Raw genomic sequence first — 108,253 nt, 5'->3', positions numbered from 1 at the left:
GATTGATGGCATTACGAAATTGATTCATTATGCTTCTGTAGCTCGGTAGCTGATCAGATGCTGAGAAATAGTATATATAGATTTTTTTTAGGACAGGCGTACATGTACGTTTTAGACTTATGTATATGTATGTTTTCTTTACGTACATCCACTCACACGTGAATTGTATAGTCGGTCCAGTCCCTTAAAAACACACAGATACATTCGTATACTTCATATATATATATATATATATATATATATATATATATATATATATATATATATATATATATATATATATATATATATATATACTGCACATGGCCGCATACGTGACTCGCATGTTTGTAATACACACGACAACATTCACTTACTCCTTACACTTACGAATGCTGTATTTATAGCGGATGAATGAATATACACAATTAAGCTAAAATATAAGGCGACGAATATACGAGAGTATATGACTTAAAGTTGATAGTCAATGAAATGTAGATAACCTGGTTGGTTGATATCAACGCATGCTTTCTCTAAAAGCGTTATATTGGGGGGAGGAAATCAATAACCCGCCCTGCCATTTATTAGTTCAGAGACGCAAAATGATTTCGGCCCGGGTTTTAAATGGAGGATATGTGGAATATGACGACGACAATACCTTGAATAATTTCAAATCTGGCACCAAATTCTGCTGCCGAATAAATATGACTTAGCAACCGCGCCGCCAATCCGAAATGCGGGGATTCGGGTTTCCCTCTCGAATATAAGGATTGATTATCGATTTAGATGATTTATTACGTTAGTATGAATTAATATGGATGCGAACGGCCGAAAAATAGGCGGAAGCCGGTCAGATATGAGGCGGAACAGGGGCCATTTAATTCGGCCTCCGGCAACCGCCGCTCATCCAGTTTCGTCACTTCCACCGTCAAACTGGCCGAGCCTGACTTTTCTCCTAAGACGAGGCTCAAGTCGGGACTTTCGCCGGGCTTTTGACGTCGCGACCCTCTTCAGGCTCCCGAGGGATAGTCGAGGACCTCACCCATGGCGGAGGAGAAGCCCAAAGTGCTGGTGTTGGGAGGTAAAACAGCCCAGAAATGAATGGTGGCCGTGGCTCCTGCTGCTCGGCCAGAGGTGGGAGCCTCGGCTCTGTGTCTGTGTCTGTGTCTGTGTGCGTGTCTGTGCAAGCAATGACGACATTGTCTCGTTACTGTTGGTTCCTCCTCGTTGTTTTGGGTTGTGATCGAAGGTTATTTTCGTTGGTATTTAGTTAATTCGGCCGTCGGGTCCTTTCTTTTTTTTTTAATATGGGGGTCGGGGTTCCGATGTAACCTGATCTGCTGCGGCTGCGGCCGAGGCTCTCGGTAAGATGTCTTGGGTAATTAAGAAACTTAATGACCGTAATTAATTTATATGTACCAGAATTAAGCGTTTGATACGCATACTCAAAGAGCAGGGGTCGATACGAAACTAAGTAGGCCTAAGGTATAGACCGATGGTCCAAGGTAGCCCAGTAGGCCTACCGTGTCGAAGTCGATGATGTAATGCCTTCGCTAATTAAGAAATTGATTAGGCCTACGTCATATTTACCAAGAGTAAAGGATGATAATGTTGACTTGAATAGCATGGACGTATTCAGATCCAGTACTAAATTAACTAGGCCTAAGGTATAGGCCGATGGTCTCGATTAGTAGGCCTAGGTTAAGTAGTAGGCCTAGTTTCCTAGGATCCTAATACGCCAGGCTAGAATAGGAATGATTGATTTGGTTAAATCTGTTCGTAGGATTATTTGTCTTCTATTATTGATAGTTTATTATTTCTAAATTCAGCCTAGGCTAAAAAGAGTTGTGTGGGCCTAGTGTACAGCTAGGCCTATACAACGTGTGAGTGCATGTCTGTTAGATTACGCGAGATTAATGTTTATTTTATTGCCAGACAGTAAACTTTACTAAACAAGGTCTTTTGAGCCCAGAAGTCTGTTGGCATTCGACCGAGACGTCCGTTCTCAGCCTAATCTAACTTAGGACGACATATGCGACATAACTAGGATTGGCTCGACAGAAGATGAACCTGCGGTCTTGTGCTGGTAAAAGCGAAGACATCTGTTATTTACTGCCTCTTGTTTATGTGTAGGCTCTGTCTTGCGTACGTTTGACGTCTACTCTATTTTGTTCTTACGTTCAACGTAGCGCCCATTTTGTACGTAAACCGGTAGCTGCCGAACCAGGGGTGCGGTAGTATCCTTCAGTTTTACCCACAGTGGGACCTTAGGATTAGCAATTTTAACTCTGTGTCCAAAGCCGTATCGTTGACTTGGTTAGGCTAAGCTAGCAGGGTCAGTATAGTTCCAGCTTAACCAATGAGGGAAGTCTTGGCCTGTTTACTTAGAAGTGTAAATTTCTTAATTAATTTTACCAAATTCTTGTCATCCAATTTAAGATTATTCCGTCTTAAAAATTGTTTAATACAGTTTGATAATTATTAAAATTTACTCCTTAATGTCACACCTCATTGGTGTTCAGATCAGTAGGGTTTCTTGGCCGCTGAATTTAGCAAGTCATGGTTAATACAGACACTACGAATCGTTGCCACTGGTTCCAGTGAAGTCCTTCATTTTGTGGAAACCAATTAACATACTGTATTTACACCAGGACATGTCACTCCAGGGGTTTTGAGGTTAGATTAGCAATTGTCTTCGTGTTAATTCACGTTAATATAGAGGGATCATGTGAATTTATTGGGTTTAGTCATGACACCGTTGCCAGTGATAAGTTGTTATGCAAGGTAGGATTGTTGTAGCCGAATATGGCATCACTGAAGGTCCTTTGATAATGGTAATTCTTAGAAAGGTTTTGGTAAACTTTTGAGTTGTATCACCTGTTCTTCATTATACACACCCTTTTCTGTACTGTTCAGTCAGAAAATTTCATTAATAAACAGATCTCTTCCTTAGAATTACTGCGCTCTTGACGGCTACGTGGTCAGGATATTTATATTAGCCGTGGTTAGTGGTATGACAGCAGTTAGGAAGATGTACGATAGGCAGTAGGCTTCAGAAACTTACCTCTGCGGGTTACTGTTTTTTCCTGATGGTGAGATATGTAGAGTAGACAAGGTTGCACTTAGACATTTATGATAAGTTACATATCATAGTATGTGACCGTAGGTGTTAGTGATGTGGGTACATTAAGTTTTGATAATAGTATTTGTGATAAAAATGGATTGGTGAATGAATACCTTTACCAAGATTCATTGTGCCAACCATAGTTCGTGAAGCGTGCATTTTAGTTCATTGTCAGCATCACAGGGAGATTTGAAGACCACATTGGTAATGTGAGAATTTGAGTGATGGTTGGAATGCGTCCCAGGTAATGGGTGGTTGCTTTTATTTAATTTATGCAGTACCTTAACATTTTTACTGTAGTATTTATGTGAGTTGTATTTCAGGAAGTTATTGAGATTCTGCATAAACAGGCTTATACTGTAGATTGCCATTTTTCCAAAAGTACACTACAAAGTTCTAAAAAATTAAAGATTGAAATTTTTTTTATTCTGCTCAAGTATTTTTTAATGTACTTTACATTTAAGATACTGTGCAGAATTCAAAAGTAACATAATCGTGCAAGACAGAAATGGTAGAATTTGATCGCGGTTGGTAGATGGGGTATGAGAAATAATAGGTGCATGGAATGACATTTAAAATAGATTAACAATACCTCAGCCCCTTGTGTAACATCTGTGCTACAGTAATTTCTTTAAGAAGTGGTTTTCAATACCCATGATGAGTTTCATGACAGGGAGGATGAATTTCCACTCTTGGACTTAATGTACTGTATACTGAAATATTATTTTGTGTCAATATTTATCTAGAATTTGCCATAGAAACGTCTACATGTCGTGAATAGCAAGTTTGGTTAGTAAAAAAAAAAAGTTTGAGGTATACTTTTACCTATGTTCCTTATATGCATTATTCTGAGCAGTGGTTATCCTCTTCTGGTACCAAGATGATGAATAATAATCATGATTGTTTAGTAGGAATCAGTAATCTTTGAAGTACCTGTATTCATTGTCAGTATATAACTTGTATTGATTCCTGTTGATTGTAGCAGGGCAAAACAGTTGAAATTGGGCAGCTTGTCTTACAAGGGAAAGAATAAGCCACCCATGAATGATCCTTTCTAGGTAAAGTTGCTGTATAAAATGAATAATGATGCTGAATAGAATACAGGATCTTGACTTTGTTCTTTTATATAATGAGAGGAAGGGTACCAGAACTTCGACATGAAACTCTTGGTATAAATAGTTTCATGTTTGTTTGAATGCAGTCATTTTTGGGGGGAGCATGTTACATTGGCTGCCAGGCATTTAAAGAAAGGAAACTGGTGTTAAGAGCACTGTCTTTTAAAAACAGAAGTGATTAGTATGTGTTTTGTGAATACAGTACATCTAATTAGATTAATGATTGTAGCTAGCTACTCCTGTTGATTTCATCAGTATTTTGTCTTCTTCAGTATAAAGTTGAATGGTACATACATGTACCCAGTGAATGGTGTCTAGATTAACAACATTTGAGAATGATTTTATTGATAAAATATTGTATTCTTACCGCACGACATTGCATGTTGGTGCAAAATCAATTGAGTGAATCATCGACCTTGGATATATAGCCTGATGGTGGTGGTGTTGGATGGGGGCCGGCCCACCACCAGCATATATCATGAGCTGGTACTGAGACATTACCATATTTAGAAGCAGATGATGTAGTTCCCAATTCAGTAGAGTTCGGAAGACATTTGTCTTGCAATGGAATGGTATCACTTCATGTACTTGATGTTGCATATGACTTTGTAACCTTTAAAGTGGTCATTTTTTTGTTTACAAAATAATGCTGTATTCTAAATGGTGTCCAGTAGTAGGAACACTGGACGTCATGTAGAATACTGCTTTGAAAACATAAAGTGGCAACTTCAAAGGTTACAATGCCCCGTATTGGTTAAGTTTAGCAATTATAATTCTGTCTACTGGTAATTTTGACATTTGTATTTATGTCCTGGATATGAAATTTCAGAAGTCATTTCTTTGGTTTACATTTAAAAGGCAGTCTAGGATTAATTTTTAGATGAGAAAAATGTTGAGTTAATTATAATGCTCAGAAAAAAAAATTATATAGTATTTGTGCTCTTAAAAATGCAGACCCTTAGTTGTGCACTTTTCTCATACACATTGTCTTGTAGTTGTTATCAAGTAAAAAAATACCAGTTCTCTTATCAAGTAAAAATAATACCAGTTCTCTTCATTGTTCCTAGGATGTGGATTCATAGGTCGACACATCGTTGCGGAGTTGGTAGCGAAGGACCTGGCCTCTACGATTTGTGTGGTGGATAAAGTACCCCCTCAGATTGCCTGGCTGAATGACAACCATCGGAAAATATTCGATGAAAAAGTTGTGTTCAGAAGTGCTAATCTTATTAATCCTGGTAAGTAATAAATTCAGCCTTCGTTCAGTGACCAGTAGATTCTGTATTTGTGGAGTATGAGATTTAGGCCTGATGCCAAGCGCTGGGACCCATGGGGTCATTTAGCACTGAAAGGAAAATTGTGAGAGTAAAGGAGGTTTGAAAGGTTTAACGGGAGGAAAACCTCGCAGTTGCAATTTGAAACAATTGTTAGGAGAGGGTGGAAGGTAAAACGGAAGAAAGAGGATATGAAAGGAGGTACAGTAAAAGGAATGACAGGGGTTGCAGCTAGGGGCTGAAGGGATGATTAAGTATTTATTTAAATATGGAACTCCCATAGTTTGGTGTAATTCTTTTAAGAATGGTCAGTGGATGTTGTAGTGGTTGTGGGCGCTTTAAGCTAATCTGCAAGTTAATGAATTGATCAGGTAATTGGTATGCAGCAGAGCGTTGATTGTGGTGCGTGTACAAGGTCATTTAAGAACTGATTTATATTCCTAAAGGTTTAAGTTGGTTTTTGACATGGTCATAGTGTGAACTGCCTGTCTTTTACATAGAATTTTGTCATTTAAGACTTAGTTTAGTAAGGGTACAAATTATTAAAGATAATTTGTACTACCCATATATTAGTGTTCATTTACAGAAGGAAATATTGTACAGTTTATATGTTGCCAATAGGATGCTAAGTATGAAGGCTTACTAAAATAATGGATTACACTGTACTCGTAGAGCTTAAATGTTTTTAAATCTATTCTAGTAAAGTAAAAATGTAACATTAGAAATACTATACCATGTTTTTTTCATGTACTGTAATTACGCTTTGAGACTACATTATGACAGATTCTCTTTATTTTTTCCTTTTGTCTCTTAGCATCATGCAAGACGGCCTTTGGTGAGGAGACATGGGACTGGGTGATAAATGCAGCTGGTGAAACAAAGACAGGCCAGGTATGTGTTTAGTCTAGGTTGTTTTGTTTGTTTGAATTATAGGTGTCATATTTTCATTGTTGACATTGCTATACAGAAGCTATCTTATGATTGCAGTATGACAATTAGTGTGATTATCCTTCTCTCAAGAGATGTACTGTAGTTCAGTTGTTATTTTGGGTTAATGTCCCTTTAACCTCCCTGTTTTTTTCTTTTAGGCTCTCTTATGGGAGGACCCATAGTTACAATCATTTTTTAATCAAAATGACAAGATATAAGGATTGAAGTTGACTGTCATGTCACCTGTCATTTATTTGATAAGAACTGTGATAAGCACTGTCTAAATATATGTATTTGTATCTTTATAACAGATTTTGTTTTCACCAACCTAACATTTTTCCAGGTAGAAGCAGTCTATCAAGAAGGAATAGTCAGACTCTCCACTAATTGTGCGGCAGAAGCAGCCGACAGAAAGATAAAGATCTATGTAGAAATATCAGCTGGCAATATGGGTTCTGATGAGAAAGTAAGTGATGTGTCATTTCTTCTTCTATTATACTCTTTTATTATACTCTTTTGTAAATAGTTCTTAGTCAGAAAACCATTTACATTGTTATATAATAAGAACAGTAGAGTTGGGTTTGGAGTAATTTTTTTGGCAACAAATATACGTAAATGCAGTTACGTGGCCACTCTAAAGTAACAGATGTAACTGCCATTATGTAGTCACTCTTAAGTAACAAGAGATGTCACTGTAGGGTTGCTGGAGATTGGTGAGCCTCTGGGCTAAGAGAATATAGATTGACAGGATGTGCGTCTGATAAGACTTTGTCCCTTGCTCACGCGAAGCATATTTCTGTCGGCTTCTCTCTCCTTCGCTTTGGCTTCTGTAATCCATTGCCAAACATACTAATAATGTTGGTTTTGTTGTACTGTGCCTTCCCTACTTTGAAAGCAGGGTTTCATATTTTCCATGACATTTGAGAAAGTTAACTGTAAAGTAGTATTAAACTACTACAGTATATTCTATCACATAGACTTTTAAAATTATGATAGGTTTGTGAGAATGTATTTTAGTGTATTTTGTTGTTTGCCATCATGTAGATTTTATATTTCAGCTGGAAGTTCCATCATTTTTTTTTTTTTAGTATATACCAGATTGTTAGAATTTTTTATGGTCAATATAGATTATTGGTATGGTTGTAACTTGCACGTATTCAGACGTTATTCATATAACTTACAGTTCCTTATTAAAGGTGTATACTTTTTCAAATGCCTTTTTCAGCTATGCTTAGTTCATTCATGGTTGGGTAAACTAGAATAAATTTCTTAAGCATAAAAAATTGAATTTAATACTCATGAATATGATTACCACTATAAATTACACGAGGTTCTTGCCAAGAATAAGGTTCTGCATAGCTACAGGTATTTATGATGAACATTTTTTGGGGAAATGTATTGTGTGTAACATTGTCAGCATTCAGTATGAACAAATGTAGATACTGAAGAAAACTAAAATGTCAGTAATGGGTACAAATACACACACAAAATGGTAAAAAATAGTTATAAATAAGCTTGTAGATGGATGTTCAGTAGTAGTGACAGACAGGTATAGTGAATTTTTGGAATTGAAATATTTTAGTTGTAGTACTGTACATGAATGAGTAATGTAAATCCCTTGGAAGGGCTTGTTTTGATAACAGATGATTGAATACATAAATCTCTCGGAATGCTTAGTCTGATAAGATGATTTTCATCCCATTATTTTTAGCAGAGAAGGATATTGATTTTTGTCTTTTTTCAGACTGCTCACAAGGAATCTGACGATTGCAATCCTTGGTCTGTCACAGCGACTTGTAAACGGGATGTTGAGAAAAAAATCATGGATATGCCTGGTCTCAACTGGATCATAGTGAGACCTGCCATTGTGTATGGTCCATCTGATCGACTTGGAATCAGTAAGTCATTTTGAACTATTAACTGTAAGTGTACAGTAGGTATTATCTTTATGAACGTACTGTACAGTAATATCCATGTGAAAGGCAAAAATATCTAAAGATAGGAACATATTTCAGTTAATATTAGCCTTAATTTTTAAAGAATATTCATAATTTGTATATTATACATGTAATTCATGAAGGCAAATGATGACAGTCGTTCCATAGCTATAATTTATGAGCCCAGAAAGGTAATATTCTAACTAAACAATAAACCAAATTTTCATGGATTATGCAGGGATTTGTTTGAAGAATTGTTGCAAAATGTTTGTTGGTCATGTACAAAATTCCAAGATTATTTTTGTTGTTGTTAGGTGTTCGACGGAAGTGCTTGTCGACCCCAGAGACCTCATGAAATGTATAGATAAGTGGGCTCACTTGTATGCATTCATTGATCATGTAAATGAAATCTTAGGCAGATGTTTGTGATTTATTTCTTGCATTTGTCACTAACCATAATTCACATATAAAAGTTGAAAGTGGCTTAAACTTGGTGTATTACTGTGAATATTTGCATGTGCACAGGACGGAGGATTTGGGAGAGACCTCGTTTCATGTTCAGCCTGTCAAGGGCAAATCAGAATTGAAAGCAAGAATGATGCATGTGTGTGTGCACTAGTGTGAGATGATTTTGTGTCATTTAAGCTCTCTGTTATGCTAATTTTGCTGACTTACTCACTTCTCCCTCTGCCAACTGGTTTGTATGAGTGAGAGATTACATTTGTGCTGTTGTTGGCTTGACTCAGGTTTGTGAGTTACAGCACAGTGAAAATTTAAATGAGCTTGGTTTTGTCACTCTGGTATGCAATTTTCTCAAATTTGCCTACACTCTTGAGGTGCAAATTGTGCTAAAATAAGCATTTTGCTCTTATGGTTTTGTGTGTACATTACTCTGTTTCAGGTATTGAAACCTATCAGTCAACTTAGTATGCAATTGTACAGTATTGTACAGATTAACTTTGGTTTTCATTTATAGCAGGTTTTAGCATACGTATCAAGGTCAGAGAATTAACCTAAAAGAGATGGAATAAAGTTCATTACTGTATTTGGTCTTCTGCAGGAAGTATAAAGCATAAGAAATTTATAAGTTTCAGTCATTGTTGAAAACAGGTCATTAAGTCTCAGGCTTGCTGAAAGGGTGGCTGGCACTCTGTTTTTTGGCTCTTAAGAGTATCGTTGGCTTTCACCGACATAATTATCACGTACAGCAGCCAGCTTATCAGTAGACAAAAATGCGGGAGGGATGTTGTTATTTCAAAGACATGCAGACTTCATATGTGGATTAGTAATTTTAGAAATTGTGCTGGGTACCTAACCAAAACTAAAATTTTAGGTTTGGCAAGTTCTCCACGAGTTATTTTGGTAGATGTTGACTCAGATTTGGTGGGGAAGAATCCTGATAAAATGTGAATATGGAAAGCATTTTGCATTACACATTAGGCACTTGACTTGTATTCTTGCATGCTTTCTTTGCAGCTCCACGTTTAGTGTTTGGAGCCATATATCAACACCTGGGAGAAACTATGAAGATGATGTGGGATAAAAATCTCCTGATAAACACTGTTCATGTCACTGATGTTGCAAGGTAAGGAACTAAATCTCTCTCTCTCTCACCAGTGTATCATTGCTAGCCTGAAAAGTCTGTAATTCAACTCTTTCGAAGCTTTAGATACTATGGTGGTCTTTTCTTAAAAGAAATTTATTAAAATCTATAAAGGTACGCAAAAGGTAGATGAAGGCAGCAGTGTCACAACTGTCTCAACTAAGTTTTTGAGCTGAAAGACGGTAGTCTTTTATTGGAGTCGGCAGTAAATATCTGCAGCAGATATTGAAGCTGATTGTAATTGGCTCACCACCCAAAAGCCAGCTACAGTTCACATGTAGTGTCAGACCAGAAGCAGGATGGAAGCTTTAATGTTATTAGCTGCAGATATTTATTTTTAGAATCCAAACATAAACAGACTTTAATGTGTCTTTTTTTACAGAATAGAATGCATTAGGTTATTTCATACAGACACCACCCTACTTACAACTAGTTATCTTAGTTATGTTCCAGACAGCATTTTTATGTTGAATTGTTTATACAGTAAGTTGGTTACTGTACTCGTCATGCCAATTTAAGTACAGTATGATATAAAATCAATAAATTACTTTAAGTTTTTTCATCTTAAACAAACTACATTGTACATAGAGTACTGTATGTACAGAACAGGCTCCCTAAAAAAACTTGAACTTATGGGTGGCAAAGGGTAGCACTTTGAACACAGTTGTTTGTATCTGAAAGTGTGTAAGTCGAGTTTTCATAAGTAGGGTGGTGCCCGTACTAGATTCTTTTTAAGAGACTTTAATTTATTTGGATTGTTTTTAACAGGAGTGTCATATGGTTGTGTCAAAGAGGGAAAACTAGAGAAGTCTACAACCTCGTTGATGAAGGAAACACCAAGCAGGGTGACATCACTAACATAGTCTCGAAGATCTTCAGCATCAGTCACGATTACTGGGGCAATACTTTGTCAACTGTAGCATCTGTAAGTAATGCATTCATATTACAAGATCAGTAAGGAATTAGATGTAAAATAATAGTCGGAACGTGATAAGGTCAGACAGTGTAATGTGATTTATTTGTAATTTTATACGAAGCTATATTTTCAAATCAGTTATGTAAAATAAAATGCTGTAGTTGTTTCCAGAAAATCATAGATGAAGGCTTAGACCAGTTTGGAAATTAGGGCAGATATGGCTCAAGATATTAGGTATTTGTTGATAATAAAGTTTAGACTTTACTTAGTGAATTACAGCTTATTAAAGTTTTTATAAATGTTAACTGAAAATCATATTAATTCTGACAAAATTTCTTCATTGATTTTTCTTCAGAAATTTGACATTTGTTGTTTATTTTGTCTTGGACACTTCACCTAAAAAATATTTATCCATGGGTGACCAATTCTATGACTGTGCTCAGGCCTGGTAAAGGTTAAGGATTTGATAACTTTTTCCCTCCAATATTTTTGTAACTGAAAATTCAGGCAGTAAATAAGTGCATTGAAAAGGCTTTGGGATACGGCTAGACATTATGCAGCACAATATTTTTGGGATACAGCTAAATTTCGGGGCAAGTATTTGCTTTTATTTTCCTTTAGAAGATTTATGGTGGCAATCTGGAAATAATGGCCACAACACCAGGGTGATTAGAAACTTCAAATCCCTAGAGCCTTAAGCATGGTGTTTTGATTTCCCTCATGCGAGTATCGAGATGGTGACATTTTATGTGAAAAAGACCCAAACATTGGCTTCATGGGTATGCTGGGGATTGGAAAAACCAGTATGGGAGTGCAAACAGTAGTTTGTTGAAAAATATGGCAAAGAAGCTTAGAATTATACATCTTCTTAATAAAAATCTGAACTTCACATTTGCTTAGTGACTGATCATGTTGTTCATAAAAATACTAGAGTAAACAAAAAGATTGTGGATAAAATAGTATTCACTGGTGCTTTGAATGCTGTTATTCAAGTAAATGACGTGCACATAAGTTGATGAAGGAATGCTACTACCTGTTAAATAAACATCCACATTAGATGATGAGTGCTCACTGCTGTTGGTGAAATAAACACTCATACCAGATAACACACATTGGCTTCTGCTAGGTTCTGTTGTTATTAAATGAGGCCTTGATGGATGCTTGAAGGAGTCATGAATTTTTACTTGTTTAAGACATAGATGCTGGCTCTGAATTACAATACGTCTGAAGTCACGGAATTGTAAGCAGTAGTGCTTGAGGTTGTCATCATTATCTTACCCAGCCAAACCAATCTTTATCCATGTTCATACGGTATCCGATAGTTTTGCCTTTGGCACTTTGGACACGGTATTGTTGTTGTCATTGCTATTTCCCTTGCTAGCAACCAAGGATTTAATTTATTCTGTGTGATGGTGATATCCAGGGTTTGGGGCCAATTCAGGCCAAAGTACCCAATATCATTGTCGTCTTTTTCTTCCTTTAGATCACCACTACGCAAGATGTCACTTTAGTCCAGCTCTGAATGACCTCATAGGCCTGCCCATTAAAATTTTAAGAACTAAAACTTTTCACCGGGCCTTAAAACTAAGTACTACAGTAAACCGCCCGTATTCGCTGGGGATGCGTACCACACACCCCCATGAATAGCTAAAATCTGCAAATACTTAAAACCCCTCTAAAAAACACTTAGAACTGCCTATTTTGATAGTTCAAACACAAGAAAAACCCTGTAAAAATGCTTATACCTGAGTATTTTAATGGTTTTATCACAAAAATTGCATTTAGTCATGAAAATGACATAAAAATACAGTAATTAGTGAATATTTCTCAGTGAAAAATACCACAAATGGGCAAATTTTCCGTGAATAATGTGTATTTACGTTCTACAGAGAAATCTGTGAATAGGTGAGTCCGCAAATCGTGAGAACGCGAGTACAGGGGGTTTACTGTATTTAGCTTGACTCGTGCTATGAGGTGAAAAGAAACCGTAGTCGAACACATTTTCTGGAGCGCAACTCGGGAACTAGTGAACTCTTGGATAGACTGGAGTGTAATGAAGTTGGCTTAGCATTATCTTGGCTGAGACCAACAATAAGACAATTCTTTGTAATTGGTTGGTCTGTCTTATGGAGCCTTGGGGAGACCATGAAAGTATAACTCCTTTGAGGACTCGCAGCGGCTACCAAAATAGGTTTTTCCTTTGTCAAAGCATGTCTTATGTTTAGAGGTGGTTTTTTTGTGACGACACATTCTTTTTACTTGGGCATCATACTTCATAGAAAGAAGAAATTATTCCCAACGTGATGTGTATCTTTATGATTTGACCGTACTTGTTATTGGATGTAATTCAAGCTTATAATTTATCTAAGGATTTATTTGATATCAGAACACTAGAATACTTTATGGGTGTAACAATTTTATTTTCTTGTCAACATCATGTGTTTACTGCTCAAATGTCTCGAGTTGGTTTTTATGTATCCATTTTTGTCTTACTGCATTGTAGTGAGTTCAGTTGATATAAAATAATTTCTGTATTTTCTTTGCAGAATGATGCTCTTGATTTGGTTAGTGAGATAAATGAAAAACATCTGGCTCCATGGGCTGCTGTTTGCTCAGCTGGGGGGTTGGATAACACCCCATTAACTCCATATATAGATCAGGACTCTGTTCACCACAAACACCTTCATCTTGATGGAAGTAAAATACGCAACGAAGGATTCACTTATGCAGTGCCAAAACCTACTTTAGAGAATCTTTTGGAGGTAAGAATAAGGCTTTTTTTTAAGTCAGTTTTTTTATACTTTTTTTACATTTGCTGTCTTCAGTTTTCTTCATTCCTTTAGAGTATAGCCGTGTGTGTATCTTTAAAACTGTATTTTTCTTAGCTTGTGTACAGTAAAACTATTTTGCACTGATAAGACGTCTTCTGAACTGGCTGAAAGGTAAAAAAAAAAAAATGTTCATTTACAAAATAGGTACCAAACCTAAGATTGTTGTTATGTGATGAAATTTATATCTTTGCAGTGTTAAAAATTACCATAAAAATACAAAAAAAAACTTTAGAAGAATTAAAGACATTGCTATTCTAAGTAGATGCTGTGACAGTTGGCAGACATGGATTAATTTTGATCAGTGCAGGCTTAACATGGGTGGCTTTGAATAGCCTTGTGGCTCTAAAGATGAAGTGAGAGTTATTTGAAAAAGCTTTTGGATGTTGGCAGACAGTTTTGTTATTGTGTGATCAGGCAGTAAAGTTTTCAAGTACTCTTAATCTAGGAAGGATTTTCTCATGAATTAGGGGTAAAAATTGGGATAGGAGTTAGTTCCATATCACTAGAACCAAGTCCTTATATTTTGAGTTGACAATTGAAAATTGTTTGATCTTGGTAGGCTCTGTCATCATTTGGTTTTAGATTGCAGTACATAAAAAAACTGATTTGGGATAAATGATGACATAATGGGGTGTTAGTTGTTTAAGTGTAGAGTAAGATCTCAGTAATCAGGGGAATTAATATTTTATAAATTACCAGTTAATGTACACTTAAACTAAAAACGTAATTAATTCTTGTCTTTTATTGCTGAAGTTTATTCCAGAAACTGCTACACAAGCCTTGCATAATTGTTGGAATAACTTTGTTTCCCTCATTGTCTGTCTATTAACACAAGATTTCCAAGTCTGCTTAAGTAGCAGAAAGTTATTCAGTAGTATCATGCATATTTTTGAGAAACTTCTGCTCTAAAGTCAATATGTATATTTGAGTTCTCAGTGAGGATAAGTAAAAATTTTGCATTAAACTACTGATCATATTATTCTTTTCCAAACTTTGACGGAATAACCTGCACAGTGTTGATGATAAACTTTGAAATTGGCTGTACATTGTGAAATTGGCAGTACATTATGGTCTTGATAGAAGAACAGAAACTCACAATTACCTATTGTCACTGCGGGTCGATTCCTCACACTGCGTATGTGAGCATGCACACACACACACACACACACTCTTGCAGTAGCAAAAATGCTAAAAAATGTTTGCCCTCCTATTTTGTGCAAACTATGGAATAGGCTTTATATTGCATTATCCTTTTGTGTCTGTGTCAGGTGGTTTTCAATCCATTATTGTAGTTATTTCAAGGTTAAAAAATTGTGGATCTGGAAGAAAACTGCCAAACTTTGGTACGTTTTGTTGGAAAACTTAGAGCTGGTATTGGAATGGCTTCAGCCTTTTAACTGTTTCTCTTATGACTTTACAAATAATTACGTGTATGGGTAGTGGCAGTGACTCTAGCCCAGTTTTATTTCATTTTGCAGCTGAATGCTTGTTCTATACAGTAGCATAAGAAGGCCCCCCAAAATAATTTTATGTCAGTGGAATAATAAGTAGAGATATGAGATACCTGCGAATTTTGCAGTTTTCCCCCCAAAAAATGTGCCAAAAAAGCTGCTATAAAGTCTGTATTTTATCCATTGCACATCTGGATAAATTAAACTAATTATTACAATGAAAAAAGTTGTAATCATAGCAAGAAGAATATGAAAAAATGAATGACAAAGTAAAGCAATGTACACAAAACTATACCTATTTTTGTTCAAAGATGCACAGTTCTAACAATTTTCAAGGTAGACTGCTCAATTTTGTTTCGTGTTGAAGCTGAATGATTGCTCTATACAATAGCATAAAGCCCCCCCCCCATAACTTTTATGTAGGTGGAATAATGAGTAGGAATTACAAGATACAAGAAAACTTGGCATATTCTCCCAGAAAAAATTTGCCAAAAAACTATTTGCAATAAAGTCTTCGAGACATAGCACACCCACATAAATTACCTAGCGTTTGCAACATAAATTGTACTTATACTCAGGGAAAATATGAAAAAATTAATGACAAAGCAAAGTTATGTGATGTTTTCTGTTAAAAAAGTCAAATAAGCAATTAAAACCATAAAAAAATATCAGGAACACTCACCAAAAATGACTTCTAGTTAGTGCATTTTTTTTTCATTGTGTACGTTATAGAAATTTGGACTCATCAATGAGAGTTAAAATTATTTAGCAGCTATTAGTAAATACTTCATAGTTCACTCAGACTTTAGAATTATGTATAGTATACTTATACTAGACTACAGATTTAATTTTAAATCTGTTTTAGGACTAGTTCAGAGGACTCAATCTTAGGTTATGGTAGAAATTGGCATCCAAATTCAGATTTGTGGATGTTGAAAGAACTTTGTAGATGATTTGAATTATTTAAACACTGTGAATTGTGAGTGTACGAAGGAAGTTGTGTGATTATCACTTACAGAACTGTATTAATGATTATTGCTGTCACTGTTTGAAAGATAATGCAGTTTTTTGGGGGCCGGGGGTTAGAAGAGATGAGTTTCAAAACTGAATGGGAAAATGGTGTGGTTCAAGGACTTATGATATTTTTTTTTGTTTCTGGATACAACATAGTACAAGTTTGATGTTTTGTGCTTGTAGCAACTGGCTTAACACATTTTAACATTAGCTGCATCTTATAGGTGTTTCTTACAAGAATGTTGTACTTTTAGTAGTGTATCTAAAGGCTTAAAAACTGCATATATTAAACAAAATATAGTGGTCTGTCCTGACTACAGGTGAGTTCCTTTTTATGAGGATAATTGCCACACATTTGGACATTTGGTACTGATAAGTTTTTTTAATAAAAGTTTCGAACTTGATGTTGAATGGAATGTATTATGAAACGGTTGTGTTTATGACATTGAAATACTGTGGTTATCTTTTTAGGTTCTGAAGGAGTTTGCATCAATGAAGATCTTCCCAGCAAATGCACTTCCAAGTCATTAGTCATGAAATTCCATTATACTTTTCAGGTACGTAATTTTTTTTCTTTGAGTGAACTTGACATTTTATCATCCACTCCTGCACTTGAAAGCATGGATATAAAATATGACTGGATTAACCCTTAAACGCCTGTTGGACATTTTAAACGTCGTCCAAAATTGTCTGTCGAATGCCGAGTGGACGTTGCAAACGTCGACTGAAAATCCTTTTTTTAAATATTTGCGGAAAAATAATTGTAGGCCTAGTTTGCGGAAGATTTCAAATCCCGCGCCTCGGCAGATGCTGGGAGTTCACGGATCCAGCTGTTGTTTTGTTTCCGAGCGTCACCCAGACGCGCATGCGCGAATTTCCCCCATCTCGCATCAGAGCAGCACCTTGCAGGAGCGATATTTTGACGCAGACGTGTTTTGTTGAACTTTTGCGAGTGTTCGCGTATTCGTGCTGCAACAGAACGTTTGCAGAGATGTCACAAAGGCGTCAGGACCGTGAAAGGCGCATACTGCCTGTCGGAAGTGAGCGTGTGAGGCGAGTTTTAGACTGGGATGCTGGAGAAGGACCCAGCATCCAAAGTGAATTTTAACATTCGGTCAAATTTGACTCGACCGAAATGATCGAAAAACGCATCCGTAAGCCATAATTATTACATAAGAGTAACAATCAATCATTTACCTTCATTTTGCAACAAACGGAAAGTCTCTAGCACAATATTTAGAATTTTGGTGAATTTTTGAAAAAAAAATTTCCTCCGCTCCGCACGCGCAAACTCCGCTGAAAATCCTGTCATTTCTTGCGTAGCTTGCCGTAATTTTTTTGCTGTTTCATATTATTCGTTACATAAAGTGTTATACATCAAAATGTGCGCAATTTCATGTAGAATACAACAAAAAAATATATCATTCCTTTAGCTCTTCACAGTGTTTTAATATTTACATCGAAATCACGATAACTGACAAAATTTTAACATTTGGTCTACTTTGACTCGACCGAAATGATCGAAAAACGCATCCGTAAGCCATAATTATTACATTCGAGTAACAATCAATCATTTACCTTCATTTTGCAACAAACGGAAAGTCTCTAGCACAATATTTAGAATTTTGGTGAATTTTTGAAAAAAAAATTTCCTCCGCTCCGCGCGCACGAACTCCGATGAAAATCCTGTCATTTCTTGCGTCAGCTTGCTGTAATTTTTTCGTCGTTTCATATTATTCGTTACATAAAGTGTTATACATCAAAATGTGCGCAATGTCATGTAGAATACAACAAAAAATTTATCATTCCTTTAGCTCTTCACAGTTTTTTAATATTTACATCGAAATCACGATAACTGACAAAATTTTAACATTCGGTCAACTTTGATTCGACCGAAATGATAGAAAAATGCATCCGTAAGCCATAATTATTACATTCGAGTAACAATCAATCATTTACCTTCATTTTGCAACAGACGAAAAGTCTCTAGCACATTATTTAGATTTTTGGTGAATTTTTGAAAAAAAAAAAATTTTTTTCCTTCGCTCCGCGCGTGCTTACTCCGATGAAAATCCTGTCATTTCTTGCGTCAGTTTGCCGTAATTTTTTCGCCATTTCATATTATTCATTACATAAAGTGTTATACATCAAAATGTGTGCAATTTCATGTAGAATACAACAAAAAATATGTCATTCCTTTAGCTCTTCACAGTTTTTTAATATTTTCGCCGAAATCACAATAACTGACAAAATTTTAACATTCTGTCTACTTTGACTCGACCGAAATGATTGAAAAACGCATCCGTAAGCCATAATTATTACATTCGAGTAACAATCAATCATTTACCTTCATTTTGCAACAAACTGAAAGTCTCTAGCACAATATGTAGATTTTTGGTGAATTTTTGAAAAAAAAAAAAATTTTTCCTTCGCTCCGCGCGTGTGGACTCCGCTGAAAATCCTGTCATTTCTTGTGTCAGCTTGCCCTAATTTTTTCGCCGTTTCATATTATTCGTTACATAAAGTGTTATACATCAAAATGTGCGCAATTTCATGTAGAATACAAAAAAAATATATCATTCCTTTAGCTCTTCACAGTTTTTTTATATTTACATCGAAATAACGATAAATAGAAAAAAATCAACCTTCGGTCAACTTTAACTCGATCGAAATGGTTCAAAAATGCAATTTTAAGCTAAGAAACTTACAGCCTAGTAATATTCAATCAATTTCCTTCATTTTGGCACAATTGGAAAGTCTCTAGCACAATATTTTGATTTTTGGTGAATTTTTGAAAAAACTTTTTTACGTCCCATGAGTTACGAATTCATGCATCAGTTTGTGATAATATTTTCTCTGTGTTGCTTTAATCGTTTTACAATCTGTTATATACCAAAATCATCGCAATTTAGTGTACAATACAACTAAAAAAAATTAACTCATTAGCTTCAACCGTTTTCCTTACAGCGCGATTTGTATACAATTATATACAAGTTTTTTTTTTTTCGCTGTCATATATTCCAATATTTATAAATGATAATGATATTTTTTTTTATTTCTGATGGTTGCATACTAAACTTCAGGCAATGAGAAAAAAAGGAGCCAAAAATGAACTCTTAATCTTGAAAAATAAGCACGCTGTGATTTAAAAAAAAAAAAAAAAAATTTCCGCTTCGGCGCTACCTCTCGGAGGCCGCCGGCATACGGGAGACGTTTTTGAAAATAGGGCTTCGGCGTTAAAGGGTTAATACAGGTGGACCTCCACTAACCTGACAACATTGTGACAGCTCCTATCATCTCCTCAACTGACGGTGCGGGTGCACGGGTCCGCAGTAGCACCTTAACACATGTTGATCATGTAGACTAGTGTGGCAGGTGAAATCAAAGGCAGACATTAAAAGCTTACTTTATTTACCTCGGAGACCCAACCTACCAAGTGCCTACATCGTGACACTTTGCTCAAGCGGCCTCACAACATAAACAGAAATAAACATAACGTAAACAAATGACGAGCACAAAGTGCAACGTCAGACACAGACATTCTCAACAGAGTTAACGTGTTCCCTCTCTTTTGAAAGGAAACAAAAGAACTCTACTTCCAAAGTAATAAGCATTGCATGGTATAGAAAAAAAAAATAAAATTGTCTACTTATAAAAGCTATTTAAGATTTCAGGGATCCACTCGCAGATGCTTTAGCTATTCTCGAAGAATTTACTCTCTTTTTTTTTTGCTAATGCATCAGCCAGCTGTGCTTTTGAATCTACCCAAAATATCTTGAACTCCATTCTGAACCAATTCTTTAAGAACAACTATGTCAATTCTCAATCTCTTTTCTGAAACATTTTTAACCAAGTACACGTTCTTATAAAGTGAACAGTTATCCACAAGAGTCCCACAGGCAGATTTCTCTTTCCATCATGCAATATTTGGGACAACATGTTTCCAAGATAGGCCATATCCACTGCCAGTGTTTCTGCTGCCAGAGTGCTTTTTACAAACCTTATTTTCTTTGACTCCCAGTATAAAAGACAACTATTACCATTTTCACCCACTTAAGAAAATCACAAAGCCCCCAGCACTACTAAATCCATCAGGGAGATTGGCATAAGAAGCATCGCTGTATACCACCAACTTAAACTGAAAACTGTCACCCAGTCCTGGGAAGTACATACAGTTCTCAAAGGTACAGGCTTTTCGTAGACATATGTTTGCCTCAATCAGATCTTTTACTTTAGGGTTATTTATTTTGCAGCTAAGTTCCAACACATCTTATGACAAGTCAGGTCTTGAATTAGCACATAACCATCCTAGTTGTCCTACTACTTCTAAAATTCTCCTTTTCTTCTTCATTGCACTTGTTATTCTTATTTAATCCTCTCACAGCACTTACAGTTGCAGATTCCAGAGATTTACAATACTCATTTTGATGAAGTATGACACCATGCTCATTTTGTACAATATCCAGGCCAATGTATCTGAATATAGCATTACTTTGATCCCTAACCTGAAAATGATTTCTGATTTGGGCAATGACTACACTTTCAGATTTCTTTATTTCTTCCACAAGAAATCAAACTGTTCACTCTGTAGTGAGAGAATCTGATTGGATTTCTTCTTTTTCCTCAAAACCTCTGGCAATTAGCCATGTTGTAATTTTCTTTTTCCCTTCATTGTTTTCCTTTTCTGTTACCACCCGTCGAACTGACTTGGATAAGTGACCTACATACTTCAGATCTTGTTGGCATCTAGATGTCTTTCGCATATATGATTCAAGTCTTGGGCTTACAACTTCCTGTTGTTCTGCCTGATTTGTCAGTAGATCAGCAGTGTATGAGCATTTCGTTCCTAAGGACCCTCAAGGCTACCAGGTGCCTGAAGGCCTTTTGCGTTACCACTTAGGACTTCACCTCCTTACTAAGTGCCAACAACTTGTTTTTGGTTATGGCTCAGCCAAGAAGTGGTGTCTAGGAGCTCCATTTCTTATGACTTTGTGAATGATCAAATGAATGCACTCCAAAGCTAACATGGTGGACACAATTGCTCCGGGTGAGTTTTCGTAAGGTCAGGGGCATTGGTCTGCCCCTAGTACTGAGGAAGAACCTGTTGGACAGGTACTGAAGACAGGAATGTGATCAGAACAGATCACATTCGCCTCCGATTTTACCTTAGCGACGTTCCCATAGATCCTCAGACTCGTTTTCCTTGGGTTCTGTGGTGGCTGCTCAGCAGTCATGTAGATTTGTCCCCGACAATATGGGTTCATCCAAGCCTCTCTTTGAATCAGTGGCGTTACCATCCATTTATTTGGAGGCCCAGAAGTCTGGCAGTTGAACATCACACATGTTCAACAGATCAGAGGCATGGGTCTCCTTCCTTTGATCATATGACCAGGAAAGAGGCCCCAGGTGAGGCAAACTACCAGTCGGTTCAGAGATTGCTCAGAATCCTCCCACCAAGGAATAAGTCTCCCATATGTAAAGACCAAGGGTTTGTATATATGTAGAAACATACATTTTTAAAGTAATTTGTATTTTGACTAACATGCAAACCTGAGGTTTTTACATAAAATGGCCCACCTCTAGCCACCCCTCATTTTGCTTCCTGGGCCAAAAGGTAAACTGAATGTGTACCATCTGGATGGGAGGGATTCCTCCCCTTCTGTTGGTAGCCAACTACCAGTCTCCACCTTGTTTTAAGTTGAACGTCCAACTCCAGCTTGAGCTGAAAGTAAATCCCCATATGTTTGGAAAAATACAAATTGCTTTAAAAATTTGTCATGTTACAGAAGAACTGATACAGTATTTGACTTCCAAGTAATGCATGACTGACACATTGTAGTGCATCAGTGGATGTTTTGTGGTGCACTTTAAGCATTACTAAAGGCTTAATAATGTGATGTTTGTCTTACATAGTAAATTGATAATATTACTAGTTACAAAAAATGGCTTGCAACATTTATTAATTTCAGAATTGCACCTTCTAATAACCCAGAGGTGTACATTTATTGGTAATTCCAAAATCTTAATCCAGTGGCCTGTTTAAACACTTGAGCTTTCTTGATGATTTCATATTTCTACTGATGAACTGACAAACTGATGATAAGGAAGACCTATATACAAGAGAAGGCACCATAGGGGGTTAGTGCCGTCAGTGCACCTCATATGGTGCACTGTTGGCATTACTTGAGGTTCTTTGTAGCATCCTTTCAGACCCTAGCTGTGTTCTCTCGACATTTGACTCTTTGCCATCAGTTAGTTCATTCATTTCCATATTTGACTTTTTTGCCATCAGTTGGTTCATTTATTTTATTCTTTCAGATGACTGACAGGTGGAGAAACACTTGATACGCTGCTCATCCGTTCGTGGAATCTTATGGAGAGATTCTCGTTAGATGGTAATTATAGAACTGTAATACAAATCAAGAGTGTGTGCGAAAAGCCAGCTCTACTCGTTGAATAAGGGTGCATTGTCAGTGCCTAATGATACTAGGCTGACTCCATTTGCCTCTGGCATTCAGTCTTCTTCATTTTAAAAGTGCTGCCTTCTATTGCCTTGTACTATCAAAAATTTCTGTGGTCATGAACGCTAGTGATAGCAACCACACTTTAGAAAGGAGTTGCTTTGGTGTCTTCGGTTATTCATGTTGAAAACAGATGACTTTTTTTTTTTTTTTTTTTTTTTTTCTTCTTTCTTTCTTCAATAAATTGACAAGGTAGGTATGTCATGTAGAGTTACGCATTACTCAAGAATAATAAATGTTGCCAACATTTTGGTACATTCTTGTTAAATATACCATTTACATTGGCTAACGCCAGCAATATACTTTGGCTTGGTTTCATTCTTGAATTGATTTGCCAAGATGTTTGTTTTTTCTAATGTACTGTATATTTTGCTTGTAGTGTGTAAAAAGGTATGATTTTGTCTCCTCTTCCCCATATTGTAGTATTAAACTTTGCCCATTTTTTAAGTAAAGTTGGCATTATGGTGCAGTTCAGTAGTGCGGATAGAGGAATAACCTGAAAAATAGTTTGCTTGTATTTTGCAAAAAAATTTTGAAATGCTTCCTGGCAGGGAATTGGGTAGTAAAGAAAAACTGGCTTCATACAAGTATTTTATTTGATTATTTGACTACTGTATTAGGTTTGTGCAGACTTACAGATGTCTGCATTATTTTTAAGTGTGGTGAAGAGTTGGAGTTTTATGAAGAACTTATAGCTGTGAGTTTATTGCGGTAATTCAAAACCACTGTGTTATTCTTAATTTATAACTTGGATTGAATGGTCAATGTTTTTGTGTACAAGTTACTCTTTTTCCAAATGGTGGAACTACTGGGGTTAATCTGATATGTACAGCTCTTTTTTTTTTTTCTGTGTACTTTTGGATTTCTGTATAGATTGATTGTTAATTGCATGAATGAATTTGATAATTTTGAGTGTTTAGAATTCTAAGAATGTTGTAACGCAACTAAATGTATTCATTCCCATTTTAATTTTGTTCTTAGGATTGTAAACTTTTTATTGTGATTCAAGATCTCAATTTTAAAAGAAAATGTGTAATGATGTTTTGTTGTGTTCAGTGTTTTGTTGGTTTGCTGTGCTGTACATCACCTGCATATGGCTAGTAATACTTTAGGTTAAGTAAAATTTTAAAAATTTACCACGGAAACAGACAAAGCTTTTGCAAAATTGTTAGACTAAATAAGTACTTTATGCAGATGGAAACCAAGTGATTGCTCGTATGCAATTTGTTAAAAGCTGCCATAAATTGGTGTCATTTTATTGGTGTAAATGTAGATCATATACTGTTTGTAATATTGTAGAAAGATTGAAACAACCTTCTATCAAAACTGCCACTGTAAACTAATGCCTTTCTGCTTCAGGAAGTTACAGCATAGGCTTGAACAAAGGAGTTAGCTCCTCCCATTAACAAATTGCAGTAAGTTAATTAAAACCCACTCACTACCTGCTGCATTTAGATTTTTAACCAGACATGATACTTATTTTGAGATCTGATAAGAAATAGTTGAAAGAAAAAAATTCATTGCCATCAAACCTTTTGAATCTCATTAATGAACTTCCTTGAATGTCCAAGAGTTTTCATTCTTTGTATGAACAATTCTGGAAGTTAGTACCTGTAGTTCTCGATTGCAACTTATTAAAACTAGGCAACTGGGACCTATGTTGAAATCAAAATACTGAAATTGGGCTTCAAGCATTGTTTTTGTCTTATCAAGCACACAATAAATCAGTGAAAATAGAAGTTCCACAGTCTAGCTACAAACGCCTTTTTACCAACAGCAGGTCTTTGTCAGAATATGCATGATATGGTTTCTGGCGAGCTCCACATGAGCTAATCATTTCTTGGACAGCGACGGCTTCCACCCAGAATAAAAGCTCTGTATTACTCCAGTTTTAGGCAGTATTGATGCAGATCTTTCTACAGTGAAATTGGAAATTTATCCTAGTGTAGTTTCTGTATATTTAGTAACGATTCAAAGTATATTTATGTGCACTGACAGCAGTTGCTGCCCAGTTACTGTCAAAATTCAGGGTTGATGTTTTTATATTGTTAACATTTCATGCTGTTATTAGATGGTTATGAATTAAGATTACCACTGAAAAATAAGTGCAAGTTTTTTTTTTTTTTTTTTTTTTTACCCACTGTTGAGTAGGGAATGTATTTTGCATTAATATTTTCTTCTAAACAGAGTCCATTGCTTCCTACATATTATTGGCTTCCATACAACTTGGCAGTTGTAATATCTCTTGACTTTGGAATTTGGTTCAGGGTAAATTACTGTAGCTTTTTCTCAGTGGAGTGTTAACTGTTGACAACGTGACATATCTACAGAATACTGTACTTGTTACAAAAGTGTAGTGATGAAGTACCATAACCTCAAGGCTGTGTAATAATTAGTGCCCTTAGAAGTATTAGGTGACTTTGGCACTAAAATATATGGTAGTTTTCAATTAAAATGAACTGAGGTTTGCAATTTAGTTGGCTTAACGATTTTAACAGCATCAAGGTTGGGTATTTTATGACAATTTTCAAATAATTTTGACTTGAAAGTTCTCTGTGTAATGTTTTCATTATTTAACTGTTATTACATTCCAGATGTTAGTTGTTGTTGCTAGCAATACTGTTTGGAGCCGTTGTGATAACTTGTGCCATAGGTGATATCAACATTCCTGTACCGTGATAATATATACTGTATGTGCCTTTGTGCTGTAGTAACGTTGATTCCAACTGTTGGCTTACCGTAAAAAAGACACGAGGGATATCAGATTTGAAAAGAATGGCTTGCATGTTTTTATGTACTTAAATCATACATTTTTCATACCTCACTCAAGAACTGAAAAATTTGTTTTCCCACACATGGAGTTGTATACATGTATACTACAATTAAAGTGGTTTATTCAAGGATTTGTATTGTCTTTCCATTTTTTTTTTTTTTTTCATTCTGGATATAAGTGAGAAGATAGGAATTCATTATGCTTAATAATGTACAGTATAGATGTTTATTATGGAGCATGAAAAAAGTTAAAATTATTAATAATTACTAAATATTGTTTATCTTATGACTTTATCGTCAAATAATTTGTTAAATCTAATAAATAGTGAACCATTTCTCCAGCTCTATAACACTTGACTTGGTTGTCTCAAGCTGTCAAACATAAAACAGTAATGGGGAAGAGGCTGTATTTAGAGCCTTCTAGACATTCATGCTGTTTTGGCAAGTTCCCACTCTTGCCTTACCGTACAGTGCACCCTGCCAACTGTATTTCCATTTGCTCTAACACACAATTACATACTCTGGTAACTCTTTCCCTATGATTTGGTATGTACTTCCCTCCTTTATTATTTCCTGTCGGTTTATGTCCTGCCACTTCACCTATCACTTCCCTCACCACATTCCCACCCAAACAGAAAGCGCAAGTCCCAATATAGGATTACCACCTACACTACTGATGGTTCTTCAATGTCCCTTCTGTAGCCTCCAGCTTCAGTACTTTCTGACCATAACTTTTTCTTCATTCTTTCTGGTCTCTTCATCCTACCTGTCAGACTACTATCATTTTAGTTTGCCTCAATTGTCATCATTTTGACTACATCATTTGGAAAAACCCTGTGAATCTAGATGTATGATGTGGTGGTCTCCTTGAGACCTCGCCTGATAATGAAACTATCGAACGACCTCTTCAGGATTTAAGTTTCAAGTGTCAATGAGACCAGCACATCATACGTCTACATTCACAGGTTTGTCAAAGGATGTGGTCAAAATGATGAAAACTGAGGCAAAGTAAAACTATAGTAGTCTTACAGGTAGGATGAAGAGACCAGAAAGAAGAAAAAGTTATGGGCAGAAAGAAATGAAGCAAGAGGCTACAGAAAGGACACCGAAGAACATTCAGTTGTGTAGGTGGTAATCCTGTATAATTGCGACTGCTTTCTGTTCGGTTGGGAATGTGGTGAGGGAAGTGATAGGCAAGGTGGCAGGACATAAGCCGATATGAAATAAGGAGGGATATACATAGCAGATCATAGAGGACGAGTATAAATTAGTACCAGAGCAAATGGAAATTCGGTTGGCAGATTGCACTGTAAGGTTAACAAAAGCATGAATGTCAAGCACAGGCAGTCCCCGGTTCTTGGCAATCCAGTTTTACAGCGCTTGTCTAGTGACAACGATAACTGGATTTGCGCTACCAAATTGCGCCGATCTCCAGTTATCGGTACCAAACCCCGGTTATTGGTGCCAATAACGAGATATCAGCACCAATAACCAGGGATCGGCACTATTATTGCCGATTTTCGGTTATAGTCACGCTGTCAGGAACGGAACCCCCACCAATAACCGGGACTGCCTGTAGCTGCTAAACAAAATTAATTCAATGATCAGGTTAAACTACTAAATAATAATAATAGTTTGATATCATCGCTTTATTTTTCCATTTAAGATCACAAGAAAGTCTGCAGTAGTAGTATGTATATTTGCTATATACACGAAGCTTTCGCCAACTTGATCAGTTGGCCTCTTCAACCCGAATAAACATAGAAGTAATATTACGTATATAACATCATCTTTGAAAAATGCAAATTATTAAACAGCTTGTTATTCTTTCAGATAACTCCAGAATTGCTCAATAGTCTATAAGCAGTTCTCTGGGAATGTCGTGGCACAGTAGAGGTTTACATATTGGTCCTTTGTCTTACAGCTTGTTGGGTCTCCAAAACTGATGATTTTGGTGGTTCTTCAGTTGATCCAGAAATTGCTCTTCCATTGTTTCATACTTCTGCAGGGCATAATGAGAAAGCAGAAGCAGGTGGAGCAGTCGAAAGAGAATCTAAATTTATTTTGGCAAAAAGTTCCCAGTATATAGCAATATATATACATACTACTGCAGACTTTATTTTTCCAGTATTAATAATACTCAGTAAAGAAAGAACAGTGAGTAGAAAATTCCCAGTAAAGGAGCCAAGTAGTAACAAGATGCTGTAATGGCAAGCCCACCTCAAGTTAACACTGATATGAGATTTCATACTCAGACTCCCAGTTAAGAAGTCTGTACCATACTGTACCATACAGAATGTTGAAAGCCTGAAATGCCACATAGTATTAAATATCAATAAAATCATTGAAACAGGAAAAACTGCTTTAGCTACAGCTTAGTATCTATCAAGAAATTAGCTACTGATATTTTTTAACTGTACTGAGTACTGACCAATTTCTCTCACCAGCTCTCTAAACAGTTGAGAATTAATATTCAATAGTATGACAACTACAGTTCTTAGCTGTATATATAATTTATGTATAAAACAGAAGCACTTCTATTATTTATATATCAAATGAAACACCTTGAAACTATTAGTACAATCCAGTAAGGCATTGCTAAACAATGTTGAAAACTGGGGGTCTTCCATGATTTTGTGAAAGCAAGTGACATTTTGGTAGTAATAAGCAATGCAACAAAATGAGTCTTGGAGGAGAAATTATCAAGGTTACAATTTTCATCACAGGTACAAGTTTGAAATAATAAATCGGTCATTTTTACTGGCATACTAATTCCACAAAACATCATTTTCATGTATTACCTGTTGCTAGTAGCAGCATTGCAGAAGCAGACTTTTCAGTCAGAAGCTCTGTATTTGATGAAGACAGACTCTACGTACAATTAGTCAGTGGGTTGATGATAAGCATTTAAAACTGTCGCCATCAGTTTCACCAGATTCTGGAGAGTGTAGGTCCTAATGCTTGTGGCAGTATTTTACACATGAAAAAAAGAAAAGTGAAATATTTAAGCATGACTCCACAACCAAAAAGTTATTAACTACCCAAAACATTAAACATTCAAAAGCATGCAAGCACTTACAAAGGAAGTACTTGAGTGATCTTTGTGATATCTATTTTATTGTGGAGCACATAACAGTGTACTGTTTTAAATATGCAGACGAGAAGGCAACATCAAAATTAATGTTCTATAGGAGAGGTTTTAAAAGACGATCAGGTAATAGTGTCTGGTATATTGTTTTGCAATCATCACCTGTAACATTTTGAGAGGAGGAAACCAAGTGTTTTGAAAAAGTCTTGAATATCTCATCAGGGATTCTCAGAACCTGAGTTTTTCCTCACGAACTCAGGGACAAATGAGAACAAAAGGAAACCCACCCTTTTCAGTGCTGCACCTAATTTCTCCTCTAATGCCAGAGCTAGCAAGAAGACAGGCTTGAGTGTGATGTGACATCTCTGTCTGAAGACTCCCTCATGAGCTCATACTGCTTGAGATTACAGAGAATGGGAGATACATCCCACACTGAAGGTCTGAGTTTTCAGGGTTGATTAATTGATTGACTTCTTGGGTTTGATTTGATTTAATGTCATCTGTTGTCATAGCTGCCAGGGTCATCAATTCCAGATTTGTTTCATATATAAGAATTTCACACGATCTGAGATAAAATTCTAAAACAATATATAAAAGACTAATGTAGACATAATAATAATGGTTACAAGACGGATGTATGCACTATGAAACTTAAATTTGTCACAAAAGGTCTGCTTTTGCAACAAATTTAAGAACTCCACTACACTTTATAACTTTTATTCTCTCTAAGAATCTCGGTAAGGATGTACCTGCCATCCCTACCTTGGGCCTCAGAGAAAAATTGGTCTTTGTAATCCCTAAGGCAATAGATCGACAAATGCTTCACAGTCAAGGAGACCAGACAGTCATCACAATATGGCTGATGTTCACCAGTCACCAAAAAGCTATGTGAGGCATGTATGGCTAATACACAGGTGATAAAAGGTCTGCCTCCACTCTCCTAGGCATATTGCCATACTTCCAAGGGGATATCTCATTTGTGATTTCCCTAATTTTATTCTCATTTTGCGAGTTCCACTGTTCTTACCACTGATCCCAAACTAAGTTTTGGATTTTAGGTCTATAATCAGTACATGGGATGGGACATCCTGGAATTATCTCGACTGCTGCTTGCATTGTTATTTTGTCTGCTTCTTCATTTCCACATACATCCTTGTGCATAGGGTCCCAACCAAACTACTACAGTACACTTTTATTCCTCTGTGTTTGACAAACTACTGTACTTTTATTCCTACGCACTCAAAAATATGAAGTCACTGTAAAATTCTCAAAGCAAATGCTTGGGTAAATTTGGGGTAAGCCTCCAAATATAAAAAAAAAATTGAATAACCATTTTCAAATGCAAGAAACTTCAGGACCCTCTAGTTCCTCATTGGATGGGTGGTTATTGTCCTCGACTAGCACTCTGCTGGCCCAGCGTTCGAGTCTCCGACTGGCCAATGAAGAATTAGAGGAATTTATTTCTGGTGATAGAAACTCATTTCTCGTCATATGTGGTTCGGATTCCACAATAAGCTGTAGGTCCCATTGCTATGTAACCAACCGGTTCTTAGCCACGTAAAATAAATCTAATCCTTCGGGCCAGCCCTAGGAGAGCTGTTAATCAGCTCAGTGGTCTGGTTAAACTAAGGTAAACTTAACTTTAGCACCCTCTGTAACCCATACCAGTACCTAATTACAGAAGACTAGCAGTGAACAGGGAGAGAAAGGTCTCCTGCACAACCAGATGCTTGGAATAGGGAAAGACAAAGCACTAGTGCCAAGTGTAATAGCAACATGGTGCACAGGAGCTAAAATCTTGAAACAACTTATAGACTACTTCATTTCCTTCTGATTCTCAAATGTTTTGCCCACTGTGTCTGAACTTCCCTCATATATACAATCTTTTTGTTCTGGTTCATGAGTTTGTGGCAAACTCAGAACACCACCAGTTTCTGAGAAGAGACTACGAGTTTCTAGCAGGGTAGTTGGAGGCGATGTTTATGTCCTATCTATGATACTATCTATGAGAATCCAGCCTCTTAAGCTAGTGTTGGGGTCTCTTGGTAGTACTGGCAGGCACAAGGTATGTCCAGAACACCCTTCCCTTCTGACTATACAGAGTAATGTAATGAAGCAGTCAGTTTGTCCAGTAAGGATGACATTTCTCCCGTCGAAATCCTGGAGTGTCAGCCATTCATTCTGACAACTTTTTGTTTCGCATGCAATGAGGGCAGGTGTCTGGTGGCACCAGCCTACCTTGACATCATTTTATCCCAGGGATGTCACTCTCAAGTCCTTGGACCTTTTTCCTTAGGACCTGCAGTGACAGCCCAACAGGGTGTGTAGACTCAGTTCCTCTCAGGCAAAAAAGCATCTTACAAATAAATAGTACTAAGTTGGTATAAAGCTGGAAGTAAAATGGGTGAGTGATTGGTGCTCTCTCTCTCTCTCTCTCCTTTCTATTCAAGGTAGCAGTTAGGACAATTGCACATTGGATTGAACCCCAAGGCAGCTAGATTTCACAATTGGGCATCCTATCTTAAAGCTTCAGTTCATAAAGCGCAGGTCCTTACACTCTCTATTTAAAGATTTTTTCTTTTGGGATGGGGGTGAAGGGGGTAAAGCATTTAATTGAACTCATCAATTAATGACTGGCCCAGATACTAGCTGCCTTCTGACCTGTGCTATCCTATCTTTATGGCAACACTTTGCTCTCTCAAATTCTCCTACAGTCTGAGTTCAGATAAATGTAACTGGCTCAGGGTCCTATCAGTCTTTCATACGTATGCCGAATTGTATGGGGGAAGGAGGATGTTTTCAAGTCATTACTCCCCTTCTCACGAATGTCACCAGACACATGGATTTCTAGGTAGAGAGAATTTTTTCAGTCAATTAAGAGATTATTCTTCCTCCTAGGGAGTGAATTTCCCATATAAAAGGCAATCTGTATTTCCATAGGAACAAAAAGTAAATTTTTTCAAGTAATTTGTATTTTTTCTAGATACAAAAACAAATCTCTTATCACAATTCCACCTCAACCACCCCACACAGTCCAACCAAAGGAAAAAATACTTGATGACAGTAAGTAATGGAGGGGGTTCCCCACACTCACCCACCTACTGCCTGTTAACTACCTTGTGTAGTTATGAAAAATACAAATTCCTTTAAGGATTTATGATGTTTATAGTATGAATTTCTGGTGAAATACTGAACTAAATTTGTAACAAAGGACTGCTAACATGCATGGATACACAAAACAGCAATACATCATAACTCACCTGACTCTCCTAGCCAGTGATCTTGTATTCATGAACATACAAAGCCCTTTCGTTCCAGCTCAATATTGCTCTCACACTGCAGATGGTAACCCTGTTGGGGGAGACTGGAGATAAGGAATTTCTTAGGGTTAAGAGTGTCTTAAACTACCATGGAACACTGAAAGTGCCCTCAAATACATCCAGACTAGAATGTTCAAAGACTAAGAAGCTTCCCTCTTACCTTGATTGTGCTATAGATGTCCAGTTAGGTGAACATGATCTCAGTGCAAGTTTGGTTGCTCCTCCTATGGTTGTCTTTGGAAACAACTTTGTGAGCCTGTTCAGGTCTTATTTGTTTAAAACTGGGTCTTGGAGTCTGTATAGAAGCTCCCACTGATGGAAAATTATCACCACTATCCATTTTACTTGAAGATTCCTTCTCACTTTATTTCATGTTATATTTATTGCAACATTCAGATGGTTAAATTGACTTGAAAAGTCCTCTGACTTTGAGTCTCCCCTCCTCTAGTGTTTTCCTTTTACTTGAGTTCAGCCTCATACCCCCACCGACTACACCATTCCCTGATCCGGTCCATGTCCCGATTGAGGCTGAGGGCAGCTTTGTTTCTCAAGAGTGGAGACTTTAATACACCCACAAGTGTAGCATCATCAGCATACTGGACAATCTTGTTTTCCAGACCAACGATCATGTCAATTGTATACACTAAAAATAGCAGTGGACCAAGAACACTGCCCTGTGGAACTCCAGATAAAACAGGTCTTGGTTCAGTAAAGATTCCGTCCAAAGCAAGCCTACCTGTAAGAAAACCTTGAAGTACAGTAATCCTAAAACATATCCACCCACTCCAAGATCCTGAATTTTATAAATAAGTGCCTTGTGATTTGCTACATCGAAAGCAGCACTGAAACCTATCTGAATTGCTCTGCACTCAAAACCCTTATCAATGTTCCCTTGTAAACGGCATGTAAAGTCTAAAAGAGCATCGCAGATACCTAGCTGCTTCCTACATGCATATTGACTATCAGCTAACAATCCTTTAGATTCAACATATTTGTATAGTGGTTTACTAGCAAGTTTTTCAGCAACTGGAGAGCACAGGGAGAACAGAGACTGGCCTGTAGTTACTGCAGTCTGCAGATATGCCAGTCTTTGGAACAGGCACTGTATTACTAAGTTTTTGCTCATGCGCAAAGATACTACACCAACATAAAAATCTATAGAACCTACTAAACTTGGGAGACAACACGCTAGAAACTTTTTTAAAAAACAAAGGAAAGAAACCATCAGAATCTTCTCCACCCCAGCTATCAAGATTATCAAGAATATTCTTAACATCCCTTGAGCAAAAGGCAAAATTTGTGAGAAGAGGTTCAGGATGACGAGTGTCAGGGAGAGGGACATCCTCAGCTGATTGCTTAGCTTCAAAAGCTTGATGAAGCAGTTCAGCCTTTTCTCTTGGCTGTACGGTAAGTTCTATTCGCAGAATGGTGAGATTCAACAAAACTGGTGTACTTTTCATTTGAACGATTTCGTCTCCACGCATTGAATTTGGTCTGTTTGTCATGGTAGGCTCGTCTACATGTATCATCAAACCATAGCTGGTCATCTGTCCTAAATTTGATGACCCTCCTAGGGACATATCTAATTTCATTTAGCTTCTTGGGGTCAGGATCTAATATAGCATATGAAATATTAAGTGCATGACAAGCTTCAATAATGCAATCCCAATTGGCTCTGGATTTCAAACAGACCACTTTTCCAATAGTGGAATTAGAAACACTATACTGATTGACAGATATGTTCATCTCAATGGCACAATGATCACAAGTGCCTATATATTCACAGACCTTGGAACTCACAATAGCTAGAACATCTGTGAATATGAGGTCTAATCCATTACCAGAAATGTGCATGGGCTCCTCAATTAGCTGGACAAAATCGGAGGATGCACAGAACTCAAGGGCGACCCGCCATGTTGATCTGTGGAATTTAAATTTAGCCACTCCCTGTGCTTTGCATAAGTCTCCAAAAATAATGAATGAAGTTTGAATCCTGAGACAACCATACTAATCCTCTCCAAAAGACAGCCATATATAGAATCATCGATATTTGGATTACAGTAAACAGCAGATACACAAACATTGTAGAACTTACTGAAATTTTTAATACAAAGAATTTCATGGCAACTACACTCCAAATTTTTCTGATGATAAGTAAGTTGTCCGGACAAGTACACAGCCATACCTTGTGCGCGTGTTATGTTACAAAGATAAAGCCAGGGGCACCAAACCCCGGGATTGAAAACTTGAACTTGGACTTGTTACTACTTACAAGTGTCTCATAAAAAAACATGAAATCGCAGTTAGGGGCACAACTTTGGCGATCAAGAAAATTTGACCTTTAATCCCCGAATAATTGAGTAAAGTACTTTGCAATTTTTCTTGCTGTAATGAGCAACAGACCCATGGTTCAGCTCAATGTCTCCCAAAAGAATTAAAATTAAGAACATAAAATCAGAATCAAAACTAATAAATACTCATAACAACATATAACATTGTAAAAATCAACAGAACAATAAACAACACAATCAACAACATTTATATTTAGAAAAATTCTGTTGAGAGTATAAATAAATGTCACCATATGTCATTGAAAATAGCGCCGGAGGCAACTGGTCAACAAGGTAGGGCCGGAACACCTCCTAAGGCAAAAGAAATCTGCCAGGTTTGCCACAACGATGGGGGGAGGACAGCCAGGATGGATTTAGAAATAAAACACTCAGAAGGAAAAGAATAGGTGAAGACGAAGGCATTTTCCTGATAATCCAGCAAGCATCTTCTGCTTTCTCATCAGCCTGTCCTACACACTTTTTGAAAAAACAGGAAAGTGAACAAAAAAAAATAAAAAACAGAGGATAAATACCTGATTATACCCTCAGGCAAGGTAAATTAAATCTGAGGAATCAAGGAAATAAGGGGAAAAAAACTGTGGTTAAACTGCAACCTCCTTCCTTTGGACCTGACCTAAAAAAGGGTCATTAGGTTGACCATCCCATGGGAGTTTGCATTTAAATGTTTACACAAAAGGTACTACATGGGTATTGACAAAGCAACAAGTGATGAATGACTTATACCTGGTCCTAACATAACCTAACTACAATGACTGCTGTCAAACAATGTAGCCTGGCTATAAGAAAATTTACAATGATAGCACAATCTAGATACGTCAACAGGAATAATGAAGAACTTGGTAATTTTTAATATTTTTTTTTATTTCAAATTATAATTAAGATAATGAATGATCCATGCATTTCCATTTATTCTTATATTACAGTTTTAGTACAAAAATGCAGTTTTATAAATAATATGAAAAGACAAACTTCACACAGCACGTCTTACAACTAATTGAGGGAAGGAAACCCCAACCGCAGCTGAGGGAGTCAAAATCTACATATACAATACAGGACAGAGGAAGAAACACAAAAAATATAATCTGTAGATGTGCTGCTGTTGTCAAATAGGAAGCAGATAAATGAGTGAGGTGTACTTCTATAAAATGTATTCAGGCACAAAACAAAAGAAAATAAATCCTCCTCTCGTACATGCTGCTTCGTCGTAACTAATCTGCGCTGGCGTCAGGAAGCTTCCTGGTACCAGCATATACTGTACAGGTTAAATTTGACTTACTTTTTTTTGAGATCAAAATGACATTTAGATACAGTACTGTATTCAAAAGAAATTAAATAATAATCATCACCATTCCCAAACTGCTCATCCTTTGCATAAAATGTAGTTCTGTTTCCTGTGACGGTGGAACAATGATAAGTTTCTAAGATATCAATGTCTAGCAGTAAGGTTGGTTTTAAATCAGTGACAAATATAAGCAACACAGTATATAATACTGCGTCATGGACAAAATACTTCTGAATCAAATAAAAAACTATAAAAAGTAAAAAAAAATCGAGAATTCCTAGGGGGTACAAAGGAGTTGTGTATCAAAGAATTGCTCTGCCATCTCTCGACAGCAAATAACAAACATATGGCAACCTGATACCCTCAATATGAACACAATTACAAAATATTTTTTTCCTTTATACAAAACTACCACAGTCGACACCAACCAAATATTTCTGTCACTTGTACACTCTACTGTCTGCTAGTCACCAAAGTGGCAATGTTTAATGTTAATAACTCTTAAGTAAGAAATCATGACATTTTCTGTTGGTACACAATTGCTTATTTGATTTAGGGGGGTCCGTTTTGATATTGAATGTAAGCCTTCCCATCAGACATGCTATGTAAGTACACAACAATCAACTGTAGTTCCTGTCATTTAATAAATAAATAAATAAATAAATATTCCTCTGATACATTTCACAAGGACGTAGTAGGTAAGTGTCTTATTTTTCACAGTAACACCAAACTACAGCTGTCGGCAGCTACCAATAACTGTTTTATCGATATCTTGCAGACTATAAAAAGAAACAAAGAATTAATGCCAAACGAGTCACAACCTTCGTTCATTTACAAAAACTAGTACAAACCCTCATTAAAGAGTTCCAGCTTCAAAAGTTTCCTTCATAGTCCTGAGCATTTGATTTTTCCGAATTGTACTGTCAATGTTTGCAATTTCTTTGAACAATTCTTCGAGAACTGTGATCGCTTTTAGGGCTTCCTGACGTGTCCCACTAATACTTACGGCCTCTACAGAGTAATAATGCTTTGCTATTGCCTCTAGAACAGACGACACCCACATGCAATGGGGGGTAGCCAGAATCTGCAGTAGCTGACTAGCACTTTTGTTCTCAGTACTTGAAAGACATGGATCTAAGTCTGGTGAGGTCTGTTGCTTGGCATCCAGTTTCAGAATAGTAGAACCCTGATAGAATATTGCCGAAGCAGCCAATGACCTTACAGCCTCAATACTTAAATTATAATATGCTAATAACACACACACTTCTAGCACAGGCTGTTGCTGACAACTATGGGCAAACTGTTCCAAAAGTAAATGCTTATTTGACATATCTTCATCCCTTATTTCACAACCACACACTACACATTTGTCTTCACTGGCAATGCTGGTGGACAAAGGTTCTTCAGTGTCTATATGGTCAACTTTTCCATTGGTTCTTGATCTTCTCCGGTACTTTGGGGATCCTTTAAATTTGGCAGGTGAGAATTCTTGCACATGGTCTAATTTTGAGCTTCCTGCAATGGAACGTATACAATCTGGCTCCTTAGAGTCACTGAAGTCATTAACATTTTCCACAGATTCTGGCTCATCTTGTGATATGTAATTATCTGCAGATGCACAGGGTAATTCATTGTCAACCTTATCCTTAACTAAATCTTCATGATTCTTGGAAAGATTTTCATTGGATGAAAGCAGCGCCCCTTCTGAAAAAGGAGGTGGGACACTAGCACCCTGAGAATTTGTCCCTCTCCCACTAGTCCTTCTACGCCCCTTGCTGTCATGCTTCTGCAAAGGTCTTTTGTACTTTCCTAACCGGCAAGAAGCTGTGTGCTGTCGATGAGTGCCTTTAAGAGCAAAAGTCAAATGGCAGTGTTGACACTCAAAAAGATGATCTTCTGCTTCCATGAGGCTCATCTCAAGTGCAATTGTGATGCAGTCCTGCCTATGGTCTTCTAGTGAGGCAACAGAGTCAAATCTTAGGCCACAATCGAGACATTTTGGGTCATCTAAATCTTTTTTACTAATACTAGTTTTCTTCTTCTTTTGGCTTGTTTTCTTGACTTTGGCTATAACTAGACCACTATCAGTTCCTTTGGCCACAGGAATCTCTTCTGGCTTTGTTTTCTGGACATTGCCTGGTCCTGTCTTGGGCACTCCAGTAACAGAAGCTGCTCTCTTCCTTTTGCTGGGTTTCTTAGGTACTGCATTGTTAGGTAAGTCCCCCTTTTTCTTATTCACCTTCTCAGCAGAGTTACTAGTGTTCACAGACTGGCTTGTTGCAGAAAGTTCTTTCGTTCCAATCTCGTGAGATGACTGTGTTCGTCTCTTCCTCAGTGCTGGGTTCTTTGATGTCCTCAATGATGCATCAGGATCAGAAGTCTCTTTACCGAATAATGGAAGGCCCTGATTCAAACTTCCTTGTTCATCAGTAAATGCTTGCAATAGAGGTGGAGAAGGATTTTCCTGTGAACTTGCCGTCGATCTGGTTGGAATGTCTTTAATTTTCTCTACGGATGATCTACGTCTCTTCACACGCACAGATACACCTCCTCCAGCACTGTCGTCACCACTGTTGTCATTTGACCCTGTCTCTGCTCCTGAGTGACTTGCAATGTTCATAGGTTCTAAAACTGGCATTGTGTCAAAGCCTTGGTCGTTTTCCATTTCATCTTTAGCTGATCCTGTAGTTTTTACTCTGTGTTCTGGATTGTCTTTCTTACAACCACCAGCCTGCAATTTACCTTTGACAGGTTTCTTCACATGATTATTCACAACTTTCTTGTATTTTGAGGTCTTCTCTTTAAGAATGTTTCCCAGTCCTTTAGTAAATTTTGACTTTTTCTTCCCTGCTAGAGAGCCACTTGCGATCTTTGACTTCTTAGTTGGTATGAATACTCCGACACCAGTAGGGTCTTCCAAGGTGCGCTTCTTTGATCGCTTGGTAGGCAGGAACACACCGCTAGGAATTTCTTTGTCACCTGCACTGTTCTCACTAGCAGTGCCCACAACTGTTTTCACAGCAATTTTCCTTTTCTTAGAATTTTTTGTTACTCCACTTAGCTCATCGCTCGAACTGAATGACTCACTTTGGACTGAAGAACTTTCCTGTGACCAAAGAGCACTGTCGCTTTCATTGTGGTTAGCTGCAGTTTCTATGACTTTCCTCTTCTTAGTACACTTTGACTTCTTGCTAAGAATATGTTTTCTCAGCTGAACTTTCTCTGCTATTACATCTGCTGGCTGGACTAGACGCTCACTTGAAATAACCTGCTGTTCGGTTGCTTTCAGGGATTGATCTCTGCCTGGAGTCATGCTATTTAATCTACTAAGTCTAGACCTTCTTATGGAATGTGAAACAATGTTCTCCGCTGTGTCAGTGGCATTCACTTGCTTCAGGTTACTGATAGGATTCAATTGAAGTGGTTCTTTTGTTACTTTTTTCACTTTCTTGGCCTTTCCTTTCAAGTTTTTGACGAGTGTCAGGTCTTTCTCAATAGCTACACTTACCTGTGGCAATGATAATAAAGGCAAATCACCTGAAGTGTCCAAGTCTGCTAGGCCTTGCGAGCTAGCTGATTCAATTTCTAGACAATCAGACAAAGGAACTTTGTTCCTTTTCTTCAAAGCCTTTCTCTTCTGCACTGGTGTCTTTTTAGCTTTAGCTTCCCTCTCATTTTGCTCTTGGACACCTGCAGTCTCTGCAGGAGCTGGAATTCCTCCATCTTCACTTCTAGTACTTAATTCAGATAGAGTTCGTGATCTTACTGGTAAAGTCCTCTTTTTGAACTGGTCTACCAATGACACAGAATCTTTACTAATATTTTGTGGTATATTTGACAAACTGCTACATTTTTTTATAGTTTTTGAACCTTTCTTGTCCACAATCTCTGCTCTTGACAAATTCCCTAAGGAAATACTGCTTGATCTTTCCTTAATCTTCTGAGGTCCTCCCCCTGTTTTTGTTTTGCCAATTACATTTTCAGTCTTTGCACACACCTGATTTGCAGGCTGCAAGGCTATTTCACCTTTAGCTGTGGCAGCACTTGATTTCTTCTTTGGTGCTTTCTTAACATTAACTTGAATTAACTTTACGGATTGATCAATGCTAGCATTCCTGGAAGATTTTGATTTTCCTGATGTTCTTGAATCACCTTCCTCTCCTAGAACACTAGCGTTTGAATTAAAAGTACTCTTTCCTTTCTTCTTTGTAACGAGCCGTTCTCCCAGTTCTTCTGTAATCTCCTGACCAGTTATGTTTTCATCCTGATTACTTCTGCTGGCCTTGTCTTTTAGTCGTTTGCTGTAAGGTTTCTTAGGTTGTTGTGAAGGTATCTCTTCAACAACGGTCTCTGAAGCTTCAACTGAGTCTGTTTCAGGTACTTTTTCAACACTATCACTTGCTTTAGGAGGATGAACCATATGAGATTTCTTTCTGGTAAATTTCAACTTTTTAGTCTGATACTTCTTCTTGGCAGTTTTGACAGGGAAGGTTGGTCTCTTTGGATCTTTCCCCTGATTCTTCTTTTTTGGTGGTTTAGTTTCAGCTCCTACTGGCACAGTTGATTCATCTACAAACTCTGGGTTATCACCCTCTTGTTTTACATCAGTTGCTGCTACGTCTTCCTTTGCATCTTCCAGTTCTGTCATGACAGGTGCGGGCTGGGGTTTCTTCCGCCTTCTCATCACCATATGTCTTCTTGTAGAGCCGGAAAAGTCTACCTGGTCATCATCATCATCTTCAGAATCAGACGAGTTTTCGTAAGGTACATATGCACAATCATCCTGGTTCTCATAATTAGCAATTTTTCTCTTCCTCTTCTTTGACACTGGTAAAGAATCTGACAGTTCATCTTTATCAGAGCTCAGTGCCTTATCCATGTCACTCGGCTCTGGTTTCTCCACGGGGTCTTCCACATCCTCTTTTATTTTCAATTCTTCCTGTGTTTCCCTCTTTGCCGGCTCAAGACATGTACGGAAAGAGTATCTAGACAACATTGGGCGACTCTTGTTCCGCAATCCCAACCTTCCTGTGCAACCCCTTCCACTTCGGAAATTGCGGATCACCTCGGGCTCAGAATCTTCTGAGTCATCGTCAACCTCCTCACTAGAAGAGGATGAAATGTACCTACTCTTCTTTGCTGGTGAAACCACTGTACTGGTGGCAGCTTTTGCTGGAAATTTAGTCTTGCCACTAGAGGCACCTGAGGGCCTGTCTTTTACCTGAGTTTCCTTAACCTTTTTCTTGGGTATCAACTGACTTGGAACTACTTCCGCTGGTAATGAAGTTTGAGGGTCTAATTTCTTCACCCCTATAACCGGCACCATTTGCTTAGCCTTTTTAAGAGCCTTGGGAACTTTTTCATCCATAATTAAATCCAAACTTTTCAAAGTCTTTCCTGCTGTTGACTTCGGCTTCACTGACTCTTTCTTTGTCGAGAGCCCCTCTAACCCTTTAGCTTTCTTACTCTTTGCCTTTTCAGACTTTGGAGGGACTGCTTTATCCCCTTCCTTCATTTTCAAAGGAGCAGTTTTGCTCAGTCTATGCTTCAGTCTTTTCTGGACGGATATTTCTTTATTACCTATTAAACTATCGGACTCGACTATGTTAATAACTTTGTCACTTACAGTGTCTGATATTTCGTTAGAGATCGTTTTATTCTTCTTAGCCAAAATTTTCTTGGCCAAAACTTTCTTAACGTCTACAGTTTTAATATCACTAGCACTCGAGTCCAACTGTTTTGTATCACTTGTGACCTTCTGTTTACTGACATTAATTAAACCATTTATCTTTTTCTCTGCAAGCAGCTTTTTGCCACCCTTTGGTTTCTTTTTGGCGACATTCAGGTCACCCGGTACTTCAGCTGCCACTGAGGTAGTAACACTGACGTTCTCTGAGCCGACTACGTTGTCACTCACGAGCCCAGATTTTTTCCCACCTGCAAGTTTACTACTACTACCTGATTTCTTCACTTTATTCTTATTCCCTTCTGGGTGACTGCTTTTATCACCTCCGCCTTGCAGCTTTCTGTCCTTGCCAGCTTCTGAAATTCCTTTCTTCTGCACAGTCTTCTTGGCGGGTTGGCCGTCAACATCACCCTTTTCATCTTTGACGGCACTTCCTAGCTTCTCATCGTTCTTGGGCACTTTGCTAGCCTCGTCACCCTTCTGTACCTTACTGGCATCTTCTTTGACTTTATCACTGTGTCTCGTCTTCCTCAGAAGCCGACTGTCGAAAGCCTTTTTCCTCAACTTCATCTTTATGGTGCGTCTGCCAGGAACACCTAGCGCGTGGGACGACGATCCCTTAGTCCCACTGATGATGGCTTTCAGTCGATTCTTGAGCTCATGGTTGTTGATGGATCCAATGGCCAACTCGAGGCGTCGCTTTACACCCGACGACTGGATTAAACTGGAATGGGATTTATCCAAGAGGGGAGTGTTCAGACCAGATGACCCTGCAATTGAGAGGAATGCTACAATGCAAGCCTTAAAACAAAGAAAAAATACTACTGCTACCACTACTACCACCTCTATAATCCCTCTCCCAATCTACCAAAAGAAGATTCCAGTAAATGTTTTGGGTAATTGTCTATGCAAAAGTTGCCATTGGGCCCATTAGTAACTATAAGCTAGAATTAGTATGACCACTGCAAAACCTACCAAGCAGCTGGTAACTCTCTACACAACTATTATAACTAACAATTACAGTAAATTGTTTTGTATGTCCAACATATTATTCACAAACAAACAAAAATAAATAGCATTTTAAAACCATCATTCAACAGTACTTCTTACTATTTTTCTCAGACAACAAACAGTCTATTCCACCTACATAGAATAAGAAATTCTCATGTTTCTGAAATGTTACAATACTCATGCAGTAACTAAGCAAGATCTACTACTAATTGAAAAGTCTGACCAGACAGAAACTGAATGTGACTATCTCACGGTGAAAATGCTGTGTAGCATGTTGGAACATACACCAATGTTCTTACCAAGAGTTCAAGTATATCTTTCTTACATTTAATGCAAGTCTGAGAGGCTATGATCCAAAGTGGATGCAACTGCAATACATTATTCTGCATGACATATGATCCTGTTTTTCAAGAATTCACATACAAATCAGTAGACTCCTAAATGATCAAACCATGCAAAAACCAGACACATTACAATTCAAGTTACTAGCGGAAATGCCTTCAAGTTTTCTTGGTACAAATAACAGCATCCATAAGTATATCTTAGTCTAACCAGACCACCGAGCTGATGAACAGCTCTCAATCAAATAAACAGTGCATACGCTACGTTAAGTAACAACTGAATGTGAGAAAATGCAATACGTGTAACAGACAGTGCAACAAACTACTTTACTTAGTACTGTACAGGATTCTATTTGCATTTAAACAGAAAAAACCTTGGATCATGAGTCAACACCAATGGAGAACTTTTTCACTAAGCTTACACTGCCAGACTGAGAATAAGCTAATTGTATTAACACAGAAAATGTGCTGATACATACTGTCTCCAAGCTTGGCCTTTAATGGAGTGCTGGGGAGAGAACTTGCGCCATATCGATTACTAGGAATGCCCTGACCTTTACGTCTTTTGAACCTGAAATTGATTAATATTTAGCTTCAAAATGTTATATACCCCTGTAACTTGAGAAGACTGTATTCTCGACTTACTGGCATTCTTAAAGATGCAAACTTAAGTACTAAAATGCCCAATATCATTGCATTATGCATCACAACTTTCATGGTAAGTATCACCACTACTTGCCTGAAACCCTTCTTATTCTTCTTCTTGATGACCATTATCTGATGAAGACCACCACACTCGACAAGATGAGAATGAAAGAGTTCGACTTCGGCAAAACCTACGCCGCATCTTGAACACTTCATTAGATTCTTCTCTTTGGAGTCATCAGCAGAAATTTCAGTCTTTGGGTCTGGAGTGCCTTGTATGATGATCTGCGAGGGTCCAGCCTGCATGATTGGAGATAATGGAGTTGTCACTGGTGATTTTTTAGGACGGCCTGTGGGAGGTTGGAACTGTGAGCAGAAACTCTGAGGGACAGAGTCCTGACCTTGAAACATGGTATGAGCACACCAAACAGATGGATGACACTCCCATTTATGATCCATCATATCTGCCAAGTCCAAATAGCCGGTACCACAGGCGCAACACACGTACGTGTGCTCTCTGGACCACTCGCCGTTGATCTCCGAATTTCTCTCAAGTGCCAAACTATTCATAAAGTCGCCCATCAAACTATCGCTCTCCTCTTTGGTCGGCTGCATTCCCGATCTCGTGCGTGTCAGAGAGGTGGGGTCAGAAATCCCTTCCTCTGGAGGAGACTCCTGTTTATTTTCAATGCTCTTCCTCTTTGCAGATTTGGTCGAATCAGGAGAACCACCTTCTTTCTTTGACGAACTCTTCAACTTCACAGTGCGAATACCCAATATGTCAAACAAATCATTTTCTTTCTTCGCTCTGCTATGACTGCTGGAACTCTTCCCTTTCTTCATCCCAGACTTCTTCTCGAGATGCATTTGTACAAACCAACTGAAGTTTTTCAATACCTCATTGATTTCCCCTTCACTTGCTCTTATATCTTTCTTTCCTTGCAGGTATTTCCTCATGTCTTTTGCTGGATCTAACTTGTCCCTGTCAGGAACAGTAACCTCATCTAACACATTTCTAATGGGTAGAGTCAGGTAACTGCGGTCATGATTTTTATCTGCAACTTTGTTAGCAACGTTGAGTCGAAAGTATTTTCCATCCAAATAGTTGAGGAAATTATCGTAAATATTCCAAGAGACACCATAGCATCCCTTGCTGCGTGTGGTCATCTGCAACTCGTGTAGATCAACTTCCCCCTCTTCCCCTTTGCAATCAGGATTATGAAGATCCAGGTGGATGACAACATCATTATCAGATATTTCTTCATTACAGATTTTGCATCGATTCTGCACATAATGTAAGGCTACCACGTGGTTCATTAAGCCTTGCTCACATGCAAAATAATAACTACAGGCCCCGCAATAATAAATACTACTATGAATTAATGATTTCCACCTGTGAAACTGGTACGAATAGACTTTTTGATTACAACTGCAAGAACTAACTCCAGTTCTAACCTGGTAAATGTCTTCATGAATATTCAAATGGAACCTAACAGCATTGATGTCTTTTGAAGAAAAATGGCAACTTCGACACACGTACGCACACTCACCACTCACAAGCTCAGGTGGCAAATCCAAAGTTTCACTCACTCTCAGTACCATGTGATGACGATAATTAGGTGTAGATTTGGCTGGAATGAAAGACACACATATGTGATGCTTGATGATGTGCTCCTCTAGCGGTTCAGCGAGCACTTCACGACACAGCGGGCAGAGCAATTCCAACACTGGAGGTTCAGTAGCGTCATCCTCTATTTTGTCATCTAAAATTGTTATGACGCCATCTTTAACATCATATGTGCAAGAAACAGATTCAACCCTGGAATCCTCCACATTCTGAGAATCTTCCCCTGAGAAACAAACTTCCCTTTTTACTTCAACCACATCCAACAGGGAACTCTCCTCTTCATCGTCATGACTCACATTTGCAGCAGCTGCCCTCTCTTTTTCTGGTGTCAATGAAACTTCTTGTGGTAGATTTACATCCGGTGGGTTATCAGTGGTCACAGATGTCTCCTCACTCTCGCCCTTCTTTTCAGTGCCATCAACCTCTCGGGCAGATATTTCCGCTGGGCCTTCAAAACAAACAGTGATTTCTTGTTGATCAATTTTTTCAGAATTGCTAGCAGAAGAGCAACTTCTTTGGCATGCTCTTTGAACAGCAGGTTCATCTTTAATTTTTCTTTCATCAGGAGTTAAAGCTTGAGAACAAACCATTTCATCAGAAATGGACTTTAGAGGTTCAGTGATGGGTCCACTGTCAGAGTCTTTTGCTTTGGATGAAGCATCTTTGTTGTCTTTTGAACAACAGTCTCCTGCAGAAAGGGGTGCCACTGTCTTTTGAACACAGGAAACCTCAACCGACACTTCAGGAATGTTTGCCTCCTCTGGAAATGTCTGACGATCTTCAGAGGTAACAGGTAATTCTGGGAAAGGCTTGACATCAGACTCACAGCTTTCCTCAACACACTCAGCTGAAGAAGATTTAAGATCTGTAACAGAATCCACAGAATGTGCATTCTTTCCAGAATCCTCAACTCCTACTGCTTGTTTTGGGGAAGCACATTCTTCAGATAAAGTTGACTCAACATCAGTTAACCTGCTTGATGGCTGAGGAACTACTCTTGGAGTTTCGTGACTAGTTGGTAAGAATGACAAAGCACCATCAGATACCATACAAGAAGTGGACTCACCGCCTACGTCTTGAGTTGGGGAGTCACTGTTATTGCTATGGGCTTTTGATGGTGAAGTGGAACTCTTGCCAACAACTTCACTCAGGTCAACATTCTCAGTTGCAGTGTGATCTAATTCCAAAACATTCTCATTAGGTGAACATGGAGCTGAATCAAAATGTGTCTCATCTGGCTCAGACAATGCATGACTAGCTTCAATAACAGAGGGATTATTTATTTTTGTATTAATATCTTCAGAAACAAACTGCTCCTTTCCTACTCTAGACATACTTTCCTCTCCTTCTGGTTCAACAATCTGTGTAGAAACATCTTTACCAACAATAGCTGCTTCATAGTTACTTTCACCACAATCTAACAAATTTTCAAAGTTTTTACCTTCTGTGTCACTTAGTGTCTCCTTTGCACTGGCTGCACTGGATATGCCAAACTGACGATAACTTTCATTTTCAACAGACTTTTTTACAGGACTACATACTTCCACAGGGTGGTTTTCTTTGTTAGCTACCACAAGAGATTCATCTTCAGATTCAGCTACACCTGGGACCTGAGGAGGAGAACCAAGACTCTTCTCTTCCAGTGACTGTGTAGAACCTTTCCCTTCAAAACTTTCAGCCTTATTCAAGTTCAACTGAGTGGCAAAGTACTTCGTTTCCTGACCAGGTGAGGTACAGCTTTGATCAACAGAGGTCTGTGTGTGATCGTGACTAGGTTCACTGTTTTCAGAGTCAAGGGGAGTTTGTGTAACACTTTTAACATCAGGACCCTTCATGTCTAAAGAAAGATGTTCAACAGTTTCTTTGGTAATTGAAAGCTCTGTCTGGTATTCAACTGCATAAGGTAACTGTGGGGCAAGTCCATCTTCAGTATGTGATGAAGGAGCACTAGCATCCTCAGGACAGCCATCTACAAATTCCTCTGTTGTCACCAGAGATTCAGACTGATCCTTCTGAAGTAAATTTTCTTTCTTGCTGTCCATCAAAGTTGAGTTAACACCATCACTGTCTTTGCTCACTGCGGGTTCTTTTAGGATGTCTTCGCTACATGGTGTACTATCCTGTCTCAGAGACAAGGGCTCATCAGTGTGATAAGTTTCAGCATCCACTTTGACTTCACTCAGACACTCAACATTATTACCCATGTCTACAGAACACTTTGCAAATTCTACCAGTTTTTCCATTGAGCAGTTTTTAGAGTCCACTTGCATTTCATCTGGAATACTATGATATGAAACTATCTCTTCTTCACTGAGAGCAGAGGAGTTCAGCTTGTCACAATCAATTCTGCTAGTCAATGTTTCGTTTTCAGTATCATCACTAACTCCAAGGAAAGATATTTCACTTTCATGAAAAGAATAATTTTTAACAATATTCTCTAAAAATCTTGAAGGGCTTTTGTATGGAATCATCTCCATTCCTATAACACGATGCCTTTCATCTCCATGGCTTTCCTTATTTAAATGCTCATGATTATCCTGGTGAATACTGTCACTTTTTTCAGGTACTCCTTCAGCATCAACAGCACGGAGTTCCTGAGTGATCTCACTGCTGGTACCACTTCGTAATTCTCCACTATCAAAAGTACTGTGTTCACCAGCATCTTCAATGCGTTCTGTTATGTTGTGACTATGGTCTCCCGATTTCTCAGAAAAACTACCATCTTTTTCAGATAATAAAACTGCATCAGCCATTTCCAAGGAAGATCCTGGCTTGTCAGTGCTTTTAGGTGGTAAAAGTTGGCTTTTTTCTGCATTAACATAACCAGAAAGATGACTATCAAAATCAATAAGTGTACAAGCCTGGCTACAGATGACCTCTGGATCAGAAATGACCTTAACTAATGCATCTGGCACTGACTTCTGTGGAGTATTGTCAATGGAAAAGTCATTGGGAGGAAGGCATTCAGCTGTGTTAAAGGAAGACGTTGATTCACCCTCTTCGACAACGTCTGACGTAGTAGCTAGAGAACTTTTACTTTCACTCAACGCTGATGTTTTAGCAATTTCAATAGTTTCATCTGAATAATTACTACTGATTTTAACATAAGAACTGGAAGACTTCTCTTCATCATCTTTATTCAAATACTGGCTTTCAACACTAAGACTGGAATCCACAGGATTAGTCTCTTCAAGTACTGAATTTTTCATCTCTTCATTGGTTTCCAAATGCACATCCTCTTTTGAAAGACTTTTCTTTGACCAACTGACATCCTCACGAGGACTTGGAATAGGGTCTTGAAGTAAGTTCAGAAAATCTGTTTCTGAATTTTCATTTCCTTTGGATTCCTGAGCAGGCGATTCTCTCTGTTCAGTATTCTCACGATCCTGAGACATACCCCTTTCTATATCAATACCCTGCAAGACTTGATCACTTGCGATATCTACAGAATCACAATGCAACTCACTATCTAATTTAACATTACCTGATGGTACTTCTGTCATTACAGTCCCAGGCAATTTATCTGGAATTATTGTCTGTGCATTCATTCCGTCTGAATGAAGTTTGTCAAGCACTGATACTTCTGTTGCTTCTACACTTGGGAATGTCATTGTTAATCCCGACTCAGCCTTTTTATCAGTGTATGCATCAAATTTTATGTCTTCATTAACTTTGATGATTTCTTCTCCAATTACTGTTGTGTCACTGATTTCCTGAGGGTCTTTTGTCACTGATGATTCTGTTGTTAGATCTGAGTCAAGTAACCCTCTGCCTTTGGACAGTAAGTTGTGTGTATTATCAGGTTCATGCAAATCCTCCTTGTTCACCAATTCAACTGTTTCTTCTGTTTCACATAATTTTTCATCCTTGACTGGTTGCCCTTTCTCTTCAATTTCAGCACATACTGAATGCATTCCCTCTTCAATTTCACATTCAGTCAAGGCTGATTCTGTTGTGTTATCAACTTCATCAAGATTCTGAGTGGTTTCAGCAGACTTCAGTGGTTCATCTATCATTAAAGATTCTGGGACTACTTCACCTGTTTCAGCTGGTTTTTCTTGCATTAAAGATACAACTGCTTCTTCAGTCTCAGAAACAATTTCCTTTATTGTTGCTTCTGTAGAGCTTTCTGTTTCAGTCATGTTCCTAACTGATGAATCTTGTGTTTCACCAGTTTCAAGACCTTCAGATACTGTCGAGTCTTCTGTTTTACTTTTTTCACTTGGTTTGCCAATTAAAGAACTAGCATCTTCCGTTCCACAGGGATTTTCAGTTACCTCCAACTCTAATTTTGCATTAATTTCAGAGGGCTCTTTAGGCAAATCTGATTCTGTTGTTTTTGTGTCGGTCGTCGTTGTTTTCCCTTCGTTCATAGGCATGTCTCGTGTTTCATCAGTTTGAAGATGTTCTTCAGCTGTTGGTAAAATTCTTTGAACATTATACTCGACTGGACTTTCTGATGCCAAGTAGTTTGGCGACTCGACACTTTCAGGAGAACCTCTCATCCTTCTCATCTCCCTTAAATCATCACTCTCTGGAGGTATTTTGGTTGCTAGTGACTCTGTTGTGACACCACCCTCAAAGTTTTCAGTTGATGATGCCATTGTATTGCTACTCTCAGAATCTTCTGATGTTACCTGTACAGCTGTTACAAAACTTTCCTGTATCTTTGCTGTGGATTCCAATATTTCATTAAATTCCAGGGGTTTTTCAGTAGATACAGATTCTAAAAAGTGGTCAGAGTCAATGGTAGTTTCAGGTGTTACCAATTCCTGTTTTTCATCAGCTTTGAAAATGTTATCAAAGGTTGATTCCTGTATATGCTCAGTTTCTAGAACTTCTTCAGATTTTGCCGACTTTCTAATTTTGTCAGTTTCAAAAGTTTTAACAGTTAGTGTAGATTTCTGTGATTCCTCAGACTCAGCAGCATTGACAGGTACGTGTGGATCTACCGTCAACTTTGGTGCTTCATGCATCTCACAAGGAGTTTCAGTTTTGCTTGATTCTGGCGTTTTGTTGATCACATCGTACAATTTTGCATCCAATTCAATTTCTTGATCTATGGGAGCTTCAGTTGCTGAAATACCAGGAGCTTTAAGCAGACTTTCGCTCAGGGAAGACAACAGTGTTAATTTACAATCCTCGGTTTCCATTTCAACTGAGGCCTCATTTACAGGAAAGTCTACTAAAGTGTTTGAGTTGTCATGAAGGGGTAATGAATCAGCTGTGTCTGATATTACAGCCTTGGGTTCTGGTGATATTTTGTCTAGAGATTTTCCACACACTGTATCTAATTCAACATCAGCTGGTTCAGCCACATTGAAATCACAAGCTTTGCTGGAAGTACTTTCCATCAAAAGTGGATCTACCCCTTCTGCCAATTTGGTTTCAAAAAGCGATTTGCTTTGGTTAGAGTCTACTGATTTATCAGCACTTGCCACAATGGATGTCTCAGTTGGGCTAGAACCTAATGATACTTTGGTAACATCATTCTCACCTAATGTTCCTTCTAATAATGCATCTCTATTTTTGTTTATTTCTTTTTCAGCCGTGATTCCAGATTCAACCAGCTCTCCTGTTACTTCTGCCCCTTTTTCAAACTGTTCCTCTACAGTGACAGGTTCCACTGATGGGCCTGCCTTTACAGAATTTGTTGGAACCTGAGTTGAATCAGTTTCTTTTATATTACCTGGCAAGACTGCCTCTAGTGATACTTCCATTGAAACATATTCATCCAATTTCTTTACTATGTCCGACTCTGCTGACGTTCTGTCCAAACTGGAATAAACGGATGTTTCAGCATGAAGAGACACCCCTGACGTCTTTGTCACATCATCCCTTGGCTGTTTTGCAATGAAACAGTTAAACTCTGTTGTATCCACATTGTCCCTTTTCTCCTCACTTGATGCTGAAGTAGTCTCAAAAGCTGTTTCATCTAATACTTCGTTTCTGACAGCTTCCTCCAAGGTTTCACAATGCACTTCAGTCAAAACAGTTTCTACACTAGATTCTGTAACGCTGTTTTCACTTTGGACGTCCTTTCCAACACAGTCTTTATCTGCTATGCCAAAGTCATTGGAAGTCCTTACAGGGAGGAACTGGTCAGAGGTTTCACTTGATATTTTGGTGTTATCCAACTCTAGTGAGGAACTTGAAGTGTCACATGATGTTTCTGTCTTCATATGCTCATGAGAGGATTCATCTAAGGAACTTTCACAAAGGACATCAGTGACTGTAGTTACTGCTGATGGCTGCGTTACACCAGTTTCTTGTTGCTCTTCATTTTTACTGGACTCTTCAGAAGGTTTAGTGCTTCTTTTTATGTCATATATCTCCCTGTTGACAGCATCCAATTCTCCTTCACCTGTTTCATTTTTAAGAGTATCTTCTGAAACAACTGTTTCACTAGGGTGTTCTCCAACAAAAGCTGTATCTAAAATTTCCATTTCATCAAGTTCACAAATAGTTTCTGGTAGAGGTGTGGCCGTTCTGTCAGTAATAGTTGTAGGTACACTTTCTTCCACTCTCTCTGACAGTATGGGATCACTTACTCTACATGGAAGGGTTGTGATGGATGACTCTGACACTTTCACTTTCATAGGTAGTTTGGTAGCATTTGGATCCAATGCAATTTTGTCAGAAAAGATATCACTATCAGGTTCAGAAAATGTTAAATTTGGTTTTTCAGATACTTCAATTCCTAAACCGGTTTTGGTAACATCTTCCCTTTCAGCTACTGTTTCAGTCAGCGAAGTTGTGGGATGTCCTGGTTCCAACTTCAATCTGGTTTCACGTCCTGGTTCCAACTTTAATCTGGTTTCAATCATAAAATCATTCTCTGTTTCAGGGATTACAGGGCATAAAACTTCTGCCAGACAAGACCCTGCTTGAACAGTTGCAACAGTAAAATCTGATTCTGTTTCATGAACTTTTTCAGCCAATTCAGTCTCTCTGAGGATTTCCTGTAACTCGCAAGCAATATTCACTTCAGCTGCTGTATCAGGACATCCAATTGCTGGTGCATCAGTTGAGTCAACAAGTGCCACGATTCTGTCTGCAACTACTTCCTCAGGGGTCTTTACACCACCAAGACCTTTTACATCTACTATGTCAGGTACTAATCCTGAGTCAGTAATTACAGAATCCTCAAGTACTTTGGTTTCATTAGCTTTTGGTGGAACTGCAAGCATGACTGAATCTGTTACTTGTAAGTCGCTAGTTCTGATAGGCAATCTCTTTTCAAGGGGATCAGCTAGCCTCTCAAGGACTCCAGGACTTGTGTCTGTCTTTGCACAATCAGAAAATATTTTCTTAGACTCTGTTTCAAATGAGGCTTCAGGTACTGAATCTGACAACTGTTGACCACAGTGCATCCCATCATTCCTAGGACTGCCAATACTTGCCTTTGGTGAAGTTTTACTATTAAACAAACAGTTTTCCAAATATTCTGCTTTTTCCTCTTCTAACGTTACTGAAGGTGTGAAATCCGAAAGCACTTTTCTCACCTGAATACCACTCACAGACTCCTCCTCCTCAGAATTTTTGGGTGATATGCAAGCAACACTAATGGGGGCTTCCACAGCAAAAGAATGTACAGCCTCTTTCGTGCTGTTATCAACCACCTTTTCTTCATACCCTACAGAATCTACAACCATTTTCATGCTGTCTTCCTCAATCACCTTTCCACCTTCATCTGACTCTTTACTCACTTTTTCTGAATAATTTTCATTTAATCTAGATTCTACAGTCAGCAACGATTCAGATTTTTCTTCTTCAGGTCTAGAGGTCAAAATCTGATTGCCAGATGGAAGTTTGTCCTCCAAATTTACCAACAGGTGTGTTACATTAGCTGATTCTGTCTTGGCTACGTCTGATAACTCAGAGTTGTCGGTAAAAACTCTGGTACTACTGTCTTTTGGTGTGGCTGTCATAACAGGACCTTGGTGTTCAAGGTTTTCATTCAGAGAAGTTGCTTCATCTGATGGGTCTTCATTCAGTGGCTGACATAGTTGTGATTCTCGACTAAAAGATGGCTTTAGTGTCAATGGTAAAACCAGATCGTCTTCAATGTTGTTCCCAGAATGACTGTTACCTGGAACACTGCTTTTGTGTAGGCTGTCTTTTTCAAGGTCTTCAGGGATCAAAGGTAAAGCTTCTATGGAATGGGTTTCAAAACCTGTATTAGAGGAGATGCATTTTTCTTCCTCCCTTATACCGGAGTGTGATGATGTACTAGGTATAGCTGTCTCAGTAATGCATGGTGGAACTTCACAGTCTTTATCACATGATACGTTTTCATTATGACTACAAACTGATTCCAAACTGCTTCGTGACTTTGCAGCAAATTCTATGTTACCTTCACTGCATGCAATTTGCACCGTACTTTCAACTTCACTGTTTAAACTTTGGCTTACTGTACTGACAGAGTCATTACAACTAACAATGCCTATCGAAGTTTGGTTTTTATGATCAAGGATAGTCAATTGTGACAAACTTTCAATGTCACTAATGTGTCCAGTGCTCAAGTCACTTGACAACAAGTGACAGTTATTTTCAAGCTTGCTGTTGCTGGAAATTTCCTGTGTCGGTATACAACTATCATCAATGATTTCTGGCAAAGAATGCACATTGGAACTATCCTGAGTTTCCAAAGGCAACTCATCTTCTACTGATGTTAATTTGCCTAAAACAGATGAATCATCATCAACACTGGAACTGAGAAAATTAGTCCTGCCTTCATAGAAGGCAACATTAGATGACAAATCAACATCTTTATGAACTGCTAAACTGGTACTGGCCGGATTCATAAACCCTTCGGTGCATTCCACTGATACAGTAGTAGTTTGAGGTTCCTCTGTACGCTTAGAATGAACACCTAGTTTACCATTATTGTCCCACAAGTCACTAGACAAATTTTTGCATGCTAGTATGGCTTCTGGAGCTGCTGAGGGTACAAGAGCAGGCTCTTGTGTAGGTTGTGGAGAACCTTTGCTATCTTCACTGTCCTCAGAGGAAGTAGAGGGGACAATGATTTTGCCAGCCACATCACAGGACATTGCAGATGTGCCAGCTTCTGCTCTAACATTTTCACTCTCCAACACTGAGGCAGTTTTAATTTCATCTTTGGGAGTACTTAATGGCTGAGTCAATGTATCAGTTTGGGAAGTTCCCGATCCCTCACATCCATCTGGAACGGAAAGAGTCAGGATGTTCCCAAGGGAAATTTCACTAGTTTCAGTCTTCTTACTATCATTCGCTGAATCAGACACTGCTTCGACAAATGGCTCATCAAACTCTCTCAATGTGGTTGGTTCTTCCTTGTGTTGGATTTCCAATTGCAAATTATCAACAGACATACAACCTGTAAGTGAATCCTGACTGACATTTTCACCACTTAAGTCTGGCACACACTCCCTACATCCACTTCTTAATCTATTGCAATTATTTGGTTGACTAGACAAACAAGGGGTTCCTGAGGTAGGCTTTTGGCATAATGAGTTAGTATTGCAAGGATCATTACTCAACAAAGGTGTACTGTGCATAGAACAAGAACGACACGGCAACCTATCAACTAAGGACTTAACCAATTGTGAAGGCCCTGAATGACCTGACCCGGCGAAGGATACTCTTGAATTGGTATCTGCAGACTCTAAAGCTTCACTGATGCTTGAGGACGGCAAACCAACGTTCGCTTTCTGTTCTTGCGATGCGCTGAGATCTAAAGACGTATCTACAGATTTAGTCTGATTGTGTTCAGTAAGATTACTGTCAATCTCATCAGTCAACGAACTTGGCAGATCAATGTCAACCTTTTTAGGAGATGCAATCAATCTCTCTTTACAAGAACTATCAACTGTTAACGACATTTGCATGAGGTCACCACTTTCACACTTTTTATCATCAGACTGCGCAACACACAGATCTCCAGATGTAGCCTTTTCGCAAGAAACTTCATCCTTTGCTGTTTCAGAATCATTGCTATTCTTATCATCCTCCTCATTACTCGAGCTTCTCTCACCTACAACACTGTCTGTCACAGAGGCACCTGAAAAGTTACTTGTAACAGGAGATCCAGAGCACTTGTCATTCATTAACAGAAGTTTTGGTAGTAAATTGGAGAAGGAATTTTGGGTACTGCACTCTTCTGGAGACGGTGGTAAACTGTCATCGGAGACATCTGACAAAATTGCCGCAACAGCATCAGATATCTTCACCATGATGGCCCCCCTTGAGGCATCTGATGGTGTATCTGAAAAGAGAGGGGTGTCAGAACTGCTTGGAAACCCTGAGGCAGAGGAAAGCTCAGACGGTGGAGAAGGGGCACAAATGAGAGAATTCTCCTCATCAGAAATAGGTTCAAGGTACTGTCCATTTCCATATCCACTACCACTGAGTGACGACTTCCTAGCACTCTCCATTTTCTCAGTGTCGCCCTTCCTCAGTTCTTCTGGGCAAGCCAATGCTAAAGTCTCTATACCAACATGCCTCCCTCTTTCGTATAGAATTTCAACGTCACTTCCACTGTCTCCAGTGTCGTCGTCAACCAAGTTTATAACCTCGTTTTCAAGACTTGTCTCGTGAGAAGTTAAAACCTCAATTTCGTCACTGTCTTTTCTTTCTATTGCTTCAACTGAAGTGTTTTTGGGCATTATATTAATACTGCTAGACTCAGATTTGGATGAACAACTTTGCTGTTTTAACTCAAATTTGGCATCTTTTTCAATGGTATCTTTTTCACTAGTAGTCCTAGAAACATCTACAAGCACATCACTTTGAGCATCTTTAGAAATATTAAAAACGTTTTCATTTGAAACACAAAAACTAGCACTCGTCCTATCATTCAAACTGGTCCTTGTGTCTGTCAAATCACTATTCACCACAGCCTTTGGACTGCCTCCACCATCACGACTTGAGCTTACATCTAAATGCTTTTTGGGGGCATTGCTTTCACAAGCAATATCCCCTTCACTCAACATACTTTGACTGGGATCTGGGTCTTCTTTTTCTGCACAGGACCCAACGCTTCCAGAGGTTCTTTCACACAGTTCTCCTGAAGAGTTCTTGTTATACACACACAGCTCATCACAAGCTTTTGTCGGTTCCTCGGAATTACACCGAGGAAGAACATCCTTCGTGGAAGAATCTCTTAGCAGATGAGCATCACATGTGGCAGTGTTAGGATTATCACATGGTATCGATTGCCTGTGTTCACTGTGTGACATCGAGGATGGCTCATCATCACCCTCTGTCTTCGTAAAACAACTGGCAACCTTATCTTCCTTGGGATCTGGGTTGGTCCTCGTGGGTGAAAACGCTTGCAGAGCACCCGAGCCAGCCTGAATGTTGGGCTCTGATCGGTTGTGGAGCTTAGCTACCATTTCCTCGAGAGAACATTTTCTCCTATACTTTGGGCTTTTAACATTATGGGGAGCTGACTGAGGCTCTGAACATGAAGGTACCTTGTTACTGTTACTACCGGCAGATACTCGTTCAACAGATTCATTATACACTGAAAAATTTGAATGTTCCGAGGTCCCCGCTGGTGACTCTTCTATAGATTTACCAGATAGTTGAGGAGGCAGTGATTTTGCTTTGTTGGAAGGGGCAGCAGGAGACCTTCCCTCAAGAAACTCTGGAGTTTTACATCTACCTTGATACAACGTAGATGGATCAGAGCCCTTTGAGGCCACACCTCCCGCTGATATTGTGCGCGATCGAGATGCCCCATCTTCTCCATCCTCGCTGCAAGGTGGAGACAACACATGGCGGGGAACATCGATATCCTTGCTTGTGTCATACAGTGTTCCGCACAAACCATTAGTCACATCATTACAAATGTAGCCATTGGCAATGCTGCTGTTTGGCTTGGCCCCTTGGTGGCGATCTTCAATGAGGTCAGGGGTGAGGCAGGCTGGACTGTCTTCAGAAGTCGAGGCATCTGGAAACTGGCTGCTGCCACCAAGCGTCTTACAGGCAACAGAGACACTGCTGATTTCATCTCCAGAAGGCGAGCTGCTCCCATCAGATGGGGAGCACAGCCCACCTGGCTTCATCCTGTCCCTCAAAGCATTCCTGCGTGAAAAGAGAAAAAAATCAGCTTAAAAAATCACAATCATTTTGAACTAATTAAACCTAGCACTGGTTTCTAAAAAATTTACTAAAAATTAAAAAAACAAGGCAAAGTGCATACTACACATTGGGTTACATTTTATATAAAATCTGGTTTTCATGGGGTCATAAATTGTTGACAAAAATTAAAAATAGGCCAGGTTCACTGCCCGTAAGGGAACAATGACCAATTACTATTTATTCCACTCTCTCCAATTCTCATCAGCCAAAAACAATTCCATGTGGATCAGTTCAAGATAAAACTCTAAATTAGGAAAACCTCCTTAGTCATATCTAGGGAAAACCTCCTTAGTCATATCTAGGCCTGAAAAAGTTTTAAAGTAAATATCAGACAAAGTTTTAAAGTAAATATCAAACTTTTGACTTACAGGTTCATGGCATTAAACCAATACATACAACAAAAATTCTTCTTTCTTTCCTCACTGACTATATAGTATCAAAATGCCACTGACAATCCTCCCATAATCATTTTAGTATTTACAATTTTATCTGTACAGTATATGATTACAGTGTCTCTGTCAAATTATGATATGTAAAAAGGGGGGGCAGAAATCTCCGATCAGTTAGGGAAACAGCCCAATGCTTAGCCTATGTTTGGTTCCCCCTAAAACCTTAACATAACCTTGTAATTATCTTAGTCTACTACATCTAGGTACAACAATTTAGCCTGTAAAGCAATAAAAAAAAACTATGCCTTTTAATTTATTTTGAATTACTGAATGACTGGGTGTCTAGCTCAGAACCAAGGCTATGATAAAATGTCCCAAGGCACAGAATAGAGAGTAACTATTTATACTGAGTGAACAATAATGTAGGGAATGTTATTTCCACTGCGATATACAACTATCAGCTGACAAGTTTGAAGCAGAATACCAGGATGGCTGACAGAGAATAAAGATTAATATACCATCATAAATCTCTTATACACTTCTTCCCCTTAGCAACACTTTGCCTAAATTCTAGTCTTGCCTAGGCATAAGAGATTCCATAGCCTCCGCTATCCTGGTGTGACAGTGTTGAAGGAGTGCTCAAATATTTTCATGTGAAAGTACACTAATAGGCTGTTCTCCAGTACAAAACAAAAATAAAACACAAATTACTTGGTGATTCAAGTAACCTGGAGGGATATTTGACCATATGATGCAGCTCATACAATGATTCAAGACCATTATTTCATGAATTATTTTAATACTAAAATATCAGCAGGAATTCCGTTCTGATGGCGTAATAAGCGAAAATCAGTGGTTTTCGGCGATTATCAGCACCAACCAGGTATCTATCAGCGCCTTTGTTAAGTACATATTGGTGCCAGTAAGTGGAAATCGGTGCATATGGGCACCGAAAATTGCTGATTTTCATTGCTAGACAAGCGTCGTAAAACCGGATCGCCAATAACTGGGGACTGCCTGTACTAACGAAATTAAGCAGAAAGGTCTTCAAAAATCCCTACTTCCTCACATCTATTCTCAAGATCACACTTTATACCATTGTAGCTGGCGTAAAGTGAGTACCTCCTAAAAAATCTCACTCCTACAGAACCTGACATTCTTAGCCTTCATTCCAGTAGAGGAATCCTAAGAAAAATACATGTACAGTACCGTGATAGCAGCAAACAGCCATGAAATACCAACAAGCGCCTATACACAAAGGCGGCAAGGAGAATTCTGACGAGCTAAAACATTCACAACACACCTGGTGGAGAACAGGTGTACCAGACATTCACCAGGCAGCCATTCGATCATTGTTTGAATGCCGAATTGCCTATTGGCACGGACATATAAGCTAACTTTAACAGTAGGTAAGATTTATCCCTAATAATACAATTTAGGCAGAAGGCCAAGCACTGGAACCTGAGGTCATTCAGCACTGAAAGGGAAACAGAGAGTAAAAGGTTACAAAGGTGTAACAGGAGGAAAACCTCACAGTTACACTATGAAACAATTGTTAGAGAAGGGTGGAAGCCAGAATGAAGAAAGAATATGAATGGCAGTACAGTGAAAGGAATGAAAGGCATTGCAGCTAGGGGCCGAAGGGACACTGCAAAGAACCTGTAAGGTAACGCCTTACAGTGCACTGACGGCACTACCCCCCTACAGGGGTACCAAGTTTGACTGAAATCCCTTTAGGCAACAACTTCGGACTTAGCACAGTCACTGAACAATTCCCTTAGGCACAAACAACATACCTTGACTGTACGTGGACTGGGCCAAACAAGTCGTCAGGAACACTGAACAAGAGACATCAGTGCTAATTTGGCTTGTGACACTATTCCACAGAATGGAAGATTTTACCCAGGAAGCGATTCGAAACGATATCGATACAACGTTCCTGGAAAAAAACATACGAATGATTCAATATGCTCTTCAAGAAAGATTAGAAATGAGTAGCTATTATGAAATACAAAATACAAAAGGAATGGATAACAATACAGTATTTATAAATTGACAGAACCAAAAAATATAGCCAAAAAAAAAAAAAAAAGTTTCATTGTACTTTCCATACAAACTGGAGGTACCACCTCATATGCCTTACAAGGCATATTGTATTCAGTAGATATTCATAGGTTATTTCAGTACCCATTTTAATTCCAGGTCCCGCCCCAACCCCCGTCTCCTGTCACCTAGATGTCAAATTCCTGTCTCAGCTTATATTTGTCTCAACTTAAAACTGAATCTTTCATGCCTACAAACCTGTAAGGTGGAGGTCGGTTAAAACGCCTAAGTGATTCTACATAATTCACAGGATCATTCCCCAAAATATCATTTCTTACAATTTTATGTCTTGCTTTTTGCTAGCTAAACAAACCTCAGCTAATTCATAATCATTACTGATAATAAGCACACATTCTAGAGAAATACAACATAAAGCTAACTTCATAATGAGCCAGATTCCAAAGAAAAAATGGTCTTGACAGAATATCAAAACAGAAAGAGAAGAATAAAACAAAAGCAGATCAAATTAACAAAAAAAAAGAGGTATAACTAAAATTACCCTACAAATTCAAAGACACAGATGCATGGTATTTTGAAGTGTTATTACAAATTCTATAGTTATGAGAATGGCCACTCGATACCTTTATGTTAAAGGAAGGAAAACATCTCAGAGGTAGCCCCACAATAAGAATGTTCATACCTCACAAGAAAAGTAACTGCACAGCAATATGCATAACAGTGGAATTTCCCCAATTATAAACACTGTACGTAAGATGGCAAACCAGTAAACATTCCTGTGATGGTTTTAACTACAACTGCCATTTACAAAAAAGACAACAGAGCCTCCACGTAACTTTGTCTGGAGAATGGCCCCAAAGTGTCCTGATAACCACAAAGAGGCTTCAGAAAATTACAGTTACTTTTATTACAAGATCACAGGAGTCAAGATCAGGTAGCAAGCCAAACTTTACCCCAGCACATGCATCAATATGAGGAGGAGAAAATGGCAACAGCAGGGACAACGATAGACTGCACTCAAGAGACAAAAGGGGTATTGTTTGCTGCCCTGAATTATTTAGCAGAGTACTACCAATGTGCACCACAGATCAATAGTCACGGTTGTAGAGTAATGCAGCTCATCTAAAAGACACATGACTATGACATTTACTGATCAGCTCTCCGTTTCCAAGAAGACTGGCAGCCACTTCACTCTGAATTATGCAAAAGAAAATCACCAGAGCAGGACTGAGAAAAGATATATGGTAAAGAAAAAATATATAGAACATACATTATATAATTAATATCAATGCATAAAAAACAGGTTGTATGTAAATCTAAATAAGGAAAACTCCTTCCAAAAAATGTCAAAAATCTATTTCACAATCTCAAATGACCACTGTAATATCTTCACTTATAGGTGACAATTTTGAGATCTTCCTCCCAAAAGTTCAACAAAGATTACACCTTGGCACTGAGTACACTTCTGTGTTAAGTTATAGGGATAGGCTACACCCTACCTAACCCAAGGAGTGGCATCCTAATTAAGAGGAAGCATTGCCCTCTGGGCATTACATAAAAGGACACATCCAACCCTAACCTTAGTTGCCACATCATATGTGTCCATAGGAGTACATATTGGCTAATCTAATACCAAGACTCTCCCCTAAAGTAGTCTTGAAGAAGTGTTAAACCGATTCAAAACAAGTATTCTGAGTTAGCACAAATTTCTTCAATTTGATAAATCAGCCCAATTGGAAATAAAATGTATGCTTAAAAACACGTTTCCCTGAACTCAAAAATGCAATAAACAAATGGCCAACCCATTCCAAACATGTATAGGACTGTGTCATCATAGAAATTATGTACACTGTCTGCAGAGCAAGTATGATGCTGAAGAAACCTATCCTATCATGACACATAGAATTGTAAATACTTTCAAACATGCATACATACATCCACAAGACAAGTTTGTCAATCTAAATACATATAAAAAATACTGGAATTACAAGATGTGTGCATTAGCATGTGGATTTGCCTGCAATTAAGCCTAACTTTAGATAAAAAAGCTTTAAAACTATGAATATAAATCAGTAAAAGCTTCATAACTGCCATATTTTTTATACCCACAAAAAAAGCTTTATAAAAATCCAACATTTGAGCTGCCCAAATGCTTATACAAGGCACACTAGTCAAAACATCATGCTGAATGGCATCTAGCACTTGGAACCAATGTCTGTAAAGCTAGGAAGGCAACTCTCACTCTAAAATTCAGTAGTACACCTATTTTGAAAATATGTCAAAATAACCACATTTATGGTATACCTACAGACCATCTTTTTCCTGAATTATTACCCATTCCAAGGTGACATTTAAAATCAATATGATTCTAAATGAATATAAATATCACAGAATACAATGTATTACAAACATCAATAAAAATATAAGGCTACTGTATAACAGAAGAGCCAATAAGGGGTAAACTTCAACACACAACGAAGTAAAAACCCCAGACTGGATAATTACGACACAATCCTTCATGATCTGTGGTAACCATAACAGCAAGTAAAGGAGGCATCTGGTAACTCAACAGAGTAACGTAGAACAATGTTGCTTAACATTATCATTATTATTACTATTCAGAAGATGAGCCCTATTCATACGGAATAAGCCCTCAGGGGCCACCGACTTGAAATTCAAGCTTCCAAAGAAGATGGTGTTCATTCGAAAGTAACAGAAGCTAATGGGAAATACAGAGAGAGATAATTTATTAGAAAAACTGAAAATGAACAATAAGTAAATAAAAATGTAAGTAGAACATTAAAATACAAGTTGAATTGTAATAAGTTAGTAAGGCATGGCATCTTCGCTTGAACTTCTTTAGTTCCAACTGCACAACATCCTCTGGGAGACTGTTCCACAGTCCAATGGTGCGAGGGATAAAGGACTCTGGAACTGAGAAGTTCGACAGCGAGGCACATTCACAGCAAACATGTAAACACATGAAAAAAAAAGCGTTTACAAAATGAAAAAGTACAGTGATATTAATTAATATTTCACAAGAATATTGAGGACTTGCTTGATGCCTCCTAAGCTACTTGTGTTGTAAGTCAACTAAAATAAGATATGGCACTACAGAGCTTCGAACAAGGAAAGATTACCAAAATATCTACACCAACTGTAACCTGTTTAAAAAGGAATGATTCTAAAACTACGACAGCCAATTCTACAAGAGACTGAAGTACAACCCAGTACAAAGCCCTGGAAAAGCCTATCAACACTGCAGACAAAGTAGAGGGAGGCCACACCCTTTATACAGAGAAAAGAGAAAACTTAAAATCAACTTCACTGACCAATCACATTCAACAGAAAACTAACCTAACCTTCTGTTCAAGATTTTAGCGTATAATTTTTGAACAAATACAAGGTGCTAATGGAAAAAAAAAAACCACTGATTTTAGTAAATCATATAACAATGAAATATCAAAACGGAAACCTTTTTTGGGAAATCATGGCACTAATTCATGCAATGTTGACATCACATACTCTGATCAATCTAGGATTATGGGCAATAAGTTGACACTGCAACTAAAAGTTGTGACAGAGAGGAGTCTGAAGGCACTTGCATATACAGTACAAAGCACATTAAAAGTAATACTTTGAAAGAATATGCTGTTGCTATGATAACAACAAGATAAGAAGGAGAATGTTGTTATGGGATACTAATGACGCCTATTATTAATATATCAATGCACAAACCAAAATCTTATGACTGAGATATCTGTGTTGTATACAAAAATACTAAACCACAAAAAAGATGGAAAATCTGGAAAAATGCAGAGAAGCAAAATTCCTTTATAAAACAAACAGAAAAATATAGGGTTATATCCTGTTTTCGAAAGAGAACTGCCCACTAATGAATGAAAATGAAAAAGTAATAGGAAATGTTCAATTATTGACAATACTGTTCAAATGTGAATTTTCTGGAGTTGCAAATTTCTTCAGTTGTACATGTTCAAATGACAGCAGTGATTCTCTTAACAAATACAATATGTATTTATATAAAAAAAAATTCCAGTTTCACACAAAAGAAAACAACTGATGACTCGGGCACCTACGCTAACCTAGTCCAATTACAATGAAATGCCTCATTAAAAAAATTAACCCAGACTTGGAAAAGCATGTTCTACACTACAAATGAAAGAAGAATTGAAGAAGGGCCACTTAAAAGAGAAAACATGCCAAATACATGGCTCTGACCCTTACAAAAACAAGTCTTCAATTTTCACACTTTTCTGGTTACTTAATCTGGATAAAATCTTGGTTATTACCCAAAGGGAAGACAATAAACACAAAGCAACAACAGCAAATCAAAAGCATCAACAAATAGCATCCAACCTCAATTCAATTGGGGACACAAGTACCCCTGATTTTCTAGAAATTCCCACAGACACAGCATAACCAATGGTCTCATTTCTGACCCAAATACCAACACTTTCTAGTTGCACACCAAATTGTTTCTCATCTTTATACAAAGCAATCCCTTTTAATTTCCAAAGAAGGCTGTAGGAACACGCAGCCTAAAGCTCTAAGTAGCCCAGGCTTGAGGAACGAGGAAAATAGCTTACCCAAGACTCAAGTAACTTGTCAAAACGCAGATGCTTTATAAAACAGAGCACAATTTGAACATCCTATCAAGAATTACAACCGTTTCTCAGGGTACAAGAGGGCACAGCTGCCCAAACTGAATTCCTTTCACAGCCAGGAAAGTGTATAAACAGAGGACATTGTGGTGGTCAAAACAGATAATATCAAACAAATTTACTGAGCTCTAAATATTACTTATAGATGGCATGCAGACTGGTCATTGAAAAGCTGACGACGGACACCTGGCAGGAAACAAGCAACTACGAAGGGAATAGATATCAAAAATGCTTATTGACCAGATACAGCTCAGGACAGGTTAGGAATGAATAACTCATGCCGTCACGGCTATACAATATGAAGTTATTCTGGTAATAAAATAGTTCAACAATGGGGTTATTAACTACAAAGTCATCATCATTACTAAACAATTCAATAATATAAAGAGGGTAAGGTAATTCACAGACATGGTTAGATGAAGTTACCACCTTCATGGGAGTTAGGTAGGATAAAAATTTTGCATATCAAGTTGATGAAGTTCAAGTGGTCAGGTATGGGTTGGAAAGCTGCTAAGCCAGGTTAGGTTGATGACGATTTAGAGGTCGGATCTACCACTGCCTTCGTGGCTGAGCCATCCTTACCCTAGTACTTTCTACCTTCCCTTTCCTATCCTGTGAGTTTGAGCTAGAACAGAGCATTCAACTCAGAAAGTTTGGGAAGGTCAAGTTAATGAACAGAGGTCAGGTCAGATACATTTTTCAAGAGCTCCACGACAACAGTGGTCTGTGCATGGGCAAAGGATACATTTTTCCAACTGGCTGGAGGCACGGAAGGTGAAACAAGGTTATGACCTAGCGAGGGCAGTCGAGTAACCAAAAACCAAGAAAATTTCTGATCACGAGTCAGTGTGCACTGTGTCAGTCAAGGTCTCACAGACTTCAGAGCCACTGAAAGAGATAAAGAAGCTTTTGGACTTACAGAAATAAAATGCATATAGGTCATGGCAGAGTAATAAACGGATCAGATTACAGTCTTAATAATTTCAGAGCTACCACCAAGGTCATATGACATTCTTACAGGTTTGAGGACCAGTCATGAAAGTCAAATATGGCTTGAAGGATTCAAGGTCAAAAGGTCCAGTTAGAGTCTTGATGCATCCAGAGTCCGTAGGAGTACAATATAACATACCGTAGGCCTCATTACATAAAAGTCTGGTAAATCTTGGGGGTTACAAGGCTAACATAAAACTTTGGTTTGTTTGTAGTATGTACACATCAGATTAAAGCTACGCAAAGGAAAAGATTATGTATTAGCGCGAGATATATTTCGGTTGCTGGCTGCAAAGAATCATAAGTAGGCTATACACATTTTCTGACTATCTGCCTAGGCCTACAAGCCTTTCTCTAAGCCAAAATTTTAAACCGTTTCATATAACTCATTGTCGATTACTTATTCTTGGATTAATCTACAAAATGATCAATTAAAGATATTTTATTTACTAAAATGCTACGTTATAATCTAGGCCTAAGCATAGTGGCATGAATGAAGTAGGCTCAGAAGATCTAGGCCTATATCGTATACTTAACGTAAAAAAAAAAAAAGGGAGAACGGTAGGCATAAGCCCACAGCCAAAGCCTCGATAAACACAGGCTTACACGAAGGTTTGGACGTTAACCGAGCTTCCTAGTCTAATCCCAACGTGAAACAGACCTAGACCTAGTCCTTAGGATTATTAACAGACCTCGACCCAGTCCTTAGAATTTATATAGCCAGGATTATTAACAGACACAGACCTAGTACTTAGGATTTATATAGCCAGGATTATTAACAGGCCTCGACCTAGTCCTTAAGAGGTTATATAGCCAGGATTATTAACAGACCTAGACATAGTCCTTAGGATTATTAAAAGACCTCGACCCAGTCCTTAGCATCATTAACAGACCTTAAACTAGTCCTTAGGATTATTAATAAGCCTAGACCCAGTGCTTAGCATTATTAACAGACCTAGACCTAGTCCTTGGGATTAACAGACCTATACCTAGTCCTTAGGATTATCAACAGGCCTAGACCTAATGCTTAGTATTATTAACAGACCTAGACCTAGTCCTTAGGATTAACAGACCTAAACCTAGTCCTTAGCATTATCAATAGGCCTAGACCTAATCCTTGGAATTTCTACACAGACTTAGTATTTAGGATTATTAACAGACCAAATCCTAGTCCTTGGAATTTCCAAACAGACCCAAACCTAGTCCTGAGAATTCGCAAGGGGGATTACCCTGAAAACACACGAAAATGACCACCAGCATGCAACCAGAGACCCGGGGCAGGATAGGCCTAGGGCAGCAGCAGCGTGAGTCGAAGCCATAAAAATCAGCTGCTGAGGAGGAGGAGGAGGAGGAGGAGGCGGAGGTGGAGGAGGAGGAGGACGACGACGAGGGCGACGACGACGAAGGCTTAGCCTAGCCTAATGCAAAGCCCGTCCTCACAATCAATAAAAGCAGGCCCTGGCCGCCCGAATGGCCCCCGAAAACACACAGCGGAGTCTCACGGGTCCTTCCGCCTGACGAAGGGCGCTGGGCAGGGGGGCAGGGGGGCTGGGTAGCCGGGGTTGTGAGAAAAAGTTGCGTTTCCGTCGTGCCTCGGATTGGGGGTTGTTACAACTCTCTGGCTGGCCAGGGGGCTCCTCCACAAACCACACCATTTTGGTCGGCCTTAATTGGCCCGTTTTGACCCCCGAAAGGGCCGTCCCGTGCCACGGCGACGCCCCGGAGGGCGCGATGCGGGCGGGAGGTGGGCGTGGGAGAGGGAAATAAGGCGGGGAAGAGGGCCAGGGCCGAAAATATCGGCGGGGAAGGATTCGCAAAGCGCGAATATTTGATCCAGCCAAAGTTTCGCCCGAAGTCCCCCCAACCAACCTCAAGATTTCACTGATCGCCTCTACCAACTTCTCTCTTATTTGAGCGGGGGCGACGTCCCCCCGAGGCCGCCAGGCCACGCCATATTCCACGCAGGCTTTACCTTTTCTCATGTCACGGGTCGCCACGACGACGACGAGCCTCCCGTCGGAGAAGAACACAGAAATCCTTTTAATGTTTACTATCGGACGCCAACAAAGGAGAAGCGTATGGGATGTTTAAACCGTACCCAAGATTACTGCGGCCTCGCCGCGGCTCCGCCAATCACAACGCGCCTCCGCCTCCCCTGGCGAAAGGAGCCGCGTTCTGATTGGCCGCCTCCCCAGCACACGTTCGGTGAAAGCTAAGGGTCCTTATGGCGTTCGAGTCTGGACGATTTCGAAAAGAAAGCACGCTTCTTCCAGGCCGAATTTTTCCGAACGAGGCGATTTCCGACGTCTAGAATATTCCGGGGGTTCATGTTTTCGCAATATGGCCGTTGTTACGTAAGCTGACTTTTCGCTTGCGGCTCGGAAAGCGCTTGTCATATCTCTCAAATTTAGGCATACGGAGGGCTGCTAATTTCTCAAGGATTAATTCTAAGAGAAACTTAATCTATCAAGTTAATTCTACTAAGTTTGCAAGTGCTTTAATGACCGTCTTGCCCAGGCCTAAGTCAGCTAGGCGTAGCAAATTGTGCCTGAAGGTCGATGATTTTCAGTTTGGGACTTATTATTCCGAGAGAACAGGAAATTCTACTGGAATTTGATTCACCCAAAAGATATCTGCTCCTCTTCCGGTCCTCTTACGTGCACGTAAGAACTTAAGAAGAAAACATAAGCGTGATAACGAATGTAATGAAAGCTTAAGAACCCGTGCAAGACAGCGAATTCATGCAAATGCTAAGGAGAACTTTCACGAAATAGTTAGCCAGTTTTATTTTGTTTCGCCCAAACTTAATTTGCCCGAGATGGGCAGCCGGAAGGGCCACTACTGTAACAGGCCCCTTCCGGTAATGTTTTATGGAAGGGGGCAAAGTATATTGGGATGGAGAAATGGCTGGGTACGCTTTTTTTCCTAGATGTCAACGTAGTACGTGACTCGTATCTCGTATCGCTCACGCGAACGAAGTTTGCGCCGTAGAGTGAAAATCAATGGTATTTTCATTCGGAGTTTACCGTCTGCGCTCTGTCTAGCCTCTTCATTTATCCCCCGCCATAGCTTAGAGGTTTCTAATTAACCCTACATTTTCTGGAGAAATGTAATGATACCGTTATCTGTATTTTATCTTGAGATCATGGCCAGCTGCCCTCAGGATATAACCACTATGGTTGCTAAGTACATGGTAGACTAAGATGAGTCCGCGATGGTAATGAATTCGCTTGTATTTTATGTAATTAATGTTTATACATTATATTTTCTGCTAAATAGGGCGATAACATATATAATTTAATGTATCATAGATAATGATATCGTCACAATTCATCTTCATGGACAGAGTTAGATAATCTCATTTCATAGCGTAGTCACCCGACCTGCCATACAACCCGTAACTGCTCAAGGATCTTTCTTTTTTTTTCTTTCTTTCTTTTACATTCTAAAGACATCTCGGGCTCGATCAGAAAGGTGGGATGAGTGGAAACTTGCAGAATATAAGTCGCTGGCCTATTTTAGTATTGCAGATGCATGTGGAATATAGTTTTATTTAAGATGAAAGGTGAGAATATCTTGAGATCTGATGGTTTAAATTTCCGAGAACCCGTAGTCAGTTCTCGATAGTGTAGTAGGCCTAAGGAGCATTCGTTTGCAGAAACCTGTTATTTTCAATGGTCTTTTTTAATAAGGCAAACTAATAAAGGCTCGTTCTTATGCGATATTAATCAAAACTGATGTGATTATTCCGTATAGATTACATGATCGTACGATGAAATCGGTCTAGCTCCCTAAATTTCCAGTTTGTACATTCTTCCTTCTATCCGTGTTAGCACGCTTCTCCAGGGAATGTCTTTGACAGGATACGCCCTTCTTTTGCTATAATGACCGACGGAGTAGATTCGCTTTAAAATGGACGACACACATGATTAGGTCTGGTGTCATCAGGACTATCCGGGATCTGTATCAGAGAGAGCATTCGGGAGCGCCATTTTCTTGGTCGTTTCCGCTGAAGGCGGAGGAGGAGGAGGCTCGTTGACCGTCAAATCTTAAAATCGGCATTACGGATCTGAACCGAAATGACGCCATGTTACGTCTTCGCAATTACACGCCAAATTACAATGCATCTATGCTGCGTTATGCAGTCCGTAATGAATTGCGTCCGTAAAAAATGTCCATTTCAAACATTCTGTTCCGGTCCTGAATTTAAGAGGGATTTTCCTCCTATTCAGCTTTCCTGTTGGTTCTCGTTCTGAGTCCCGGAACGTTATCCTTGAAGGATGAGGAAATATCCTTTGGAAATTTGGCTGTCGTAAGGTAGCATAAGGATATGTGCACGAATGCACGTACACGAAAATGAGTGACGTTGATAACGAACCGGCTTTTCCTAGTACGTGTGTGTGCGGGCGATTCACTCCCACACACGCATTCACACACACACACACACACACATATATATATATATATATATATATATATATATATATATATATAGAGAGAGAGAGAGAGAGAGAGAGAGAGAGAGAGAGAGAGAGAGAGAGAGAGAGAGAGAGAGAATAGCTGATTTCCTTTGAAATGCTTTAATCTAAGCCAGTCTGAAGGGTAGCTTGTAGGTCCAACGACGCTGCTTAATGCAGAATTGTGCTTTACTGAAACTTGCAACAAACCTGAACTGTCTGTTACAAGCTGCACTCGGCTTACTGACTGACGCCTGAACGGCCACAGAACGTGTGAGAGAAAGCTTGCAACAGCCCTAGGCCTAATGAGACCTGACCTTTGATGGTCAGCATTGATCACCATAACAAACTTCATATTTTATGATGATGAAAAGGATACCATATTTATATAAGGTGGGTATTGAGCATTCAAACAGCAGACAATCTCTGTCTTTAATAATAGGCAAGATCATTTCCATGGCTACAAGTCAATTCTGAGGCAACTTCTAGGGGGATTTTTCTTGAGAGAGAGAGAGAGAGAGAGAGAGAGAGAGAGAGAGAGAGAGAGAGAGAATAAGGAAAAAGTAGTAGAAACAGAAAAAGAAAGTTCTCCCACCAGTGAAGTGTCTTAACCAAATTACACCAAACAGCCCACCTCATCACATATTTCCTCTGCAACTCAGGAATTCCTGAATTATTTCCCCTCCATTATGAAGCTTGACAGTCTTTCATTCACGTAGATAGGTTTTCTGACCAGCTGCTTCTCATCCCTTCCCACCGCATGTTCAAACCATCTGGGTTTTTGGGACTGGCAATTTCCAGCTCCTTGATGCCACATCACTTCAACAATTACTCGTTTCTAATACAACCTTCACATCGTCTTCTGGCCGTGGAATGGAATGGAACATCAAATTTAGGTCAAAGGGCAAGCGCTGAGACTTATGAGGTCATTCAGTGCTGAAAGGGAAGCTTAAGAGTGAAAAGGTTTGAAAGGTGTAACAGGAGGAAAACCTCAAAGCAGCTGCACTATGAAACAATTGTTAGATGATTGAGGTAGGTAAGATGGAAGAAAGGGAATATGAACAGAGGTACAGCTAGAGAATGAAAGGGGTTGCAGCTAGGGGCCAAAGGGGTGCTGCAAAAAACCCAAGTAGTGCCTACAGTGCACTGCCCCCTGCGGAGGTGTAACAGAAACTCTTCTTCCCTATTTACCCTTATATTGCTTTTCAGATACCAAAGTGTTTTTCAGAGCTAACAGAAATGCTATGCCTTTTCTAAGATGTGCCTATCTAGCCCAATATGGGTTTTTTATTACCATTTCTTCCCTACTGAATATAGAATTTAAGCCAAAGGCCAAGCATGGCACGGACTGGGACCTATGAGGCCATTCAGCGCTGAAATGGAAATTGACAGTAAAAGGTTTGAAAGGTGTAACAGGAGGAAAACCCGGCAGCTTCACTTTGAATCAATTGTTAGGAGAGAGTGGAAAGTAAGATGGAAGAAAGAGAATATGAAAGGAAGTACCTACAGTGCACCACATGAGGTGCACTGACGCCACTAACCCCCTACGGGGACTCTTTCTTCCCTATCTGCTCTTGTGTTGCATATCAGGTATTGAAAATCTCTTACCCAATGTCTTGAAGTCTCCGCCACCTGTTACATTAGGTACATTTTGTCCTTTCCTTTTGCTTACTTTCCAGTCGACAGAGGCTTTGTTTAGCTTGGCCTTCTCAGATTCTGCTGTTAGGTCTAGGCTACCAGCATAAAGCAAGTTTTCTTCGTATGTAACGTAGACAGAGATGGTCTGGACATGTCCTTCGCACAAATTCCTGGGAGAAATAGTGCGAGAAAGTGTGTCAGCTGGGTTCCTCTGGTCACCAGAAGAGCTGAAAGGGCCAGGCCTATACTGGGATGAGAAGGGAGGCTGGAGGTGGGTGGCAATCTGTGGAAAACCGGTCACAGGAGAGACGTGCGTGGCAGAATTTCACAGAGAGCCCTTGCTTCACACAGCATTGAGTAAAAAGAGATGCCTTGTGCACTTATTTTCTCTGGTTTGCTGTACTGAACTGAGTACAGAATTAGGCCAAAGGCCAAGCACTGGGACCTATGAGGTCATTCAGCGCTGAAACATGAACTGACAGTAAAAGGCTTGAAAGGTGTAACAGGAGGAAAACGTCGCAATTGCTCTATGAATCAATTGTTAGGAGAGGGTGGAAAGTAAGATGGAAGAAAGAGAATATGCAAGGAGGTACAATAAAAGGAACGAAAGGGTTTGCAGCTAGGGGCCGAAGGCACGCTGCAAAGAACCTCAAGTAATGCCTACAGTGCACCGCATGAGGTGCACTACCTCCTTAAGGGGTTTGTGAAAAATGATTCTAAAATGACCTTGAGGAAGCCTAGAGTTCTGACAACCTTGAGAGCAAGCATAAGAACACTTGATGGACTGATTTTTATAACTAACATGGCAACAGTTATGGTCATATGCTTATGGATGGTTTAGACAGAGATTAAAAAAAGGGGGGAGGGGGTTGCTGGATGGGCATATGGCATCTACTGGCAAGACCCAACCACTGAGGCAGAGCAATATATCCACCGCCATATTGTGGAATACTGATAATGAGAGAAGTTGTATTGTACGAAACACTTGGAGTTGCCAATGAAACGAAAGATAAAGACTGACAGAAAATAAATGAGAAGTACCAGGATATAAAAGCGGAAATGGGAGTAAACCCCACAATTTGCACAAAGAAGTAACAGTTAAAAGGCGCCGGACTTCCTTTCTCCAGTCTTGCAAGACTGAAGAAAGGAAGTGGGAGGTGAAGGAATGACAAACTCAGTGATAGTTATAAATCAAGATGAAAATGCAAATCCTGGTTTGCTACCTAGGGCCAAATTTGCACAGAGAATACCAACCGCCTTTCAGGGTTAAATCATAGGTATTGCTAAAGAGGGCCTTAGTATAATAAACTGCCACTTGTAATTGGCTCCCTAGGTTGAATGCTGGACTTTACTGCATATCTTACGACATAATGAGTAAACAGCAGTAAAATTTACAAGGCAGTTTTCCCAAAAACTGGACGTTGCAAAGAAACCTGCAGAGGTGCACTCCCTGGTCAACGATTATGAGAGAGTTGTAACAATGAGTCAACCAGCTTGGCCATTCTTTCACGGCATTCATTCCCTGGGTGTGGAACTATCATCTTCCTGCGTTTTCTGAATGCGTTACCTTGTCTGTTTTCAAATGGTGGGGTTATTTATCTCTTAAGAAGTCTATTAATAAACACCAAAACTGCTTCAGAAGAGGAATTAATAATTCACAACCACAAACTGGCCTTTATTTTCTTTTAAAAAAGTAACTAAGTAACGAAAGAACTTAACTTAAGAAAGTCTTTCTCAACTGAACTAAAACTATGGACTCTGAGGTACAGGGATATATATAAAATAAAAATCTTGGCTACAATCCGCAGGAAAAGTGGAAATTCTACCAATGGGGTACATGGATACACATATAATAAAAGTCTGCGCTACAATATTCAGCGAAAGTGGAAATTCTACCGCAGTGCGAAGGCTACTCAGACGACAAAATGGAACTAAAATGACCAGATCCTGAGTAGCTTTCTCTGATGCCGTGAAAGTGGCAAAATCCGAACTGAATTATCTACTAATTGTGGCTAACCATTCTCAGACAATGAGAACAAATCTTCAGTTACTTGTAAGTGCACATACAGTACATAATCCCTCATGTGAAATAATGGTTGTGCTCTCTCAGTTACTTTAGTGTTTCTTGTAAGTGCTAACACATATGTCTCTTATACTACTTGCAGGTACACAATACTGTTCAACCATCATCACACCACTTACATCAGCACACTTTCAGTGGTACTGTACTTACACTTAAGTACTCATATTAAATGCTTACACTTAGTCACCCTTTTTAGATAATACTGTAATTATGTTCAGGTACCAGTTTTTGTCATATTTGTACCTATCCAGTTTAATTACACCTGCATATGGGTATTGCCAATACATACTGTCAATGACTCTTACTCACGTGCACCTTTGTAAATCTGTGCACCAAGGTTACTTGTACTTCATCAACTTTGCCCCATTATGCCGCTGCCTCTGGCAGGCACTGTCTGGCATGCTCAGTTAATTTTGGATATATTTTATTCCAGTTAACTTTCGTCTTCTTAAGACCACTATGGAATGCCTCTGCAGTTTCCAAGGACGTGTAAGGAGTTGGGCAGGGCTGCTTCAGGCGCTGGTATCTGTTGCACACGTGGGCCTGCCTGGTGTCTCTGGCGTCCTCGTGGTTCTTGAAGTCGATTTTGCAACTCGACAAGATCTTCTTCTCGTCCTTGGCAGAGACTTCCAGCATGAATTCCAAGACGTGATCGAATATGTTGGTCCCCCTGAATCTGTAGCGGGAGCACTTTCGCAAGGCGAAGTGTCCGTCTTGGCTCACCATCCAACCCCCTCCAGGCTGCTTTCTGTTGTAGTGAGGCAGCACGGAAGAATAGTCTTTGTTAGTCAGCAGAACCCTGGAAACCGAGTGAGTGGGCGTGGTCAGGATCTCCACCAGAAAGGAAAACTGGAACATCTCCAGGAGGAGGTGGCAGGGCGCGGCAAACTCGACGTTTCCATACCAGTTCGGGTCTTCTTCTTTCTCGCTTTTGAAGCGAGCTGAGAACCACAGCACCTTCAGCTCTTTGCAAGGGTGGTCATCCGGTAGTGTCCCGTGCTGGAGGCTGCTAAATGTTACCAGGCTCTTGGGTTTCATCCTGTTGGTGGACAGAACCTGCACGGCGTCTTCTAGGTGAAGAGTTCTAACGACGTGGGTGAAGGGTTCGTAGGCGTCCCGACCCTCATTAATATGGCGACCACTGCCGGGGAGCCAAGCTGTCTTCTTACACCTGCCGTTCTGGACAAGCTTCCGCAGGAGCTTGTCGTCCCAGGAGTTTGCTGGTCCCTGGGGAAAGCAAGACAGTGGTGGTGAGAATGAACATGAACTACAAACTGAACAAAAGCACGCAGAAAGCAATAGAGTATTTAGCAGGCAACAGAAATATCAGAAACATGCACAGAGGTGTGACTGCAACAACAGCAATGTCCTCTTGACCTCTCAAATTCTCTGCGCCCTTCAGATAAAGCTTGTCACCCCAAAGCCTTAAATCCCAAAGCAAGAATATGAAGTAATTCTGATGCCCGTATCAGGATTCAACCACCACCCACAGTATCAGAACGAGGTAAAAAAATAAGTAAGCAAAAGTAAATCAATGGTAAGTCACTTTACTTGATCTGTTCTAGAGCTGGTTGGTAATGGTGCTACATAATCAAAACCTCAGCTAGTAGTGTGTTCCCAAGTCAAAAAGTCCCCATAGTGGCTGGTGATGAATATTTTTAGTTCCAGTTTCCATCCACTCTATCTAGCTCAGTTAATAGTTGAGGTCCATAGGACCTGTAGCTTATGTTATTGACACCTGGCTGTTTCTGTCGACTGACTTCTTAATCGACTCTCTCTTATTGATGGTATAGTGAAAACCAAATATCCCTTACTTAAATGGACAATACCTATGAAATTCGAATACTGAAATTAATTTACATTTGTCATTGTAAATCAGTTATACTGAAAAAAACATTAAATCTTCAAGCCAGGAAAGTTATACATTATATTATTTATTGTTGATACCAATATTAAACATGTAAAATATGCGCCGAAGCTTCTTCGGCACAACAGAGGTTTCTGTACGGCGTATAATGCTGTATGAGCTGCGGTCCGTGAAACTTTCAGCCACGGCCCAGTGGTGGCCTGTCCTATAGCGTTGCCAGACGCACGAGCATGGCTAACTTTAACCTTAAATAAAATAAAAACTACTGAGGCAAGAGGGCTGCAATTGGGTATGTTCGATGATTGGAGGGTGGATGATCAACATACAAATTTGCAGCCCTCTAGCCTCAGTAGTTTTCAAGATCTGAGGGAACAGAAAAAGTGCGGACGGAGAGACAAATAGCTTTCCCAATAGTTTTCTTTTACAGAAAACCAAGAACCATTTAAATATTTCTGTGACTGTTTTCACTATAGATATATTCAGCTCCAAGACTGGATGAAAATGTACAAAAATCAATATTTTCTGTAGAATTTGTGGTAATATATGCATGTATATACCATACCCCCTGGATCTGGTAAAAATGTGCAAAAATATATAAAAAGGCAAATAGTTATTTGGAGTGCTTAAAATAAAAATAATAATAATAATAATAATAATAATAATAATAATAATATAATAAAATAATAATAATAATATAATAATAATAATAATAATAATAATAACAATAATAATAATAATAATAACAATGGCCTTATGGCTTTTATATTAGAAACTATACATATCACTGTAATAAAAAACATTATACAGTAATACAACTATAAATTACTATTAAATATATTCAAAAACTTCGTTAATAATAATATTAATAAAAACATTAAAAATAATGATGACAACAATTACAGCAGCATAACCATATCACAAATACCTACACATGCAGAGAGAGAGAGAGAGAGAGAGAGAGAGAGAGAGAGAGAGAGAGAGAGAGAGAGAGAGAGAGAGAGAGAGAGCGTTTCCCGAAGGTGCTCGTTACCTTCACGATTCTTGTACTTCTATAAACGGTTAATTTAATTTAACTCATCACTCAGAACAGCCTATGCTTACCACTGTTGTTTTAGGAGGGGCACTTGGTGTGAAGCCCGCTTTCTTCCTTCCTGGAAAGATATGAACCCGTGATCAACAGCTGTTATGATGTGTCTTTATACGCAACACATACACGTACACGCATATGTAAACATATAATAAACACGCAAACATGACAGTATTTACTGGTATATTCATACTTTAGCTGCTGAATGACGGATGAAGCTCCAGGGAAAGAAACTTCAATAAATATGGCCATTTCAAGCACTTCTGTTTGGTTTATTAGTAGCGTTTCGAACCCTTGACACTCATACAGTGTACTTACACACACACATATATATATAGTATATAACAATGTTGAACTTCATTTGACATGATTGCAATACATATGTGTATGTATATATATATATATATATATATATATATATATATATATATATATATATATATGCATGCAATCCTGAACTCCATTTTACACGAGAAACACGACAACAAACCCTCTTCAAATAAGACCTAAGAAACACGACAAAAGTCCAGTTCTGAACTCTACATGAGATTGAGAAACACGACAACAATGCAATTCCGAAGTCTCCTCTACATGAGAACCGAGAAACATTACAATAATACAAATCTGAACTCCTCCTTTACAATAAGAATTGAGAAACATGACATAAATCATATTCTAAACTAAGGACTGAGAAACATGACAAAATTGCAATTCTGAACTCCCCTTTACGTGAAAACTGAGAAACATCACAAGAATCCAATTCTGAACGCCTCACAGAAACAGAATATCTTAATCATTCACTCACCAGCGCCTCCTGTAGGAGTAGCTGAAGCAGGCGCCTTATTTTGCCCCTTCTTACTGCCTCCCCGAGTAGTATTGTGTCTCTCTGGGTCCTCGGACGCGTATCCGTCGTGTCCGATGGTGATTACCTCCCGCTCTTCATCCGTGACCTTCATCCTGGTCCCCCAAAATCCTACGACCTCTCGCGTCTTCCCGGACCCCGAGGTCGGTGTCGATTTCTTGAGGATCTTGGGATCCCTGGCTCCGGTCGCCATGTTGGAATTCTTGCGTTTATGGACGCCCTGCGGTTAATCGATAAATTAATAACCTAATATATGTAAGTACGATGAATGAATGAACAAGTATAAGGTTAGTTACTACATTATTATAAAAGTTAAAGGGGGTTATATTCTACAACAGCCTCAACACTGCAAAAATGAAAAGATACTGCGCACGCGCACTGCAACTGACGGCGAAACGGCCATTTAAAATTCAAAATTACTTTCACGTTACAACAGCCACTGCAGCTAGGAATTGAGGAATTAGAGAAACAATCATTAACACCCAATCTAAAAACAAAACACACTGGACGCATAAAATCTACTGTCATCAATGAGTAAATGTTTAAAAATGCATAATTAACAGATAATTGAGATACATAATTGAGAATATATCCTCGTCCGCTTCAGGACGAGGCGGGGTGACGTACAAATCTTAAATTATTTTATGTCGACAAGCATTGAATTTAGTCCTGATAGTTGCACGACTGTCGTGGGTGCAAATTATCCCCCTCTAAGGGGAAAATGTCTTTCAGCTAACAAACAGTAGTAATGGGTGACTATTATGTATTGTATTGGTGGATAAATTGACTGAAATCTTTATTATAGGTTCATAGTTACCAAATGTATGCTTTATGGAAGATTACTGCAAACCGATATATTGCAAAGAAACTAAGAAATGTTCTAAAAGACACACTCTAATTGGCTCATTACAACGACACACACACACACACACACACACACACACACACACACACACACATATATATATATATATATATATATATATATATATATATATATATATATACTGGATATATACATATGTACATACATATATACATAACTATAAATAAATATATACATATATAATTACACACATATATATACACATATATTCAGTACTCCTAAAGATAAATATTTGCAAAACTCATCCTCCAAAATTTATCTTTTTGACAGACACATCAAGATAGATTAATTTATCGTGGCAGTTACTTGCCACTATTAATGCTCATGACGATAAAAGGCTTCACAATTACCGATAAAATTCCACCAAAGATTTTAAGTAGTAATCCCTTTGGGATGAAAAAGACACAAACTTCATTTAACTTTCTTCAAATGAAAATTTGTCTATATTGATAAGGCTCACACAGGTTTTAAATATTCACGTGCCGAACAAAAATTGTTCCCTACCAGGCTTTTTAAACACTCTTGCAACGGCATCACAACCTAATTAAAAAATTGAATATAATTTTGTTCATATGATGGCGGTAACAAAATATTGTCTTTGATAATTATTATTTCCAGAAGTGATAAACTGTAACTATAAAATCAATAATACACACCTGGTTAAAATGTGTGTGTGTGTGTGTGGAGAGAGAGAGAGAGAGAGAGAGAGAGAGAGAGAGAGAGAGAGAGAGAGAGAGAGAGAGAGAGAGAGAGTCACTGTAATTACACATCTGATATATTATAATCTTCTAAAATCTAACAACTCAGAATTTTACATGATGGAAGCACGGTACCAGCGGTATGGCATGTGCGTACATCTACCCATTTTCTGTACCACTACAGAAACACCGTACCCAGGACCCACTAAGCTTAGTGGGTCCTGACCGTACCATACAATAACGTACTCAGCCTGGGCGGTCAAGAAATGTGGATCAGCAAGTTCGCCATAAAGAGGTCGAGATTAAAACACAAAAAAGTGCCCTTTGGTTTGGAAAAATAAAAAAAAGATAAGTGATTTTTGTATTTACCAAAACTGCCGACGCCAGCAAAGCGTAATCTACTAGTCAACACAAGTGTTTTTTACTTCCCTTTTTGATATGAAAACTAAGCACTGGATTAAAAAAACACGTACGAGTCCTTTCTCGTGCTTTAATATATATATATATATATATATATATATATATATATATATATATATATATATATATATATATATATATATATATATATATATTCTGTTCTTGGAGCGTTTATGTGGAATACAACTGAATATACGAATATATATATATATATATATATATATATATATATATATATATATATATATATATATAAAGCTATCCCATGCATTTCAAAACATGGCAGAGTGACAGTTTTTGCAATAACTAGTTAAACAAAGGCAGCTCACACGTACTTATACTGTAAAAGTACCCGACTTTCAGATTACCAAGTACTGATGCAACTGACAGAGTCCTGCGGTCCACAAGAGGCCTTCTATGTTATCCACAAGGCACTTTATAGCATATCGATACTTCCGGTGGCTTCGACTGAATGCACGTGTTGCTAAGGCTTTGGTAAATGATACTCGCCCATTAAAGAACAAAATAGCCACGAATTAATAGTAACATCCTATTTTCACTTGTACTTACTTTTCCTCAAACGGTGTCGACGAAGCTGATCCAGAAACTGGATGTTTTTAAAGGCGGGAAGTGAGATAAAGTCTCCGTTCTATGAAATGGCTTACAACAAGCTAGTGTTCTACCTTCGACAGGCTCTTAACTTGGACTGGCGTCTGGCGAGTGGCGACTTAAATGATCGAAACAATTCAATGCACAGCAGCACATGTCTGAGGGATGTTGCAGTTGCCAGTTATGATTTTTTCTCTGTTCTTTCCAAATTAAAGGTTAATTTAACTATTTGAAACTCTGGCTGCTATTTGTTTTATTGGTAGATAGTGTTTCACAGCGTACAACTTGACGATGTTACTACGCACACACATCGCATTTGAAAATCGTGTTGACTTGGGTGCATGCTGTTGGCACGGTTCCCTTCGCCATTTAAACTCTTTTTTTCCGTTTTGTAGGTTTTATCGTTGATCAGTATCATGTATCACTTTTTTCTGCATATTTTGATTTACTTATATACAGAATAGTACTGTGGTTTAATGGTGACACGATGTCGATATCTAAATTGTTGTAAACACGACGACTTCTTTGTACTTGTGAAGGCGGGAAAACCAGCCGGAGCGATGATTCACTAATGATATCCCTCTTTTTAATGTCATTTTTTGCTATTCTTATTCAAAGGTTCGGCCATTTCAATCAATAAAGGTTTTGAGAAGAGTCGTTTCGTTACCTTGTTTTTCCTTCAATGATGGTTATATCTATGTAAAGAAGAGAGAGTGGGGTGGGGGAGTTCGCGTGACTTACAGGCCTATGGAAATTTATCCCACAATAAACCCGACGACATTTGCATGTGATCTTATCTTATCTTTGAGTCTCGACCAAAGAATGGCAATGTACACACTGACAGGGATGGAAAAATAGTATTAATAATGTCACTGCCAAACCGTGAATGAAGCTAATAAAAGCATGACGTGACAGAATACAGAATAATTCCATACTTGCTGCAAGCAGAAGGTGGCGCGGAGCAGCGAATGGTCCCTCCCAAAGGACGAGGCTAAAAGCAGCCGGAGAATTGGGTGCGATGTAGCGCCCGATATCCTTTGTCTTCCATCAACTCGGCAACCTTTGCACCATGAATTATTGCTTGTATCGATGACTGACCGATAACCCACAAACTAACTTATCTACAGATTGTTATCTTTCTTTATTAAATATATAATTGCGAGTAAATCTGTGGTTTAACGGCATTGACGCTATACATCACACCAAACACTTCGCTGTTCCGGCACTGTGTGTACGTGTACCAATAGTACATCCGGTGTTATTACTCACATGCGCCACAGACGCATAAATTTCACAGACATTCATTACTCTGAATCATTAAGGGAAGACGTATTATCATTTACATCAGCGAAAGGTGTCTGATCTTCACTACAAAACCGAATAAAAAGTATTTCAGATCAGCAAATGAACAACGAATGAGACTATTCGATTTCCGTTGTATCGTCACCGCAAAAACTGCTTTTTTTTATATAATAAATTACTTCATTTCTGATAAAGATATTTAAATAAAGTGGGCTGAATTCGGTAGCCGAAGATTTTATCTTTCTGATAATGTCAGAATTTCTCGGAATTCATTTTTTTCTTTCTTTGGAAACTGATTCATGGTGCAATGATAAGATTAGCGAAGTTGCCAGTTGTGTATAAAATGGTGCGCCCTCCCCACCCTGCTCCCTCTCTCAAGGATATTTGTCAAATCCATTTTTTATATGAATCTAATATGGGACGTTTGAACAATGGAGAATAAAACTTGAAAAACAAGGAAAAATTTAAAGGTAATGACTTTCAGATAACCGTAATCTACAAAAAGATAGTTTCAGGATTAACCTTGAAATCAAGTACAGTATGGAAATGCCGATAAATCGATCGTCTGTCGACGTATACAATTTTTATTATGAGTGACTTTTTAAATCTCTCTCTCTCTCTCTCTCTCTCTCTCTCTCTCTCTCTCTCTCTCTCTCTATATATATATATATATATATATATATATATATATATTTCTATAAATATATATATATATATATAAATATATATATATATTATATACTGTATATATATTTATATGTATATTTGTATAGTTTTACGATACGCACTGGGATGTGGCCGTAACGGTACCAAAGATACGTCGTAAAAATAAAATTGATGAATCAGTTAAATTATACCCGGTGTAAACTTAAACAATGTCCTCTACAGGATTGCAGATATTAACTGGGGCCAAGAGTTGAATTGATTATAGAATTTAGGCCAAGGGCCAAGCACTGGGACCTTTAAGTAGGACCAAAATCGAGTAGTAGGACGGAGCTATAACAGAGTAATACAACTCTGCCGAATTTCACTTCAGAGAACATTTGTTTATGTTTACCCGGGGTAATCCTTCTACCTGGCCTTGACTCATACATCCGAGAGGTTATAATGATCAGGACCAAATCTCGGTCGTGGCGTCTTTCGAGATTCTGGCGTTTGGGGCGATTTTTTCCCGCCATGGGCGACTTAATCCCTTTCAGCCATGACTTTGGTCTAAGGCTTTCCGTTTTAAGATACTCGGCCCGTTTAGTCTCATATCATACAGCCAAATCATTTCTTTTGTCTGTTGTTCGTTGGTCACACACACACACACACACATACATACATACATATATATATATATATATATATATATATATATATATATATATATATATATATATATATATATATATATATATACTGAGGAAGTTTCTGTTATTTGAGTATCATTTGTAAATATGTTACGCATATAGTACATTAAGTATATACAAGATGAATATTATCTAATAATTTTTTATATGTAAGGTACAGTAAATAATATGTGATATTCAATTTTGTACATATCTCAAATACAACCGAAACATGGGTCTTTCACTCACTCCTGTTGCAAGTCACGCGATTCATCAGCCTTGAAATGTCAATGAATGGTCCACCATTTCTTTTTTTTTTTTTTTTGTCAATATCTAAAAGCACTGTAGACGATTTCCTTTGCCTGGGCGCTTAATTAAACGTGCTTTAAGGCAATGGTTCTCAACTAGGGGTCCGTGACTATAGAGTAGGTGGTCCGCGAGAAGTTTTGGAAAAATCACAAAAATGATAAAAATATAAATAAATGAATAATGACACTACAACAACAATAACAACGACACGTGTGGTCTGGGGACCCCCAGCTGAGAACCATTGCTTTTAGGGACTCTCCACTGTCCTCCTGTACGGTTGGGTCAAGGTCGTTACATGAGATTAGATGACCTCTCGTCCGAACACTACATTTGGGAAAGGTCTTCGAAAACCATGCCTTTTTTACGACGAATATAATGTTTTTTTATCTTCTGGTAATAAGAATGAAAAGGACTTTTTGGTTGGAAAATAATAATTTCCGGGCCAAATCTGTTTAGGAGTTCTTTCAAAATCCTAGTTCAGTATAATTTATATACCGTGAATTTTGTACATTTGACACCGCTGCACTAGTCTATTTTAGCTCCGTCCTGCCAATCGATTTTGGTCCTGCTACTAGTAACAAACAATCGTAAAAGAAGCAGTTATTTGAAATCACTTCCGCAGGGCCCGGGGGGACGGGGATAGGGCGGGGGAGGGGGTGCATCACAGGGCATTCTAGCCTCGGGCGGACAATATATTGAAGAGAGGGAGGTGATTCCAACACCATAGACTGATGGTACTGAGTTTTGTAATACGCTGGAGAAACATCTCTCTGCAAGGGGAAATGTCTCGAATTATGCAGTGAAATGGCATGCACACTTACCCTAATACAAAGAATGAGTTCCAGCTTTCGTTCCTAACTAAAGGGGCCCGATGCAGTCAATAGATATGCTACTGAAACAGTGGAAGGCTTTGGCGTATCCGGGTTTCTCTTACGGGTTCCGAAAGAGCAGGAGGTTTGGAAAGGGTCGCGAAGGAATGCAGGAAAGGACTGTGACAACTCAATGCAAGGGTGGGTGGTTTTTTTTGGGGGGAAAATGCAGTTATTAGGATTTTACAGGATGGGATAGGGATGCCGTCAGCCCACCGCGACCTTCAAGACTTACCTGACAGTTATCTGTGACGTGCTAGAAGCGAATCAAGTCAGCCAACGCCTCTTCGAAGGCAGTCGTCGGTACTGCACGGGACCAGTCCCCTTGCTTTAGCGAGGGACTGGGAGACGGAGCGATGCCAAAGGGTCCTCTCAGCCCTCAGGTCCAGCCGGAATAGGCCGCTTCCCGAAACCCGAGCGGCGCCAACCTGGCTCCTGGCGGGAGGCCGTGACAAGATGGCGGTTGTTCTCCGAGCGGCGTGGTCACATCTCTCGGTATCGTCCGATGCAAGACTCAGGGGATTCACGGCGGCGAGGGGTTCTAGGATAATTGGTAGAGAGGTGACTCCTGCGGAGGTCGCCATTTTAAGGTTCTCGTGCCTGGCCGCCATCTGAGAAAGAGGCAAGAAGACGTTTATGAAAGGGGTTGAGGCCGCGTCCGTAACAACGTATATTCTAAATTTTGAAAAAGATCATAACGAAATGTAATAATTGTACCAATATTCCGTGCGTATACGTATGTGGATATATATATATATACATACATACATACATACATATAAATATATATATATATATATATATATATATATATATATATATATATATATATATATATATATATATATATATATATATATATATATATATGCATGTATATTCAAAGGATAACCAGTTAACCCAATATTAATTTCTCAAGAAATTAAGGGGACTATAATTTTAATTATACGTCATAAATCCGATGTCTGTCTCGGAGTGTAAGGTAAATGTAAGGTAAGATGTATTCACAATACATTTTGAACACATTCTTCGAGTAATGTATTTGCCATTCAACTGAATAGGTCATAATAATATACTGTATTTAATATTCAAAAACTTATTTGTGTATGTTACTGTTTATAAGTCACCTAATAGCTAGAACGTGGGGCCTGCAACCCCATTCCCCTATTTCTGTTGTAAATAGAGACAAAGTAGGGTATTTAAGTTGCATTTGATACTATGTTTAAGAGGAAGCTAAATATGGCACTATGTAAACATGTTGCAAAAGAAAAAATCCATATGATAAATAGGTAAGAAATACGCCGAAGCTTCTTTGGCGCATCGAGTTTTCTGTACAGCCGCTGCAGCGTATAATCAAGGCCACCGAAAATAGATCTATCTTTCGGTGGTCTCGGAATAATGCTCTATGAGCCGCGACCCGTGAAACTATAACCACGCCGCGGTGGTGGCCTATCCTATATCGCTGCCAGAAGCACGATTATGGCTAACTTTAACCTTAAATAAAATAAAAAAAAAAACTACTGAGGCTAGAGGGCTGCAATTTGGTATGTTTGATGACTGGAGGGTGGATGATCAACATACCAATTTGCAGCCCTCTAGCCTCAGTAGCTTTTAAGATCTGAGGGCGGACAGAATAAAGTGCGGACGGACAGACAAAGCCGGCACAATAGTTTTCTTTTACAGAAAACTAAAGGTTACAAAAGACAAAAATCCATATAAAAAAATAAAGATGACGATCAGATCTTATTAGTGACAAAATGCAATTCTGGGTATTTTTCTACCACACCGTCTGCAACCCATCACAGTCAACTAGCCACCAGGCTCAACAACTCTAACTTAGACAAGATTGTTTATAATATAAACTTCATATCATTTTTAACATGGACAAGCGACTGGTTTTAATCTAGCTCATGTGCCTAAGTATTGGCCTATGAAGTTCCAAAAGTGTGGTTCTAAGTATATATTTGCCTATATGCACCCAAAATTGTGGCTCTTAGAATATATTGGCCTATTTGCACCCAAAAGTGTGGTTCTAAGTATGATATAGGCCTATGTACACCCAAAAGTGTGGTTCTAAGTATATATTTGCATATGTGCCCCCAAAATTGTGGTTCCTAGTATATATTGGCCTACATGCACCCAAAAGTGTGGTTCTAAGTAAAATATAGGCCTATGTGCACCCAAAAGTGTGGTTCTAAGTATGATATAGGCCTATGTGCACCCAAAAGTGTGGTTCTAAGTATGATATAGGCCTATGTGCACCCAAAAGTGTGGTTCTAAGTACGATATAGGCCTATGTGCACCCAAAGTGTGGTTCTAAGTACATATTTGCCTATGTGTCTTAAAAGTGTGGTTCTAAGTGTGAAATAGGCCTATGTGCACCCAAAAGTGTGGTTCTAAATACGTAAAAGCACATGTGCATCCCAAGGGTGTGGTTCTAGGTGTGTGTAATATATATATATATATATATATATATATATATATATATATATATATATATATATATATATATATATAGGACTATTTACATCAAAATGTGTGGTTCTAGGTATATACAGTACATAGGCCTATGTGCATCCAAAAGCATGTTGTCTTAAGTATGTATAGGCCTACATGCACACCAAAAGCGTGGGTCTGAGTACATATATGCCTACGAGTGCCGAAAAGTAATATAAAACGTTAGTATACAAATTTCAATATACAAAACGAGCGTCAGAAATACACATTCCCATTTCTTAAATATACAAGTGAGTGCTTTCTTTAGCGCGTGTTTACGTGGTTGGCAATGTGAACAGAAAAAGGCCACATTCAGTCAATACCAGTTCCCATTTTAACGATGGAATTCTTCAGCAAACACTGGAATACCAATCGAGTAGTGCCGGTTGAATTATCACGTACTGCCACGGATGGTTAATGTATTCGTACAAAGGTCAAAGTATTCCTCTCTCTCTCTCTCTCTCTAATATATATATATATATATATATATATATATATATATATATATATATATATATATATATATATATATATACAAACTTATCGTGTACAGAAAACCAAAATTTTCACTTTCATACCCTATATTCACTGTTTCAATTATCATGACAATTCTATCAAAATTGGCGTAGCCACCAATTTGTCCTTAAGAGCCTTACGGATTTGCTCCCAGGAATTACTGAAAAGGAATTTGAACTACTTTTTTTATAACCAGTGAGCAGATGTCCTCTTTAAAGTACCCTGACCATATAAAACTGAGAAAGCGATCCGATGCAACACAAATGTTCGGTTAGGTACGGACATCAGAGCTCAGCTATTTTTAACCCCATAGATAATCATGATCACAGAATAACCTGAAATATATCACGAATAATTTACGATGAACCTCTCAAAAATGAGCCTGGAATTCAGACATTGTAGATAAAATCTTCCCCCAAACAGCATTTTAAGAAGATTAAGAAGCTGGAACGTGTCTCCGACCTAATCCATTATCTGTTAGTTGAGGAAGACACACGTGTGTGTGTGTGTTTGTGTATATATATATGTATGTGTATATATATATGTATGTATGTATATATATATATATATATATATATATATATATATATATATATATATATATATATATATATATATATATATATATATATATATATATATATATATATATATATATATATATATATATATATAATCATTCAAGCTGTGAACTGAGATATCACGAAGAAAAATCGTTTCATATTTTTCATTAACCGAGGCAAAACTTTAATCTTATCATCATTTATTTTTATTGTATAGAAATTCCAAGAAATGTTGACGAGTGTTATCAAAAGAAGGACGTTTTCTAATATTAAGAACTATCTAACTTTTTATTTTTTTTTTTTTTACAAATTTACGTACCTGGAAAGATTTTCATAATTCTATGTAACAAAATGCAACTTTCCTTCCTCGGACGCCATATTGTTTGGCCTGGGAACGAAGCTTCTATAAAAAGATCACCGCCATTGCGGAGGCGTTCTATATGACGTCTATAGCAACCACCAGCCGATATGTTAAGAGTTAGAATCTCCCACAAACAGAAGCTATGTCGCATAGATACGGATAGCGTGGGCGCCGCGCCCAAGGAACGCCATTTTTATCAAAAGGTAAACAGGTGAATCATATACTGTCCTCAACCATACAGGTATGACTCGCGCGCTGTTGCTTTCCTAGATAAGATAATAGCAAAAAAACAAAACGAAGTTTAATTCTATATGCTCTGTTTCGAAAGTGCTTAGAGCAAGCGGTGATTTCGTTGGGGAAAGCAAGACCTATTCAAGCATATAGGCCTGTTCAAGAATTTAGGCCTATTCGAGAAGAAGATCACTGCCCCTGTAGCAAGCGCTTAGATCTGCTTAGTTCTGCGCTAAGCGCCACCTTTACAATACTGACAACAAGTATGTATTTATATTTGTTTTGTGTTTTCGGCTGTAAATGCAAATTTGAGTGATTGATAATGGGTTATACATTATATATATATATATATATATATATATATATATATATATATATATATATATATATATATATATATATATATAATATATACAAATGCCAAAATTGAAATTAGATATATTTTGTACAATAATCTTCTAAAAGATGTAAAACACTAATGGACTGCAGTGAAAATCTATGTTAAGAATATGTTTCCTGCTGTAATTATACTATATATATATATGTATATATATGTATATATATATATATATATATATATATATATATATATATATATATATATATATATATATATATATATGAACACAGGAGTAAGTGGAAGTGAAAACAATTTTAGTTCTTTAAAAGCTGGTTTTGAACTTGACATTTCTTCTCTTAAATCAATTTTCTGTGCAAAGTTACCAAGTCTACGGCCTCACAAATCCAGAATTCACGGCTTGCGACTCCGAAAATTCTGGAAATCGATTTTTGAAAGAGAAAATGGCCACCTTTTCTCGTGATATCAACAACATTTCAAGAACAGATATAAACTTAACGTCTATGCGTGTCTGTCTCTAATAATTTATTACGTGAAGATAAATAATTGCTTCCACTGACGCACCAACGTTGGATATGAATTATGTGACTATGATTGTGATTCGCGTCACAGTTTGCGTCGTAACGGTGTGATAGGACTGTAGGCTTTGCTTTACTTTTGTTGACTTTCTCAAAGGCCTTTCTTCCCTCAATGTCTTGATGTTAATTTTCCAGCACAGAGCTTGCAAATTTTGTGTGTGTACTGTATATATATATATATATATATATATATATATATATATATATATATATATATATATATATATATATGTGTGTGTGTATATATATATATACATATACATATATATATATATGTATATATATATATGTATGTATGTATGTATGTATATATATATATACAGTATCTATACATGTATATATATTATAAATATACATATATATATGTATATATAATATACATATATACATATACATATATATATGTATATATATAATATATACTTACATATTATTATAACTAACAAGAAGTCGCTGCGTAGCCGACTCTTAGTTTGCCCTTAGTTTATCGAGAGTAGAATCGTCGCTGCGTAGCTGACCCCAGTTGACCTAGATACCAACACATAAAAGTTATCAACATTCCAATCTGTCCCCTTCCTTTACCTGGGACAGACATTTAGATGGCACGGTCGAAAGGATAAGAGGCCGAGTGACACTCCCTTAAGCAGCCTAGCCCAACTAAGCTGCTTAAAACAACCATTCTAAAGGCAGATTGAGCTGGCTGAATTGGCTTTCCTCAGGCTACTTGGGGAGATACAAGATGGTCGGAACACCTGGAAAATGACACATCTTCAGTCTGGTCACTACATGGGCCCAACACTGGGGCTCCTACCCTTGGCGGTTGCCTTAAAAGGAGCTCGGACAGGAAGATCTTTGCAGTTAGCCGTACACACGCGGGAGGATGCTATGAGTTGCTGAGGGGCCCCCCCTAACCCCCTGTCCACACCAGACTCCGGACTTGAATCCAGTTCTGCAGGCATCCTCGAACGGACCGTCCATGCGATTAGTGTGCAGTGCCACACATGTGATTCCCCCTCGTCATTCTTCACCAGAGACCCGCTTCTCCTACGGTAAAGTACGAGTAAAGACCTTTCAGTCATGACAGTTTGCCATTAGAAGTGTTTATTGAGTGCCAGTATTACTCTTTATCCTTTGTGCCATTTTATCCAGTGCCATTTCCAGTGTTTTGTGCTCCAGTGTAAAGTGTTCATTCACAGAGCCTCAATGGCCAGGTCGGTAGAGCAGCAGCTTCGGACTTCATAGAGGTCTGTGGCGCAGGTTCAAATCGGCAGCCGACCGGTCAGAGAAGGCGAACACTTTGCTATCCGTGTAGACACCCCGGGATTATGTATGTAATCAATGGATAGGTTTGCTTAAAAGCAAATGGGTGTTACAGACTAATACACACACAAACAAAGCCACTCCAACATCTACTAAAAACATAACAGACACCTCACACGTCTCGAACTGTCGACCTAACCGCTCAACTCTCCTCGCTGCTGGGAGAAAGGGAGCAGGTGATTGGTACGATACATGCACATGCGCTACTGGGGTCTAAGCGATGTCAGGCAGGGCAGCCAGTCGAGACTACGGTCTATCCCAAAGCCAAATCAAAGTCCTTCAAAAAGAAGGCATCGTGCTTACCCCATACAAAAAATGGGAAAAAGCACGTTCAAAGGAGAAGAAGAAGTAGAGTGTTCATTTACTCCTCGAGTCCTTGTCACCATCAGTGCAGCCTTGAGGAGTCATTGTATGTGTTATATTTTCCTTTACTCGCGTGTAATGTTTAACTCTCTCTTGCAGAGGGACCAATTTGCTGTGGAATCCTCTTGGACTGTGCCTTGCCACCATTCAAAGACTCCAGTAGGAAGATCTTCAGTCTTTGCAAGCCTCCTAATAATTCATTTAACCATTTTCTTTTGATTCTTTTCTTGTAAATACAATTACTTAATTTAACCAAAGTGTTTACGTAACATTCCCTCATGAAGTAGAGCCCTAAGCTCATGTGAATCATCCCATTTTTCTTTTCTTTTTCTGATTTCCCTTAACGTAAAGTCAGATCTGCAGTTGCATTTCCCCCCTCTATTGTTGCATTTGCAACTTGCCAAATCAGCGATTAGCAAAGCTAAGCTGAGTGCGAGACCAATTCCGAACCTGGTACCAAGAGCACAGACCAAGAGAGTGCCACGTAAGTAATGTTTTTATCTTAGCAAAGAAATTTTTTACAATCGTGACTGTTCCTAGGAAATTGGGGAAATGGGGACGCATGCATCAATTGAGAGAAGAGAACTGCCATATCAGATTTTGTTAATGCATGCCTTTCATGATAGGTAGTTAGGAAACAACAAGTGCTGACCATTTTCTATTCGAGGAATAGTACGAAAGAAATTCGTCTGTGTTAAATTTTACTTCGCATTTCGGAATAAGTCGTGGGATAAGCGAAAATCAGCTTGCATCGCTGAAATACTCTCTCTCAGATTAGCTACAACTCAAATCAGGTGTTAAGAAAGCGAAATTTGAATTCGCTTCTAGGGAACATCCCATTTTTCTTTCTTTTTTGATTCCCTGGACCGTAAAGTCAGATTTTCAAGGCCAAGTGAGTAAAATTCCGTTGCTGACCTGTTAAAGTATTCTACAAATCCAAAAAACCAGGGAAAATCATAAAATATATACACACACACACACACACACACACACACACATATATATATATATATATATATATATATATATATATATATATATATATATATATATATATATATATATATATATATATATATATACATATACATATACAAAAAATTTTTCGAGCCCTATGCTGGGAAATTAACAGCAGAACATGGAGGAAAAAAGGCCTTTGAGAAAGTCAACAAAAAATAAAGAAAAGCCTACAGTCCTATCATGTTACATCGCAAACTCTGACGCGAATCACAATCATAATCACATGATTCCTATCAAACTTAGGTGCGTCAATGGAAGCACTTTTTTAGCTTTCCTTAATAAATTATTAGAGACAGACACGCACAGACATTAAGTTTATATCTGTTCTTTGAAATGTTGTTGATTTCACGAGAATATTAAAAAAAAAAGTATATAATACGCTGAAGTTTCTTCGGCGCAATCGAGTTTTTTGTACAGCGTATAATCAAGGCTATCGAAAATATATCTATCTTTCGGTGTTCTCGGTATAACGCTGTGTGAGCCGCGGCCCATGAAACTTTAACCACGGCCCGGTTCTGGCCTGGTCTATATCGTTGCCACATGCACGATTATGGCTAACTTTAACCTTAAGTAAAATCAAAACTGCTGAGGCTAGAGGGCTGCAATTTGGTATGTTTGATGATTGGAGGGTGGATGATCAACATGCCAATTTGCAGCCCTCTAGCCTCGGTAGTTTTTAAGATCTGAGGACGGAACGAAAAAGTGCGGACGGACAGACAAAGCCGGCACAATAGTTTTCTTTTACAGAAAACTAAAAATATGTTATTACCTTTTCTGTTTCCTGGTCTATTCGTTACCAAAAAATTGCGTCATCTTGTAGAAACCAGCTGATAACAGTTTACCAAGTTAAATATAAACTTGGCGGCACCACTATCTTATCTGTCAGTAATTCCAATTAACCAGAAAAACGGCTCGTGATATTTGATCAACGATAAATGCAAATCAGTGTTCTGTTTGTTTCATCTATTGAAAACGATAAAACAACCTATTGTTCATCACATTTACTGAACAGGTTTGTAGTGAGAGAGAGAGAGAGAGAGAGAGAGAGAGAGAGAGAGAGAGAGAGAGAGAGAGAGATTATTGTCATACATAAGAAAGTAAGACTTGTAGATACAAATTGCATTTAACGGTATAAAATGGTGATTTGCTTTCTAAAATCTGTTTTTTTTCTGTCAAACTGGACTGTTTATATTATTATTATTATTATTATTATTATTATTATTGCAAGAAATGTGGTTTTTCAACATGTTTTCTAATGATATCGAAAAACTTATCAAAAAAAACCTTTTAATTGACTGGGTCTCGATTTCTGTTTTCTTAGTCAGCTGCCGAGGTCACCACAATCTTATTGACATTTTGTTTTTTTTTTATACACAGAAAATTCGGTCATTTGCGTCAGCGAACTTGGACAAAAAAAATGCTTTTCCTTTGTGAATTACCTTTGTTTGTCACAGAGACAGACGAATTATTCGCCCTTCTTTCTAAGTTATCTATATTCACTTATGTATTGATTTCATCTACTTGTTATAGTAAAGTGAGCTCCTTAACTCTCTAATTTATTCATTGATTTCATTTAATCTTTAATGAATAATTCGTCGTATTGATTTCTCATTTTCCCATAAACTTTTATTCACTAATTCACTCTGCCAAGATTTATATATACTGTATATATGTTCGTGTCAGGACTCCACTGAAACCTCAAGTCCTCAGCATGGCGCCCAGAGGCAGGCGTCGGAGGACCCGACAGGATCACGCGTCCGAGGGACAAGGGAGACAGAATAATGGTCGGGGAGGCGGTAATAGAGGTAAGAGTAAGGCTCCTACTTCTGCTGCTCCTTCTACAGGTAGGTGCTACCTGACGGATGTTGTTGATTTTAGAGTTCAGGGTTGCAATTTTTGTCATGTTTCTCACTGAATGTGGAGTTCAGGATTGCAATTTTTGTCATATTTCTCACTGAATGTGGAGTTCAGGATTGCAATTTTTGTCATGTTTCTCACTGAATGTGGAGTTCAGGATTGCAATTTTTGTCATGTTTCTCACTGAATGTGGAGTTCAGGATTGCAATTTTTGTCATGTTTCTCACTGAATGTGGAGTTCAGGATTGCAATTTTTGTCATGTTTCTCACTGAAAGTGGAGTTCAGGATTGCAATTTTTGTCATGTTTCTCACTGAATGTTGAGTTCAGGATTGCAATTTCTGTCATGTTTCTCACTGAATGTTGAGTTCAGGATTGCAATTTTTGTCATGTTTCTCACTGAAAGTGGAGTTCAGGATTGCGCTTTTTGTCATGTTTCTCACTGAATGTTGAGTTCAGGATTGCAATTTTTGTCATGTTTCTCACTGAATGTTGAGTTCAGGATTGCAATTTTTGTCATGTTTCTCACTGAATGTTGAGTTCAGGATTGCAATTTCTGTCATGTTACTCACTGAATGTTGAGTTCAGGATTGCAATTTTTGTCATGTTTCTCACTGAATGTTGAGTTCAGGATTGCAATTTTTGTCATGTTTCAAATTGAATGTCGAGTTCAGGATTGCGCTTTTTGTCATGTTTCTCACTGAATGTTGTTCAGGATAGCAATTTTTGTCATGTTTCTCACTGAATGTTGAGTTCAGGATAGCAATTTTTGTCATGTTTCTCACTGAATGTTGAGTTCAGAATTGCAATTTTCGTCATGTTTCTCACCAAATGTCGAGTTCAGGGTAGCAATTTTTTTACTTATTTCTCACTGAATGTTGAGTTCAGGATTGCAATTTTTGTCATGTTTCTCAATAAATGTTGAGTTCAGGATTGCAATTTTTGTCATGTTTCTCACTGAATGTCGAGTTCTGGGTTGTAATTTTTGTCATGTTTCTCACCAAATGTAGAGTTCAGGATTGCAATTTTTGTCATGTTTCTCACTGAATGTTGAGTTCAGGGTTGCAATTTTTGTCATGTTTCTCATCAAATGTAGAGTTCAGGATTGCAATTTTTGTCGTCTTTCTCACTGAATGTTGAGTTCAGGATTGCAATTTTTGACTTGTTTCTCACTGAATGTTGAGTTCAGGATTGCAATTTCTGTCATGTTTCTCACTGAATGTTGAGTTCAGGATTGCAATTTTTGTCATGTTTCTCACTGAATGTTGAGTTCAGGATTGCAATTTTTGTCATGTTTCTCACTGAATCTTGAGCTCAGGATTGCAATTTTTTACTTGTTTCTCACTGAATGTTGAGTTCACTATTGAACTTTTTGTCATATTTCTCACTGAATGCTGAGATCAAGATTGAACTCTTTGTCATGTTTCTCATTGATTTTAGAGTTCAGTGTTGAATTTTTATCGTTTGAGATTAATGACTGCATGATGATAACGTCTGTAATTAAATGTGGAGACCAGGGTTACATTTTCGTCATGCTTCTCACCTAATTCCGAGTTCCAGGTAACGGAGGCATTTATTTGCTAACATAAAATAATTTTGTCTTAGATTCTGAAAATATGTATTTATTCAAATGCTGCAGTATTATCGGCCTCTCTGTAATGATTGTTAATAAAGTAACGTAAATGTTGAATTTTGACCTATATGGACAGGTCACTACATAATCAATACCCACAGGCAAAGGTCTGTGTAGAGTCTCACACACACACACACACACACACACACACACACACACACACACACACACACACACACACACATATATATATATATATATATATATATATATATATATATATATATATGAGTTTTTTATCACATCACCGTGATTCATATTCAATCAGTAAGCTACAAACGTCCTTTAATATCCAATTCGCTCTACCTCGGAAATAATATATTTTCATATATGTTACCTCACTTGCTGGCCGCGTGGGTTAAAATGCGTCCACTGTAGTCCTGAGTTCTTGTCTTTGCTGGTTCGAGCCCACGAGACGACGAATTTATTATCAACTAAAAAATTCCCCTTCGGTAACATATATGAAAATATATTATTTCCGAGGTAGAGCGAATTGGATATTAAAGGACGTTTTGTAGCTTACAGATTTAATATATATATATATATATATATATATATATATATATATATATATATATATATATATATATATATATATATATATACATACAAACATACATACAGTACAAGTGTGTGTGTATGTGTACTGCACATGAATAAAGATTATGACAGACTTTAATAATAATAGTGTTTTTTTTTGTTTACAGGAGGCAGAATACCAGACATCATTCCGAGTTCTACAACGGTAAGCATAATTTAAGTGCTGGACAAGGAAAAAAAACACTGTAGTGAAAACACACACACACACACACACACACACACACACACACACACACACATATATATATATATATATATATATATATATATATATATATATATATATATATATATATATGTATGTATATATATACAGTATATATATATATACATATATATGAATAATACATACACACACACACACACACACACACACACACACACACACATATATATATATATATATATATATATATATATATATATATATATATATATATATATATATATATATATATATATATGGTATATACATTATGTAATGGGAAGGCATTTACTTCTTGAAAACTGCCTGTTGTACTGAGTGCTTTCAGTTCCGTCCTCAGATGTCAGATGGTTTAAAATGAAAATCACGTTTCCCCTCAAATACATTTATTCTAGTCTTAAAATTATATATAACTTTCAACCTTTTAATGGGTAGTAGTGACCGAGTCTTTATCTCAAAAGGCACACTGTAAAATTCTAGCATTTTTACTTAGTCTACAAGCATTCAGAAATTTTAGGCGAGTTCACAAGACACTTCGAGCTCTCACTGTCACCTCTCCACACATCTCACACACTCCCTGCCCTGATGACTTTTCCCAACTGACTCTGCTTCCAGAGTCTTCGTATATATGGCATCATTCGATGCCAAAATCTGGTATCATTTTCCCAAGTTTCGTCCAGATGGTTTTCCCTTTTCCATTATTATTTCGCGTTTAATTATCTATACAATTCGGTCAACGGTTAATGTTATGGCATGCGAGAGGTCACCGGGCGAAGTCAAGACCTCAGTTAGTTCTTCTGCTCGGGGCTGCGTGAGATGAACACTCTGATTCGTATGGGCGACGATCGGTCAGACTCTCGGCATCTGGGATCACTGTCTTTATCAGCGATTTTCTGCATGCTCTTGTGCATTTATTAGGATGTTTAGTTTATTCAGATAATCTAATCCTTCGGGCCAGCCCTAGGAGAGCTGTCAATCAGCTCAGTGGCCTGGTTAAACTAAGGTATAATTAACTTTTATAGACTCGATTCCATTACAATCTCGGCCAACTACCCAGCTGACCTTGGCAGCTCTGGCTGAACTAAGGCAAAATAATATATCTACGAGGGCTCCTCACACATGCTTCTTAGGAAAACCACACAATTTTCTAAAATAACTTTTGAAGCATTAAATTGAATATAAAAGTAATCATTTCTTCAATCAAATTGAAACAAGACATTCAAATGTTCTGTAAGGCAAAATAGAATTTGACATCCAAGTTACATAGGTTTTGCTCAGTCCTCAATCCTATTCTACTCAGGTGGATATTGCCCTGCTATTTATGGGATGCGATATAAAATTTTCTTCCTTTTCTTCTGATGACGACGATAGTCATAGTATTTCTTGACTGATAATGCGAAGGGGATGCAGACTTCACGGTTACCTTCTAGATTTTGTACTTCTTGAAATGTCCTGGAGCTATATCCTTGTGTAACTGTGTGTCAACAAGTGTGATATGTGTTTATATAAATTTCTTTTGACTTCTTTGCTGTGACTATAACTACTTTTCTTGTATAATAACTTCTGTATGTTCACTGTTCAACACTAAAGGTATGATTGGCAACTCAATTAAAGAAAGTGGTAAGAGGCTAGTACTTGTAAAAATTTTCTTTATTTACTGTAACAATAATTGGTTAGTTTTCATTAATTAAAACCTTCCAAACAAGTGAATAAGGTGTGTTGGTTATCGTAGTAAAATCTGAATTAATGGTAACAGCATTTTCTTTTCTTAAAATCATTTAATGTCCAACTTAACCCTTCTTATTTATTCTTCTATCTAAGGAATTCCCTCTTAAAAGATATTAGTCATGCTTGGTTACAAAATTAAAATATAGCTGATAAGCTTCCTGAAATGATTACATTACATTTTAAAATTTGACTTACATTCCCCCTCGTTTCCTAAATATTCCCCTTATAGTCAAAGAAAAAGTACATTCGAAGTTAGCTGGCTTAACCCCTAATTTTGTTACAATACCAGCTAATCAAAGTAGGAATTGCAACAATACAAAAAAAAAAAAAAGTTTTATTCCTAAATCAACCGATGAAGGTAAACTTAACTATAAAGAAATCACATTCAGGGAATAATAGGATGATTGATGGGTTTGTTCTTATTATAATTACTGAAATTTGACTCTTCTATTTCTTAGGTTATAACTAGTTTTTCCTTCTGAAATTTCTCTTTCAAATTCTTCAGTCAATTTTGGTTCCTTGGCTGCTTTAGTTCGCTTGGCTTTGCCTTTATTTATCCAAAATCCCTCTTCTTCTAATGATTCAGCATATGTGGAAGGTATTTGGTTGTTTATTTTCGTCACCTTCACTTTTTGTTTCTTGTGTATTTATGACTCCGTATGGTCCTCTGAATTTGGTGGCTAACTTATAATTAATTCCACTTCTTACTTCCTTCTTGATGTAGACTTCATCCCCTGTCTTGTAACCTGCTGGCTTTAATCCTTCTTGACGCTTGTCGATCATGGTCCTCTGGGGTTCTTCTAGATTCTTGTGTATGATGTCTTCAGAATATTTTGGCTGTATTGGTTCATTCAGCCATACATATGGTAGTCTTAGTCCATATCCCATCAAAGCTTTCATGGGCGTTGCTTGGGTACTGGAGTGATTTCTAGTATTTAATGACAACTGGGCTAAAGGCATATTGAAATCCCATTCAGGATCCTGTCCTACTGTATGCCTCAATGCATCTAGAACCTTTCCGTTATTTCTTTCTACTGAACCATTGCTATCTGGATGATATGGTTGTATTGTTACTTTGTCTACTTTGAATGCGTCACAAATTTCTTGTACTAGTGAATGATTGAATTCGGTACCACTGTCAGATATTATAAGCTGTGGAGCAGAATGTCTACCAAAGATTTTGTCAAAGAGAGCGACTGCACATTCTTTAGCTCCTTTTCCCGTTATTTTTATTAGCTCTGTATATCTGGTAAGTGCATCTGTACATACTAGTATATTCTTATTCCCTTTACTCGGGGTATGCAAGTTAGTGATGAGACCTATAGCTACTCTTTCGAATGGGGTTGGTGGAATGGGATACTTCCCTAGAGGTACTTCTTTATCTATTCTTCCTTGGTAACTGTCACAAGTATTGCAGCTTTTCACATCTTTGTAAATTCCCTTCCAATGGAAAGATCCTTTAATTAATCTAACTGTTTCATCTCTTCCTGGGTGTGCTTTCCTGTCATCATCATGCATTATTTCAATAACTTTACTTCTTAGGTTCTTAGGTACTATTCCTTTACGGGTTACCCCTTGACAAGACTTAAATGGGCCATATTCTTCACAATCCAGACTAATAAGTTGTCTATAATATTCACTGCACCTATGGGACATCCAATTTTCTTACTCAGTTCTATTTGCTCTTGATGGTCAAATTCATTCTCCTTCTCTAAAAATCTGAAAACTTCTTTCAAATCTTCATCCTCTCTTGGTCTCCTTATGAAGTTTTGCCTGGAGAGTTGTTCTGGGTAATGCATGGTAAATACATTGCATATGGGTTCACTTGTCTTTGTTTCTTGGCCAATCATATTTACACTATCTCCTTGTGTGGGATGTATCTTGATAATGCGTCTGCTACTTTATTTGTTCTCCCTGGCACACATTTCATTTCTGCGTCATAATCTTGGGCAGTCATAAACCATCGAGCTCTGCGTCCGGCGTCCGGAAAAATTCGGATTTTTGAGCACTTCTACTGCAGCTGAATGATCGGTGAAGACAGTTATCTTATAAGCAAATATTATGTATCCGAAGTGCTTTTAAAGCGTCTATTATGGCTAAGGACTCTAGGTCTGTTACTGAGTAATCTACTTCTGTTGGTTTTAGTTTTCTACTGTAATAAGGTACAGCATGATATTTGTTATCATGTCTCTGCATTAAGCAAGCTCCTATACAAGTACGGCTTGCGTCTGTGGCTAAGAAAAATTCTTTACTAAAATCTGGAAGACTAAGTACTGGAGGATGTCAATCTTTCTTTCAATTCAGAACGGTATGTGTTCTTTTAATAATTCAGTCAGTGGCGCTGCTATCGCAGCAAAATCCCTTATAAACTTTCGGCAAAAATCTGCCAAACCCAAGAATGATTTGATCTTTCTCACAATTAAGAGTAGGATACTCTTTGATTGACTTAATCTTTAAGTCATTTACTTCGACACCTTCTTCACCTAAAGTGCGTCCCAGGTAGTCTATTTTCCTACTAAGGAAATTGCATTTTTTTTTTTTACTTTAGTTTTAGATTTGCTCTCTTCAGTCTTTTAGGGCTTCTCTCACAAATCTTATATGTTCTTCAATGGTATCTGTTGCTATTACCAAATCGTCTATCTAGCAATGTACATCCTTGCCTAATGAATCACCTAAAATCTTATCCATTAATCTCACAAGTGTTACTGGGCTTGACTTTAGACCAAAGGGCATTCTCACATATTGGTATCTGCCATTAGTAGTGGAAAAAGCTGTCAAAGGCTTACTTTCTTCGCCTAAAGGAATTTGTAAAAATCCTTGTAATAAATCTATCATGGTGAAGTATTTCTTGGCTCCAAAGGTTGTGATAAGATCTCTCGTAGGTGGCATTGGATAAGGATCATTTTCAGTTATCTTATTTAGCCTTCTAAAATCAACTACTACTCGGTACGTTTTGTCTTTCGTTGGAACTAGCAAAAGTGGAAAAGACCACGGAGATTTGGATGGTTGTATTATCCCTTGCTTCTTCATCTGTTGCAATTCTCTTTCAATAATCTCTTTCTGGGAATGTGCTACTCTATAAGCAGGTATGTAGATTGGTTTAGTATTCTGTGGAATATTTATTCTATGGGTTATCTCTCCTGTATTGGCAAGGGTGTCTGTCTCCCTCTATGGCGACTATATCACTATATTCACTCAGTAAGTCAATGAGTTTCTCTCTAACAGAGTCTTCTTCGATGTCTTTCAAGCGAGTCCATCATCATCATCATCATCCAGGTGCCATACTCCCAAGGACGTCGGCAATCATAGCTCGCCACTCCTCTCTATTTCCGGCTTTCTGCAGCAACTGAGCTGCAGACATTCTTCCTCCAGTCATTCTTACTAATCCATCCATATATTTTTGTCTAGGTCTTCCTCTCGGGTTACTTCCATTGATTTTACCAGTGAGAGAGAGATGTTCTAGTTCTTGTCTTCTCACTATGTGAACCGCAAGTGAGTCCATATCTTTGCTTTTCTCAATTCTGTTTCGTGAGTTGAATTTGTTCTATTTACTGACTGCTGCTACTCTTTCCTTCTCTGCTACTTGAATAGGGAAAGTACAGGCAGTCCCCAGTTTACGATGGGGGTTCCGTTTTTACACTGCATCGTAAACCGAAAATCGTTGTAAACCGAAAAATCGTCGAAAATCGTCAGAAATCCTAAGAAAATCTTACTTTTAATGCTTTGGGTGTATTGGAAATGATGTAAACTACATTTTTATTGAGTTTATCATAAAAAACTCCAAATTTTGATTATTCTGCAGTTTAGGAACCATATTTCTTCCGTCAGATCGGCGTACGACACGTCGTAACTCCAGAACATGCATCATAAACCGGGAAATAATTTCTGATGAATATATTTGAAAAGCATCGTAACCTCGGAACGTCGTAAGCCGGACCCATCGTAAACTGGAGACTGCCTGTATATACTTCTGTTATACCTATCTCTGTACCTCGTGATAGCCTAACTTTTCCTCTTCTGTTATTTGTAACTTGTAAAGCTATTTTACCTTGTCTAACTTCATGTAGGCTGGAGGAATAATGCATTCCACTCACTTGTGATCCTTCTGTAAGGGTTAGAAGTTCTTTTCCTTCGTATAATGGATTTACTGTGCATTCTACCCAGGTGCTTTCTCTGATTTAAGTCTTAATTCTCTATCTAACTTCAGGTAAGTTTCCTGGTTAGATTCTAGGTTATTGCTGATTAGTTGTGGATTCGTGTTACATACTTGATATCCCTTTTCTGTGTCATCTTTTTTTAAGATACTTTTCAGCAAGGAGGTTCTCTGAGTTTTGTTTCCTCTAATCATTTTACATAGTGGTATTCTGCAATTCCTATGCTTCCTCCTAATCACTAATTGTTCTCTGGGTGCGTCAATTGTGATTCCTTGTCTAGCCATAGTTGGATAACCAATCAATAGGTGTGCAAATGCAAAATGAATTCCCCTTGCTACTAGAACCTATTCCTCAAGTGGGATACTGCCTAACTTAAAAGGTAAATCAATTTGTCCTACTAGTTCGATTCTGTTTCCTTGAACGTCTGTGATTTTACAGTCTACTACTGGGTTTAAGCTTAAATGAGAAAAATATGCCTGATACACCTTTTCAGACATAGTATTCTTAGGACTTCTGTAATGAACTGTTTTTTTTTTATTTTTTTTACTGGCAAAGTAGAATTTGTTGCAACTGATTAGTTTTTCTTTCTTTTCTTCTTTTCATTACCTTGACTGGCGACAGTGTGATTCAGGAGGACCTCAACTATAGTTTTTCCCCGTACTTTTGGGTTATTCCCATATTCTCTCCGCCTTCTGTATCTTTTGCACATTCCCCAACTTTGAACTATCTTTGCAAGACTGATAATAGGGTCTGTTTCGCCTACTGTGGAATATATTCTCCTCAGGTATTGCTTTAGTTCTTCCCAATTCTTAACTTTTCTACAGGTACTAGAATGAATGCAGCATCCTATATCTCCTGACGACAAGTCTAGATAAGCTTTGCCTTCATTTAATTCGCCTGTTCTGTTCCAGCCAAGTTATTCATATGGGTTGCTACTTGCTCAGTCCATGTTTCTAGATTACAAGCATCCTGTTCTCCTTTCCCTCCCCAAATTTTGATAAAATGGTCACTCGCATAGAATTTATGAGCAGCCGTGGAGGTTGTGTTTGATGGAGCTGAAGGAGCAGGAGTAGCCATTTTCAATTGCCTTGTTTGGCTTCTCGTCTGAACAGGAGTTCTGACTTTCTTATTGCGTGCCAATCTCTTTCTGTGCATTTATGCATTAATGGCAAGTAAATTCTTAAGTTAAAGTCCTCCTGGACCTCTGTAGGCTCATAGGGTAGGTGCTGATCTCCTGTTTCTTGGGCCGACAGCCAGTGGGGGACGGGTCCCAATGCCTTATGACATGTGGCCAGTGTGTCGCTAGGCCCACTGTTTAACTCCCCAGCCCGAGGGCTGGTACTCATTCTCCTACTGAACCTCTCGGGTTTTTTCGGACCATTAGGTTGACGGGCTGCCTGGTTTTTGCAGTGGCGCAATCCGAGCCATCAGTGAGTGGCGGGATTTGAGCCCTGGCCCTCTCGACTGGCAGCCGAGAATCATACCACTGCGCCACCAAGGCGGTAATAAACATTAAATATAACTGAACTGTGATTAAGTTATGGCAGTAATATCTCAAAAAAATTAAAGACAAACTAGGCCTTAAAAACCTCCAAAAAATCGTAAACACTTTCACCTGAATTAAGGTAAATTTAAAAATCACTTAAAAATTACAAAAAAAATTCTAAACATCTCCCTGAATTGCAATAAAATAACACAAAATAAAATATAATACAGGCTAGTAAATACAAATATTGGAAAAGTCTTAGTAATTGATTAGTACTTATTAGTAAAACAAGAAAATTTGTTGCCAAAGAATTCAAGTATCTAAGGAATCTCAAAGCACGAGTCTTTTGTGTTTTGAAAAAGTCAAACAGAAGCATTCACATCACGTCAGCTTAAGTAAAATAAATAAAATCTTATGTGTGTGTCTTAATGTGGGGATATTCAAGGACTTCTCTTTGCCGTCTTCGAATCTGGGCGTCTTCTGTAGGCGTGCGAGTTTCTTGGCTGCCTGACTGGGATGGAGACTTCAGGAAAACCTGTCATTTCTTGCATTTGTGTTGCTGGGGCCCTCTTCTCCTTTTCTATGTCGACTGCTGCATAAAAATTCTCTCTCTCTCTCTCTCTCTCTCTCTCTCTCTCTCTCTCTCTCTCTCTCTCTCTCTCTCTCGCTGCGTGGAACTGCGTATCTTCTTGAATCCGGTCGTAAAATTCGTCTTCTGCTTCTACGTTTGATGCACTAATATTCTTTCTTTACTGGAGGGGTGGGTAGAGTTCTAGGCTGGCACGCTGTTGGCCCAGCGTTCGACTCTCCGACCGGCCAATGAAGAATTAGAGGAATTTATTTCTGGTGATAGAAATTCATTTCTCGTCATAATGTGGTTCGTATTCCACAGTAAGCTGTAGGTCCCGTTGCTAGGTAACCAGTTGGTTCTTAGCCACGCAAAATAAATCTAATCCTTCGGGCCAGCCCTACGAGAGCTGTTAACCAGCTCAGTGGTCTGGTTAAACTAAGATATACTTAACTAATATTCTTCTTCTTCACGCAAATAGATGATGGAGGAACTTATCTGTGGATAAATTGTTTTATTTTCTTTATTTTTAACTGTCTTAATTTTCGAAGTGGAGATTTGCGTGTACAGTGACTGAATCTTCGGTGGAACACCTTATAAGTGGTTACACTTTGTAACTGTCTTTATAAGGGAAACGCTTCCGTTTATTTTGACACTGTCGATATTGTTTTAATACAATCTCAGACACTGTCGATATTGTTTTAATACAATCTCAGCTAGACCAGCAGAGGGTGATCTTTGGTGGTAAACAGCGCTAATTACCTCTTCTTGTTGTCGGCTGTGGAGTTCGAATAATCCCCTTAGCTGTCACCAAAATTTATATATATATATATATATATATATATATATATATATATATATATATATATATATATATATATATATATATTAACTTTATCACATACACAATTGTTCTGTGCATTAGTAAATTACTAAAAGGACCTCATTCAAACTGGATGGTATCTAACGGAGTTTTTCATTCAGAAAAAGTAACTTTTTCTGGATAAAAACTCCGTTAGATACCATCCAGTTTGAATGAGGTCCTTTTAGTAATATATATATATATATATATATATATATATATATATATATATATATATATATATATATATATATATATATACATACATATATATATACGTGTGTGTGTATATATATGCGTGTGTGTGAGCATCATGTCTGTTACAAGTGTTTGTGCATCACTATTTCTTCGTTTCCTTGTCATCAATTTGACTGCGTACTCTTCGTAACATCGTGTCATTTTTCCGATTAAACATCTTATCAATTAGATTAATAAATGTGTCAGATACGAAAGATAACGGGGTTCATTGTTTATATTTTAAATCCTTGAGAGTGTAATTTGTTCGCGCTGTTATTTCTCTTTATTTGTGACCTCTGAGATATGCACTTCTCCGGCTCTATTTTATCTATTGATTCATCTGTGTTATCAATCTACATCTGGCTTTATCATTCCCAGGGACAAGCAAATCCTAGGAACGACTTACTCCTGCGGAAACATGTCCATAATGATGTACCAAAAAAGATAGCCTGGCTCCCTGGCAGGGGCCGCCACATTGACGAGGGTGAGGACGCCTACGAGCCGTTCACCCACGTCGTCAGAACTCTCCACCTGGACGACGCCGTGCAGGTTCTGGCCAGGAACAGGATGGAACCAAAGGGCCTGGTAACGTTTAGCAGCCTCCAGAGTGGGAAACTGCCTGACGATCACCCTTGCAAGAACCTGAGGGTGCTTTGGTTCTCAGCTCGCCTCAAGAGCGTGAGAGGCGAGGACCCGAACTGGTACGGGAATGTTGAGTTTGGCCTTCCGTGCCGCCTTCTGCCGGAGATGTTCCGCTACAGCTTCTTGGTCGAGATGATGACCGCGCCCACCCACACGGACTCCAGGATTCTACTGACCAACAGAGACTATTCTTCTGTGCTGCCTCACTACAACAGAGGGCAAATTGGTGGCGGCTGGCTGGAGAATGAGGATGGACACTTCGCCCTGCGTAAGTGTTCCCGCTACAGAAACCAAGGGACAAATAAGTTCGACCACGTCTTGGAGTTCATGCTGGAAGTCACGCCCAAAGACGAGAGTCAAATCTTGTCAAGGTGCAAAATCGATTTCAAAAACCACGAAGACGCCGAGGATACCAGCCAGCCCCACGTGTGCAACAGATACCAGAGGAAAGGGGAGTCCTGTCCGACCCCTTACACGTCTGCGGAAACCGCAGCGGAGTTCCGCAGTGATCTGAGGGACATGGGAGTTGGGTGGAAAAAGATATATCCCAAATTAACGAACCATGCTAAAAGGTGCTTGTCAGAAGCAAAGGAAAACTACTATGACTGACCAGAAGCAGCGCCGTCATGGGGGGAATTGGTCTAGTACCAGTAACCTTGTTGCAATCGATGAAATGTGTATGTTTAAGTATCGTTGAAAAAGTAGAGTATGACTGAAAATGGGTACATGAGCTTAAGTATTGTCGAAAATGGGTACCTGAATTTAATTATTGTTGAAAATGGGTATCTGATTTTAAATATTGGTGAAAATAAGTACCTGATCTTAAGTGTTGCTGAAAATGGGTACCAGATCTTAAATATTGTTGAAAATGGGTACCAGAGCTTAAAGTATTGTTAAATTGCGTTCCTGGACTTAAGTATTGTTGAAAATGGGTATCTGAGATTAAGCAGTTAAAAATGGGTACCTGAGCTTAAGTATTGTTGAAAATCGGTATCTGAGATTAAGCAGTTAAAAATGGGTACCTGAGCTTAAGTATTGTTGAAAATGGGTACCAGAGCTTACGTATTGTTAAACTATGTTCCTGGTTTTAAGTATTGTTGAAAATGGGTATCTGAGATTAAGTAGTTACAAAAAAAATGGGTACCACGGCTTAAGTACTGTTGAAAGAGATACCTGAGCACAAGAACGACTGAAAAAAGGTAGGCTTAAGCAGATTTTATCAATAGAAAGTAGCTTTAAGTTGTGTAATGTTAAGACAGGATATTAGGACACTAGCAACATGCACCTGCAAGTGGTATAATTGCAAAAGAATGATTAATATCTACGAGCAACAATGAAGTAGTTGGTGTACTGTACTATCTGAGACACTGCAGCGTCTGCTGACACCTAAATGTGCACCTACAAGTAACTTATTGTCTGAGACTAGATCTCTGCAATGAACAGACATGACAGTTTAGATTTTGTTACCTTGACAAGCAGCAAAGAACGCTGTACAAGACCTTCATTTTGTCATCTGAATGCTCCTTATTCTGCAGTGTAATTTCCACATTTGCTATGCAATGTATCAAGGACATATATATATATATATGTCCTTAGTTTTCCTTCAGCTAAGAAAATATATACATTAACTTGTAAAAATATCCAGTTTCTTGTTAATAAGAGAATATATAGCTGATTTCAATGAGTAATTCATTCATTCCTGTTGGGTGGTGTTTATTTATGCGTCCATAGATTCTTAAAGGGAACACAAAGGAAAGGTAAGAACCCCACATCATGTAAATGAACAGCATGAAGGAATGGCCAAGCTGGTCGACTCGGGTCTACAAGTTTCCTTTCAATCTCGCCCATTGAGATAAAAATAAAACATGTAAAAAATGCGCCGAAGTTTCCTCGGCGCAATCGAGTTTTCTGTCCAGTGCACAATGCTGTAAAAAACCAGCAGCTACAACCTCGCAACGCTCAGTTACTCCCAGATGAGGTGGGGTGAGGGTGTGTCGCACGCCTCCGGAAGGCGCTGCCAGACGCACGCTACATGGCTAACCTTAACCTTCAATAAAATAAAAGCTACTGAGGCTAAAGGGCTGCAATATGGTATGTCTGATGTATGGAGGGTGGATGATCAACAGACCAATTTGCAGCTCTCTAGCCTTAGTAGTTTTTAAGATTTGAGGGCGGACAGAAAAAGTGAGGATGGACAGACAAATAGCCATCTCAATAGTTTCCTTTGACAGAAAACTAAAAATAGGATTATGAGACTATGCTCCATGGATGCAGCCTAGACCTATACGTGCAATTGTCTCTGGCACATCTTGTTTGCTGTTGTTATTGTTATTTATAAGCAGTGTGATCAGGGCAGGCCTATAGCATTTCAGGGCCTACGCCTCGCGAGATTAGAAGGACACACGAGTTACCCATAGAAATCTACAGAGCGCGGTTTCCTTTGCTGAAGTTGGCTATTGAAAATTGGTGTTTTTGCAACTTCGTGTGGCAATCTATATTATTATTATTATTATTATTATTATATTTTCTCCTGTCTTATACTGTCGATCGTGAGTCGTTCTGTTCATTTTCACTTTCTTTCCAATTACTACATACTTTGGAATCTCTGCTTGCGATGAAGGCTGCTGTAGTTTTGTAAGGAAAGGCTTTGAGTGACATACTGGTTGAATGTCGTCTAGTTTACCGGTTCCTTACTGAATCCATACACAGAATCTTCGAAGTTTCTTATTGGCTGGTGCGAGCGCAAAGTACTTTCTACACACAGACACGGCAAACCAGAGATTATGTTTCGGACATCTGTGCTTGTCGACAGACAAACAGATGGCGATTGTGAGAGACATAATAAACGTACAATGATAAAACACATATCAATGGAAAGGCCAGGTAATTCCACATATGGACATTTGCATGAGATTCGAGACAGATTAATGAATACAATGCAGTAGCATAATATATGTGAGATGGCGAGACGTTTGGCGTCTTCACAAAC

General features: G+C 38.3%; 4 protein-coding genes across 9 annotated transcripts; 2 read left to right on the top strand and 2 right to left on the bottom strand.

Moving 5' to 3' along the window:
- The first annotated feature begins 887 nt into the window (after positions 1–887).
- Positions 888–25,595, top strand: LOC136830318 (uncharacterized). Of its 2 annotated transcripts, none has more exons than XM_067089739.1 (10): positions 888–1,060; positions 5,286–5,456; positions 6,307–6,383; positions 6,766–6,888; positions 8,167–8,320; positions 9,836–9,944; positions 10,731–10,887; positions 13,425–13,640; positions 16,646–16,731; positions 22,493–25,595. In XM_067089739.1, the coding sequence occupies exons 1-9, from the start codon at positions 1,024–1,026 to the stop codon at positions 16,703–16,705; spliced, it is 1,104 nt and encodes a 367-aa protein (XP_066945840.1). In that variant the 5' UTR covers positions 888–1,023; the 3' UTR covers positions 16,706–16,731; positions 22,493–25,595. The 2 variants fall into 2 exon arrangements, with proteins under 2 accessions (XP_066945840.1, XP_066945841.1); XM_067089740.1 differs by having other exon boundaries at positions 976–1,113.
- Positions 25,596–35,066: 9,471 nt separating this feature from the next.
- LOC136830316 (microtubule-associated protein futsch-like) lies at positions 35,067–67,246 on the bottom strand. Of its 2 annotated transcripts, XM_067089735.1 has the most exons (5): positions 67,042–67,246; positions 59,133–59,275; positions 43,286–56,890; positions 43,026–43,117; positions 35,067–41,964 (listed from the first exon to the last, which is right to left on the bottom strand). In XM_067089735.1, exons 3-5 carry the CDS (start codon positions 56,869–56,871, stop codon positions 36,365–36,367), a joined length of 19,278 nt encoding a protein of 6,425 aa, XP_066945836.1. In that variant the 5' UTR covers positions 56,872–56,890; positions 59,133–59,275; positions 67,042–67,246; the 3' UTR covers positions 35,067–36,364. The 2 variants fall into 2 exon arrangements, with proteins under 2 accessions (XP_066945836.1, XP_066945837.1); XM_067089736.1 differs by lacking the exon at positions 59,133–59,275 and having other exon boundaries at positions 67,042–67,180.
- A 5,580-nt stretch (positions 67,247–72,826) lies between these two features.
- On the bottom strand, positions 72,827–84,032 carry LOC136830315 (uncharacterized). 3 transcript variants are annotated; one of them, XM_067089732.1, is made up of 4 exons: positions 83,723–84,032; positions 77,007–77,283; positions 76,216–76,265; positions 72,827–74,474 (listed from the first exon to the last, which is right to left on the bottom strand). In XM_067089732.1, exons 2-4 carry the CDS (start codon positions 77,254–77,256, stop codon positions 73,614–73,616), a joined length of 1,161 nt encoding a protein of 386 aa, XP_066945833.1. In that variant the 5' UTR covers positions 77,257–77,283; positions 83,723–84,032; the 3' UTR covers positions 72,827–73,613. The 3 variants fall into 3 exon arrangements, with proteins under 3 accessions (XP_066945833.1, XP_066945834.1, XP_066945832.1); XM_067089733.1 differs by lacking the exon at positions 83,723–84,032 and adding an exon at positions 80,612–81,318; XM_067089731.1 differs by lacking the exon at positions 83,723–84,032 and adding an exon at positions 79,638–80,211.
- Positions 84,033–87,756: 3,724 nt separating this feature from the next.
- Positions 87,757–106,945, top strand: LOC136830314 (uncharacterized). Of its 2 annotated transcripts, none has more exons than XM_067089730.1 (4): positions 87,757–87,917; positions 92,977–93,098; positions 95,490–95,527; positions 105,001–106,945. In XM_067089730.1, exons 2-4 carry the CDS (start codon positions 93,005–93,007, stop codon positions 105,871–105,873), a joined length of 1,005 nt encoding a protein of 334 aa, XP_066945831.1. In that variant the 5' UTR covers positions 87,757–87,917; positions 92,977–93,004; the 3' UTR covers positions 105,874–106,945. The 2 variants fall into 2 exon arrangements, with proteins under 2 accessions (XP_066945831.1, XP_066945830.1); XM_067089729.1 differs by having other exon boundaries at positions 92,977–93,137.
- Positions 106,946–108,253: the final 1,308 nt, after the last annotated feature.

This window comes from Macrobrachium rosenbergii, chromosome 46, assembly GCF_040412425.1.
Source record: "Macrobrachium rosenbergii isolate ZJJX-2024 chromosome 46, ASM4041242v1, whole genome shotgun sequence".
Classification (NCBI taxonomy): domain Eukaryota; kingdom Metazoa; phylum Arthropoda; class Malacostraca; order Decapoda; family Palaemonidae; genus Macrobrachium; species Macrobrachium rosenbergii.
Note: the sequence above shows the minus strand (reverse complement) of the source record. Positions and strands in the feature narration are given on the sequence as shown.

What these genes read in the sequence shown, in the direction of transcription:
- LOC136830318 (XM_067089739.1), top strand. Translation starts at nt 1,024, where the DNA reads ATGGCGGAGGAGAAGCCCAAAGTGCTGGTGTTGGGAG. An exon ending in GTGAAACAAAGACAGGCCAG is followed by an intron (nt 6,384 to 6,765) that starts GTATGTGTTTAG and finishes ACATTTTTCCAG; the next exon opens with GTAGAAGCAGTCTATCAAGA. An exon ending in CTTTGTCAACTGTAGCATCT is followed by an intron (nt 10,888 to 13,424) that starts GTAAGTAATGCA and finishes TTTTCTTTGCAG; the next exon opens with AATGATGCTCTTGATTTGGT.
- LOC136830316 (XM_067089735.1), bottom strand. Translation starts at nt 56,871, where the DNA reads ATGAAGCCAGGTGGGCTGTGCTCCCCATCTGATGGGAGCAGCTCGCCT. An exon ending in AAGAATAAGAAGGGTTTCAG is followed by an intron (nt 43,118 to 43,285) that starts GCAAGTAGTGGT and finishes AATCAATTTCAG; the next exon opens with GTTCAAAAGACGTAAAGGTC. An exon ending in AAAGGCCAAGCTTGGAGACA is followed by an intron (nt 41,965 to 43,025) that starts GTATGTATCAGC and finishes TCTCAATTGCAG; the next exon opens with GGTCATCTGGTCTGAACACT.
- LOC136830315 (XM_067089732.1), bottom strand. Translation starts at nt 77,256, where the DNA reads ATGGCGACCGGAGCCAGGGATCCCAAGATCCTCAAGAAATCGACACCG. An exon ending in TACTCCTACAGGAGGCGCTG is followed by an intron (nt 76,266 to 77,006) that starts GTGAGTGAATGA and finishes ATATCTTTCCAG; the next exon opens with GAAGGAAGAAAGCGGGCTTC. An exon ending in CCCCTCCTAAAACAACAGTG is followed by an intron (nt 74,475 to 76,215) that starts GTAAGCATAGGC and finishes TGCTTTCCCCAG; the next exon opens with GGACCAGCAAACTCCTGGGA.
- LOC136830314 (XM_067089729.1), top strand. Translation starts at nt 93,005, where the DNA reads ATGGCGCCCAGAGGCAGGCGTCGGAGGACCCGACAGGATCACGCGTCC. An exon ending in TTCTGCTGCTCCTTCTACAG is followed by an intron (nt 93,138 to 95,489) that starts GTAGGTGCTACC and finishes TTTTGTTTACAG; the next exon opens with GAGGCAGAATACCAGACATC. An exon ending in TCATTCCGAGTTCTACAACG is followed by an intron (nt 95,528 to 105,000) that starts GTAAGCATAATT and finishes TATCATTCCCAG; the next exon opens with GGACAAGCAAATCCTAGGAA.